Here is a 143,687-nt window from a genome sequence, read left to right as displayed (position 1 = left end):
TCTTTTTCAAAACATGTACGTGATAGCTACAGACATTATATACTTTATAGTTATCAGAGAAAACATTGGTGGCTGTATATTTTTATTACTTTATTTGGTTGTAGCATTTTTTTGGATATACCATTTGGCATTCCGTTCTCTGCTATATTTTCTATTTTTAATGTAGATGTAAAAAAATGTATTTATACATATACCACACACAAGCATATGTTCATATATGTATATAGGGGATGGGTAAGGATGCTTAGATAATTTAATACAAGAGTAATGCAAAAAGTCAGCATTATATCCCCCAATATTCCTCTGATTGGAAGCTCTAGGCAGTTACGCCTGATGCCAAAATATCAAGGGTGAATGAATCGGAATAACTCTGGTGACATCACCCTTTTTAGCGCATGTCCCAATTAATTCTTAATCACAGCCTGTTAATGGAAACTCTGTCTCTGGGCTGACATTTTGTGGGGAGCAAGCACATGAGTTCGTGAAATGTCACCAAAGATCAACAATGGATTGTGTTACCTGAGCCCAGGTCAGAGAGTGAAGAAGCAGGCTGCGGGGTCGAGTGGGGCCTCAGCCTTGTGCCAGCTGTATTCCGGGCACTGCTGCTCCAGAATGGAATGCTAGGTCTTCTGCTAATAGATGCATGCATGCTCAGGATTTGGCACCAAAGTGCACTGCTATTTGAATCCATTGCTGTCCATTATGATGCAATGTCACTGTATGGGCCTTGCAATACCACCTCCAACAACTCCTCCGCTTTCAGAGATTAAAGCCTCTGGGGAACTGCAAATTTGATTGTGGAACACACAGACCTTTTACAAAATCAGATTTTACCACTTAAAATGTGAAAGAAGTAGCTTTTCCATTTAAACACTATTTTCCTCTTAAGCTAAGGAAAATTAAGTTAATAACATCGCTCATCACTCATATGGTAATAACATCCTTAAAGTTAAGGGTTCCACATTAGAAGAATCGAAATATGAATGAAGTCTGTGATAGAGGTGAGAACCTGGAGTAAATTATGTCACTGGAGGACAGCAGATGGCAGGAGGTTAGCCAAGCAGCACTTCTATCAATTGTAACACCATATCCGCAGATCAGATTCACAGCCAGGTTAATACGGAGGCTAATGCAAAAAAAAATATCTTTTGTACCCCAAGCAAATCAGAGGAGTAGATCTCTTAACAAGCACGCCTGTGGGGAGGTCTGTCGATAAACCCCTCAGGCCCCATCCTCAAAGCCCGGCCACATGCGTTGAAATCACCCCAAGCAGCTGCTCCGTGTGGGAGCTGTGCTGCTCCACCACCCTTTTCTGCAGCCACTCACAGCACTCTAAGTGTGATGTCATTCCTACCTGCCTGTGACAGCTCTGGACAGCGGCGCTTAAGCACGGAAACACTTGTCAGTTACACAATCCCCCACCCCTTCCACCCGGGCTCATCCCAAGACTTTTAAAATGTGCAAGATGAATGAGGGACACGACACGTCGGTCGCTCTCGCAATTACACCGGACGATTTATTACGCTTTATCTGTTTTGGTGTAATTAACCCTCCGCGCGGAAATGGATAGTTATCAGACCTTTATTACCAGCACCTGCAAATGTTCCAATTTCTCTCTGTCAGCCCTGTGTGCTCTGATTCATAATTCAGGGGGGCCGCTGAATCAATCCTGAGGCCCTCCCTGCTGCCGCTGAGCCCGGAGATGCAGTCCATCAGACCCTGCCGCGCCGAGAGGGGACACTGCCAAGACGTCGGCTGGCAAAACAACCTTTATCTAAAGGCAATTAGCGCGGAGGGCACTGCCTGCGACAGGGCTACTACCGGACATGTGAATTTCTCGAGCATGTCAGTGGTACTGCATTTGGCTGTAGAGCCTTCGAGAAGCGTGCATTAAAGTGGTAGGCTGCAGAGCTGTTAAACTGCTGAATGCAGAGCAGCGTAACATCACTGTGGTTGCTGTTATTATCTGTTATTGTTATTACTCAATAAGCACAATAAAGGTGAACAAAATATATTATGTAAAAAAGATCTAGTAAAACACATAAAAACGGTATTTGCAAAGAGAAAAACAATATAACATATGGAGCAGATGACAATCTGCTGAGCTTTGTGTTTAGCAGTTGACTGTTAAATCAAGGCTGTCTTCCACTTATGGATGGAACTAAACAGAAAGCCTTTATTTCCACATTGAAGAGAGGCAGCCTCACTGAGTGGCACATTCATTACATCTAACATATGTGGTGGAGATAAAATCACACATCAACACTTCGGCTCATTGGAAGATCCATCTGTTGTAGTTTTCCATGTATTGTTTTGATGCTTTGCCATCCTGTAGCTGGTACAAGGCATCCATGTAGAATCCTATAGAATGATGTTTTTTCTAGCTTGATTTTCTTTGGGGGGCCAGACTGCAGTGTATGCCCACAGTGTAGGCTGCAGAGAGTTCAGGTGTATAATTTGTAATGTATGGAAGTACCAAGGGCATGCAGTAAAATTAAACCAGTAACATATCAAGGTCTCTTTAATATCAACACGGTTTTTTTGTGGGGAGACTGACTCCTTTTTCCCCACTGATCACCAAACCCAGAGACGCCACACCAACAACAGAGAAGGTCTTTGATGTGACTGTATAACAACCGACTGCTAGCTATGATGACAGTTTGTCACAGGATTTTTTACAAGCTTCTTTGAGCTCAAAAGCTTCATGGACTGGGAAACTGTGGGCTTGAAGAAGCGGCGATTCAAACACTTTAACATCAAAATTACACAGAGCTATTTCTCTCTCATCTCTTCCCTTCTACTCTGCCTCTCTCATTTCCCCAATCCCCTCTCTCGCTCTCTCCATCTCTCATCCCCTTGCAAGTGGCTTGAAAATGGGAGAGTACAGGAAATGAATTGACATCAAAACAGCAGAATATGCATGCCACAGACTTTAAAATTGTGATATACTTTTTGCTTCCTGAGGGAGAATTTCATGTAATTTATATTAAGAAAAACAGATTTTCCTCATGAGACCTCATAAGTGTAATTTAATTGATTCATACAAAGATGGGTGCAATTCAATTGAACAACCTAATTAAGGTTTTTATTTGCAGGTTTTATGCGTGTTTTACAGGTGTCGTTACATTCAATGTCATTTTTGCTCTCAGAGCATGGATTATGCAAACACATACAGGTCCTTCTCAAAAAATTAGCATATTGTGATAAAGTTCACTATTTTCTGTTATGTAATGATAAACATTAGACTTTCATATATTTTAGATTCATTACACACAACTGAAGTAGTTCAAGCCTTTTATTGTTTTAATATTGATGATTTTGGCAAAAAAGTAAAGAAAAACCAAAAATCCCTATCTCAAAAAATTAGCATATGTCATCCGACCAATAAAAAAAAAGTGTTTTTAATACAAAAAAAGTCAACCTTCAAATAATTATGTTCAGTTATGCACTCAATACTTGGTCAGGAATCCTTTTGCAGAAATGACTGCTTCAATGCGGCGTGGCATGGAGGCAATCAGCCGGTGGCACTGCTGAGGTGTTATGGAGGCCCAGGATGCTTCGATAGCGGCCTTAAGCTCATCCACAGTGTTGGGTCTGGTGTCTCTCAACCTCCTCTTCACAATATCCCACAGATTCTCGATGGGGTTCAGGTCAGGAGAGTTGGCAGGCCAGTTGAGCACAGTAATACCATGGTCAGTAAACCATTTACCAGTGGTTTTGGCACTGTGAGCAGGTGCCAGGTCGTGCTGAAAAATGAAATCTTCATCTCCATAAAGCTTTTCAGCAGAGGGAAGCATGAAGTGCTCCAAAATCTCCTGATAACTAGCTGCATTGACCCTGCCCTTGATAAAACACAGTGGACCAACACCAGCAGCTGACATGGCACCCCAGAGCATCACTGACTGTGGGTACTTGACACTGGACTTCAGGCATTTTGGCATTTCCTTCTCACCAGTCTTCCTCCAGACTCTGGCACCTTGATTTCCGAATGACATGCAAAATTTGCTTTCATCCGAAAAAAGTACTTTGGACCACTGAGCAACAGTCCAGTGCTGCTTCTCTGTAGCCCAGGTCAGGCGCTTCTGCCGCTGTTTCTGGTTCAAAAGTGGCTTGACCTGGGGAATGCGGCACCTGTAGCCCATTTCCTGCACACGCCTGTGCACGGTGGCTCTGGATGTTTCTACTCCAGACTCAGTCCACTGCTTCCACAGCTCCCCCAAGGTCTGGAATCGGCCCTTCTCCACAATCTTCCTCAGGGTCCGGTCACCTCTTCTGGTTGTGCAGCGTTTTCTGCCACACTTTTTCCTTCCCACAGACGTCCCACTGAGGTGCCTTGATACAGCACTCTGGGAACAGCCTATTCGATCAGAGATTTCTTTCTGTGTCTTACCCTCTTGCTTGAGGGTGTCAATGATGGCCTTCTGGACAGCAGTCAGGTCGGCAGTCTTACCCATGATTGCGGTTTTGAGTAATGAATCAGGCTGGGAGTCTTTAAAAGCCTCAGGAATCTTTTGCAGGTGTTTAGAGTTAATTCGTTGATTGAGATGATTAGGTTAATAGCGTGTTTAGAGTACCTTTTCATGATATGCTAATTTTCTGAGATAGGAATTTTGGGTTTTCATGAGCTGTATGCCAAAATCATCAGTATTAAAACAATAAAACACCTGAAATATTTCAGTTGGTGTGCAATGAATCTAAAATATATGAAAGTTTAATTTTTATCATTACATTATGGAAAATAGTGAACTTTATCACTATATGCTAATTTTTTGAGAAGGACCTGTACAAAAACACATCTGTAACTGTGAAAATTTAGATTATTGCATTATTGTATTGCATTCTTCATTAAACTGTGACACTGTACTATGAGAACAGCAGCTGGGAGCTACAGAATACCAAGATGAACAATCATCATCAATCCATCATCAATCCACCTCTACTAGGAGAGGAGAGGGGTTTATAAATCATACTAAGAAACTAACAATGAGCCTTGCTGTTATTTCACTGAAATAACAATAAAAAATGTTACACTTGGGTCTGGTCTATGCCTGATATCTGAAATAACAATCACAAGTGCTCTTCTGGGACCTGGTTTAGACCTGGCATTTTTGAAAAAAATATCTGATCTTTAACACGTTTTGAAATAATTCAGTCTGAGGAGGGTCTAGGATATTTAGGAAATCTGTGATATTAGATCTTTTGAACCGACCATGTACTTTCATCAAACAATACACTGAAGTAGCAAATTAGAAATTAAGCAATGTTGCTTCTTTTTAAGTTAGGCAACCATCTGAACTTTATAAAAGTAGCAACATACTGATGTTTAATTATGGTGCTGACACACATGCACACTCTCTCTCCCTCTCCCCCTCTCTCTCTCTCTTTCTGTCTGTCTCTCTCTACAGAAATCCCTGAAACAGAAATGAAGGCAGAAATCTCACAAACCTATCAGGAAATTAATTTGACTCCTGGTAATTACAGTAAATGACACACCAGTCATTCTAACATTAACCACTATTTAAATGCTAATGATGCTGATGTTGAGTTTTTTTCCTCTCTTTATCCTTTCCAGCCCAAACTATATGATAATTACAGCATGTCAGGGATTGTTTCTTAACATACACTAAAACTGCAAAGTCATCTGAACACCTTAACATTAGTGACTTATGCTTAATTTAAGCATATTTCTATGTGAACAAATTGTAGTGAATTATTTCAACACTGAAAGATTTAGATCATCAGTTGAGCTGTAGTGGCCAAGCTGAATTCTGCAGCTCATGCTGCTCACATGACCTCTCCCACGCCACATCCAACGAAAGCAGGGCAGAGAAGATAGACATCATCAACAGCCTCTCCAAACTCAACGGGCAGTAAAACAACAGAGTGAAGCATCGCAAATTACTGCACTGACACAAGGACGCAGAGGAAAAAGACCTGAGTGCTGTACACCTCTCCTGGCTCCGGGTCAACTGATGCAGATGTTCAGCACACTCAGGAAGCCAGTGAGGAGGAACCAGACACAATCACTACACTCTGGCGAGCCGCGCCGTCTGCGCAGGACCGGTAACACACCCCCCCCCCTCCATCCGCAGCGCTGCTGCCAGGGCCAGTTAGGGCAGGCCGGGGGAGAAATGACACTGGCACCGGCAGCCGGCGCACCTTGCCAAGGCGGTCCTTATTGCAGATGAAGGGTGTTAACGCAACTCACAATCAATGAGGCCACGCTGTGAGACTGACCACTGCAACAGCCAGGAGCCGGCTCTGCTCTACGGGCTGGGATCCAGAAGAGACTGTTCCTGTGGCTGCAGCGTAACCTGTCGGCAGTAAACGTGGTACGACACCACAGTGTCTGCGAAGCTTCAGCAACATTACCGTGTGCTAACTATGAGAGCGTGCTGTTTGTGTCAATACGATAGCTTTTGTTAGCATGTATCTTTAGGTCAAAGTATATTAAAGTAGTCTATTTGCATCTGCATGTGCCGCCATTGCATCTGAAACAATTCAGAAGCAGAACAATTTTCTAATCATGTATTTACAGTGCGTGCTGCCACAACAGTGTACCTAAGTCACAGTGTTCAACTCTTGAACAACAGCCATATTTATACATCCTATTACAGGAAAATGATAATGCTAATGAGTTGCGCCTATATAGGGCCTTTCTAGGATTGCAAAGCACTTTAAAGTGAAGCCACTGCAGGAGGTGATCTCAATCTCAACGATTACTGATGTTTAGCAGCCACTTTGGCATTACAGTACTGCCAATATGTGCAAGAACACTCCCTACATATCAGCTAAGGTAGAGAGGGAGGAAATTACTATTAAATTAAACTAGGGATGATAATTTGATTAAATTTGGCCAACATACCCATAACCTTTTTTGTAAGGCAGAGGGTCCTGTATACACACACACAAACACATAAAACGCAGCTGGCAGCCCAAATATCAGCAGATCGCCCAGTGCAACGGTCACCTCTGAAATCAGCGGAGCTGCCAGTCGAATGACAAGGTTTTATCTCCGTGGCTTTTGTTGTCATTACCGGGCGGAGGACACGCATGACAATGATTCCTGTCCCATTTCCATGCTGATTGACTTCATTAGTCTGCCAGATTAAATATTTATAGGGTCCCCCAGGAGCCGGCAAGGTTGAGAAAGGGGTGGAGCGCGAGGGAGGCGGTGGAAGGCAAGAGAACACAGTTCACAACAGGACAGGGATGAATGAGGCCCACTTGCATTGATTGCAATTACCCAGTGAGGTCAGTGGCTGCACACTCCCTATGAGAAAGCCAGCCATTCCACTCCATCATTTAATGTGCACCTCTCAAACGCTGTGATTAGAGGGCAGGGCGGTGACCCACCGTGGCAGACAAATACAAATTGTCATCTTCTCCTTGACACCTTCGAGCCACTTTCTTTCATCTTCTCCTCAGGTGTCAAACTCATCACATCGGCAGCACGCGGGCCACCTGGATCAGGACGGGCCACCCTGATGATGTGTTCCCGACGATGTGGAGCCCAGCACAAAATGCCAACCACCCCGGGGTCATTTCCCCATTTCACATCATCTGCAGACAGTCCATCTGAGCGTGTTCAGGCCGCGGTGTCATTTGCTGGCAAAACGCACAGCCACCAAGGGCTAAGACTTACAAAGGGGTAATTAACATGGAGGATGGAATTTCAAAGAGCTTAAAATAGAACACAGAGAGTGTGCGTCGGACTCGCCATCCACTTGCATCCTCAGTCCAGTGGTTCAACTGAACACCCCAAACCCTCACCATCCGTAACTATTCCCCTAAGTCTGTTCTACATTGCTTTCCTGAGATCTTGCCTACCTAATGTCCGTTTGTCTTTTTACTTGGGCGTGGAGGGTTAACTGGTAAATATAAGAAGCTGCGCAACCAAGCGTAAAACAGAGAGCCACATATGTGCTTGAAGGCTTGCATCTCTCCCTCTCCCTTTCTCTCTCTCTCCCGACCTCCCCTCAGGCTGCTGGGTACAGCTGCGCAGTCCTGCAGAGGACACAGCCCGAGGAAGTGGGGGGAAGGGCAGCTGCCCACGTGTGTGGGTATGCATGCAACAGCCGATGTAAACCTCCTATCTGAATCCGTTTCTGTAAGAAATACTTTCTTGTTACCATGATAAACACGCAGGCACCTGGGAGAATTAATAACCCAGCTCGTGTGGGAGCTCACTATGAAGATGTAGAGATGCCAGGGGCTGCAGGGATCGAGAGCGCCAGCCTCCTGCTGCCAACTGATAACAAAACAAACAAATGCATGAACCAACTCCCTGCTTCTTCTCTTCAAGGCTGAGCTTTTCCCATAGTGCACCACATTCCCGTGCTCTTTTCCCTCACTTGCCTCACTTACACTTGGATCCACATACTCACACATATCTGCACAAACACAGACACATACAGACACACACACACTCTCTCACACACACACACACACTCACACACATCCATATACTCACACACGCACGCACGCACACACACACACACACACACACAAACACATACATGTACACACACACACACCTGTCTGTACTACTACCAGCTGCTATCCCATTGCCCCCTGTCATTTGAGTGACATCGTGTGTCCTCGGCATTGCCTTCCTGTCACATCCTCCCTCTCTCTTCAGCCGTGTGTGTGTGTGGAGGGGGGGCTGCAACGGAGCTGAGGGCAGAATAACTCGGCAGGTAGCGGTGCGTTAATCAGCTGCGGCAGCTCGTTAGGTAAATAAAGAGGTTTCGTTAAATGGAGATTAAGGCACTGATTGTTCTGAGCTGCATGTTTGTCTCCTCAAAGCCGACAGATCCCCTTGGAAGAATCCCTCTTCCTCGACCTTATTCATTAGAGAGGAGATGTGCGATAGAGCCAGGGAAATTAGATTCACTGACATCCTGCTAATTGAGTCATCTCCCTTGTGCCTGGCCAGGCTGCCTACTTTTAATTAGCAACTAATCAAATCAATATGGTGTCTGCTGACTAGAGAAGGGGGCATCTTGATTGCAGCCTTGAATTACAGTGACCCCCGACCTTTACCCGGAAGCTATCTTTGGAGCTGGGGGTTAGTTTTGTAATGGCTAACTTTTGGACAGTACTGAACATAAATGCAACTGTAATTTCAGGTTGCTAGTGCAGCTTCTTCCGCATTCTGGTATTTGCTGAGAAATACAACAGCAGAATGGACTGAAAAATTAGCTGCTGCACACTGGTACATCTGAAACAACACACCACAAAAAAGCCATCAATGTATGGAAAATATGCTGAAATTCCTGGCACAGGCTTTCAGTTTCTCCTTGTAGATCTGTTAAGGTTAGGTGCTAGGTAAAGATCTCATGTGGTCATGCATTGCAGACACGATGCTCGCGCACGCGTGCACACACACACGCACACACACACAGGAGGAACCTTTGTCCTCGCCTCTGGGTTCTGTCTCTTCTCATAGCTATCTACCGTGGAGGCACACTGTTTCTAATGCACTTGTTCCTCCTATCCGTACGCAGAAAATGACTACCTCAAAATTGACCTTTCCCAGCATGAAGCCCAATGCATTTGCTCAACTTTCATGCATATGTATGGATCCTGGTGAACTGGAACGTTCTCTCTGCTGGAAAAGACCTTCATGTTGCAGAGACTAAAGCATCCCAGCTATTGGTAAGCTTCAGGAGGGAAAAATGCTGCAGAGCCCGCTTCTAAAAAGGCCAAGAAACCTACTGTTAGGCAGTGTTCTGAGGGAATGGAAAAGGAGCTTATCTCACCACTGGGGCAAGCGGTGATAGTTTAAGCACTGGCAGTGATAGATAGGCAGTGGGTGGTCTTTTACTGTGATATATATGCAACTTTCAAGCAAATCACTGCTTCATAAATTCTAGCAATCTGTGAGCATGCTTTTGAGCTGGCTAATCAAGCGATAAATCCGAGCTGAAATCCTTCACACAGTAACAACAATGTGCTTTTCTCAAAAACAAAACGAGATGTCTTGCTATCTTGATTTTTCATGATAGATTGTGTGGTCATGCTTTCTGGGGATATGTAACACCTCTAGATTTCTTCTTATTGGCTGAGCCCCACAGCACCCTACAACTTTCGTGCCACCCTTCACAACGTGTCATAAGTGGTTCCACTTGACCTTGGGACATGTTACCACCTCCTCTCCCCAGAAAAACGATGACTTTCATCGCATATTGACACGTTCCCTTGTGGACACTTGTCAGGACTGCTTTGAAGGGCTCTTTCACCAGTGAAGAGGATAGCGATAACTCTCTTGTGCTGGGGTAATTGATGGTCAACATCACACCCCCGTGCCATTTGACAACTTCCAGTGGCTCTGCCCCCCTTCTTGTCATTATGTCCCAAATTCCAAAACCAGCTCTTTCAATCTGGTCATCTAATCATTCCCCAGTTTAATTAGCTAAAACAAATCCCTCCCTCTCCACATCAAGATGTGGTGAACATTCTAACACAAAACCACTGCCATCCATCCTCTTGGTGGGGCACCACACTGGTGGTGGTTGAGGTAAGACTCAATTGTTAAAAGGTCTGATAAATATGTTTCCTTATGTGTATGTAACCTTTAGTGAATGAGAAGTAGAACAAAGTGATGTCTGCTTATTGTCCATGCATATTCAGATGCATGGAGGCTCAACTTCTAATGCTCAAAAAAAATTTTTAGACAATATATGACTTATTCAGTTGAAAGATCGTGCTGGGACAGTGGGCCGTCTACAGTGGGGAAAAAGTCCAATGATCCCATGACAGAGATGACAAGTGGAAGCCTAATGGGTGCACTGGCTCAGGTATGGAGTGGAAACATTCTCTGAGAAAGCAGGTGTGTTATACGGGTTTTTCAAGATAACAAGCCCCAAGACACACTGAGTGATCAGTTCATCTCCACTATGACTTTGGTTGAACTAAATAAAGCGAATATATACAGAGAGAGGGAGGAGGAGGGGCTTTGGGGGAGGAAGCGACGCCTGAGGCGGCTGTCAGTACAGTACACACAGACACCCCCCAGGGAACACAGCTGTGGCCGTCTCCTTGAGCCAGTCGTCCTGCACCCCCCCCCCAGCTGCGGCTCTCCCGCAGCACGTGGCACGTCACCCTGGGACACGGAGTGAGCTACTCATCATTGCTCTCACCAGTGCTCCGCTTTTACCCATCACCACACTACACTGCATTCAGCAACGCTGTGCACTGCTCTCACGACCACTGTGCACAGCCTTCATAAACACAGTGCACTAACCTTATAACCACTGCACACAGCCTTCATAAACACAGTGCACTACCCTCACAACCACTGTGCTTAGCCTTCACCAACAGTGCCCTACCCTCATAACCATGGTACAAAGCCCTCCTAATCACAGTGTCCTACCCTCATAACTACTGTGCACAGCCTTCACAGACACAGGGCACTGCCCTCACAATCAGTGGATAAAACATTCATGATCCTCATAATCACAATGCACTTAATTCAAGCCTACAGCCTCACTGTATTCATGTCCCAGAATACTAGTATCATATTTATGATTGCACTGCCATTATCCATCCTTATACTATGCTGAATTCATTATCAGAGAACAAAGAAACAGCCATCCACTAGTGTGGGGAAAATATAAATGAAACATCCTCCATAATTTTTACCTATTCATCTGCAATGAACTAGGAAATAACCAGTTTCTCTGCACTAAAATCTTTCTTGTCTCTTAGCAAGTTGCTATAGCACACTCCTACAACCACTCCCACTTATTTTTCCCTCTAATGTTCTCCCTATTTTACATCAACAGTTTCAATCTCTGTCTCTAAAATTAAACTAAGCCTGTATCATTGAACATTTGTGTTACAAGCAAATACGGCTAAAATACAAGTACATTGACTTCTTAGATCTATGCAATGTGCTGTATTTTGAATATTCATATTAATATTTGAGTATTCTGAAAGATTAGTAACTGTACATTCCAAGCAGTTATCTCACGAAAAGTACGCAACGTAAATCGTCAATGACACCAACCTGCTACCAGCCACTGAACAACTGTAAATCTCCAGTTGCTAGTTAGCTAGACAGCAAGTCTTCTTTACAGTCACTCTGTGCATAAGGATGCTAAAATTCAAGTTAACGTTATTTTTACTGGTGCGCTATATTTATAATAGTGTAATATTGTATACAACATTAATAATTCAAACATTCGCAGCTAATAAAGCAGGTAGTAGACAGGCTTTGATTACTGATTACTGATGATTAAAGTAACCAAAAATGTTAGTTATTAGTCTATATTTGCAGGGGCTGGGAGGTGAAGGAATGTCATGACGCCAATGCATTCTTTCACATTTGTAATTTTTTTCTTTTTCTTTTAATTTATATTTAAGGTCGCGCATATTATTATAAATGAGACATACAGACTACATACCTTGTGATGAATACACCTGCCACCTGATTTAGAGAAATATATATTCGAAGGCTCCACGTGCTATCGACAAAGTGCAGCTGGCAGTGTGCTTTTAATGTAACTCAAACAGCTAGTTAATTTTCTCAATAGTGTGTGTTTACCATCTGTATATTGTATTAATTCCAAGAAAAATAGCTCCCTAGGCACACATGCACCGTCGTTCACTTTAAACATTAGCCAAGCGCTTCCCTTTAAGTTCTTTTCGGAGATTTTCCCAGTGGCTTCCTGCAACCCGACAGCACGTCGCGAATGTTTGCGCAGTCAATAAAACAGAATTTCTAACTGCGTCTATGCTATGATTTACAATCTTTTTAAATTGTATTATCATTGAAAGTAGTCTAATTTACCGGTAACTATGACAAGCTAAGCACAAGCATCTTAAGAACTCGGGCATTATTTGTAGGCTACGTGTATGAGTCCTTTTTTTTATCACTTGCCGTTATCAGCGAGTGCAGCGACTGTCTCATCAGAGGTGCAGTGTTTGTGGTTACTTATATCATCAAAATATATGTTCTCCAAAACGATAAAATGTAAATGACCAGAGGTGTCTTCCAGCATTTGTGTATGTTGTAAATTTTACTTTCTTATAAACATATATATACTTACAATATACACTTACATACATGATGTACATACATCGATACATCCATCCATACATACACACTGTATACATATACAGTATTTATGTAATATACATAATACATTATACAGAATATATATAGTATATACACAGCGCGCGCACACACATTTTGGAAACCAAAATATTTAACGTGCCCTGGGGACAAAAAAGGAAACGCAGAACTTGTAAGTAAATATTTTAAACAGAATATAGAGCAGGAAAGATCTGTCAGACGATGCCTGCCCTGCCCTCTGTTCCACTTCATATTGCAGCTCTAATAACAGTAAGCCATTGTGACAAGTGGCCAAGGTGACTCCCTCTATCATATCAGGAAAAAAATGGGAAATGCATATCACACTGAACTCAGATCTAAATATAAAGTGTGTTTTCAATTTTCTGAGAAACTTGAATATTTCCACAAATATTATCAAACCCAGAGTGTGGAAGATGTTGATGTGTTGTGGTTATTAATGCTACAAAAAATAACATAAATATTGTAGAAATACATCAAAAGTTTAAACCTTGCCAAGCATTTTATATCAGCTGTGCTGAGGTGGAACCCCTTGGAGAATGGAAAGATATTAGCTGTCATCTTCAATGTCTTACCATTCATGAAAATCAGCTGCCATGACCTGAACGGTTTTAAAAGAATATGCAAGTGGTTTGGTGTTTTTGCATTTTATTATTTTTAATATTATTGCCGTGTGAAATCAGTTTTTAAATTTACCCTCTTCTTCCATGCCAATTAAGGATATGGAAATTTAATTTTATGATCATAATTGTCATCTTACACACATATTATGTCTTTATTGAGTGAATTCAAGGCCCATCAAGCTACCTATAACTCCATATGCATCAAGGATCAATACTGCATACCAATAACTGATGGAATATAGATTCTTTGGGGAGATTTATATCACATTAATAAGGACTTTAATATTAATTTCAATTATGAGTGTTGCAAATTGTTGGTATATGAAAGTAAATTGGTGAGCATCAGGACAGTGGGGAAAATCCGCTTGTGGGAAGAGTGGATGTTATCTCATTAAATTACCATTTGATAATAGCAGAATCTGTTGAGCCATCTCCTCTGAAGCTCTATCTATATTCTAAAAAGCATGATTCAAAAATTATATTTGTGAGAGGGATACCTGAGATATGTAAAACAGGACTCATACGCCTGATGGCTGTTAATCTGCTGGACATGTGACAGGAAGATTACAGGTTTGAAACCCAGGTGAGACAGTGCTGTTTAACTTTTGCGTATGGTACCCCGAATTGAATCACTGAATGTAAAGCTAAACAGATGGGCAACATGTAAGGTACCGTATGTAAATCACCCTAGATAAGGATGATTAGTGTCTCTGTGTGTGGAAGACAGCACCTTAGCAGGGACTTTTGTCAGTCCTCTATCTGCAGTAGCAGATCGTAACATCCATCTTGTGCTTCTCAAATTCCTCTGTTTCCATCATATCCAGCTCTGGCCCCTGGTTTGGCTATGTGCATAAAGCACCAGATAAACAGTGCCACAAGATACGTGCATCATTTCTGCTTTACCTTTTTATTTTTTGTCTGCTCTCCTGTCGCAGGCTTCCAGCCAGAGAGAGAAGGAGAGATTTGTTTGACAAACAGTGTGTAATCTCTGGTAATTCTAATTTAAATCAGGGATTTATCGAGAGTGTGAGTGTGGGTGAAAGTAATCTTTACTTAATCAATGAATTCGGCTCCTATAGAGATGCCTAGATTTTTTGTGCCAGTTCACAAGAAAATAAAGTCTGGATGGATGATCTATCATTCCACAGCATTTGGTTGTGACAAGCAATGCGGCAGTGGGCTGGGGATGAGATCACCATTTTCTGAGTGCATGTTCTCATTGCGCAGTGGGTACAGGGGACTTGCATGTCCCATATTTTATTAATGTACAGCTTGTTTTAAAAAAGAAACAGAGCAAGCAAGAGCGAGGGAGAAGGCAGAGTAATACCAAAGTTTTCCTCATAAGGAACCATTTATCAGATTGACATACTGCATTGGCAGTAAAACTAAATTGTTTATAACACATATACATTTCATATATATATACAATTTACGTTATATCTGGATGCACTATAATGCATGCTGTTTAGTTTATACTACATTACTCATTCTATGCAGCAGTATTTTTGTTATTCAGACAAGACAATTACAAATAATAAATGTTTCCTTGCCATTGCTGACATTAAAATTACTATGTATGTTGTTAATGATCAATTTTAATTCATAGTGCCCCTTGTAACTACAATCATTTGAGACTAAACCAGTGCCCATTGATAGAATTGCATTTCCCATGCATTAGTGAAACAGAAATGTGGAAACAGCCTTTTTCAGTCAATCCTTTATGCCTGAGCCACTAACTGAATGACAGAAAAGTTAGGCGTCCCCAGAGTGCCTGGCTCCAGATCAGGCCCAGGGATGTGCCCTTGAGGATAGCCTGCCGCCAGGATGGATCGCCACAGTCACGTCCATAAATTCAGAGCTTTCCTAAACATCCCATCCATCATACCGAGCCTCAGCTCTTCCCAAAACAAACTCTGCGCACACACTCAGCACGCACGCCCAGAGACAGGGGAAAATGGTAACACAGAGAGAGGTTTTTTAGTGTCTGAAAAGTTGAACCCTGTCTTGTGATTTTAACACGTGATTTTTGAATCCATTGGGTGGGAAAGCAGACCTAGCTACCTCCAGATTCATTTTCTATCGCTATACATTTTACAGCTCCCTTGATAACCACATAAACCCGTGTCCCTCGATTCCTTATTGCTACCTCTGCTGCAGCATGCTGTGAAATCGTTCGCTTACATCTGGAATTAGATTATGGTGTTCAGAGCACCATGCGTTACTGTCAACACCTGTCTCCCTGGATAAGAAGCAGGTGCAGACAAACAGGAAGCTCATAAACATAGCTCTGGTCTTAAAGGTGTCTCTGCAGATGTAAAATGCTGAGTTCATCTGAAGAATCCTGTTGTTTTTTTTTTTTTTTTGTCCTCGGAAAGGTGCGGATTGATTGATAGATAGAAGACACGAGGAAGAATTAGGTTTGCAATACTGGGGCAATTTTCATTTGGGCCCATTCCACCATTTCAGTATTAATTCTGCTATCTCTGAATCAATCTTAATTAGTGTTTAAGTCTTTCCTGTAGAATACATAAAAGGCCTGGCTATCCCAGCATGTCTGAAAATTTGACTGAGGCCATAGAGAAGTCATCGCTGCCCCCAGGCCTTCGCATGAGGTATTGCAACTATTTTTGCTTCAGGGATTTGGGCCACCTTCAAGGAAAAGCAGACAGGCCAAAATGATACTACATTTTTTGTACAAGTTACTTCGATGCTTCAGAAGACTCTCAGCTGTCATGATGTTTGTGTAGTTTCTGTTGGTTTAACTGATCTTTACATGGTTTTCCACTCTTCATATCTCCCTTTTGTCCCCAGAGTCTGATCTAGACTGGTTCACCGTGAGATACCCCTTCTTGAACTTGCCTAAGGCATAGCACCTAACTACTTCTATTTGCTTACAGAAAATGTATATATTAAAATAATGATCACTTGATGGCAGATAGCTTCTAAAATGATTTGGTGTATCCACCCTCACCCCCCCTCTTCATCACATGGTTGTGTCACATGCTTTTCCAGGGTGTGAAATGAAGGTCCATGCTTCATATGGGGACTCTCGTTTCATTTCCCTGCCCATCTCAGACACGGCACCAAGCTGAGCAAAGTGCCTTTAGGCTCTCAATCTATGTAAAAAGCTCTCCCTCTCTCTCCCCTGACTGTTTGCCTTCTACACCCCATCAGAGAGACGCAGCTCCCGGGCTGGGGTGGGGTGGGCCTGGCTTGGCTGCAGGCAAGAGATGTCATTAATCCACCGCTCTTTCGTTCGCCGGTGTGTGCTGTTAGAGTATGGTCACCTGCCCTTCTGGTGCCACCGCGCTAATTGGCTCATCTTCTGCGCGCACGGCTTGGGTGAGCTTATTACCGCTAATCCCGTCAATATGGTGCCCTGATGGACGAGGCGTAGGCCCCAGGTTCTCACACTCCATTACCTCCCTGCGGAGCAGCGACCATCGCTGCAGCGGGGCAGCTGGATTTGGGAGAGTAATACAGGATACCAGACTGCCTTCATTAAATCTACATTCTACAGCACCGCTGGGCCTTCCTTTTGCAAGTCAGATTAGCAGGCATCTGAATGGCAATGTCAGACGAATGTAATGGGAAATAACAGGACAACACGCATGGTTTTATGATGCAAAAAGTGCAATTAATGCAATAAGATGTAGGGCTAATAACGAGTACCAAAATGAAAGTCATATGAAAGACCTCAGCTCACAATCTCATCTCAAACAGATAAATGGGAAGGCTCTTACATTACTAGAAACAACAGATTTTTGATGACCCTTCTCAGAAATTCTTCCTCAAAATGCAGCTATTTAACGTTGTTAATTTGAGCCTGAGCCTCTTGCCTGGTTAGTGATTGCTGGTTGTGGTTTATGCTAAATGGTCAGTGACAGTGCACTTGCTCCAGTCTCCAAACATACAGATGGCACAAAGAAACTGTTCTCCTGAAAAACAGGATATGCTGGCTGCTATCTGTGATTTTGTTTTTCACAAGGTTTGAAATTCAGCTCATTAAATGTGCCCAACCATCTCTCTGACAAATGAGGTGACATAACACTTATGCAACAAAGTCACTCAAGTGAGTCAAAAATGATCAGCTTATAAATTGCAACAAATGCTTTTAATAAATGTCTGCATGCTTTAATTTTCTAAAAATGTGCATGAACAGTGTGATACAATTCTTTTGAATACAATTCTAGTATTTTATATATACTCAGTATCTAACATATATGCATATATGAAAAACACATTGCCCTTCCTTCACGCACTTCCTCCAAACCATCTGTCTGCATTATGACATATTAACATATTAGTCTAAACTTTTTTCTATTCCCTCTCCTGACAAGATTGTATACACTTCTATGCACATTATTGAAAATGCATACAGTGGGTAAACAAAGCACAGTAATCACTATAATCTCCAAATGTGATGCTGATCACAATCCACAGACAGGCTCAGCTATGGCAGTGTTTGTAATACAGCTTGCAGTGCAATGTTTGTTTTTATATGAGCAGTTCATTTAAAAACTGCAGATAAAGGAGGAAGGTGTGCAGAATCATTAATTATGGGTTCTGTTGATACAGGAAATACAGTTGATACAGTCGCTGCATCTCAAATGTTTTGTAAGCTCAGTGCAGTGAAGACAGAACAAACCCAGAGTCCTACATGCGGGGTCAAGGAAAAACAAAAGGACAGCGTGACAAGGCCAGAAGACAATTAACATATTTCAGAGAACACAAAATCCACATTTATTAAAATGCTTAAAAGATGTATGGAAGTTTGAAAACATTTGCATTAGCAAAACGGGCAATCATATGCTACATTTGGGGAAGGGAACACATATTTAACTACCACTTGGAAAACCATTCCCTTCTCATTCCACCAAGTGCAGTCTTCCCACCAAACTCATGAACAACACTTGCATATAAACCTTTTATATTGGCATCACTAACAGGTGTGAGATAAGTAATGAATTAACTGTCAAACTGATGAATATTCTCACATTGACAGGGGTCTCAGTTTGAAACTCTGTGATGAATCCTTTTAGGTATGCTTTGACAGAAGAGCTAGTACTTCCTAAATGGTTTTGCCAATTCAGTTATGTTATCCTGTTTGGTTGAGACCAACAGTCTCAATTAACTACATGTTCCCTTTTATTGCATAACATGCACCTGATTTTAATCCTGCTAATCGTTCTTATTCTTGTTATGTGCATACTCCAGTTAAGTGCATAATAACAGTTCCAAGCACATTCTCACGAGTCTACTATACTCCCTTTCATGTGCAATAACCCTATACTAGGTTTTTGACATTCAGTTACATTTTAATCATTTGCAAATACCAGTATATTCCATATGGCTCTGAAGATGAGGTCTTCATATTCACTGACAGGAACTCATTAATTATGCTAAATAGTAAGGCATTTCCTTTTTTATGGCAATACGTTAGCTTTCTTCACTATTCATATAAATGTGATAAATTGCCTCTGCTGTTCATGATAACATTATTAGTCTCTTCAACATATTAATTTAATAGTATGCAATGTTTCAATATTCTACATGGCCCAATTTCAGCTATTTGGTTTGTTATAGTAACACCTCCTCACATTTCATTTCCATTTAGTCCTACAACACATTTGTACTTCATTTATCTAGTTATGAGTCTGTCACACTAACAAATAGAAGATATTTGAATATTTATGTCTACAAGCACTAAATTATATTCCACTGAGGCGGTTGCAGATGTCTGCAAATGAATTCATTTGCTGTCCCGTGTCCCTCTGTCAAAGAAGAGAATAAAATCAAGGGCAAAATACAAATTCTGTATTTACATAAACTGTAGAACATACTGCATGAGACTTGGTTACCATTATTGCACATCCACCACCTCACATTGCTGTCTATCACTATTTCACAACAACAACAGACAATCTTGTCCAGCTGTTTCTCAATCTGCTGTTGTTACAATGCATTGTAAATGCAGACCTTCACCAGTGATTACAATTGGGCCCTGTATTTCCAGTATTAAATTTGATGACAGTAAGATATAATATGTATTGTACCGGAATCCAAAAGGTTTAGCTTGATAAATGACTACTGTACTGTCTCCATCACCCCACCCACCCCCACCCCACCTTCCCCCTCACAAATTGCAGCCATATGGCGTCCTACCTCGGAGGAGGAAAAGCCGGAATGGCTTTGTCCCTGCTCTGGATCATTAGGGAACTCTACATCATGGACATGGCAAGATCAGCACAACAGACCCCACCCCCATCAGCGCTTCTGACCCCTCCAATCACAGAGCTTGGATGCTGCTGCACTGGGAGCGCCAGTGATGCTCCTCTGCCCCATGCAGATGCCACTCTCAGTCCTGGCACACGTGGCAGCGCACAGCCCAACAGCCCAGAGTGCTGAGCACGAAAACCCATCAAACAACTGCTTAGCCAGCAGCGGCAATGGACAGGATCTGATTACTGTCTTTACCGGCGCAAAATCAAACTGATGTTATATGTTTTTTTTAATGCACAATATAAAAAGTTATTATATGGAGCCCTGAGGTCACATGAATGACTGGATGTAATAGAACCTGCTATTTTGTTGTATTGCGAGTCAAGAGCTTTGAGACTGTTATGGGTTCAGTCACCGTGATTCCAGCCTTGTAGTAATGAAATGTGTTCAGCAGAGCTACCAAACTGCCGTGCCGTTTTTAAACAGTTATGGTAAAAGGCCTCTTTCTCTTTGTAATATATTCTGCTCCAGTGACAATGGAGCAGGAGAGTGTTGGCGCTTTACAAATGAATGGCTTTACTTAGTGCACCGTCTGAGGGGCTGACAGGTGAATTTTCACGTACCTCTGCTACATTCTCGATTGGGTGTGAATTTCTAAAAAAGGGATGCATACATGATTATGCACTAGTCTCGCATTAACTTGGGCATTCTTTAGCAAGGTGGGTGAATAAGTGTGCACACGACTGTCTGCATCTGTGTTTAGCCGAGAAGATGAACTGTCACCTGAAAGGGTGTTACAATTACTTAAGTAATACACTGTAATTCTGCTAATTATTATCTGTCACACTAATGCACTTTTTTTTTTACCCTCAACGGCAGCACTGTTTCTCATCAAACAGGTATAATGAAAGAGGGAGAGTTAATCAAATCTCCAGCCTGCCTCACCACAAGCCCACGCAGCCCATTGTGTTCACTGTATTCATATCAAATGGATATGAATAACCATGCATCAAAGAGCTTCTAATGCCACAGACAGAAAAAAACAGACAGCCTACATGCTAACAGCTCTTTGGAGGTTTAATTTCCATCAGGCAAGGTCCTGGCTCTTAGTGGGTGCTGGAGAGGAGGCCCAGAAACACATAGCTGTGTCTGTCACCTCTTTATAATGCTTTTACCCTGAATGAGAACAAAGCTTATGTACAGCATCCCCTGCTGGTGAAGATTGGAAATGTCTGTCATGTCTGTGTAAATCTGTACATCATTTTTCTCAGCAGACCCATTTATCCAGGTCTAGTACCCTGACAGTTCTCACCACTCACTGTGTTGATCAAATACAAGTCACGGTATCCACTCATACTGCTGGACTCTTGCTGGAGCAGGTGAGGTTAAGCATCTTTTGCTCAAGTGTACAAGTCAAACCCTCAGGCTCAGGTCCAGAGTCCTGGACTCTAACCATAACGTATCTAACACATCCCAACACATTTCTCTTTCAGAAAATGCAGGAGGATGGAGAGAGACAGAAAAACAACACTTTCTCAGAGAGGCCAGATGTGTTTATAAATTTAATATTAATCTATGCCGTTTGTTTGAAAAACAGTGCCTCATTGTCTTGGTAAAGTGAAGGGTACTGGGAAAGCAGCCTTCTCCTTGACATATGGGGCAGGCTCTGCCCCAAAACAATCCTCAATGGAGTCCCTGCCAGTGTCCTAGCGCTGGTGCTGCTCAGTCTCACTTAGACAGAGGGACAGATGCACAGACACTGCTCAGCGGTACGGAAGACCATACCCTGTCTCTCTGAGCTTTTGCAGAGAAACAGAGATTGAACCTTCCACAGCAGAGTTAACAGCAGCAAAGGGCCTGTGGTTTCCACATAGAAGCCACAGTGCTTAGCGTTGTGAATCAATGTGGGAGACATCAGGTCTCAGAGCACTTACCCTACATATTGTACTAGAGGAGCAATGCATTACTGGAGCCTTAGCGCATGAAGTTCATCACAAACTCCAAGGCAAGCCCTAGGGTAAAACCACAAGTCCATGAATACAGAGAATATACACTTATTCTGCATGCTCTCTTGGTAAATCTACATATTGCCACTGAACCCTAAGCAGGTAATGGAGGCAATACGATAATATTTTACATGTTAAAGGATGCTGCACAGTTTAGTTGTTATTTAAAAAATTAAAAACCCCGGTAAAAGAATACAAATATATAGCATTTTAGCATTCACATTTAAAAAATGAGTTTTCTGCAGCCGTGTAATGATCCATGGTCCCATGGTCTGTTTTATCTCTGTCCACCTATTTCGGATATAATAAACAACAGAGATTAGATGGAAGAGAGAATTATCCAAGGGGATATTTCAGAGAATGTGAACTAGGTACTGGGCAGAATGTGTACTGAAAATTAGAAATCCCTCCTGGCCACTGAAATACCTCAGTCAAAGTGTTACATCTGGTCTGTCTCTCTATGTGGATTCAAAAGCTAGACAGCAAAATTGTGCTGAGCAGATTAGAAGATGTGCAGATGTGGTACATCAAGAGGAGGCTACATACAGCATATGATGGATACAAAAATGGGGAGAAGAGATGGTTTGAAATTACAGGACCCCACAATGGAAGAAGTAAGAAGCATACAATGGAAGCCATGTCATGAGGAATGCTACAGAAAATTCAGTAATTGCAGGCAACATTGAGAGAAAATAAAGCAGAAACAGGCTTATAGCATTAATCCAGACCTGCATCACAGTATGAGAGACTGAATTAAATGGAAGCCCATGATCACTGATGTGTGCAAATGGACAGGCTACAAAGCAAGCGACATGCACACAGCTTGCCAAATTTGTGTGGATTTCTACAGCTGGGGTTAAATCTGGCAGTATGGTAATGTGTGGGCATAACCGTCCCTACAAAGTGCCCTCATGCCACTTCATTTTGTAGCAATTACAACAGAATTAGAAACTCACCATGCTATTAAAATCTGGTTAAATGCAAGTGCAATGTTCCTATAATATTGTCACAAACCTGTCATTAAAAAAACATATTCATATACTGTGATATGACACAAAAGCAATCACATACTTCTGGAATAAATACATTTAGATGTAATAAAAAGCCATTGCAAAATTGCAAAAAAAAAAAAAAAAACATTAAAGTAAAAGGGCCAAACGTGCTCAATCAACTTGAATTGATCCATTTTTTGACTTGACAGGTCTGTAACCATCTTGTCAACAGATGTACAGTAATTTTAAGGTGCCAGGCAAAAAGGTAGATCTTTTAGAGGAGAAAGGAGATATTTTTGGTTTTTGTTCCAAGCAGGCTGTTAATTACATAATCAAATAAGTTATTATGCTAAATTAATGCAGGTGCTTAAATCTGAAGGGTAAAAGGCCCAGTGCCTTGAGCTTCTGGTCACCTGCATTCATTTAGCAGAATAATTCATTCAATTATGTTATAAAGAGCTCAGATGCATAAACCCGGAAACACCTCTGGCACTCTCGGACCCAAGATGCCTCCACCTGTCCAATGCACAGGGTCTACTGTTAGGCTATTCTAAGATCAGCCTCAATTATGTGTAATCTGCTGCGTAGGGGTTGGCTCTTGTCCTGAAGTAAGGAGCCTCTGGGCTTTCTTACTAGCTCAGGTAAAGCATGAAAACGCACAGAATGGTTAATATGCTCATTTAACAACCATTCTGGCTCAATGTTAGAATTGAAGTGTGATATAGCTGTAGTATCCAATAAAGAGAAGTTTCTTAAGGGCATGGTCCATGTCTTTGAGTCGTAGAGGACAGCAAGGATGTTTAATGTTAGAAGAGTCACAATAATCATTGTGATAATGGATACAAGATGTTTCTGTCAGGCTAGTTTGTATCCTTATGGGAGACAATCATTCCCCTCTAGATAGGTGTTGCTGTGTGCAACGTAATGGAGGTCATCCCTCAGGTCACTAAAGGACTTCCTCACTTCTACCACATTGGAGTTTGTGAAATCGCTTTCAGAATGTGGAAAAATGATTATGTTGTAAATTGCCCTGGACAAAAGCTGAAGTTGACTTCTGGCAGATGGCAGTGGCCAATCAATAATATTAATGTAGCAAAAAATATATAGCATATGAATTATTATTATCAGCAGTAGTAGTATTGTTACTAATGATCCATTCATTCATTTATTTGGCTGATGCCCTTATGTAGTAATGGGAGTTACAGCACAGAATACAAATAGCTAATTTCCCTTACAAAAAGATTCCTAATTAAAACTAAGCTCATAAAATCATTTTCAGCAAGTAGTCAAGGCTTATCTTAGTGTTGCGGGAGGAGTAATGCAGACCAATAAAACACTGGTGGTAATTCAAGAATGTGTGCTGCATAACTTACACGTATAATTTCAGTCTCTTTAGCATTATTAAGAAAGGTTCAGATCCCAGGTCAAGTTCCATTTAAGAGGTCAAGTCCAAGCAGACATTCCAGTCAAAAATACAAGGTCCAGTACATGTTCTAGTCAAAGGATCAAGCTGTGATTGGGGTTAGGTTACAGGAGCTGGATGTTGTGTTATTTTTGCTTGCTAAACATACCTTTGCTTTCCTCTGTGTGTCTGTGACCTTCTCTGCTGGACTTTAGTGTTTTTCTCTTCTCTTTGCTCCAGATATTGTACCACCCTGTGTAGCAGACCAATTCAATAAATGCAAGTGCTGGGAGGATTCAGTATGCTGTCATATTCAACATCAAAGAGTATTCTATTAACTTGATTGAGTATCTCCACACCATTATTGGACTGCATGGCTTGGAGCAGTGCATATAACAGCTAAGTGTAAAACAATCTTTTCAGAATTAAACTCCTCAGAACACATATCTATTATCTATATGTGTACCAGGTCCATGTGATTCAAGACGTTTAATTCAAATCATCTTTTAATACAGTATTCCTGAGCTGAGACTTCATTTCTAGTTTGTACCTTGCCTGGCCAACCATTGAAACTTGGTCATGCAGTGCTTCTAATATTGTTGACTCTGTATGGTTTTTCTTTGCTTGTGTTTTATTGTTAGTTGCTTTGGATAAAAGCATCTGCCAAATGAATAAATGTAAATGTAAATTTCCTCAGCAGATTTAGCATATTTAAACAGAACCCAAGAGCATACCAGAGCATTCAGGTTACAGAGCAACAACTGATATATAAATATATACATATATTTATTTAACTTCACTAAACCAGCCTCTTAATTATTATTTCATTACAAATCCAGGAATGTCTGTACTTCACAGTGAGGTCAGAAAAGTAAAATAACCTTGAGAAAGAGAACATTTCCATGGCAAAACTTAATGTTTAGTACGCTACAGTCTGTGACATTCTCCTGCCTATAGCGTCTTGGCTCCTACAAGGTCATGAAGCTTGATAAGGCTAAAAATGATTTCTTATAGGGACAGTAATTAACATATTCACATGCAGATTATAAAACAGCAGTTAAGCGTGACTTTAAATCTAACATTAGCATTAAAAGCTACAGTAAACCAGAAATGGAATTTGAATGCAGAAAAACCCTGTGACCACAATGCATGCTAGTCATTTTTAGAGGATATGCCTTCTAAATTTTACTGTCTGTCTAGCATTCACTTTGATAAACCTTTTTTCTTTGGGATTCCTCTCCATTACCCCTGAGAACGACGCCTGGCAAAAGAATGGGAGGGGAGGACCGGGCAATTACCACTTTAATTAAAGTGGAGTTTATTTCTGTCATAGACGGCAATCTCTACATATTAACGAGCGGGATCCCTTTACTGCTGTAAGTTCTCTGTGTTAGTGGTATTGTGTTGCTTAATTGCTTTATAATTCTGTTCTCCTGATCTGGAGGAACAATGATGTGACATTGCCATTCTTAACAGAAACCTTAAGGATAAGAAGTGTAGAAGGAAAAAAAACTGTGCCATTTGCCTTTTGCTCAATGTACTTGGTGGAAATTACATGTTTGCTGTTTGACAGACTAAGCGCATTACAGAGGAACCAAGAGAAGAAAACATGCACCTTGCCACTCTCTGTGACGCCATCATGCTTTGTACTGAGTACATGTTGAGGCAGGAAAAACAGACCACAGGTCTGCACATCTACATCTTGTGCTTCCTGTGGAGTCCTAAGACTTCTAAGCAGCCTCATCCTCCCCCCATCTCTTTTAATCATACTCCCAGTGGTAGTTAACACCACTCAACACCTTTAGAGGGCTGTGACCACACTGTTGCATAGAAGGGCGCAGAGTGTGAACGAAAACCTCTGAAGGGGGCCGATTCGGCAGGATCTCATGACCGCAACAAAACGGAAAGCCAGATTTCAGTAAATATTACCTGAGGTTGTTATACCACATAAAATAAAATGTTGACTGAGGAGGAGTGGACTTAGGAAAGTTGGCTGGCGTCTATTTACGTTGTTAGCATGTTATCACAACCTGCACCACTTCAGGTCTACAGAGGATCTATGCAGCAGCGTACCAAGAGATTTCACCCTATATGACAGTCATGTGATAAAATGTGCGGATGCGAGTGCAAATGAAATCTTAAACAATTACCTGAATATTGAATGAAATTATTGCCTTGCGTGGTCACCCACAATCTGCTCTGGCAGGAAAAGCTACGCGTTTGAGGTTTTTGAAGATTTGCCTGAGCAGCCTCAGAAGGAATGACGGGGTCTTCCCACACTCTACTTGCTCTTTGCCTTCCAGACTTCCTGCCACTGCAGCCTTATACACACAACTGGATTCTTTAGCAGAGATTTGCATTCAGCGAACAGAACTAAAGTAGATGAGCGTCACAATCTCCCAATGCCTCAGACCCCAAACAGTTTCCTCAACCTTGTCCCTGGAAAGACCTTAATTACAGAAAGCTGTTGTTTTTGTCACATTTTTTTTATTAAATGTGTGTGGCTTCGCAACTTTAATTTTAATTACATTGCAACCATGCATTATAAGCTGTTACCTGCCGGATCACAGCATGTAATTATTACTGTGCTTGGGGGCAAAGGCAATTGCTTTGATATTCACATTGTAAAAGTGAAAATTAAAACGTAAGTATTCATTATCCCATTTGGCAGCCAGCCCTTTCAACTGCAAATTCACATTATCAGATCCAAAGATGTTTGAGGAGGGACTGATGGCCATCCTTTCCTTCTCATTACACCACAGCAGAATGCCTGCAAATTCAGAAATACCACTGCCGTAGCAGTAAGTCCTATATGGCACTTGTCTTTCAAATGGATCTCAAATTTTTTCACCTCATTTAGCTTGTTTTATTGAACCCCAAAATCAGGGCCATCATTATCAACCGCTGTGTACTTAATTTTCATTAAGTTGCCATTCAATAAAACACAACAATTTTCATTCGCCGTTCAACAATGAGAGCCCTCCACGATCACAACTGACTATTTTAAGCGTGTCTGGAGAGGATTTAAGGCACAGACAAACATACAAAGAAAAATTTCACTAGGGCCAGCAGTGTGAGATGCTCAAGTTATCGCAACAGTAGTGTTTAAAAGCAATTCTTAATTTGAGGACTTGTGAAAGTAGCAAGGTGGTAAAATACTGAACAAACCCCACAGTTCACAAACAGTTCTCCTGTTACCTTGAATAGACAACTTAACATGTCCAGGTAAAATCCAAAGAGCAGATGTTGATGCCCTATAATGGAGGCATTTCTTAAATTATGCTAATAGGTTGGGAGTGACAGAGTCTCCATTAAATGGGTTATTCTGAGATAACAACATCTTATCCAAACCACAATTCTGTGGTTAATATGGACAAACGACTGAGCACCAATCCATTTGGTATTATTTGGTTTATTTGCAAGGTCTCTTTACATGTTTAGAAAAAGAATCCGAGTATTTTCCCTCCTGTGTGTTTCCGTCTGGCTTCTTCGTGGTCCATGATGCCAGCTGAGGTGGTCAACACAATGTATCTGCAAAGACAGGGACACATGTTAGAACAGGACCCCAGTCTCATTCTCACAGTGACCTAGCGAACGTCTGCTCACCAAACTGCTACAAACAACCAAATTCCACAAATAAAAAAAAAAATCTTTTTTAAAAGGCTTCCAGGAAAAAACATATTTCAGAAATATCCACACAAATCAGGAACCCAGAATGAAAAGACTGCTACTCCTCAAACCAAACCATACAGACCCTAATATAAAAGACTGACTTTCGCATCTAAAATAACTCCTCAAACTGCACAATTCATTTTTTTCATCTCCCATGGGTTATTTGTTTTGAGCAGGTGTGCAGAAATGATGTAATTGGAAAAATACTAGTCATGATCCCACCAGCTCATTATAGTCAATTTTTTACTTGCTAAAGATTACTACTGCATTAGTTTCACTAATGTAAATGTAATGAGAAAATATGACTATTTGCAAAAAAAGTTACATATATATATATATATATATATATATATAATATATGCATGTGTGATAATTTCCCATATACAAACTTGTGGGTGGGAAAATTTGATCACTCTCTGTTTGTTACAGACAAAATTTAACCTGGAATTATTCTGAAAAAACCACCAGGTAATGATATTCATGGATTTCTCTCTAGCCTAACTTGTGAATTTCACAATGTGCCCTGACCATATCGACTAAGCAAGACAGTATACTGAAGGCACTGTTACACAGACAGAGAGGGTTAACAAGTGGCTAATAAAATTGGTGATTATTTATAATATTCAGTTTTGAAAAATACAGCCATAGTGACCAGTAAAAGCTAAGTCTGAAATCCATATTTATCAGATCCATCTATCTGGCTTCCACTGATCATGTTCTTTAGATATTGGCCAGTGTTTGGTCTGGTTTTAGTAATATAACATTACCTAACTGACTAAATACATTTTCTACCAAGCCAAATAGCAAGCATTTTCTGGAAATGTCCAGCAGGACTACTTTCTGATAATGATAACAACCATAGCGCATATCTATCTATAGTGTGCATTCCATTTCACACTACTGCTAATACCAGCGTGTGGAGGAACAGTTCGATGATTAAGGACATTCATTTCTGTTTTACAGCATGTCATGTAGTGTGACAAATGTAAGCCCAAATGTAGCTGGTTATTGTTTGAGGAATTATGTATAGGGTTGGGGAAAGTAGAAACTTTAGGAGATACACTACAAGGAATTGAAAGGGAGGATTTAATGCTGCGTTGGACAAATTGAAATCAACAAGGTGTCACACAGGGAACAACAGATCCCAGAAAACAATTGAAATCTATTTGCATTGATCAGATGTAAAAAGTATAATAATTATACACCAGATTATACACTGGATTTTATTTCCTAAAATGCCACCAAAAACCAAATGATAAAAACAGTAAATCCTCAGTACTAGAAAGAATGTCTTAACCTCCACACTGTTCAAGAAGATCCAGTTTTTGCGATTAGAAAGGACCATCACACTTGCATTCAACCCTTTTTGGCTGTAAACAAGTTCAACAGTTCTAGAGTTGTGATCCCCAAACAACAACAATCTTGCAGGTTCATGCCAACAAACTGAAGCGTGGTTTATTCAATCAATATCTGAATTAAGAATAACCTTAGGGGACCCTTCAACCAAATTTTGCTTGGTTGCCAACAGCACACACTCTTACTTCAAACTTCATCACATGACAGTTTTTGACAACACACTATTAGAAAAGAGCTCACTCTTGTAAGAATGCATGTTTTCTCTTCCAGGGCAACTAATTAACCCCTGACTGCAGAGACAAACCAACAGTGCAAGATTTCTGCCCTACATGGACCATTCATCCGGTTTTACTTGTCCTGAGCCATTTACTAAATCTTTCCGCATTGCTTAAGTCCCGTTTAAGCCCTGATTGCACGTTCATATATTCATTAACATGTCAGAGCTCAAAATGCAACAAGCAGAGCAATGCTGAAGCTTACCCAAACTGCCGAGAGGGCAAGAGGTTGTTCTGCCACTTCTCCAAATCCTTAAGCTGGAGGTCAAACCTGGGGCTGATGACACCACACTATAGATGAAAAAGGATAAAAAAGGCACTGGTCAGGTGAGGTTGAGCATCAAAGTATTTACACACTGGCAACTCTGTGTGAATCTGGAGATTTTACCTTGTTCAGCCTGCCTGTGAGATTAACAACAATCTTCCCAGCTCTGTGATCATCGATAATCTCAAACTCGCCAATATAGCCTGGAGAAACAGAAACAAACTATGAAGCTGCAACACACTTCAGTGACAGAGAAGCAATATCTTTCTTGCCACTGCTTATAGATTATTCATAACCACATTCTAACTGTCACTGTGGCTAGTAAGAGACAATAAACTACACTATTAGGGGAATTAGTGGGGTAAAATACCAACATCCATTCAGTGATAGTACCATCTGCACTAGTTTATCATGCTTTTCAGGGTACTTGGTTAAATCGACTCAACTCACCGTGCTTCATCATGACAGTGAGAAAGCGCACGATGACTTTGGAGCACGGCCGGATCAGAACCTGGCGTTTCCCACGTTTCTCAGCATTGTTGATGCTTTTCAGCGCATCAGCGAGAACGTTCATGCGCACCATGATGCCTACAGGGATTGAACGCAAACCGTCAGTATAATGCTGCCCAGATCTCTCAAGCACACTCTATGTAGATTAGCCTAGCTCCCGAAGATGAATCACATCTTCAAGTCATGGCAATAAACTCAACTGAAAATTTCCAAGTGATCAATGTACGCAACAGTGCAACGCACTTTCTATGGCAGTGCTGTTGTCAAATCACGGCACCACGGCAGCTAGCTTGAGACACAGGTAATGCACTGTACTTGGACACATTAACAAGTTTGTTTTGATTATAAAATGCTACACACAACAACACATTCAATTTACCAGGGATTTTATAAGAAACCTATATGCTTAACATTAGATTAGCTGATTAAGCTCTTTCACAAGGGGTAAAGTGGTTTTAATATTTGTCTAACTAGCCGATAGGAAACGGGACACCCTCCGTTAGCTCTTTAGCCACACAAAAAAACGACTGTCTGTCTTTAACATAATTTGTTTAGAACTTAAAGGGTCGATTTATTTGTTAAACAACAGACTATTACTTTATCTTGTTTCAACTATGCCAGCTGTCTTGCTAAAAAGTTCCAACAGCAACCGTAGCTTGCTTGCTAATACAGACTCATTATCTTCTCAAGGTCTATTTGTGTACCCCTGGCGACATTACAACTGAAACACAACACAAATGATAATGTATTTTCTTTAGAGAATGAGTATGCGATCTTGCATGCACTGCAAAGTGCTTCTGTTCTGATGACAATTCATTTCACGAGTGTAACATGGGACTAAAACAGAGCAACAGAGGGGGGCGAGAGACATCTCCAAATTAGGGCACAATAACGTTCAAAATCTGGATCTCTTCAAAAGAAGATTTTGGCCGTCAGGTGTCTACATGTTTCGGCTTTCAACATTGGGGACATGCAGTCTGGTTAAGGCTCTGATGGCTTCGATATCAACACGATTGAAAAAAGACCATATTTCTCAGCCTTACCAGTTCTGCAATATGGCGGAAAGAGGAAGGAGCGTGGACTCGCAATGCAGTTCGGGAAAAAAGAACTACCCCCATGCGCAGTACTGAGCTGTTTCTGCGATTGGTATGAACTCGGTGGTTGAACAGGTATTACAGTAGAGTTTAAGGGCCCAAAATACTCTCTCACTTATGAAATACTCGTGCGAATTCGTTCCAGGGGATGGGTGCTTGCATAGCGTGGACCACGCAGAGAAGGACCACGATCATTTTTAATTGCTCCAAAAGCCTTCGACATTCCACCTATTAACGCACCACATGTTTGCACATGAATGGATACCACATCTAGTTACTGTGATTTGTTTGAATGGTGAATGAGGTCACGTCGAATCGGTTAGTATGACGGTGAATGAACGCATTTGACCTGATCAGCGCAGATGCTCCATGTGTTCGAGTTCAGGCCATCCGCTCAAGTGCCTTATAATGCCCCCAAGTGTCACCGCCTGTAGATCTGTGCAGGTCGCTGAATTATCTGAGAGCGGCACGAAAAGACGTAATCCCATGACCACCATTCGTTTTATTTTCATTAAACCCATCTCATGCAAAACAGAAAGTTATTAAGTAATGGGAGGCAGTCGTGTTTCTCTGGTTTGGTAAATACAATGGGAATTTACAAAATAAACATGCCGTGAGATTAAATGGTCCGGTTTTCTGTTTGGAATACGTTGACTGTTATAATTTGCTTACATTTGCAGAACGGAGCTTTAGTGTGACCATTAACATGCCAGCGCGTGACATGCAAATCGGAAAACTCTTTGACAGAAAATATCAGTTGTGTAACCAAGTTAGAAAACATGTGCAATAAACGTGAAAGCAATACAAATTACACTAACGGAGACATGAGGATTCGTAAATATAGCAAAAGGCTTTAGGAGAAGCACGAAAATCTGCTTTTTTTTTACATTATTCATACACTAGGTGTCAGTATAAGGTAGTATTAGAAGTTGAAGTCATCGTAACTGGCTTCATGTCATGACAGGTGTGGTGGAGTAAGGTGAAGATCTCAGTGCAACACAGACACTTAGATGAGAACAGCTGTGTGCGTGGTCCAAAGACAGAGTATGGGCACATTGCAGGTTCAAGGTCTGTTGTCATGGCGTAGGCCATGTTATTTCAGTTTGACCACAACAGAAAGTGTAATGATGATCATGCTAATTGGATCCAACCAAGGAACCTAAAAAACAGCAAAATGTAGCTATAGTGCCGTTACCTGCATAAATTGGCATGGTCCGACCATGAAGGAATCCCCCAGGAGTTCACTCCCAGGTGCACCTCCCCCAATCCTTATGAATCCTCATGTAAGGGGGACGACGGATGATTTTAACAATCCCATACATGAAAAAACAAAGGTAGAGTGAGGATGCAGCAGTGTTTAGGTGTTCAACTCTTTTACTCAAAGGAGGAACTGGTGGACATACATGCAGACATCTCTCTTACAAGCTACCATGTTGCCGACCGCCTCCAACATAAAGGCGCACACGTGCAGATCTGGCACAGGGTGCAATCATTAGTCCAATAGAAATTCTTACAACAAAAGTAAAGATAAAACTTATAATAAGGTCCCTCTGAAATACAAACTCATGTAACTGTGAGCTGAGTGCACAGAGTACATAGCTGTTATAACATTTTTAATGAATTACTTGGGCAGCAGTGTAGTGTAGTGGCAAGAGGTAACACTTAAGTTAAACCCTAAAGGTGGCCAGTTCAATTCCCAGTGGCATGTAGCTCTTAACATCCTTGGACAGGGTAGAGTAAAAATTCCTCAGTAAAGCTGTCCTGTATAAATGCCTAACATGTAAAAAATGCCAGCTATGTAAGCTGCTGTGGATGAGTGTGCTTAGCTACTATAGTATGTAATATTTTCGTTGCCTTGTACTTGTTACATGTGCAATGACAATAAAGTTGAATCTAATCTAATATAATCTAATCTAATCTAATATGATCCAGATAGCAGTGTGCTGAGAGCCAGGTATTACAATACTGTTTTGCAAGGTGTGTTTTGTAGTAATTAAGGAGTTGGATTTATAACATAGTGTTTGCTGGTTCACTTTACAAATAGGGTGATGCTGTTGATGACCAGTGGGAGGTACAGATTAACAAAGTCAGAAAGTTATAACAAGGTGTTAGTCCCTACTGATAATGGTGGTTCAGAGCGATAGCTCTTAAGTTGACTTGTTGCACTATTCCCATGAAATACAACAAAGAAATAAAAACCACTCTCACACTTCTATTGAGTATAAAAAGGCTCCAATTTTTTTTCCAATTGTACATAAACACAATTGTATTTCACATCACTACACTGGCTTTGATTAGCATTCTGTTGAGCTTAGACAGGATACTTCCAATGACTTAATATTCATGCACTGCTGGTATTGGAACATTTCATGCTTGCACTTCAAACTCCTGCATGAGCTGTGTAATTCCTTGTGAAGTTCACATGGGTTGCATTTATGAACTGCATTAGCCTCATGCCCTCTCTCAGGGGAGGAACAGACCTGCCTGCTGGCAGTCTAAAACAGGACGCTGTGGACGTTTCAGCACTGGGAGACAGAACACTGCATCCCCAGACTGCACTGATGACCCTGCCCTAGACTTCCCACAAATATCCTCTGGAAGGGCTTGTGTGAACCAGCTGCTCAACAACAGTAAAAAAATCTTTCATTCTGCAAAGGTTTATAAATAAGGGCAGCTTTTTGTGTAGCACAAACAACACTGAGTTACATGTGAATGACCTGCCAGGTGGGGCAACAATCAGCATTTCACAGCTTTTCATTATCACTCTGTCACATATTGACACAATGTGTGTAATGTTACAAGGCGATGCCAAGGCCTTCAAAATGTACAAATTTAATTTTTAATGTAGTTCCTTTATATGCATGAAGGTACTAATGCCTGCTGTTTTCTTCAGAACAGACTTTATTACTGATACAGAAACCAGAAAGGAAAGAACACGATGGAGAGAAGTGGTCGGGGGTTAAGCCTAGCCAAAACTGAAGTATACATACAGATACACACGAAAAGAGCAAAGAGGACAGGAGTATTTACAGAGGTCATTCCAAGCCAATCCAAGTGGCGCTAGAGCTGGACAACCAGTATGTAGATCATCAAGTACAAATCTAAATGAACAAATACAGCAGGTTTAACACTTCACATGACAATATGGCAAACATGGTACCAGAGAGTAGTTTCATTTTTCTGGGTAAATCCAGTTTTTGCCAAACAATTTCAGTGCAATATTAACAACATTGGAGAAAAAAAAAGGACAGCATTGTATTGGCCGATAGTTGTATGGAAATGTGATTTTTTTCAGGCCCAAAAAGTAAAAGCAAGCAGGACAACCCATCCCTTTAGAAAATCTGTACATGCTAATACTAATGGATTATCCATTTCACTTTCTTTAGGGATGAATGTTGTGTGTGTGGAGGAATTATATTATATTATGAATGAATGATTGCATTTCTTTGTATTCAGCATTTGGAATGGACTGACAGCAACAACCAATGCTCTCAAGTAGTATTTGAGCAAAGCAGCTGTAACAAAGAAGATTCACGTATGCATGTGTACATATCTTGTGTGTATATGTGTGTGTGTGTGAGAGAGAGAGAGACAGATGGGGTTGTATCTTTATATGGTTAATCAATGTCTGAAAAAACAGAATGTTGTCCACGTCACTGTTTTAACAATCAAAATCCTCAGGTGAAGGAGAACCCCACCATGACAACTGTGTTCATGTGAACATTCGTGCAGCACCCTTAACCCAGCTGACGTTGTGGATGGGCACCAGAGAGTAGCAGAGTCCTTGCAGGTGTCTTTTCAAATGATAAAATTCTCGCAGGGATTTAAAGGGGTGCTCTTTGCTCTCTCCTTGTTTTTTCCCCCACCGTATTTTCACTCGTTCTTCTTCTCCTTCTGTTTGAGCAGTTTGTTGATCTCCCTCTTGGCCATGCCCGCATACTTGGAGATGATGCCATGCTGGTTTAGACCAGGCAGAAGCAAGAGGAATGACACTGAAAAGAGACAACAGACAGGAGGGTCAGGGCAAGGCTCCTCCTGCTTTGTGAATGCAGTGAAAGTCCAGCCAAACTTGGGCGTAACTGGAACTTTTTGGAAAAAAAAAAAATAAACAAAAAACTTTACTTAAAAAATTTACTTCATCCTACAAGTCCTTTACGTTTATTTGATTAAGACCACAAGTGGGTCAATTTACCATTTAATTACATCAAAGTGAGAGAAGGTTCTTTATAACACTTAAATAAGATGATTACATAAGGAGAGCTGCAGATATATTTGGACTGCAGCATTGGCCTCTTTTCTTGTTCCAGATTTGATGACCTGTTTTAAATGCTACACTGTGACTCAGTAGCTCATGTGGTCTATATACAAGGTGTGAAGTCTGCGGGGAAGTGCTGTCTGTTGTCAGTTTGACACTGGACTGCATTTCCTTCCAAGTGCACTAACTGAGAGCTACTGAGACCCATCAAGTAAGTTAAATGCAGAAAATGAACTTCAAAAGGGTAGTACTATGAAGACAGGTGATCAGGCTACATAATTTGGCATCATGAATCCAAGAATTAAACCAATACTTCCATTGTTAGAGTCAAATTACTTGTTTAATGTAAAACATCATTACATATTTTCTTAACAGATGTCCTTTTCCAGATCAACTCACATAGCTTATGTTAATATATCCTATCCATTCTTGTAGCTGCATATTTACTGAAGCAATTCAAGTTAGGCACCTTGCTCCAGGATACAACAGCAGTGCCCCACCTGGGAGATGACCCTGCAACCTTTGGGTTACAAGGCCATCTCCCTGACTACTACTAAACACAGCTTGCTGTAGACTGCAGAAAAAATCTGAGCACAGGCTTTGATCTGTGAGAAAAGAGAACATGACACACGCTTAAACTTTGCTTACCAATCAGATAGGTCAGGAATAGGTTATGGACCTGCTGCCCAATCCATGCCATCACCACTAGACTGCTGATCATAGACAGGAAGTACTGTGCAGGAAACAGAAATTTACACAATCGGCCTACAAGGACAACCTATGGCTAGGAGTCCAAAGTTTCCCCTTAGGGCTGCAAGGAAAAAATGAGCTAGATAACAGCATCATCTGACAGTTTGCACATCACCCTTTGTGGCCCCTAGCGCAACTGGTAATCAGTGTTCCTTTCATGAAGAACAGTGGGGACTTTGTTGCATGCTGTTAGAGAGGGACTAACAGGGATTCCATACCAAATCACACCATAGCATTAACTGAGGCTCATCTGAGGCTTTAAAGACCTACAAATGCTTTTTCAAACATTCAAAAGTCATAAGCCTTTTATGGAATTTATTTTCCCATTTACACTGAATGCGACAGCTAGCCTCTTTGTTCTCCTTTTACCTCTACAGCACAGAGGCTGTAGTGTATTGGCACTTCGCACAGCCTGTTCTCCCTTGCTGCGAGGAAGCAAGCTTGTTTGAATTACAAGTTGCTGTGTCCACTGGTGGTTGTTTAGCACTGCCGTTAAACCAAATTTAACGCCTACAAAAATACAACCTACAAAAAACAATAACTATAGTACTTTCAACATGTGTGTATGATACACAAGGTCTGTGCTGTCAGTCTATAATGATATTTTGTATGATTTCATTTGAAATGTGGATATATCATACACCCAACAACCAGTGCTCAGTGGCCTTGCAAGTAAAATTAATACAAATCATATGATGTTTATAGTCTTAATATCTCCCCTGAATAACAGTAAGTTATTACAATTTTGATGAGGATATGTCTGACGATAGAACTTCCATCCTGCAAAGGTCATATTAACGGCTACTATGCAAGATGGACACTGCTCACAACAGAATTGAATGTATAAAGAATTAAAGTTCCTTAAGTTGGCAAATCCTTGTAATTTCCACTTTGGAACAGCCTTAAAATCGAATAACAAAGCTCCCTGCATTGCTTGTCCAATGCAAGCTTACCATTTTGGGTCTCTCCTCCTTGAGGGCGAGGATGCGCTTCCACCAGCCCACCACACGGCGCTGAGTCTTGACCAAGTTCCCGCAGATCTCATGGAAGCGCTGCTGCTGCTCAGTGGTCCTGTGGATCCAGCAGGAAGACAGAGCCCCTGACATACAGCCCATCCCCACACACCTGAACACCGCCCTGAGAGTTGTGTCTCAGGAGGAGATCAGCTATGACACGGGTTAGCACAAACCCCAACCTACAACATCTACATTTCATTCTCTAGCATTCTGCACATGCTCTGACATTACAGGTCACTGTTGTCACTCCACGATTGTTCTCTTTAGGCTTTTCCCTCTTCTGTTCACCCTAACTTTGGAACCACCAGTGTTACATTCAGCCCATCCCAATGTAGCATCCTGTAAACATCTGCAGGAATGCTGAAACACAATGAGTGCAATCCTCCAACATACTCACTTGCAGCCAACAGCTACTTTAAGCACTACAAATCCAACATGCCACCAGCACAGAGCAAACAGCAGATGGAAGATGGGCACACTGTCTCTAAGGTCATCTGAGTAACACATAAGCACCCAAGAAGTAGATTAGAGGGTGCCAATGACAGGCAGGACAAGGGATCCCTGGCTGGTGTCAGTCACCCTACCCCTGGCAGAACAAAGCTAACTGTGTTTCACAACTGCAAGACCCCCAGCAACTCCCAGCTAATGACTCAGCCCAGCCAGGAAAGTGCTAAACCAATGGCTTGTGGGGTTCAGCATTTGTTTAGAACATGCACCTTTACAAACTGAGATACTCTGGAGCTCCAACAGCATGATTTTTTTGTTTTTTTGTAGCAGTCTTAACACAAACATAAACGTAATAGGGTTTAAATTCATGGTCAGAAAATACTGAGTTTAAAAGCAGTTAAAAATGGTTCTAGATCCTTCAACATACAGACAAACAAAAATCTCAGCTCTGAATTGCTAAAGCGGTTTGTGTTGTGAATGCCAGAGCCTCCCACAGACAGTGTGTCCCTGTGAACAATGACAGCGGGGCTTGGGGAGCAGACAGCTGCTGAGCTAGTCTGACAGGGGCTGACACAGAAAGGCACTTTTAACAGCTGCACCCAGTCACCTAATATTTTTAGGATTTAAGACTGCTGTGGCCACAGGAAAGGACACACATAAAACAGAGGATCCTCTGGATTCTAGTTTCTGCTGTTAATGAAAGCAATTAAATATTAATAGCCTTTGTCAACTGGACTAAAGACACCTACACGCAAGTAAAACAAAAGGTCTTTTCCCCTCCTGACATCACAACCATTAACCATTAAACCTAGCAGGAATGTGACAGCAAGTAATACAACACAGCCTCCATGGGATTTCAGATAGGGATAAGAGATTGGCTGGTGCTACTAAATAGTAGGGGTATGGATCTGCAGCCATAGGCCATGATCGTGGATTGCCTTAGGTTCAGCCACAGAGTGGGCCAGTCGCTAGCTAGCTATCACAGAAAGCTAGTAGTGAAATAGATCAAACTGATCATAGCATATCCACAGGGTTGCAAGCTGCCCACATGTACTGATTAGAAAATAATTTTTATATGAAAACATAAGTACAAGGGTATGGCATCACTATACAGAATGCCTATGAAAAGGGGGGATTTCCCATTAACAGAATGGGACAGGAAGATAAGATTACCAAAAAGGCATATGAGCTGCAAAAACCCAGGCTTTATCTCCTATTAAAATGTACAGCTCTATTCTATGTAAACAAATGCCCCTGTCCTTCGCTGATGTCAGGACAGTTACCTTTATTAACAATTTTTTTCCCTTCTGACTTTGGAACCACCAAAAAGCTTGTCTAAAGCTTATCATAGGGCTAAGCCTGCATTCGGAACAGACCCAACTAGCAAATAACAAAGGAATTATGCGTTAATGTGCATACGCTCCCCTTTCTTTGCAGACTACAGATATTATTCCTTCTGTTCATTTTTCAGACTCTCACTATTGTGATATGGGTCCCTTTCACCCTCTCAGCTCCCCAGCCAAAACTCACCACTTGCTGGAGCTGAAAATCCTGGGAGCAAGGATGGGCACCAAGTAGTCAGCCAGACACAGGATCATCACAGAGCAGGAGACTCCAGTCAGCACTGACGGGTCCAGGTAATACACCATCCTGCAAATAAGGGGCACATTCATGACACATCAACAATATCACATGAGGTCAAAAAGCAAGACACACAAAGATAAACAAAACAAAAACAGGTCTCAAAAAAAGAATTTATGCAGTCAGGAGTCTTAGTTCATGCAAGTATAATAAGCTGCCATCAATGTTAACAAATTTGTGCAGCAGTACTATAGCCTATGTAGAAATCCACAATGTACAAATTAAAATGCAAATGTGGATCTTAAAAAATAACACTCCAAATATTTATTTACTCTCATATGCTCTTATTCTGGTTCATTTCAAGGCAAGGCAATGAAGAAAGGCCAAAGCCACCAAGTTGTATAGAAGGTAATTACAGAATATGGATGCCAGATTCCTGGGTTTGTTTTTTCCTGCAAGGAATCTCATTTCATTGCCAAATGCGACAGAAGATGACAGTAAGAAACACACTTTATTTCAAAGACTACATCAGGCTTTGAGGTTTAAACATTTGTTGCTGAAATTCCATGAGCACCCTTTTCACATTTGCTTAAATGGTTTGATTCCACCAGTCATTTGAAAGTGCATTAGCAGTTTTTCTACAGACGTGACTGTGTGTGAGGAAAGCTTATGTGACAGAGGTGTTTTGTACCTGTAATCACACTAATCTCTGGCAAATCATGGACTGCTATCTAACGAGTACAGAGTTTGTGTACGTCCTTTTCCTGACCCTTGCACGATGGCAGTGTTATCACGCAGTGCAACCCAGAAAAGGCTCAGACGAATTCCAGCCACACACAGTGACTTTTCCTTCACAGAGGACATACAGGACAGCGTGGGTCCTCCTTCACAGAAAGTGCCTTTGTTAACTTTATCCTTCTACAGTTTCACTGTGACAGGGTGGGGTGACACAACATACCCAGTCAGTTGGAGGTGCTGGGATTAGCAACAGGATGCGTGTGACTTGACAGTATTTTGTCGTACTCACGTGAAGAGCACAGTTGTGGCCCCTATCAAGGCCCCGGGAAACCAAGGCTTCTGCCAGTGCAGGACGTGATCCGCAGCCAGGATCACTTCTCCCCATCCCTGTAGCTGCTCCTCCAGCTGGGCCGTATCCCTAGCCTGTGGGAAGCAAGATGGCAAAGACTTTCCACAACACCCATGACAAAACGAGGACAGCTTCACAACCATCTAAAAGTCCTCTACAAGGACCTTTGCTCCTGACTTTCACAATCTGTTTTTTGTCTCAGTGTCCCCATGCTGGAGACAATCAATCTGGCCCTACCGTACCCTTCACCAAAAAACATCACTTAATGTGCAAAGAGGCGTAAACATTGTTATGGGGCAGCAGTGAAGGTGACACTAGAATATTAGTGGGTCACAGCTTAATGCTACGGATTGAGAGATGATCCATTTCTGTAGGGGAGAGGTTCTGCAGGGCTTAACCCAAACCATGTGCAGAACAGCAGCCTTTGGCAGCACACTGCTGGATCAGCACAAGGGCGCAATGCTTCAGTGTTTGTTAAAAGCCCTGTCAACCCAACTCTACACATCATATCTTAGTTTAAAGGAAAGTGCAGTGTCAGTACAGACTGCCACCAAGTCTGTCTTCAGCTGCATTTCACTTTGAGCTGAGATCTGGGTTTTCTTGGGATTTGGGCCCAAACCCATTCATCCATTTTGAGATATAGGCAACGTAAAATACATGACACTGAGGTAAAACAGTTGTCATTGCCACTGGCCTTCATTAATAACTGATTAATATAGCTAGCTACAACATCTAAACATACCAGCAATATAAGAGCAACTTACAGCCATTTAAATCTAAAGCAATAAAATCGCGATGAATAATGTGTGACTACACATTTGCGGCTAGCTTGCTGAAAGCTGACAGTAGCCGAGCTGGACAATTAGATATGTAAGATTAGTCGGAAATTGTAGCAAATAAACCCTAGCTATGTAGAATAATTACCTTCGTTGACAGAAGTGCAAGTTCAATTAGCCAACTAGATCGCCAAGTCCGTTGAACTTCAAACAATCCTGCTCTGCGTCAGGAGCTGACGAGCTAGCTGGCTAATATAAGCCACAAATCAGCAAAAACAGCAACAAATGAACCATGCGTAACATGCATTTTACACAGCCTACATAGCAAATCGATTAATGTAGCTAAACCACTGGGCAGCCAAGTAATCGCTGACTACCACGCGTTACTTACCAAAGCTAAAACAGCTGTCACAGAAAATTAGCAAGCTTGATTCTATGATATGTTTTCTGGTCGACAGAAATTCTAGGCTATCCACCTAGCTAACTCACAGGATTGGTTAGCTAGTTAGCCTAAGTTAGTGTATGAGGACAGCTAAAATTAAGAGTACCTGCTCATAATATTTATAAGAAAGCAACCCGAAATGTGTTTCAACTCCTTTAGCTAACAAGGCAACTGAAATGTCTATCAAACGTTGGCGATAAAATATACATACATATTTATATTAACCGCATGTTACCTACCAGCATGTTTGTGCTTTTGTTATCACCGTCTGCCATTCTGGTGTGTTGAGGATAAACCGTTAGGCTATGTAACGTTATCTAGCCAAGGAGCGCCGTCAAATGAAAAAAACCCAGAGTGGGTCGGCTTGGTGTATACCCCCGTAGCCGTCTAATCAGTCACTTCAACGTGGTTTTTTGGGACTTGTAGTTGAAAAGCGCACAGAACACATGTTAACGTTAACGAAATAAACTACAATTCCCTTGACCTTTCTCTCATAACTTGCTGGCTCGTTTTGACCTGCATTAGTAGTGTGCTGGAAACATAATTTCGGAGAGCCAAAAGCTGTTAGCTATATACCTGACAATCCAATTTGCAAAGAAAGTCATTGAATAATTTGAACTAAAAACGTATGACAACGTCTACATAGCTTATTGTTCCTTTCATACACATTTGCTTGATTAAACTTTGTGCTGCACACCACAGAACTGACGTTAGCTAGCTAATCTGAAGGGTTAAGTACGAAGTTGGGCACGTTGTATTACTTGCTAGTACAATTTTATGCATGTTAACTGACGTTAGCTTGCTGTCCGCCTCAATGGGCAAAAGGGGATGCGGGTAGAAGTGGATTTAAGGTAGAAGTTAACACGTATTATATGTGGTAGAGTAGTAAAATGAGCATGAATGGACATTATATGGTCTGTAATCCGTCGCAGGGAAAAGTTAGGTAATGTTCTATCGTTTTTAGTAAAAGCCGACTCTATCCATAGTGTTTCGTGGACTGCTCAGCGTTAATTTCAGTTCATTGTATGTTAACGTTTATTATTTAATTTAGAAAGTCACACACTTCCGATGGCATACATACCCTTACAGGAAATATTAACTATAGTGATGAAAACACAATTTAAAAGCAATTTAGAACAAGTTTCGTTTCAAGACTGAAAAGACCAGAAATAGGCTAACAGAACATGTAAAAGGAAATCGTGTGAACCAACCGATCGTTATAGGTCAATGAGCTAGATGACCCAAAAGAGGATATTGATAGTAACATGTCATATTTTAATAACTGACTTTGTCTCCCGCTTATTGTGGCAGTCCCAACATTTCCAATACGAGTAGGTAATACTAATGGTTCTATCAATTTTATTTAATATTCTGAATTTAATAACTGAATTATAAAGCCATCATTTTTTACATTCAAAACAACTCATGATTTAAGTCTTGCCAAAATCATGTCATACGTTAACTGGGAGTCACTTTCTTACAAAATTAAATACCTAACAAATACTTCGTCAGTGTGATTGAAAATTATTTTGTCCTTGTATATGCCACCAGCCTAAAAAGGATGAACAACATATCAGCGAAGCTGAGTCTTGACGATAGGCGTTTTCGTAACTCGGTCGGGTTTAGATTTGGTAAACTATTATTTACATATATTTAAGTGTTTTCTCTGTATTTGTAGGTTTCATTATAGCATTTGACTACGTTTTAATTTTTTGGATGTTTTTGATTTTGGACAGCATATCTCCAAAGTTTACTACAATACAATTATGCAGTGACGTCTCAGTTCTGCCCACAGAGCAATTTGACGTCTGACTTAAAGCATTAGAAGTTTTACATGGTATAGATGTAATTGGTAAAACCTACATTATTAGGCAGATTTGCAGATTACACAGAGCTCTTTCGAAAACATAAAACGACCATCTCCACAGTCTTATTATTCAAAGCATCTGTTCTTTATTTTAAAAGAAAGTGTATTCAAGAAAATCTATACCTGCGGTGAGATATTACTGCTATTACATCCTTATTTAAAAAGAAATTAAATGTCTTAAAACGAAAGCCCTTGTGTAAGGATGCGGAAAAGGGAAAATGTTAATGTTAATTACAGGTTAAACAATCTGAAGACCAGTCGGTGGTAAGTGACTTGTCTACACTTTGTGGCATTTTCTAAGTGAAGGCACATCTACCCATGTCAGTCTCTATTCATTGCATTTAAAACTGTCACAACATCAAACTCCCTTCACGAAATAATACTCATTATCATGGAAGATCACAGACGGTGGAAATGGACTATGGTGATGGACTAAATGTAGTTTAGTCTGATTCTTCAGTTGGGATCTTTGGACTACACTAGGTAAATATATGTCTAACCTTTCCAAAGTCATTGTGGTCCCACAATTCCAAAAACTTTACACAAGTTGGTGGGCTAGATTTTTCTTAATTAAAATATGATTTGAAGTTTACAGACTCCCCATTAAATTGTCAATCTTCCATATATAAGAATTACATTAGAATTGTAATTCACTCAATGGGAGAAATACCACACACAATTTCAAGTGGGAAAACCCTGACTCTGATTGCCTTTTTTAAGGCAATTTTTAAGAACTGATAGTATAAAATCTCATAATAAAGGGCAGTGTTTGCTAACTTCCCAACTATTCACTTGTAATGTAAAAATAACCTTATGCACCTGCAGGCTTTTATATGGTTAGTTGCCCCCTCTAGACCATATCTGGGAAATTATGAAAAGAAAAACATTCTGAACTGCTGTCTAGCCTATCACGTGCCGTGTGCTGATCATACATTGCAGTATTGTGGAAGAAGCGCACCTGCCACTTAATCAATGAAAGGCAAGCATTGAAGGTGTATAAAGGTGTGTGTGTGTGTGTGTAGTTTGTGCATGTGGTGTGTTTGATTTTTCAGACTTAAAAAGTGGACTGCAAGCAAACTAACTTCCATTGCCAACGACAGCAACTTCTTCACAAGGTACTAAAGAGATTCTGTTGCTGAAGGAGGTGAATGTTGTGTATTATCTAGAAACGGGGCGCAAAACAAAGTGTCAGAGAATGACAAGACAGTATTTTCATGGTCATGTGGTAAGAGAGCAAGCTATAATTAGCCTGGCTGTCCTAGCTAGGCAGCTGCTGGTATTGGTTTGGCCAATTTCAGTGTAAAGCAGTTGAAGCCTGACTATATTAGCCTCATGTTTTGACAAGGACTCTTACTCTACAAAGACATGCAAACAGGCACCCACAAAGATAATTCAAAGGTGGAATAAGTACCATTTAAATTCCAGTTTATTCTGCATCAAACAAAATTGAATAAAAACTTTTATAACAGTACGCACCATCACCAAAGCATTATTTTATGTATTCACGTATTAATTTCTCCCACTAAAAATGTAAAACTAGAGGGGGGTCTAGATTAGTAAAACTCAGGCAAAACAGGGAGTATATAACAGGAATGGCACATCCCTTCAGTGGCAAGTCAAAAAGGGATGATTCTAAGTGATTTTTTAAAAGCATGGGAAAAGAAAGAAAATCTCTACAATTCACAAATTAGAAATGCAAATCAAGGAAAAGTACTGGAAAGCGATTAAGTCATCTTTAGTCCAATTTCAAGTCAACATATTTTCTACCATTGTTTAGAATACCCATACTTATACATTTTGACATACAGCCATCAATCAATCCAAAAATAATACCAATCCACACTGGACTCCTTGCATTGAAGCACATTATACATAGTGCTGTAACATTCAAACAAGATGACGGTGATTAATCAAAAAAAAAAAAAAATTTCTGCATGAGACTACTCAAATTGTGAAACTACTGTGTGAGATATTTTCAGAGTGTTGTGTGTAAGGGTTTCTTTATTTCCAATAAATGTTTGATATTGATAAAGAAAGTGACTGCAGTTATCTGGCTTGAGCCTCGTGGCTTTGAATGGAGTTCACTGAGGCTCCTGATTCTCCAGCCACTCAGTCCTCCACACCTGCCAACACACACCAGCTTTGCTGCTGGACCATTAGAATTGCTGGATCGTCATAAAGGACAGAATGTCAAGAGGCTCTTCACAGCATTTGTCTCCTTGTCTCCTCTCGCCACTGAAATGCACTCCAGGAGCGTGCTTCGGGACTGAAGGATGTTGGGCATCCGTCTCTCCCCTCTTGGGGTGGCGCGAAAATAAAGCGGGGTGCGAGACGAGCCCATTTCCGAGTCCCCATAGCGAACCCTTTTTCCGCATGCTCTTGGATTTCGGGAGGAGAGGAGTTGTGTTTGTTGTATTTGCTGTGTCACAGGGGGTGGGGGACAGTTCAGGCTTGGTGCCTCGTCACCCCCCGTTTTCCCGTCCCCGTCAGCCCCCCCGCACCCGAGGGAGCCGGGTGCAGACCCGTTCGTTGTGATGGCTGGATCGCCGGGTGCAGCAGTGCTACGGGGATCCAGTGGGGGGCCCCAGGGAGGATCGCGAGATCTTCCCCCCCACGCTGCTCTGCGGCTCCTTCGCCCCAGACCCAGTGGATTCTGGTGGATTTCTACCCTCGTTGGACCAAAGAGATCTTACTGGCATCCCGTTCACACCCAGGCTGTCCAACCTTCATACAGCTGAGCCAGGTTATCCATGTTCGTAGCCTCCTTAATCACATAGTCAACCTGTATGCAAGTGAGGAAGAATTTTAGTGAAGGGGGGACAGGAGGAGAAGAACACTGTATTAGGTGGAAGATATCTCATGGAGCCAACAGGCTGCATGGCCATTTGTGAGAATTTACCTGCATGTCAGCCAGATATCATCTAGGCTTGTTCATGGAGGAAAATAAGCCCCATAGCAAGCATTTAAGAAACAGCCTTGTAATTTGGAATTTACTAAGAGCATCCAACTACACTTATTCCCTATGGTTGATTTTCACAGCTTCCAGAAAGACATGAGTGAAAACAATGAAAAGCAGTGAACTACTGACATACTAATGTGTCTTATCTTGAGCAGTACAGCCTCATCATAAATTCTGATGCATTTTGGTGACATTTGCTTTAGTCATTTGTGACAGATATGTATAAGCCATCGAAAAAGGACAATACATGCTGAGAGGAACTATGAGATAACCAAACCGATCTCATTCAAAACAGAAACTGGAGTTCATTTTCTGGCTATCAAGGAGAAAATGAAGTCCCCTAACAACTGGAAACCATCAGTAGGATTTAACACAAATGAACTTATCATGCAAATTTCTGAATTAATACTGAATAAGCCAAACAGTAAAAAGAACCTAATTTAATTCCTTGATTATTCCCATTCTGTTCAGACACAGTAAACTGCATAATTTAGAAAAAGCAAAACCTTTGTCTATTGATGGAATAGACAGATATAACATTGCACAAAACCGCACAGCAAGAAAGGTTTAATTATAACGGAAGGCAGTTTTTGTCAGTCTCAAGTGCGTTTTAATGGATTTTTATTCCACAGGGTGCCAAATCAAGCTTTTTTAAAACCAGCATTTACAATTACAATGTTCTCATTGCCTCAGATTTAATTATTTCAATTGACTCAGCCTCAAGCTGACTCACTCGCATAGAGAAATTAATGCATTAAAAAAACTGTAAGGTTTAGATATGAAAAATACAGAAAATTACTTATTTAAATTGTAAATAAAGTGGTATAATGCTGAGATGAAGTCTGCTTCGCATTCTACATCACGTTCTGGTGCCTTTTATGATATAGGCATCATGATATTGATGAAAATGTTATCAGTAGATAGCTTAGCATTAGCACTGTAGCCTTACCTGCTCTGTCACACTCATTCGCCTGTTTGGGTCCACATCTCTGCCCTCCAGTTTGGCTTTCACTCGCTTCCACACACTCACTGCGTAAGAGTTGCGCTCCTGGACAGCTGTGCAACATTCAAAATAAACAACGCACCACATAAAAAATTTCAGCATTTACACACTTTTGATTTGTCTTTAAGCAAACATATTAAAATCGACAGGAGATAAACAGTATTGTTTAATTCAATGTTGGATATTCTAGCCTTCTCAAATTCCTAAACATTCTGGAACTACGGTATGCAAAATAAGAAAAGCATGGGTGTTCTAATGAGCATAACAGGAAAAAAGCTGCCTCAGACCTCTTCCAGTCTTGGGGTCCCTCACTGCCCTCTTGGGGCTTGGAGCCATGCCTTTGCTGGTGATCAGTAGGGTGCTGGGTGGGGTGTCTGCTGGTGTCCCCAGGTTCCGTGGGAGAAGCTTGCGAGCGTTCTGAGACATGCTCTCAGGCTGTGTCCTGGGCCCACTGCAGCGCACCGCTGTTGACACGGACAGAAATCACTGCCTGTTAACAGTTTTTGTCCTCGAAAGGTGGTTTTCAGTGGGCACACCGTCATCACTGAGACACTACATGAGACAGCTTCTGGACAGTATTCGCCCAGCAGTGTCCACCGAAGGGCTTTGTGATATAGTGCAGATTTTAACACGCCCTACCTGCAGCGAAGCTCGTCTGAGTGCTCAGGGTTGGGCTCGCACAGTCACTCGCTCTCTCAGTCACCAGGGGGGAAGCAAAGCCCACCAGCCCATTATAGACGCTGAAACGAAAAGACGCAGCTTAAAACACACGGGTGAGGCAGGGTGTCTTCCTGCAGCGTTGCGTGCGTGGCGGCTGAGACGCACCTCTGGCTCTGCGTTTTGAGCTCCCTCAGCGTGGCGGGGATCTCCTGCAGCAGCTCCACCTGCTCCTGGCTGCGCGGCTGCCCCGTGGCCTGCACCACCGTGAACAGCACTATCTGCACGTTGTCCTGCCAGGCCTTGTACTCCGACAGGAACTGGCGCACGCTGCCCTCGTACGGCACGGCCTCGCCTTCTGCCAGAGCGTTCTCCTCATCCTGCGGAACGGGCCGAGAGAAGGTGGTCAAAACGTCACACTTCACATATTAAAAAAATACGGCGCTTCAGTCTTTGAGGGTGCATTCTGGGAACAATACGGAGACTCAGTAACTAATACACCAGCACAGCTACGTGGAGGTCTAGAAGGGGGGTCAGAGGGTGTCGTGAACCTCGACCGGCCTCACCTTGGCCATGGCACGCAGCAGGTGTTTGACGTCTGCCAGCTGGCGGTTGTGGTTGGACAGAATGCCCTTGATGGTGTCCACCAGTGCCTGCAGAGTCTCCGTGACGCTCTCCAGCTGCTGCTCCCTCTCCCCCTGCAGTGCTCTCTCATTGGACATCTCCTGGGTCAGGTGCTTCTGTGCACACAACAGCCATTCGGGGCTGCCAATGGGGAGGTCCACTGTGGAGCTCTGAGAGGAGACAGGATAGTTGCCATTACATATCTCAGCACAGTGCTAGGATGGGAGTACAGGATCAAAATACTGTGTTGTTCCGCATTCCAAATGCGACTTCAGCTGTTCAAGACCAAGTCCAACTGCTGGAAGTAATCTCTCAGCAGCGACAGTGAGGTAACACCTGAAGCCTGCAACATGAGGCGAGTCAGATGGTGGGGTGAGCCAGCCACTCACCAGCCTGTGCAGCAGCCTCAGCTCCAGCGGGGAGACAGAGCTGCTGAACTGCGCGGCGTAGGAGCAGGTGGCCTGGCAGCGCTTGAGCAGGTCGAAAAGAGCGCCGTCCATGCTGAGGGCTTCGGGGGTGCGCGTCCGCAGGCCCTCGAAGTTGAGGATGGTGCTGCAGAGAAAGGTCACCTGGCTGGCGCACTGGCCCTCCTTCAGCACCAGCGCCCGCCGCTCGGCAATGGTGGCCTCGAAGTCCTGCAGCACGGGCGCCAGAGCCGGGTTCGCTCCCCCCGCCCACTTCAGACGCTGCTCGATGCTGCCCTCTAGTGACGCCAGCTTCTCCTGCAAGGGACCATCAACATGTTTACCCACGTGATGGCAACCTGCCTGAACCTAACTGAACCCAACTACCCCACATGGATAAATAGATGCTGGATGATGACACTTTCATATATGACTACCACTGAAGCAAGAGGGTATCTTACATAGGAAACACAATATGAGTAATATGTAACTGAACTATAAAGTGTCAACTGTAAAGCCAGTAACAACGGCAGGCTAAAAAACAAACAGGAATCATTTAGTGAGGCGGTATTTCACCTGCAAGCTAGCGATAGAGGCCTCATCCTGGCTCAGCTTGTACAGCTTCTTCTTCATGTTGCTGAGGATAACGGAGCGTGGCGGTGGGCTCACAGACATCGGCTGGTTCCTCGTCCCCAGGACATCCTCATGTTGCCACTGCATTGACACGGGTACAGTCTTGAGGACACACGACTGCACAGTAATCACCAATACTGTACATGCACAAACAAAATAAGTAAATCCATGTTCCATGAACTAAACTGGAGATTTCTTATTCTGGTTTGGCTTTTTTCTTAAAATTAGGAAATACAATACTTTTTAGATAAGAAAACTGCACAATGAACTCCAGAGAACACCACACAACCACACAGCAAAAATAAATGGGCTCTTTCCAATTGTTCTTCATACACTTCATGGTAGGCTGATCAAGGCAGTAGATGTTTCTTCCCAAGTGATTACTGCAATGACTATTGATCTACATAGATTGAGTCTGCTTTGCCACTCAATTTCAGTCAAATATTCAATGACTTCTTGATATGAAGTCACACACCAAATGAACAAATCTGTCAGCTCCTCTTTATTAAATATATGTGAAAGAATATGATTTGCGCACTGAAACATTACCATAAAACAAAATGAAACAAACAGATGACAATTCATAACATAATATGCTTTCACAGTAGGTGATCTGAAATGCAGTTTTGGTCGGGTGATTGTGGTGTACAAGTACGCCCCTCGCTGACCTGTTCTCCGCTGTGGCAGACTCACCTGGAACATGGCGATGTGCAGCTGGGCCCTCTGCAGGCTGACCTTGCAGGCCTCCATGCTGACCTCCAGCCTGCGCACCAGGTCCAGCTTCTTCCAGGCCGTCTCGTAGGAGCCCGCCAGCACCGTGGCCCGGTTGAGCAGCAGCTGGGACAGCCGGCCGGCCTGCAGCCCCTGCTCCACGGCCTTCTTGCACAGGTCGTCCAGGGAGACCTTGCCCTCCGCCCCGAAGTCCTTGGCCTCCACCTGCGCGATGACGTCCATGCCCAGGGCGCTGAGGGCGCTGCAGAGGGCCAGGCCCAGCACCTGCGTGGGCAGCCCCATCAGCATCTGCCGCACGAAGTCCGCCGTGAAGGCCTTGACGGGCCGGGCCATCTGGTCCTCGCTCATCACGGCTGACCCGCGGTACACGGGCTTCACCAGGGCCACGGGGCCGTTGGAGGGGACTGCGTCCTCGGGGGGTGGGGGGCAGGTTCCTGGGAGAGGAGGGGCGGCAGAGAGTCGGCCAGGGCTTGACGGAGCCAGAAGAAAACCCGCACAGGGTACCACGGCGGGGCCACGCTTACCGGAAAGTGTCTGAGAGAAGGAGCCGCACAGGCGGAAGAAGTCGCGGATGCTCTGCAGCCTCTTGAGGAAGAAGATCTCCTCCAGGACCTCCCGGTGCTGTGCCTTGTCAAAGAAGTTGACCTGCGCTGCCCTGGCCTCACGGATCACGTCCACCTTCCTCCAGGCTGGGGGGACCTCCATTTTGTTAAGCTGAGGGAGAGAGTCAGTGGTTAGAGGTTGCTATTCACAAAAACTCCAACTGGCTCAGTAGTGCCTATGTACCTTTGCATTCTGCATTTATCACAAGGTTGAGACACAATCTTTGAGACAACATAGGATTGTTTCAAAATTTGTAAAAGTAGTGGTCCGCCCCTCAGGTCGTCCTTTTCACACTTGTGGAATCATTACGGTCACCTGTACATTCCATATAAATGCATACAAAAGCACTATTTACATGCTAATTTCAGAGCGTCACCTTTTCGATCAGAAGCCCGAAAGCAGTCTCCAGCTGCGCAAAAGTGCCATCGAAGGCCACCAGCAGCATCTGGCCAGCGCTCATCTTGGGTGTGTCCTCCTGGCTGTGTGGCTGGATGAGCTCTGAGTACTGGGCACGCAGCATCCTGAAGCAACAGCATTACATTACATTACAATCATTTAGGAGACGCTCTTATCCAAAGAGACTTCCAGCACAAAAGAATCGAAGTGTTTCCATTCAAGCTGAATGAGCAACAGTGACGAAAGTAGAAAGTGTGAGCATTTCACTATTCAAACCCTGCCACAAGTTAATTTGTGCAATCTGATTAGGCTACAGAATACTACCATACCATACATCAGTCACTACAGCACATAATTCAAAACACAAGTCAGTCACACTCACTGGGAATATGCTCTAAATACAGTCAAACAGGACATGCAACCAGACATGCATTCCTATTTAAGCCCAATCAAACACCACCATGCCAGGGATTACATCTTAACATGGAGGACGAGACATCTCAACTATTCCCAGCCTGACAAGCTCTACGAGCGCCACGGTTACCTGGTGACATCCAGGTAGTGGTTGTCGGTGTCCTCCTCCAGCCCCATGGCGACGTTGCGGAGGTGCGCCTGCAGCGCCTCGGCCAGCCCCTGCAGGGAGACGCCGTCGGCGCACTGCTCGACCAGCAGGTCCAGCTCCAGCAGCATGGCCTCCAGCGTGCTCTCCCCCTTCAGCATGCAGCGCAGCGCCTCGGGGAAGATGATCTGCCGGAAGTTGGTGTTCAGCTCCTGCACGGCAGACACAAAAGCGGTCAGTGTCGATGCGTTTGGAGATGCTGTGTCATAAACCTCCTCTTTTAAGCATTTTAAAGCAAGGGGAGGCAACTCCCCACGGGAAATGACATTTACGTTACAAAACAATTAGTGGCACTGAAAAGCCAACAATACATTGTGAAATTTGAAAGACATCAGCTTTACTATGGATATAAAATTCATACTGGCAAGCACTGGTGACTGTCCAGCCTATTGTGAAGGATACAAGTCTTGGCAGAGTTCTCCTCAAAAGGAAAATCTTTCACTTGATAATAGGCATGAGATGAGTCATTCAGCTCACAATATGACAATGTGTTTCATGTAATGGAGTTCAGAATACAAAATTATCATGAAACTACATTCCCCCACAAAATAATGCTGATGGGATACAAAAATATAACATGACTGAACAAGTTCTTTTCTTTCCTTTATTCATATATCAAACCCATAGCCGTGCTAATGTTCATGAAATATTAGAGGTTTGAGTGTCACATCAAATTTGTAAAATAGATCCATGATTGGCTGACCATAAGATTAGCTACTTTGCTACATAAAGACGATAAACCAAAATTAGCAAGTTGTGTCAATAACATGGAGCTACCAGTCACACTACCCAGTGCTTGTTACATTATATATTATCAATATAGTAATGTTTCAATCAATACATAAATGATGCTGCTGAAAAAGATAGTAACATCAGTTAGAATATTTATGTTATGTCAATGCGCAATGACATTAAGACAATGAACGAAAATTCTGTTTACCCATGACAGAACCAGAACGCAAACTGACCGATAGGAACAACGGATCAGAAATAACAATTTTATAATTTCTGTCATAGCACTGCTGAGGAGTAATGGACAGATCAAGTAAAGCAAATAAAAATTAAACTAACATTACTTTTAGAGGAAAAATGTATATCATAATCTTGCTAATTTTGACCTCAGTCAAGCTGTGATTTGATTTCATGTTATGTTCACAGCTACAAAATATTTGGTCATTTTCTGATTTTGTGAAACTCAATGATATTTCATCTCATGCCTACTTGGTTTAATCACAGTTTAATTACAATGACATACATAAAACTGAACACTAATATTTGACAATTTCAACATGCTATCTCTTTGGGGAAAAAACAACATGTCTACATAGTTAAAACACTGACACCGCCCACAGAAGGCTAACTGATCCACAGATCTAGCCACATTTACAAGCTAGCTATTTCTGATACCTACTCTTGCTACAATAAGACAATTTACCACAGAACAAACCAGGTATTGCTAACATACGACAACATCGACCTAGCCAGCCTGCTACCTACCACCATTTGCTACTAGGTTAGCTAGCTCCATCGATGTCACTGCCCTCGTCCCCAGCTTCACTCGTACTTTCTGTATCTCCCCAAACTATGAGAGCAAGAGGCCAAGCCACACTGAGTTCTGCACATCCCTGTCCAACACTTGTGCACTCTAAACTCGGAGCTGCGATTTCTACTTTTCATACACGAAAATTCAACAAAACAGATTACAGAGAACTGCGAAGAGTTAACCACCACAGAGGCTTTGTAGGAGCCCGAATGGACGCCAGGTGACCTCGTTGTGAAGATCCAGTACCTGCAGGCACGTGTAGACCCCGTTGGCCAGGTAGACGGCCTGGGCGGTCTCCACGGGGCTGGGGAGGTCCAGGTCGTGGGGCAGTAGCTGGCACTGCTGCAGCAGCTGCACCAGGCAGGTCACGTTGCCGCACATGCTGCACAGCTCCTCCAGGAACCAGGCCCCGTCCCGCGACGTCAGGTCCACCAGCTGCTCCCCGGCGCTGGCCGCCGCGCCCTCCATCACCAGGTTACGCCTGACGACCACACACACACAGGAAACATCGCTCAGCGGGCCAACAATGACACGCCACCATGGGAGGTCTAACAGGGCTTATATTTCAGGAGACATTTTACAATGATGCAAGCTGAGGAAACAAACGGGTAACTATATATAGACTTACATTATGTAGCGGCACATTCATTTAGCACATGCTCTTATCCGGAGCGACTTCCAGCACAGAAGAATAGAAGTGTATAGAAGCTGAAAGAGTGTCAGACCAGGCTAACAACACTCCCAGACCAGTGTGAGCATATCACTATTCAAGCCCTACCACTAGTTACCTTGTGCAACCTTGTGTGATTTAGAGATGAGAGAAGGCCTGGCTGGGAGAGCACTCCTGGTGACCTATGGAGACTGACCTGGTGAGGGTGCAGAGTGCAGAGATGATGATGCCGGCCAGGCTGAAGGAGCCCAGCTCGCCGTTCTCGCGCAGGAAGACGGAGATGCAGCGCTCGATCTCCTGCAGCTGCTCCTCGCAGGCCGGCGCGCCGGCGCCCTCCGCCTTCAGCCGCTCCACCTGCCTCAGGAGCCGCGTGTTGGTGTCGGCCGCGTGGTGCTGCAGCGCCAGCTCCGTGCTGGACAGGAGCTGGCAGGTGGCCGGCGGCGGCTGCGGGGCGAACTGCATCTCGTACCTGTGGGGTGGCATCACAGAGGGAGGGGGGCACAGTCAGAGCCGCGCCACGTGGCCCAAGGACACGCGCGCATGACACGAACGACTCAACTCCACACACACACACACACACACACACACACACACACACACACACACACACACACACGACCAACGTGCCACCAAACGTGATGACACAATGAGTGATTCAAACTCTGCACCCAGACATTACATTAGTGTCATTTCAGCGGACTCTCTTATCCAGAGCAACTTACATATAATACAATTTTATATGTTATCCGTTTAGACAGATAGTTACTAAGTCAATTCTCGGTTAAGTACCTTGCTCAAGCATGATACAGCAGAGGTGCCCCGGCGGGGAATTGAACCAGAAACCTTTTGGTTACAAGCCTTGTTCCTTCCCACTATGCTATGCTGCCATCCCTACCAGACCTTTCAGAGTCTGAACGTTACATCAACGTTTCACAAAACACACACAGCAGCACAGATTCACGCATTACACCATCGAGTCCACCTTTAAGCGGCGAGGGTGGGTGTCTGCATGGCAAAGTCCATGTAGGTGCCGTGCCTGGGCGCACTCACTTGCGGTAGATGGCCTGGCAGTGCTCCACGGTCATGTCGCACACCAGCTCCTCCATCCACTGCTTCCAGGCGTGGGCGCGGTGGCGGAGCAGCACGGGGCGGGGGTAGAGCAGGGCCACCGTGGCGTAGCTGTGCAGGTGCTCCAGGCAGCCCCGCAGGAGGGCGCGCCGCTGCTGGAACATGGCGCCCAGCTCCCCCTCCAGCTGCTCGCACTGGCTGATCAGGTGCGCCTGCCCCGCGTTCTGCAGGAAGGCCGTGGCCGGCACGTAGCTGGGAGGGCCTGGGGGGGGTGGGGGTTGGGTTGACACATGCATCATGTACTGTTAGCTTTCTCTTTGGCGAAACATTACATTGTCTCTTATCCAGTAAGACTTACAAAGATTACAATTTTTACATTATCCATGTTATACAGCTGGATATTTTCTGAGGCTACTTTATACAGCTGGATATTTTCTGAGGCTACTGTGGGTTAACTACCTTGCCCAAGGGTAGAGCAGCAGTGGCACAGTGGGGAATTGAACTGGCAACCTTCACAAGTGCTGCTCCTTACCACTATGCTACACCGCCACCCCCTGAAACATTTTTGAAACAGTGGGAAACGGGGCTGTTGGTGAGCTTCTTACCCAGGTCAATGGGGCTGCTGATCTCCTGCATCAGGCTGGCCAGCTGGGTGGCCTCCAGGCTGGCGAAGGCAGCCTGGTATTGGGAGATCCACTGCTCCAGGTCTGACAGCTTCCCCTGGATGGCGTCTTGCACTGTCCTCTCCCGGGACTGCAGCTGCGTGTGCTCCGAGTACCTGAGGACGACATCGCCTCTGTCAGCGTCGCTCTCCAGGTGACAGCAGAGTCAACAATGACAGCCTCTTCAGGGTTTTTCGCGCTACGCTCATGTGCCCCCCGCTCCCTCACCTGTGCTCCAGGGTGTGGACAGGGTGGTCCGGCCGGCTCTCCGCTCCGTCCAGGAACTCGATCTCCTCCAGCAGCCGGCCCTGTAGCTTCTCGACCTGGGCGAGCTGCTCCTGCAGACGGAGGTACTCCTCCACAGCGCTGTCCATCTGCGGCAGCACGCCCAGCATCTCCTCGCGGTTCTTGAACCAGTTTACCTGCAAAGCGCGGGTGAGATAGGGGGCGTTAAAGAGAGCGGGGCCCTGCTGCATGGCTGGCCATGTGGGGCGGGGGTAGGGTCAGGGTTGTGTGGTGGGGGAGTGTGGAAACGTCACCTTGATCTCGGCCACGCGCGAGGAGAACAGGCTGCGGGTGATGTCCCTCTCCATCTCGCGCTTGCTCTGCTTGCTCTCCGCCTGCTGCCCTCCGCCTCCGTACACGGCCCCAGCGAAGCCCACCTCCCCCCCGGCCGTCCAGTCCACCAGGGGGTCGTACACAAAGGCCTCCAGCAAGGTTAGCAGGGTCTCTCGCCCCCTGCGCATCATGTGGATCACCTGAAGGACCAGTGAAGGTGCAGACCTCAGTTTTTTCCACAACTACACTTGAAGGATTAACATTTTTAAAACATTTTTAAAACTTTTTAGAAGAACATGCAAAATGATACATTGCCATACATTAATCTGTTTCAGTGACAGTAAGATCTCTCACGGCTATCGTCTCACTCAAATAATTGTGGACACGGACTTAAGGACATAAAAGAGTAATTTGCACAGTCTGTAATCAGATCTTCACGATCTCAGTAAAGAGACATCAAGAATCAACAGTTAATTAGAGAACAAAAGGCAGGCTGGGCCCTGTTCTGAAGCTCTACTATCAAATGACTTTGCTGGCAAAGAGACCATTTAGAGGGATGAGGGAGGGGTAACGCTCACCTGTTCACAGGACAGTCTGAAGATGCCCTCGACTCCGGTGACTCCCAGGGCCGTCTCGATGTTGTGGGTCATGCGGAAGGGAACCTTCTCAGGCACCCTCAAACTCTTCCCTGCAACACATCCCCCCACCAGTCAGTTTCCCTGACCCAGCCACAGAGTGGGAACATTTCCTCAAGGAGGCACAAATCCACTTTCTAACCTTTCTCAAAGCAGACGTTGTAATCAATGTGCACCACCTCTCCCGTGGTCATGTCAATCAGCACGTTGTCCAGGTGACGATCCCCCAGCCCAATGATGTAACCCACCATGGACATCACTGCAGTGGATCTGGCGTAGGACTGCAAGGAAGGGCACCAACACCATCAATACTGGACTATAAATACAGATTCTGCACAGCATGAACGTACAGGCCTCTCCACCCTGGCGTCCATCAGATCTTCCACAGCCACAGCGCAGCCTCACCTGAGTGACTCTCCACCACTCGCTGGGCGTTGTGCAGGAGCACCACAGCTCCTTGGCCAACAGGTTGGGGGGCGTGGCCTCCATCAGCTCCCGCAGGACGTCCCTCATGACGCTGAGCGGCCAATCGCGGCGCGACACGTCCAGGCTGAGCCCCACAGCCTTCAGCGCCGGGCCGATCCGGCTGTAGTAGAGCTCGCTGGGCCGCGGCACCATGGGAACGTTCTGGGGCTGCTGGAATGAGTCCTGAGCCTGGAAATAGCAGGACATGTCGTTATGCTACTGCAAAAGGAACACCCTTAAGCAGTGGTTGTTTATGGTAGTATCCTCTGTTGCCTAGTCACACTGCACAGGTTGACTTGTGGTAGGGCTTGAATTCTCACACTCACTGGTCTGGCAGTGTTGTTAGCCTGGTCTAACGCTATCGCTCATTTAACTTGAATGGATACACTAATGATCTATTGTGCAGGAACACGCTCTGTAATGAAATGTAATGTAATGTAAGCACTACGTAACAGCTTTACTGCTAGTAACCAAGGCTCCATACCTTCTGAGCCTGCAGCACCGCTTCTCGCTGCTGCCACCGCTTATAGAGACCAAACAGGGGCGTCGCTCCATCCACCCACTGAATGAGCCCGGAGCGGGTGCCCAGGGGCGTGACTGAGTAGTGGCGGGCGTGGAAGTGGGGGCTCTCCTGCTGGTTGACCTTGGTGAACATGGTGTTGACAATGGACAGGAACTGCATGATCCTTTCATCCAGATGCAGGTCCTCCAGCCCTGAGAGAAAAAAAAAGACATTCAGAGATGAAGAAGGTTAAGAAGAGTTTCCATCATGGCTGCCGTTCACACATCCAACCCCAGAGCTGAGCGGGAGCTTCACCTTTGAACAGGTAGGGGTAGTTCTTCCCGTCGGATCCCAGGAAGTAGAGCTTCTTGGGCTTGGTCTTGGTGGGCAGGATAGTGATGGTGTTGCCCACGCTCTGGATGGTGACGGTGTCCGTGGCCGAGACCTCCCCGGGCAGCGCCATCTCGGTGCAGGCCATGGCTGCCAGCCGGGGGCTGATCTCGTCCAGCCTCAGCAGGTAGCTGGCGCGCTTCTGGGCCCGCTGCTGCAAGCTCAGCATGATCTGCAGGCACGCGAGAGAGAGGAGGTGTCACTCAGCGTGAGCGGCGGGGGCCCGGGGGATCTGGTTTGCACTGCTGAGTCCCTCACTACCTTCAGGAAACATCTGAGGACACAGCTCTTCCGCACTAACCCAATCACCCGAAACACTAGAACCTAAAGCAATTTCTCATGTCTTAAACTTTTCTTAAAAAATTCAGATCCAATGGTTTAATGCACTTGTATCTCTACCAGCTAGCTTGCACCTTGTCTGACCAACTACTGAAACTTGATCATGTAGCGCTTCTAATATTGATCACCCCTTATATAGCTTTTTGCTTGTGTTGTACTCTACCCTTGGATAAAAGCGTCTGCCAAATGAATAAATGTAAATGTAAATTTAATGTAAATGCATCGACCTGCTTGAAGGGCACCCAGCTGCTGGCCGGGTTGGCCGGGTTCGAGGGGTTCCGCAGCCTCTCCAGCGCGTTGTTGATGGCCTCCCCGTAGCTCTCCTGGAACCAGGTCTCGTGGGGCGTCTCGGCGGGCGCGGCCGTGATGCTGCGCACGTGCTCCAGGGAGAACACCACAGGCCGCATCAGAGCCGAGTGCTTCTCCCGCATGATGGCCAGCTTCTCCTCCCTGGGGTGGGGGGGAGAGAGACACAGCAGCGGTCGCACGGTCAGTGCGGCCGGCACGGTCGCGTTGGCAGTGACGGGATAAGCACGGGCGGTCACTCACTTGCGGAGCGTGTTGTTGTTCTGCACCCTCTTGACCTCGTCCTCCAGCTGCTGGATGCGCCGCAGGACGTGCATGTGCTGCTGCTGCAGGACGCCCAGCCACAGCTCGTCCCAGAGCACGGTGACCCGGCGCAGCTCACCCACCAGCATCTTCACCTGCAACGCACGCCCAGCGCAGACACTCTGTACACGGACCACATATACAGCTCCGTCCCTGCCACTACAGGAGCTGTAAGCGTTCTGGTTTTCTTGAGCATACAGAACATTCTCAAAAGGACATGCAGAGAAGAAAGGGGTGCGGTGTAAAACAGAGCGTCCGTAGCCAGTCTGGACCCCAAAAAGTACCGAAAACCTCCCGTCACCAACCAGAACCTCACAAACAAGGAAGTTTGGAAGACAGAGGGAATGCAGCAGCTGACTATCTGGTCATAGCATAGAATGTCTGTACGTCAACTCTTTGATCCACAGTATGGGTGCATGTAGTGTGCATGACAGGTTTGTAGAGCAGGGGCTCTGCAGCTTAGCAGAGCAGACATCATGAGAAGCGGGGAGCTGGCTGTACCTGCAGCACCATGGTGGGGCTGGCGGAGGACAGCTTCTCCACAATCTTGCTGTAGCAGTCCTGCATCATGGCCTGGTCCTCGCTGGAGCACAGGACCAGCTCGTCCCCTTTGCTGCTCTCCTGGGAGGCCGGGTTGCTGCCCGCCTCGCTCCCTCCTCCGCACAGCGCCTCCCCCTGGATGTTGCTGAGGAACGTGGGCAGGGCCGAGGGCAGTTTGCTGCCTGCGTGTGACAAAAGAGAGCGCCGTTAGTCGAGTATGGATCACGTGCCCATGCCCACTTGAAAAACGTCTGAGTGAAACGGCCTTTTTAAAGATCAATTCCTGTGCTGCAATGCCTTTAGAATGACAAAGTACACTTCTGCTCCATTATGCACATTTAGTCTCCATTTGTCTCCAACCCACGCCCCTCGCTGTTAGACACCCCCCCTCCTCCCGGCACCAGCGTCTGGTACCTGCAGCCTGGGCCTCCCCGCCCAGGGAGATGGAGCCCACGATGGCGGGGTACAGGATGAGGTGGGGGGAGTCCTGCGCCACGCGGCACAGCAGGCTGCAGATGCTCTGGCGGATGTAGGCCTCCGGGTGATTCAGCCTGGAGAAGAGCTGGGGGATGATGCCTGTGGCAACACAGCACAGTCTACTCAGAGCAAGCAGGAGCAGCACATACACACACAAACGCCAACATGGCTAGTTCCCAACTACTCTGCAAAGGCGCAGTTAAACTTCATTCTCAAATTTCTACTGGTGTTACAGCTTGGAGCAACTGTAATCTGGACCTTAGAGGAGCAAGCTGCTTTTGAATGTAGCCAGGCTTTTGTCATTTAATAGCTCTTCTTAATTAACCTGCAGGAAAACATTACACTCAAGATGCTGAAGCATGTATCTGCACATTGTAGCCCTGTAGGAGCTGAGGCTGACCCTCCATGGTTACCCTGTCGCTACCCCCATCATTACCTCTCCAAGGAGCGGTAGGGGTGGCGGCCAGGCCCAGCTCTAGCCCCTCCCGCAACTCCCCCGCGTGCTTCACCAGCAGCCGCAGCAGACGCAGGGTTGCCATGACAATGATGTCATCACTGCTCTGCTTTGCACACTGGTTGGACAACAGAAGTTTTGGGTCGTCTTCGTCAATCGGCACCTATAAAGGAAGCGTTCAGATAGCGACAACCAAAAAGGGAAGCTTTTTCAAAAATCTCAATATCAAAACTGATTACCATTGTTACCATTACTTTAGTAGGCATATACAGTCTTTGTTCACAACGAAAACACAAGCTACCCTGAAAACGTTGCATTATTTATCCAACTACATACTATCTAATCTAATCCTCACAAGATCAGAATCCGTTTCTCCACCTATCCTTTTTTGTGTTAATTGTTCACAATTAACCTTCTACCTTTAAGATTCATTCTTTATCACTTAAACTTAAAACATACAGGCTCCAAATGCTTAGCTAAGCAGTAGCCATTGTCTACTCTTTGCACACCTTGCTAGTTCATATCTTATTGTGTGGAATTTCCATATATTTAGGTGGACTGTGTAACCAGACAGTAAACGGATGCAATCAGATTCACAATGCACTTTGGTGACTGGAGGCAGACAACAGAACAAGGAGACTTGCTCTCTATTGAAACAAACTCAAAATTTCAACAATGTAATAAAATATATAGCTTCAATGATTCAGGATGGCCACATGTATATGTTTAAAAGTCTCGTGAATATTAGAGAAAAACTGACTTGCAGGGAGTTTGAGAACAAAAGCCTCTTCATCATTCATGCATGGGAGATGGGAAACCGCATTATAACGCTGGCATATTCTGATGAAACCTGTTCCCTGTCTCTCAGTATACATACTTTAAAGTGAAAAAAACAAACTCGGTTTCAAAATTGAAATTTCAAGCTGATATTTAAAAGACCTTCTCAAAGTCTTGCCAATTTCAAATCCTTTTGGAAAAGGGGCTGTTGTCATTTTACACTGGTATGTTAGACAAACTCACATAGTTAATCAGAAAGGGGCATATGGATGTGTGTACCTTCCTACCGCAGTGCTTACCTGGCCAGCGTTGAGCTTGAGGAAGGTGAAGTAGGCCCGGCAGGAAACGCGGTACAGGCTGAAGATGCGATCCACGACCTTGCGCCACACCCTGATCAGCCCGTCCGTCACGCCCTCCTCCACCTCCGAGAGCCACGGACAGGAGCTCAGCAGCTGCCTCCAGATCACGTCCACCATGTCATCCTCCTCATCCTCCTCGTTCTGCAGCGCCATGTCCTCGTCCTAAAGGTCAAACACTCGCTTTCAGCTCAATCCCTTCACCGCTCTGAGAATCCTGAGGGAAATCTGGTTCCCTTCCACACGAGGAGGAAAAAAAAAAAAAATTCAGCACTGACCTGAATTCCTGCTGGTCGACACATCGCCTGGCCGAGGATGCTGAAGATGGTTTCCCTGTCCTCGTCACTGGTGCATTCTGGGAGCAGTTCTCCGACTTCCTGCTTCTCAGCAGGGAGGAGAGGCACCCCCTCTCCTTGGCTGGAGAGGAAGAGAGAAGAGTCCATGGTCACAATCATCTGCAGTCAAATCCTTCACAGAGAGCAACTACTTTCCACAGAATGTGCATTTCTACAGCTTTAGCTGTGCTGTAAGCTTGAAAGTAGCGTGATACCTACCTGGCGTTATCCACCACCTTCCGGCCCCATCGGTAGGCCCAGCTGGCCAGAGCGGCCCAAGACTTGGCCAGCTCAGGGGCCTGAGCGGTGGAGAGCTGGTACAGCTGCCCCAGCACAAAGTCTGCCTCTCCAACACCCACGCTCACTGCCAAAGAGAACAATTCCAGGGGTGAGGAAGGAAAAGAGCAGGAATACAGCTGGAATTGCTGATAACAGGACTGGGGCTCCATCACTGCTGTTCACCAAGAACGGCTTTGATAACAAACACATGCCAGCACACATTTTTGCTTCAGCTGTATGCGGTGTCCTGCCAGCTGAAGTAGATTCCAGCTGTAACGTCAGCGAAAGGCTGAGAGCAACGCATGCTTCCCTGCCTCAGGTCTCAGCCGTGCTGTGCAGCACAGCTAAGAGCGATGCATGTGTTGCGTGACACCCCCCCCCGCTTCTCTACCTGTGGTCTCCGCGGTGATGCGGGGCACGGCCTGGTCCTCGACGGGCAGCTCCAGCAGGGCGCCAATGTTCCTGCCGAGGGGCGACAGAGCGGGGGCGCCGGCGGCGGCGCTCCACTTCACCACCTGCTTGAGCTGCGGGGTCAGGTCCTTCCAGTCGGCCAGCAGCCACTTGCAGAGCGCGAGCACCGAGCGGCACGCCGCCCGCTCGCTCTTCCCCGAGCGGCAGTAGGACAGGGCGCACAGGCTCAGCATCTCCATCGCCGAGGCGGACTGGCCTGCCGGGCAGCAGAGGGCAGAGAGGCTCGCTCAAAAACACTGACAAACAGTATTGGCTGGGAATAATGCACCCCACTGTATAATTTCTCATTACATTATTATCATTTCTGCAGAGCGCCTTCCATAGGTTACAATTGTTACACGTTATTCATTTATACAACTGGATATTTACTGAGGCTACTGTGGGTTAAGTACCTTGCCTAAGGGTACAGCAGCAGTGCGCCAGGAGGGAATCGAACCAGCAACCTTTTGGTTATGAACCCTGCTCCTAACCGCTATGCTACACTGCCACCCCACTGACACCCTCAGCATGTTATTCTATTTCAGACTGACAGTGCACGTTTTAAAACATGGCAAATTACATTTATAAACATGCCCTAGGTTGCTGGATCCGAAACTTTAGTTTTACAGGGATGCACACGCAAGGGAATGAGGTCTTCCCTTCCATGCTGCCTGAGCTACTGACCTGCAGTAAAGAGCACCTTCGCCTTCTCAATCTCCAGCTCGGGGCCCCACTTCTCTTCCACGGCGCCATCCAGAGACAGGCGCTTGAAGAGCTGCACCAGCTCCGAGCTGCCGGCGCAGGCCTTGACGGGCGTGTCGCTGCACTGCCCCAGGAGCCTGGTGGCCAGGGCGATGTTCCCCTGCTTGCGGGCGAACTTCACAGCCGTCAGGCACAGCTCCATCAGGTGGGAGTCGATGGGAGCGGAGGAGCCTGCGGGGAGCGAGGCGCCAAGGCGTCAGAACACGAGCGCAGCCCAAACCCCCCCGCCGAGTTCCAATTTCCCATGGGCGCAACACAGCGCCGGGAGCCCCAGCCTACCTTTGAGCTTGACGGAGAGCTGCCTCTGGAACATGGTGTACCTGAGGGCGTGCAGCCAGGGCTGGACGTCCTGCTGCTTGCACGTACCCACAGCCTGGCTGCACAGAGGGATCAGCCGGTCCTGCGGGAGAGGGACAGCGGGGGCAACACGTCAGAGAGGGAGAGAACACGTTAGAGTTTGGGTGCGTGAGAACATGGGTATGCGCGTGCGCCTTGTACTCTGCCTCACTTGTGAATCGCTTTGGATGTGTGTGTGTGGGCGTGTGAGAGAGAATGTGCGTGCGTGTAGCACACCTCAGAGGCCAGCTGGCTGCTCAAGAAGCTCTCCAGGTAGGTGGCGCAGTGCAGCTGCATGGTGCTCATGGTGGGCAGGGAGCCCGACAGAGTGAGAGTGGAAAGCCGCAGCGGCCCGAGGGAGACGCGCCCCGTCTGCTTCAGGTACTTCACGAGCATCCTGGAACGACAACATCTCTCAAAGTCACAAACTAGGGACCGGCCGCAACATAATGCAGCGGAAGAGCATCCAAAATTACATTACATTATTGTCATTCAGCAGACGCTCTTTATATTATACATGTGATGTATATTTGTATAGCTGGATATTTAGCGAGGCAATTCTGGGTTAAGTGCCTTGTCCCAGGGTACGGCAGCAGTGCCCCAGCAGGGAATCGAATCCTCAACCTTTTGGTTACAAGCCCTGCTTCTCACCACTATGCTACACTGCTGCCCCAAACATCCAAATTAGATAACAAATCTCACAAACTGGAGAAACATGTCTCCACCCAGCTGCTGTGAAATGAACCCTTTCAGAAACGGAAGAGGAACTGACTCTGAGGAGGGAGGGGGTTTCGGGTCCTGCTCGCTGCGACACGCCGACGTGACGATTCCCACGGCGCCCCTCAGAAGCTGCACCTCGATGGCCTTCTGCAGTTCGGTGGGGTCCGGACTGAGCACGGAAGGCAGCAGCCGCCTCAGGTCTGCAGGTACAGGAAACGGACACGGCAGAGTGTTCACTGCAAGCCACGGGTGTGACCGTCTCACTTCGCTTCACTCGCATCGCTTATCAGATGCTTTGGACCTCGCCTTACCACCGTGACCAGCAGAGGACACATTCACAGATCAAAAATTGGAACCAGCAGGATTAGCTGACCGTAACATCCTCAGGTTTCTGTACAAAATCTCGCAGCAGACAGGCTTAACTCCATCTTGGTCCTAAATCACTTTGTTGAGACAGACAGACGTACCCATCTTGTCCCTCGAGGTTGAATTGAGGAACCCGAAGTCCTCCCCTGGCAGGAGGCCCAGCTGCTCTTGACACTCGGTGAAATCTCCCTCCTCAAAGCTGCTCAGGGCCCTGGGACAGTCACAGTGCAGCAGCAAATAAGTATTGCTCACACTGCAAATCACACAGTACCTGCGCATCCTGTATTTTAAACCCTTCTGTGCTCTGCAGACCTGATGTAGTTGAAGTCGGTCTTGAGGCTGATGGTGGAGCCGCTGGCAGTCTTCTTGAGGGCCAGCATGCTGGCCTGCCACTCCTGCACGGACGCCCAGTCGCACAGAGCCACGTAGCACTCGCACGCCTTGTTGGCCAGGAAGTTGGAAACCTCGGGGGAGCAGTCGCTGGGCTTCAGAAGAACGGTCTTCCTGCCGTCCCCTAGAAACCGAAGAGCAGAGACAGCCCTGCAGTTGGTGCCGCCTGCTTCACACAGATGACAGCAGTAACCGGATCCCCACTGCTGTGTACTTATCAGCTACTTGCAGGAAAGCACTTGTCATAATGAATATGCAAACTGTCACTGGACAGTTCAAACACCCATCCACTGCAATTACAACAGCTTGCACGCTGTATGTTAGCTGCTTTTATAAGTTGCCTTAGATGAGACCGCTCGCTGGCTAAATGGCTAAATGTAAATGTAATGTTAGCACTGGGCCTCCCAGCTCATATTCTGTATGCGAGTACTGGGCCTCACCATTTGCTGTGTTCTTTGGGCTGCTGGTGACCTTCATTAGGGACCGGTCGAAGCCCTTGATGGAACAGTCCATTCCGGTGATGGCCCCCAGCTGCTCCTGGTACTCCACAGCTGCCTTTTCAAACCTGCAAGCACAGGGTTAGATTAACCCCTCCCCGTGGGGGAACTTGAATACACTAGTAAGCAGGCAGCAATTTCTCCCCCTGTGTTATGTTCCCCCTAAGCAGCCGGTGCAGAAAAGCGGCCCTCACCGTCCCTCGGCCTGCAGGGCCACGGAGCCCACCCAGCCCAGGCTGCGGCCGGCCGCCACCGAGCTCCAGGCCGCCAGGCCCTGGATGGCTTCCGGGCAGCGCAGCTCACACAGCGCCTCCACCAGCATCATCACGGGAAGCTCCATGTCCGAGCCCTGAGGGAGGCAAACACTGCACTCAGGACCCAGAGAACCAACACCTTACACCTTACGTTACCGTCATTTCGCAGATGCTCTTATCCAGAGCGGCTTACAGCGGGTTGCAATTTTATCCATTTACACAGCTGGATATTTACTGAGGCAACTGTGTTAAGTATCTTGCCCAAGTGCACAACAGCAGCGCACAGGTGGGGGATCAAATCAGCAACCTTTTGGTAACGAGCCCTACTCCTGAAAACTGTACCACACTGCTGTCCCCACATGGCATTCAACATTTGAGAGCAGGCGTGGGAGGGAGAGCTGGGTGGTTAACGCACACGGCACCAACCATGCGCTCACATACTTTAGCTCTTGTCTAAAACGGGAAATCAACTTTGCCCCCAGGAATGTCAGAAGATGATTCAAAGCGGACTGGGCACTCACGTGCGCAGAGCTGCTCTTTATCTCAGTCAGCAGGTCAAAGCCGTGGCGGATGGTGACGGCTGGCTGGCCCGACAGCAGGCCCACCCTCATCAGCGCCAGGCGGATCCGGGTCAGCCAGTCCTGGCACGTCTGCCGGTTGGTGTAGAAGAAGGTTCTGATGCCCTACGAGAGATGGGAGGAAATCACATCAGCGCCTAGAGCCAAGAAGAGTGAGGCCCTGAGGCTCTAACCAACAGAACATTATAAGATTAAGCACATAGAATACAAAACCAGGAATACATGAAGGAACACAAAACAAGGAAATTGTTCAGTATCCGGCCTGGTTTTATCAGGAGGTGCACAGACCTTGGGCGGGGCCGTGAGGGCGTTGGCACAGCCCTCGTAGGCGTTGTACATGAGCTTCTCCAGGTTCTCCAGGAACTGCAGCAGGAGGGCGAGGCGCAGCTGGTTGGTGTGGTGGCCCTCGTCACTCTCCCCGCTGCTCCACTGGCTCAGCTCCTGCTCCGGGTTCACGCTGTGGGCCGCCAGGCTGCGGATTATCCCTGGAGGGGAGCGGGGGAAAGAGAGGCGTTTAGACACAGAGAATGCAGAGAGAGGACCCCCACATTGCCGCGCCCCACCCTGGCGCCCGCCCCCTTTACCTTCGATGGTCTGGAAGGTGTCCTGCGCACGGCCCAGCGGGGTGCGCAGCTTGGAGAGCACGGTGAACTGCGCCGCCTCCCACACCGCCCACTGCCACAGCACCGCCTCCGTCCGCAGCAGCGCCCGCGGCACCGCCACCGCCACCGCCTCCCGCTTCTCCAGCCGCTGGCAGCTGTGGAACAGGCGCTCCAGCCAGGGCTCCTTCCTGCCGACACACACACACACACACACACACACACACACACACACACACACACACACACACACACAGTCATTCACCATCGTACACAGCTCTCGCGGCAGAGCATATGTGGCACGTTCTTTAGTCATTTTCAGCAGTGTGCTCCAATTTCACTCGAATCAACTCTGACTTGGCTGACAAATGACTCTGACAAATGGCACCGTATCTGGCTTAGCAAAGTGGCACATATTAGAAAAAAACAGACCAATACGACCAACGCAGAAGAGGTTGATTCTGTAAGCAGAAAACAATCTGACCCAGCCCTTCGGTTCTGGGTCATTAAAACATAGCCTGCAGCATTCATTGCCCGAGTCGTCTTCGACAGAACTCACCCGCCACGGTGCACAGTTCCATACAGAATGAAGCTGATCAGGTCGGAGAAATCTTGAGGGTGGAAGGTGTTGCTTGGAGATTTGCTCATGTGTTGGCGGATGGCCAGCGAAATGTCCTGAATCTCGGCGTGTCCACGGTTACTGCGTGCAGAGCACAGGAACTCACATAATTAAAGACACTGCTTTCATACCAAAACTCAACAGACAAAGGAATGGGGCAAAAGCCTTCAGGAAAAAGCCTCACTAACATCTACGCAAAGTGGACATTACACGGTAGACTCCAGTTGTATTTTTGTAGTGAGAAATGTGAGCATGCCCTCTGAAGGTCTGACCAGGGGAGCGGCAGCCTATAAGCTCACCTCAGAGCCACATCCAGGGGGATGCTCCTCAGCAGCTTCCCGAAAGCCTGTCTGACCCGAACCGCGGAGTGGACCAGCTGCACCCGGCACACATCCACACACCTGTGAAGGAGGCCAGACAGTCAAGGGGCTGGCTGCCTGAAACTCAGATCTCCCCACTGTCCTGGCCCAGTACGCCCCTACACTGACAGGCAGGAGACGAGGTGTGCCGTGCAGCGCTGCTTCGGCCGCGGTTTGGGAGCAACGTACCTCTGCAGCAGCTCGCTGGGCAGGGACGAGGACAGCACCTGCAGGCTGTTGCACGTCTGCAGACAGACGGCTGCGTCTTCGTTCAGCGCTGGGGGAGGAGAAAACACACCGGTACAAGCTTCCGCGAAGGCACCGCTTCGAGAATCCACTCAAACTGCGCTGTACTTACACAGCTAATAAACCGGCAAACATGTAGAGCTACTGAAAAAAAATAGCGGTTAAGGCAAAACTAGTGAATATGGCTGGTATAGATGGTGCACGCACGCCTCCCCTCACCGTTTGCCAGCAGGCCTTTGCAGAATTTGTGGAATGACGGAAGAGAGAAAAGAGGGGAGTAGGTCTCCGATTTCTTCATCACGAGGGAAACCTCCAGAGCCCAGGTCAGCAACAGCCTCCTGCGGGAATTTAAAGGCCGTTCAGCCTCACACTTTTACACTGCTCCCAGTCACAAAGCGCCCCTGGGCGTCTCTGAAGCACACAAAATGCTTTTGTGATATAGTCTGCTACACATCCTGTGCTTCCGTCTGGGGCTTTCAAAACGTTAACGCGCATCGCTTCCTCCAAAAACATTTCTCTTTACCATCGAGTTACACAGACATTAATCAAGTGCATGATTGCGACATGACATCAACAGGAAGAGGACACTAAACGCTGTGGATTATGATATATCAGCATTCCTTGTTCACAGATGTAAGCACATGATGCAAGGTACATACGACCAATGTATAGAGTTTACATTTCATTCAAAATTATTTTTTGCTAGGAACAGTGAATATTTTGGGCTGGGACTATCTACATAATTAAGGACAGTGACCGAGTAATTTGCCTGATTAGATCTAATGAATGCTTAATGACAGAAAATGACTGTACCGGGCCTCGGAGTAGAGGTGCTCCTTGCCTAGCAACATGCCCAGCAAGCTGAGGAGAGTGCTGAAGTGCTTCTTAGTTGCCGTGGTAACCGTGCTGATGACAGCCCCGTCGAAGAGGGAGGGGGAGGAGGAGCTGAGGCTGCTGGAGATGAAGTGATCGTGTCTGCGGCGAAGACAAAGGCGCAGCGATTACACCGCTGTCGCTGGCGCGCCGTGCAGGCGACGCCGCCTGCGATGCGCTCCCAGAGGAATGCAGCTGCGTGCGAACGAGGCGGCGCGTTACCTGGTGCAGTGCGAGTAGAGCGTGTAGAGGACGGCGTACTGGACGACGGGGTGGTAGACGGACAGCTCGGAGTGCACCACCACCAGATTCTGGCTGAGCAGCGCGAACACGGTGGGGGACAGCGCCCACATCTGGCAAGGGGCACAAATCGCACGGCTAGGGTCACACATCCGGGCACGTAAACCACCGGCACAATGCTATCACTGCCCCAGACATCCCTCTGACCACCACCGCGTCCCGCCTGCAGTTCTAGAACATACTGTGCCGCAGCAGTAACGGAACGTTGTGAGCGAAATGCAGTACGGGGAACACAGAGCACAGCTCACCCCGATGAGCGAGTTCTTGGTGTTGCCGATGGTGGTGAGCGCGCTGAGGTTGAAGATGAGCGTGAACTCAGCTCTCTCGGGGGCCAGCCGGGTCTGGGCGAAGGCGGGGTGCTGGATGTGGGGGCAGGCCGTCTGCAGGCCCAGGGGGATCAGGAGGCTGTTGAGGGCACAGCCCATCTCCCCCAGCACCAGCTTGTAGGCCGCCTCCAGGATGGGAATGTTCTTCAGGCTCAGGACGGCCTGGTACACCCCTAGGGCTGCAGCCATCACCTGAAACGCACGCAGACACAACGTTGGAACCACAAAATGGCACATGGCTTCTTTCCCTCTTAAAAAAAAAGATTTTTTCTTATAACCTTACATAGAAGCATAATTACTCCCTCAAATGGTTTTACGAGCAAAACTTTAATCTACAATTAATTAGCAACAGATGTACTCAGTGAAGTCTAGCACAGTCATTAGTCTTAGTCTGTTTACTCTGCGCTCGGCGCTCCGGAGATGCTATTCGCGATAGGGCCTTGTGTACCTCTTTCTCCCTGTGGAAGCGGAGCTCCAACAGCTGGGAGTCTGGCGCCAGCAGCTTCTCCACAAATGAGGAAGGCAGCTTGGTGTTAATCTGGTCAACAATCTGCAACACAGCCCCAAGGACAGAGTTAATCGCGCTCTGCGATGTCGTTGCCCTGACGAGCGCCCCGACCGAAAGCGCTAAAGATACAGACGGAAACGGGGCGCAGGGGAAAACAACACCTATCAGACTGACAAGGAGGAAAGTCTCACAGGTTGCTGGTAGAGTTCCATGACATGCAGACAGGGACGCTGTGCGTTAACACTCTAAATGGACGTCACTGTACACCTATGGCTTGCTGCCAGCACGCTCCACGAGAAGCGGGGATCTTACCAGCGTGAGCAAGTTGAGGACGGCGACGCAGTACTCCGGCCCGCAGGCCTGGCAGCTCTGCAGCTGGGTGAGGCCGTAGGAGATGACTGCGTCCGTCACCTGGTGCACACCCGCGTCCACGCTCACCAGCAGCACGCACACGCACTCGTTGGCTGCCGTCAGAACCGCCTCGGAGAAGAGCACTTGCTTGGCCGTGGTGACGCAGGCTAGCACGCGGTTTAGCACCTGTTATGGTGAGGACACACCAGAGAATTTGGTTTTCCATTACATGACATTTAGCAGATGCTCTTATCCAGGGTGATGTACATAAGTTGCAGGTTTTTACAATGTTACCCACGTATACAGCTGGATATTTACTGAGGCAATTCTGAGTTAAGTACCTTGCCCAAGGGTACAACAGCAGTGGCCTGGCAGGGATTCAAACCAGCAACCTCTCAGTTGGTCCTACTCCTTACCATTATGCTACGCTGCTGCTCTCTTTGAGGTTAAAAAAGGCGAATGGGGAGATATCTGTTAGATATTTCTACCATCATTCAGTCTGTCGTACATCAATGACTCCACAGATCTTAATACTGATAGAGGCTGACAGAGAAGGGGGGGTCACTTACATCAGTGACATACGCTTCGGTGATAGGGGGCCCACGGAGGGGACTGAATCGCTCCCCAATGCTGCGCACCACGGTGCTGAAGACGCGCAGCAAGGCCGCCAGCTTGGGCAGGGACACGGAGGGTGGCGGGATGTCCTCGTCCACGGACTCCCCCGACGCCACATGGCTGAGGTCCTGCAAACGGTACAGGACAAACACACCACGGCCATCACTCATATTAAATCTGCTGTATCCGGCCCGCACACAGAGCCTGTCAAACATGAACTGCTCAAACACCCATTATATTTCACCTTAAAGTGAACTCGAACCAGAATGAAGCTTATATTCAGGTGCTTCAATGCATTAGGGGGATAAGTGTAGCAGCGGCAATAACATACCTCAGCATAGGCCTCCATGTCCTCCAGAAACTGCCCCAGTAAGGTGGTGGAAAAGGTGAGGTCTGCCACCCAGAACTGCTCCAGACTCTGCAGCCATCCTGCGGATGCAGAGAACACAGATGAGTCCTATTCCCCCACTCACACCGACTGCCACCGGAAGGTGAAACCAGGACCCTCTCCATCGCTGCTCACCTGACACCTGCAGGGTGAGCGACGGCCGCTGCGTGTGGTCGATGTGCCACCCCACCAAGATGTCTACGGTGTCCTGCAACGCAGAGAGCACACACCTGCACTGAGCGCGCACGCCCTTGTCTGCCCGAGAGAAACCGCCGGAACTGATGGAGCGGACTGCTTACTCTGAAGTTGGTGCTGAAGATGTGCGGGTAGCAGCGCGCCACCAGCAGGATGCACTTGACGCTCTGGCACAGCAGCTCCGGCGTGTCCAGGTTCTCCAGGATGGACTGTAGGCTGCTCATCACCAGCTGTTTCAAAGACACACAGACACCGCCTGCTGCATCTTTCTTTTCCCAACAGGCCGAATGCAAGTGCTGGATGTGGCGATAGCTCTTCTGTAATTCCACGTAACTTGGCTGGAACCCACGGTCTATGGATGGCGGCCCTTCGTTTCTTACCTGCATGACCGAGGAAAAGCCCTTCCTCTCGCCGGCTGTCTCCAGAGCCTTGTACGTCGCCACCAAGTACAACAGCTTGACCTCATCCTTGGTGGACGAGCTGTACTTGAGAAAGATCCACTTGAAGATTTTCTCGGCCTCGTAGCTGAGGGAGGCACACAGCAGACCCAGGCAGGAGGCCGCCTCCTGTCTCAGCTCCTGCAGAAGTTTACTGCTGCAGAACGAGCAGACAACAGCGAGCGTGAAGCATACACCAGCAATCGCATCTAGTGACTATGACAGTGGAATTCTCACGTCACATTCATCTCCCAGGACAAACACACGAACTTTGTGAGGACATAATGCAAATGAGTTGCGTCTGTTCAGAACTGCATACCTTTCATTTAAAACATCATTTATGGTAGCCAGGATTGTATCCAACTGCTTCGCCAGGACCTGTCGATAAGAAAACAGCTCCTCAACATAAGGAATCCCAGCAGTTCACTTGAGGCAGAAGCCCGGAAAGCACAAGGCACCCTACTCAGATTTTTACTTGTTACACCACTTTAAAAAAAAAGGCCATGAAACCCAGATGATTTATTGAAAAATTCACAGGTTTGTGGGCAGCAATAGCCAGCAACAGGCAATTTGGTCAGCCCTTAGATTACATACATACCAATAACATTAACTAAGCCTATTTCCGTTTTCACTACGACCGTGCTGCTTCTCAGAAACTTCACAGTAGGGCGGCAGCTTTTATTACATTTAAATCACAATTAAACTCATAGCGAGTTCTGTCATTTAGTACTGTCTAGTGTGTAATGATTTGTACACTGATCCAGCCCAGCTGTTGAGAGAAGGCTACACAACTTTTCCCCTTCACGCACCCATTTTAGGCTCATCTCACCACAACCAATACAGTCGCATAGGGGTGAATCCAATCCTCTGACACACATGCAGTTAACAGCTATTCTTTACGCAACAAGTCACACAGTACACCATCAGAGGGCGCTCATTAGAGGATGGGCACCACTACAATGACGTCAACTGAGTGACTGACGGGTGTCTGATGAATCACAGGGCGCGTACGTGTGGTGAGATGTGGAAGTGGTTGCCCAGCGGAATGAAGCCCATTTGTTCTGCCGCTGTGGGCTCCCAGTCATTGCTGGCAGACGACCTTGTTTTAAACTTGGATGATAATGCTCAGCCTGCACTCAAGACCGGTGCCTCGCTGCCTGAGCCACTCAGGAGCTTGTAACTTGTTTTTAAAGACTCAGGGAACTGTAAACTATACAAACACATTCAAACTCTCTACACCTAACATACAACCCAAAACTAGCAGCAATATGGCCTTACAGTTCTGTGGTCTCTAGTCTGTAGTAAATAATGTTACATACTGAATGCTGGCATCTGCCCAGATCAAACTGACTGCCTGGAATCCACAAAAAAAAAAAAAAAAACACTTGACCACATATTAATTCCCTGTACATCTGATTTCTGTGATCAAAGACGGCGGCATGCTCCTTCTTCCCTGTGTTTATCTCGATCGCTTTTTAGAGCCAAGGACAAGGGAGCCAACGCAATTATACAGCTCTGCCCACAGGTTGCCTGTAAACAGCCCAGCACCAGTCACGCAAGAGGGCTACGCTGACACAGGTGAGCAGTACAGCACCTGGAACCTCAACTAAGAGGTCCAACCATACAGTGGAAAAAGGACATTAATACAGGACTGAGTATCACGCATTTTTACTCCACACATTTCAAATACTGAAAAAATGGGAAGAGCATGCTAGTGCAAAACCAAACACAATGGAATACTTGTAGTAACAATTAAAAGGCTGACCCATCCCTGACCTTGAAGGGACTGGAAGTGAGGTCAAGAATGTGCAACACAGGGCAGACAACCAAACGGAATGTCAACACGGGCCAAGAAGCTAGCAGACGTTTGTCTTCCATGAGTTGTGGGACTCACCGCTTTATTCTCAGGGTGCTGAATGAAGTCTTTCAGCTGTTTCATGGTGGCCAGTCTGCGGTCCCTGTCATCCTCCCGGGACACCCTCCTTAGAAGATTGGCCAGCCGTGACTCATCAGAGTGAGGCAACGGTCTATCTGTGGGGAGCCAGACAGGGGCCAAGTCATTCCAGGGCCTGCATATCACTCATAACCCATGGAGAGAAGCTGGCTTCAGGCAGGCAGTACCTGTGGCCTCCTGGGACTTGGATGGTCACCTACCCTGTGATTTCCTCATGTCCTTTGAAGCTAAAGCACGGTTTCCATGCTGAAAACGGGTTGAATCCACAGTCACATCGTTGATTCTCAGCTCTTGCCCCAGTGTCTTCCAATGAAAAGTGTTTTCACAGATACCTCCATCAACTTCATAGCCACCTACCGAAGTAAACAGAGACACTACGTCAACTTCAATGAGATGAAAAGACTCACGATATATATGCGGGTTAGGGTTGGCCAGACAATACGCGCCGCTGGATATTGCCAAGTTTCATGTTGCAATGAAATGTGAAGTCTGAATGAAAATAAGAACACAACAATATGGCAATTTGAAAGCTTTTCACAAGCAACAAGGCCGACGAGGAACAAAAACCGATGTAGATGAAATTATCAATGCAGGTGTTCCCTCATTAAGTCTAGCTCTGGCTTTACGGGAAACCGCACCTCGTGGTTATTTATAAGCCTCGGAAACACCCTTTAGTTTCTCTTTCTTTTCCTTACACATAACTCTCAGACCAGCCAGCAGCAGGGAGTGCGGGCACCTAAACATGGCACTGACACCATACACACATCACTAACCGCAGCACTTATGACAGAAATGTCCACACGCATGTTTTTAGACTGGGAGGCCAGATGCCAACAGGAAACTACCGTTGTAAAACAGAAAAAGGAAGCCATGGAAGAAACTGAAAGGCATGATTGACTTTGATACAGAAAATCAGCTCTGCTTGCCTGCCTCTCATATACCCAGACAAGACCAGTAATAGGATGAAGCAAAGCAAATGGAAACTCAGAATGAGTAGCAGAATGCTTTTGGGGACTGGGGTACAAAATTCTGGGTGAGGTTGAGGCACCCACCTCCTTCTCCGAGTGTGCCGGCGGCTGAGATGGCCTCATCGTGCGGTGGCGGGGTGTCAGGCGGGTTGCAGGGTGGTGTGTCGAAAAGAGGTGCTATTCCGCAGTCTCCTGAGGCACTGCACTTGACGCCGTCCGGGGTGGCTGACACGCTGTCACCTCTGAAAGACAGGCAAGGTCAGCGTGTCTGCGCTTTGAGGTAAGAGAGGCCTCACCGGAACTGAGCGATCTGAACTGACGCACATGCCCACCCGCACCAGGCTTTACTCTGTGACTCCTTTAGCAATCTCCATGAGCTCTGCTGCAGAATGCCACTTACAGGTACTCGGGGCTGCTCTCCGGAAAAATAAATATTAGCAGTTTATCAACATGGACCTAAAAGAGGCTTAGAATGAGCCAATGCCTACCCACACATCTTGCGATGTATAATTTGTGCCAATCAGTGCTAAAACATATGCGAATGATCAATGAAGGTGGTGAAACTTAAGAAAACTACTTTTTATGGACTTCAGATAGAGCTTGCGCATTTCAACACAGTGGAAATAAAGCAACACTCATACTCCCAACTCCAATGTCTGTTCTGATGAACTTATATAAAACGAGTTCCAAGATGTTTTACACAACAAATCTGAATAATCATGCCTAGTAAGTAAAAAATGTCCAGTGGGAAGACTGAAAAATGACTCTGAATTTGTTTTGCTCTTTTACCATGCACTAAAAAGGCAAACAGCACAAAATATATCTAAGAAAGAATCATTAGTGTTCCAAGAAAGTACATTTTGTAATGAAAATAGGAGACACTGCAATATTTATTCCATGCAAGATCACCCCTTTTCCAAAGTAGACGGTTTGGGTTTCCACCAACTTACTGAATATGGCCACGAGTTATAGCTTGCAATGTCTCTAAGATGTAACATTTCCCTCACTGTGCAAACCAGGTGGTCCCTACTTTTCTGACACAAATCTTTCTTGGAAACTCAATCGTAAAGGGGATCTTTGGAAACTGAAACTTCTTTTCCCACATATGCATTTTAGTCGGGTTATACTCCTAAGGTGAAGTGTAATTTTTTTTTTCCCCAAAAACGGCTCTATACTCTTAAGATCTTAAAACTGTACATATTTTAAAATTCCCTCTTTTACCTAAGTGTGGTGACTTGCACTGCATGGCATTTGGGAATGACAGGGCACAAAGACTGATAACATGTATCATGACCAGGTGTTCTAGCAGTGAGGAAGGCAGCTTACATACCTAAGAGATACATTACATAAATCACCTTCAGCTCCACCTCATGAGTTTGTTCAATGAAAACCGCCCACCAAAATACAACAGCTAACACAACAACCTCAAAATATAGACCACCAATGGGTAAAAAAAAAAAAAAAAAGAAAAAAGAAAAAAAAAGAGTTGCTTTTTCAGACTTTGTCTTTCCTTCACGTTTGGCTGCAAGCTTTCCTTCTCGCTTCTCATTCTCACTCAATTGCCTCTTTCACCATAATTTAAGATTTTGTGTAAAAAGAACAATTAACGGCATACTTTTTTACAAATGTGGTGAACACGGCTTGTTATGAGATACTATCTGTGCTATCTCCATGCACATCCACTCAGCCACAATATTTAAATGCTGAGAGGTGAAGTTAAATTTAGTACTACAGAAGACTGACATGGATTTTAAACTGCAAAAGATAGTTTTGCATGGCTATTAGTTCTAAATCTGTACACAATCCCAGTTGTTTGAAACCACCATTTCAGTTAAATTTCACAATATCTGAAACAGGGAAAATTCAAGTATCAGGTTCATCTTTACAAATATAAGTTTGCCTTTTAAGTCCAACGCGTTGATTTGGTCACAATTATTTCAGTATGTGGTTGGTGTAATCTGGCATATGATTTACGTCTGCTTTCTTGTATTGTGCGAATGAATCTAATTTAATGAGATAGTGATGAAATAACTAAGCAGCTGTAAGAATAGATTTTAAAAGTGCCTTAGCTTAATGCTTAAAGTTGTCATACTTGATAGCATCTCTCTTGCAATGATTCAGTTCCCTACCCACCTATCACTTACCTGTGTAAGTAAAATTCTTGAAACACAAGTACTACAAATGGAACTGGATAGATATTAGATATGTACCTGAAATTGGAAATGGCCCAGAATATCTGTTGGTTCACCCTTATTGATTTCCACCCTATGGTGATCTAAAGCAGTAAGATATGCAGGTAGATAACCCTTTCCATTTCAAAGAATGATATCCAAATTCACAAAGTTGTGATTTGGTCAGCTCATGGCATCCATATTTTCCTGTGTGGCAACTTCCAACTTGGTAATAAATGTCATACATAGACTCTATGGCAAAATATCCTCTCAAGTGGCATTACAATTAATCAGGAAGTGATGTTTTTAGAGTTAGGGTCAGAAATAGCAAACCAGTTCTTCAAACACAGGAAGACACTGAAGGTCAATAGGAAAAACAAACCATCATTCTGTTTGAAAATGTATCACGAAACTGATCTACTTTCTTTGGATTTCAACCAAAACTTGTATGACTACAAGGTAGATAATAATCCTTCTGAATGACAATACATTAGATTTTTGGGCAAAATTATCTCCACTTCATTTTTCATCACCATGTGACCAACACTGATAGTTATGATGTATATTGCATACTTTCATACATTTTGCATTATGGCAGAAACTGTACTGTACTTCAATCATTTACCATTTTACAATTAAACATCACTGTGATATTTTTTCACTCTTGGAAACACATCTGACATATACATTTATAGTGAGGGAACTGTGTATATTAGGAGGAACTCAACTGCAATACATGCAACAGGTATAAATGTTTAACATAGGAAGCAAGTCAGGGGTGTGTCTAGCCGGTGTAACTGGCCTTTGGTTAAAAAAGGAGTTTCTAAATAGCACAGATATAAAACTATCAATGACTTTGGCACACCTAAAGAAAGTATCATAATATTAATACTGCTACCACTCTCTCTGTTCTCACTTTTTCCCCTCATTTAACATTTTGTCCTCAACCCCCAAACAATAGAAAACCCACCTAGATTTTATATCTAAAACGCAAATTTCACATTTTACAACAGGCAGACCAGAAATAAGCAAAATCAGTTGCCCTTGCACCTGTCTTATTTGGCGCCTTAAGACTTTCATGTGAAAATGTGCTCTTAATCACGTGGTGCCATTTAAAACCACACAAAAAAGGTACCAAAACCACACAACAGCACCTACCAGTTGTAATGTAGCTCTTTTATTAACAATAATATACTTCCCCAGCATTACATTTTCATGTATATGTGAACTTATAAACCGTGTTAGTCCCTCCCTGCTATAGTATAGGAAACTTAGATTGGTGCAGTCCTGTTCAAAGCATACCTGAAGATGCACTCTAGACACACCCATTTTAATCATTTCCTACTTTGAGAAAGTCATTCCTTCTTTATTAAAACTCAAAAAGCTTCCATTCTGCGTGTGTGTATATATCAGGAAACTCACTACAGATCAAAGTCCTGCTACAGACCAAAGTTTGAAGCTCAGAATGGCAACACATACAAGGACAATGGCTAATGACCGAAAAACAGCTGCCTACGCTGTAGTTTCTATAATCAAACCAACTGTCTGACACTAACTAACAGCTATACAGATCACACTGGCATTAACGAAGACATAAAATGTAGTCAAACATATGTAGAACAAAACTAGTCCAGCTAGCTGGCGAACCGTCAAAATCCCAGGATGTAAGCCAGCCAGGTAACGTTAGCAAAGTACAGCACATTTATGCGTCCGCGAAAATGTAAGGTAGCTAAAATTTAGTGAATAGGATAGTAAATAAATTGCGGTAAACACTGGACGAAGCAAGTCTCTGTGGTTCAATAAACGCCGGGCAATTAACAATAGTTGTGAGAAGGTTAATTTAGCTGTAATCCCACAGTTCGACATCCACTTAGATAGTTCTAAAGATGCTAACCAGTTAGCTGAATAGCTCGGTGTAGACATATAGCTAGTTAACGTGACAAAAATGCCTAAAACACAAGAGTCAATAAATCGTTTAAATAATTTTAATAACGCATCAACCAAACATTAGAGAGCTTGGCAGAATATTCTATGAAATGTTTTGAATCACACTTGCTAGCTAATGTTAGCTACAAATAGCTACAAAACGTGTGTGTAGTAACACACTACTTCGATCCATCTTGCCATTTCTTGTTATAATTAAAAAAAAAACTACTACAGTAATGACTTGTGTTTCTGTGCGTTCGCAGATTTTATCTCAAACACAACGTGAGTAGCTGTAGCTAGATAACATAAGATGTCTAGCAACCTGGCTGATTTTAAAGAAGGCCAGCTAGCAGGCTAAGTAATGTAGCTAACGTGAGCAACGTTGCGGATGCCATACTAGCTAGCAACATCCCAGAAGAAAATGTAGAAATCTAAATTACTGCGTTAGACAGATAGCCAGTAACTAGCCATGTAGCTAATTATTTTCAGCGATCATAATACATAGCCGACCGGTTAGAGTGATTTCACGTTTAGGCCCGAAACAAATTAGCTGCCTAGCTATTGTGGTATCTTACTAATGTTAGCAATCTTACAGCAGAGTCTGGCAATTCAATCGTTGAACTCTTCCCGTCTACGTTAACAAGCTGGCTAGCTGGCGTAATCACAAGACAAATCAAGCATGTTTTCATACCAACATATTAGCTTTCTAGAAGACAATGTCTTTCTTATCAGTAGTCCTTATGCCACTTCGAAACTCCGAGCAATGGTTGTATATTAACTTCCCACTGCTAGCTTGCTGGCTAGAGAGTGTGTAAGGGACGGGCCATGTGTTGTGAGTAGGCCCCACGAATCCCCGTTCTATTTTAGATATATTAAACCGTGGTGCGATACCAACCTGGGCTGCCAATCATTCCAGTCTCGCTGCAGTTTGTGGGCGCTGTTAAGCCGAGACCCGAGGGATCTACGGCTCATTACCTTTGCGAGGACAGCATGACCCGCTCCTCTGTACGCTAAAAATTCCGTGTACTAACCTATAATTAGGAGTTTTACTTTATGTCCATAAATGAACCGTTATCGCATCAAACTCGACTGTACTGACAGTGAATGTGATTCTTGATTTTCGAGCTTTCGCTCCCGCTTTCCCCGCCTCCACCTTGTTAGCTAGCTACTTGCTACTGTCAGTAGCCTTGATGAAACAAGCCAGCGCCATCTATCGTCAGTCCGTAACCGCCCCATTATAGGCAAACTACAGTTCCCAAAAACACGTGTGTCACATGATCTCACGCTCACGTAACCGGCAAATGAATCGGGTGTTTTCTTCGCACAGCGTATTTGTCTGTGAATGTCCCAAATATGACGCTTTATCCAGTTCCTTCGTGTGCACAGTGAAAAGCAATATTCCTATAACTGTATGGTCTGGCTCATCTTATTCTCTGTGGCCGTTAGAAAAAATGAAAGTCGATGATTCAGCGTAGTTACTTCTGGTGCTCGGAATTTTATTCCACATATATATGTTTTAAAATATACAATCAGATTACTTTGTTGATTCCTAACGAACTGTATTTGAAAATCAGCCGTCATAGAGACACGTGATTATCATGTGGCGTAGCTACGGCAGTGGGTTCAATATGCCATGGAAACTGCAGGTATGGCGCATAGAAAATAAACTAGCCTGGACACAGAGTGAGAAAACATAGGCTTCATCCATAAATTAAAATTATACTGATCACACGCCATTAATGCCCCTTCCACCCCTAACGTCGTTCTTGTTTTGGCCCTCCTCACTTCCACATTCCCTCTCTTTTCATCCGAGTGTGTCGTTGCCTAGCAACAGAGCAGAACAGGATGAGCGGGAGTGAGAAGACAGGAGCAGCAGGTGGGGCAGTGTGTGTTCAACAGTGTGCTCAGATGAGCAGGAAGGGAGGCGGAGGGGTGTCGCAGGCAGAAATGTTATGGATAAGACAGACTTCCATTCGACAGGTTAGCTTCCTACAGGGTGTGCACACCAGTTATTGACAGGAAATGTTTATTCAAAAATGGAAACACTGAAAAGCTGGAAAAAGGAAAAAAGAACACAAAATCAACTATGCTACAGATAGTGTCTGTAATACGTACTAATTAAAGACGTTATCTCCAGAATGGAGTCAATCCTCACGCCAGTGTAGTGTGGTGTGGCTACTATATGTTCCATCAGGAGTGCGCAGTTTAGGCACACAATGAGCAGTCCAGACCCCAGCAGGGTGCTAGAAAGCACAGTGAAGGTGATTTAGAGTATAATTAGATGTAGAGTATAATTATTACTTATTTTCATACAAGTTACTGCAGCATGTGAGATCACAATATATTATGAAATAATATAATACTACATAATTTATTATGGCACATAACATGGTAGTAGTATAGTATGTTTCCATGTATTGTAATAATAATTCTGTATGTGCATAGTAGTACCATGTAGGTATGTTGTGATTGAGCATTATTGTACTATTTGTACACTACAACAACTACATCATGGCATAGAAGCTACCATGACTCTTAGTGTCAGTTAACTATTACAAAAGATACTATAACTATATCCATTATAGTCGACTACATTCTATCTCTGTGCTTGTAAGTGAGCAACCAGGCCTAGAAATAATTTGGATTCTATCTGGTTGACAGTTACATAGATTCTATACATACGAACATTGATTCAAATTACATAAAAAATAATAGTATGTTTGTCCCTGGACATTCAGCAGCACCTGTCTTCAGACATAACAGCAGGAGAAGAACTTACAATCAAAAGTATAGTCATTTCTCTCTAGGATGTCTTTACAGTTATTATGTATTTTAGTAGTTCTGAATGTCTTATATTATTGATTAGTATGTGACATCTGTGTATTAGGAAATGAACTCTGGATAAATTCAATTCTCCAAATAGAATTACAGAATAGACCACTAGATGGCATCATAGATTCAAACACCTGGACAGGAGCTTTGTTGTGTCTAGTGATAAGCTGTAGACCTGAAATTGAGGAGTTAGGATGGCAAGTATTCACTTTGTTCCTTAGTTTTACAGTCAGGATATTCCTGAGTCAGAGATTCACAATCAGCTGTGGGAGAGTAATTTTCTGTCTCAAGATGTGCAGAATCCATTCAAAGTAAACACAATTGTGTTATTAACATTTCTGAGGTCTATTTAAAAACAGCAGATTTTTGAAGGATAACTTCTTGGAAAGGCTAATCTACAAAAAAAAAAAAAAAAAAATCCATCAAAAATCAACAAACATTAATTTTCTCATCAGTTACTGAGCTTGAATAATGAGATTCATTTTTAAAATTTGATAAAAGATGAAAAAATATAAGTCAACTAAGTAGGATCAAGCCAAGTCTTCAGTCATCCTGCAGATTGTTTAAGTTTTGTCTGAGTTTCAACCATGGGTTTATAAATGTGCTCAGGAGGCCCACTTTGAGCTGAGATGTCTCTGTGAGAAGACGCTAGGGTCTGAGGTGAATATGGCAGGGGTTATGTTTGCTTGCCTTTCCCTTTATTAGTTACTTGCCTGCTGACACCCTCTCTCCTTGGTCCTAACCCTTTGTTCACCGACTCCCTTCACCCACTCCCTCCCTTGCAACTCCTCTGGAGCCCCACGCAGTGACATCACTGGTCGCCGGGCAACCGTGTGCAGGAAAAATCAGCAGAGCACTGAAGAGGCTCTCTGACAGTAACAGGGGCAGTGGAGCTGACAGCTGATAATGAGGGAGGAAGGGGTCTCACCATTTCGGTCTTAGAGTGTCCCAACACACCACTGCATGCTACTGAGTTGATGTGAACACTTCACATTAATAGGTCTGAAATGACATTTAAAATGTGGTTAGCAACTATATGCATTTACATTGTACAGAGCTGCAGTGTGCCTTATTTACTTGTAAATGATATTTTACAAAATAAAAATTTGATTGTGTTGTGTTTTACCCATCCTTGAGTTATGCCTTAAAATGAATTCATATAAATGCAAACAAATAATGAATGTTACTGTGGTAACCTGAGTGGTGCAGTTAGGAGTAAATAGAATGATGCTAATTATATTGTGATGTGACATGATAATGAAACGTGAGCGTTTGATCTCCTCTAATCAAAATTCATAAGTTGCTACGGGTCATAATTATGTACAGTCTAGATTACATCAATGAGATCATTACCACAACTAACCTGAGATTCAAATTCCCACTTTCTTCATCATTTTCATTCATAACTAAGAAGAATCCAGCAGACCCCGTGAAAGAGGCATTCTCAGCTATTTAACAAAGAGAAATGAGCTTGGGTCAGGACTGCGGTACTTTCAACCAGTAATTACTATGGAGCTCTATTATGTTGCAGACTGGTAATCTTTGAATGAAGATCAATTAGCAGAAATCAGTATGTAGCAAATTATCCTGATCTACTGCTCCTCTGTTCGGCCTCTTTCAATGCAGTTCTAATTACATGTTAATTGGGAGTTGGGGTTTGGCAGAAGGCCCTCTGTATTAGAAGTGTGTGCAGCTGTAGGCCTTCTGTGTGTAATGGCACAGCTGTCCCTTGTCTCCCAGAAGTATCAGAATGAGGACGGATCTACACAGCTACAGCTGGGCACTGTGAATCTGAAGCATGTAAAGTCTCAGCATCACCAGCACATTTATGCAGTATACCTTATGGAAAGTTGAAATTAAGAGGTTTACGGCAATACATTCTAAAACTCTGGCTCACTGTTAATCCTTGCGTATGAAATACTGACATGCTGTATGTTGTATTTTGTTTGTAATTTGCTTATGCATTTTGACTTTATATCCACATGTTAGAAAATACAAGACACAAAGCCTCACTGTGTTCATAAGTCACTGCCATTATCCGACCTTATACCTGTCTGTAGTAATTATACTCTTGCAGCTATTTTAATCAGACTCTGACCTGATCTGATTTCAAGTTTGGAGGAAAATACAGAGCAAGGCAGTTTGCAAATACAGAGGGCGTGGAAGGAGGAGTGAGTGACATTTCGCACACACTGCCATGCACAGTGTCACAGCAACTGTCAACTGCTGAGGTCCAAATGCTTCTGACTCAAGGTGGCAATTTGTACATTTAGACCTTGGGAGCCTGTCTGCTTGACAGGTGTTAGAAAACCTCTCCCAGTGTGTCATGAGAAATAAATCAGGCACTTACTGTACCTAACATGGTGCCATTCACTGGGTGAAACCTCTCACACAGAGTAAATCGAGCTCATTGGGGTGAAGAAGCCTCAAATAACATGTGGAAGGAAGGCTTTAGACAGTCTAAAAATATTATGGGGTTTTCAAACTGGTCATTAAACAGACACACATGTTCTTATTAATCATTAAATCCAGCTAATCATTAATCATGTCATTTAAAAGCCATATATATACCCTATAATATCACGGAAAGTTCAAATAAATGACTTGATGTGTCCACATCCCACAGTGGGGAATGTATTAAAGCCTACAGAGTGGAATTTTGAGAGTATGGATGGGAGAAGCAGGCTTTCAGAGCCTCAGATGTCTAGGGACAGTGTATGCGGGAGCAATTGAACAGCAAAAGGCTTTCAGAAGTGGTGAAGTGGGTCAATAATGACCGAAAGTTCTGAGGGATGGGGTGAGTGCTTTGGGGAGCAGAGTTAATAAATCACCCCATACTCCCAAAAGAGGGTGTGAGTGGGCTCTGAATGACTGGCTGTTCAAACCCAAAGCTGATGTCCCTATCTCACTTAGAGCCTTGTAAATGGTGAATGTACTTCTGTCCTGGGACATTCATTACCTCCAGTCTATTAAGTCCTGTTTATGGTCAGTAAATACCAGTGGGCTGCTTGTTGTGCATGCTTAGTGGAAGCCTCCTCCTTGGAGCTCACTTTTGGAGTTGATGGTGAGTCATGTGATCCTGGGACTAGGCTTCTGAAGCCAAACCCATGAGAATATAAGTCCTTATTTGTCTTCAGCTCATTCAGCTCAGCTGTAATCACAGGAAACAATAGGTACAATGTCAGGGATTGTTGAAGTTTGTGCAGTTCAGTTTGAATTTACTAAAGATGGAATGGAAAACTAAAACTATGCCACTATAACTGTCTCAGGCAGTTTATACTGACACTTAATCAGACTTCCTCCATCAGTGATGCTACATACTAGATGAAGCCACAACCATGTGATAAGTTAGAACAGTTATGACTGTATGATACCAGGAGGAACACTACTGCCTTTAGTGAGGTAACTTTATAATCTAATCAGCTGATGCATTGTGGCTTGTTTGCTTTTGATACTCTAATAAGGTTTAGCAGTTAGCCCTGCCCTGCTCAAAATCCCTATGACACAAAGGCACTGGGTGTTGATCTGTTGGAGTTCATCATGGGGACATCATTACCATTTCCACAGGGGCCAGCAAAAAAGACAGGTCGTCACAGTAACACTCAGAATGGAGAAGAGGGTTATTAGAGCACCCATTAGAGCATGTTAAAAATGCGGAAGTATGTGCAGATGATATAGGTCACCTGCGCACCACTGACACTGCAGCTGGCATCTACAGTCATTATCAGGGCTGTGAGCAGAGAGTAGGAGTGCCGGGTATCAGGGAGGCAGCAGCATCATGAGATCATGTCTTAAAATGCCACATCTGGTGAACACCTGGGCCAAGTCTTATCAGACAGCAGTGGGCACAAGCCTTCCTGATATGTACTATGGCTCTGGAGCAGGGGAGAGTGCCCTGCAGAGTTGGGTCCTGTAGCACAGGGCTTTTATCGCACACCCACAGTATAATGTGTCCTGCAGTACAGCTCACACAGATAAATGTGAACTGCAGCGTGCCAGTCTCTGCACATGGTCAAGATAAAGAAGGTCATGCATTAACGTAGCATTCACTGAGGTTGCCATACCATAATTTGACACACTGTGAGCAGATGTGCATACGTTGACCACAGAAAGGCACTTTATACTGAGATCTTTCAGTCTAAAATCAGTGAAGGTGTATTATAGAACACATATTAATTCTATTTCAGATGAAATGTGACAGCAGGCTTTATGCAGATTAATGAAGCATGAAAATGTTTCTTTCTCTGTTTCGTTTCATTCTTTCCTTTCATATGGAAATATTACCTGAGGTTTTATACTCAAACATATAGCAGATGCAGCCTTTCAGCACAGATCATTAGTGTGTTTAACACACAGCAGGGCTCCATCCACATTCGATGCTGACCTGGCCACAGCCCCCCTGTGCTACAAGGGATCAGAGTTTGGAATGTGGCTCTCTGGCCCCCGCCCAGACGTCTGCTGGGTGAGGGGACACCCTAGGAGGAGAGGGGATGAGAGCAGAGGGGCTGAATTCCTCAGGTTAAAGGTGGGTGAGAGGTCAGATGCATTGGACATGAAGGAGGCATTAACATTCTAGAAGTGAGGCCTGATCCACAGGTGGGACAATCTAGGCTTAAGGAGCCATGGAAACATGGCTGTATATCTTGGAGTTTAAATCCATGTGACTGGAAGGACTACTGTGTACCTCCAGCTGGTGGATTAAGTTTTTGCCTCTGATTTTGAAAGGTCTACAATCTTCCTCAATTTGAACTTAGAAAAGCAACTGAAGTTGCAGTACTGCTGTTGAACACAGGGGGAGACAAACCATACAGCCTCCCTCACTAGTCCCCCCCAGCTGCTGAGCAATGATGGCCTGAATTCAATTACATGTGATGTCACCAGCGACCCCTGCCAGTTCCACTCATTCCAGCTCTCCTCAGGCCGTAATGCACTGATTATTGATTGTGTCATTAATGATTAATATAATAGGGTGGCTGGGATGTTACAGCTGCAAATCACAATGCTCAAACAAGTACCTTTGTTACTGAAAAGGGTTTACACTGTGAATAAATTGTAGCATGGAGCTGGTATTGTGTTAAGCACCAAACATGCTGTTATTGCAGTTAGGAATAGAAAGTTTGCCATTGTTGTTCCTCCACACACAGCAGGGTAGACTTCAATACAGACAAACATTTACTGCGGGACCTGGATAGATACAGGGCAGTCCCCTATCCTCAAGCATTCCTGACTGGGTTTGCCGCATGTGCTCCCAGCAAATGCAACATTCCCATACATGGAACGCTAGCTTCCGGGGCACACTTAAAGAATACTGATAAAACCACTTGTTCAGAAATAACTATCACCTTTTGTGTTCTCCTAAGGTCAGGAAAACAGCTACGAATAGAAGGGATGTGGAGACAACACTTGTGAAAGGAATGTTGTTTGGAGATTATGGCAGAAAACCCTTCCACTAGAGCACTTGAAAGCGTCAATGATTATTGAGCCATAAATCTGTCTGATACAAGAAATACCTTCACCAATAATTTTGAGCTTCATTCATAAACAGATTTCTGTATGTAGGATTCCTTACGTATCTTACAAAACAGAATCAACACATTTTAGTTCAAAGGTGCACATTGAGGGATGTGGCTGTAAAAATCCCGTCTCTCTTCCTCTCTCTCTCGTTCCCTGTTTCTGTCTCTCTCTCACTCAATCCCGCTATCACCCCCTCTCTCCCCTCTGCTGTGGAGCGTGGACACTGGATTCGACTATGTGGGAAGAGCTGAGAAAATCTGACCAAAGGGAAAGGGGCTGGCAGAGACTAACACATGTACGCAGATCTTCCGAAACACTCACACACCCTCCTCTGTCTCAGAGTCTCTCTGCAGCCTAGCACCCCCTTGCTCACACAAACACATCCACGCACACACAAACACACACACTCACACAAGTGCACGCGTGTGTTCAGGCCGTTGTTCCTCCTCATCAAGATGCTTTGCTGGGATTTGTGTTTGGCCCTGTTCTTCATGACCCTCGTGGTGAACGCTCTGCCTCCCACCAGCATCAGGATAACTCAAGGTGAGTGATACAGGAAACAGCCGTCTGAGAGCTCTCTTCTCACTCAGGGAGCTTTTGCCTTACAGGCTTACATTAAGCCACGTAGCGGAAGATTTTTTTTCTCTGTTCTTTTTAACATTATTAAAATGTTGTCAAAACTTGTGAGGCAGATTTTTGTGGGGTCTGGAGTTATCCATTGGGCTCCAATACCAATGTAAATACAAATATGTAAATTTGGGGTTTAAACATGTTTAAAAGCTACTGTGTGGATGATGCATCCCTCAAATATGGTGCGAGATATGTCAGGGGCTTTAAAGCAGGGTATAGCTTGAATTAGAGCAAGTGAGAAGAGAAGAGCCATTTGTGGGCGTTTGTGCAGCAATATCATGACGTGTGCTGTGGTTTGTCCACCTGCTTTTTGCTTTATTACAATCATAGATAAGGTGTCTCTAGAGTCTTGTTCCTCTTTGCAGTCTTAGTCTGAGTGGTTGTAATCTAAAGAATAGTTCTGGATGTAAGTAAAATGAGGAGATTAGCACAATGCTTCCAGGGGTGATTATGGCAGCATGGATGTGAGACAAGTATGTGGAAGCAGATGTGCTGAAAGCTTCCAGCCAGCATGCTACCTGATGCAGCTGTGTGCCACTTTCTCTGCCCCCTCCAGCTCTGCCCCTGCAGCTGCATCACCCTGCTCAGCCGGCCCCCTGCCCCCTGTTCTGGACAGAGTTCCAGAGCAACTGCTACCGTTTCTTCCCCCTTAACTACACCTGGGCGGAGGCAGACCTGTATTGTGCAGAGTTTTCCAATGGACTCAAGTCAGCCAAGCTCACCTCCATACACAGGTAATGCCACCTGCCACCCTGGAGCAGTGTACAGAGTGCCCTTACAGAATTACTTAGCTTAGATGCAGTCTTACAGCCATAGTCTAGGGGCTTGGGTGTCCGGGCCATTGGCTGCCCCAGCGATTACGTGACTAAGCCATGTAACTGACACCGATGATTCAAGTCTTAAATCCCCACACAGCTGCAAGAATTGATAATGTCTATACTCCACATTTATGTGGTCCAAAGAGCACAAATCTTCTAATCCAATAAGTGAGAGTTTATTAATTCGATTATGCTGAAAACCTAACCTATCCATGCTTATTGGCTTTCCATGGCTGTGTTCCTCAGCTGGGAGGAGAATGTGTTTGTCTATGACCTTGTGAACAGTCACATCCCAGGGATTCCCACGGATATATGGATTGGTCTCCATGACAGGCGGCAGGTAACTAATTTTTCATCTGTTTTTGTTGTGGTTACAGCATCCATCTGGTGGAACAAGGCGAACCCACTTTATGATTCTTCTTAATTCTTCTCATAAAAAGCTGGGGATGATTCTGTTACCTGGGCTTCAGATAGAGCATATGCCACACACAGCACACGCAAAGGCTAACAGCAGCTAATAACCATTTTCCAGGGTAATCTCAGATAACAAATATATGAACCTTGTGGCAGTTAGATTTAATCAGGTCCAGGTTGGGGGAGGGAAGGGGTAAACTGCGTTCCAGTTCCAAAAGTGTATTACAACATTCAACAGTGGGATGCTGCTTTGTAGAAGATTTACGAGTGTGTCACCCTGAGGCCTATGTCTGCAGGGGGGATCTGTGTCAGTCTTCACCCATTTAGTACAAATTAGTTTCGCAGTTTGCTGATGTGCCATGAACAATCTGCCTGTTTTCAACTCAGTCAAATGGCTGACTAATTGACCTATGAGCCCATCAGGGGCCAGCAGCGTTACCATTAGTCTGTAAGTTGAGAAACTGTCTGGCCTTCAACCATAGCTGGTGTTGCTCTCCATGCGTCCTCAGGAGGGCACTCTGGAGTGGACTGATGGCTCTTCGTATGAGTACAGCTACTGGGATGGAAACCAGCCAGATGATGGCATCCACCGCATCCCTGCAGAAGAGGACTGTGTGGAGATCTGGTTCAGGCAGAGCAGTGGTGAGAGATTGTGCACTTTACCAACGTTACAACATTTGTACTTATGGAAATAAAGACAGCTGGTGCAGGCTGTTTGACTTTTGATTGAAGAATGTAACTGTGACATCTTTATCAAAGAGTGTTATGGGTGATTGTTCAAATGACCACGACAACCTGATATTTAAACCTTTTGCCTAAATGCTAAATATTCAAGTGTAACTCAGAGTGAAGTCAGCTAAAACTTGAAAAACGTTCTTTCATTGCCCAGCACTCAGGTCCTGGAATGACAACAGCTGTGACAAGGCCTTTCCGTTCGTCTGCAAGATTCCCACGCTGGAGAATTAAGCCCTGGGGGACCCATCACGCCTTCTCCCAGTCACCTGCCATCACCAGTGCGTCACTCTCACTACAGTCCCCCGACAACTGAATCAACATTTGAGCAGGGGAACGGACTCTCATCCTGCTGGTTTTTCACCCCCCCCCCCCCCCCTCTTCTGCATCACCAAAACAGGCGCAGTCAGGGTATTACTGCAGCCATGCTCCTCAGAGCAACCCTCGCATCCATCTGTCCTCATTTAGAGCTGTGAGTCACCAGGCGAGCTCTGCTGCATCCGAGGCACTCCGCTGTTATTGTTATTGCCCGCCGCCATCATCGTATACTGTTACACATTAGGACTGTTGTCATTATTATTGTGAAAGATTGCTCAGACCCTTCAAGGCTATATTCTGCAGAGCTGCTCATCCCTGCGGGCTGTCCAGTGAGCTGATGGGCACAAGTCTGTCAATGGAGCCACAGGGCAGCACTGGGAGGCTGGATTAGGAATTTGACCTGGCAATAAACCAGACGGAACCAATGATGTGATTCCCCCGCACTCACTGACAGCTCAGACTTCGGCTGAGTTACCCACCACACCCCCATCTCTGCCATTTAAGCTCTGTGTATGAGTCCTGTGTGAGTGCCATTTTACTGCTTTAGTTATAGAAATACAAAGTATAATGTATAATTTGTTGCTTATGTTCTTTTGATTTAAGATTGTGAGGAAAAACAAATATAACATGTTTTTCTTGATATTATCCCGTTACTGTAGAAATGAGAGAGTATGAGTAGTTACTTGAGTCAGGAATATATTGCCTGAGTATCCATGTGTCTGTTTGCAGTTATCGATCAATCAGTGACCTGGAAAGTGAGGGCCAGAGAAGTGGAGGATTTAAGAGGTCTTGCATGATTAAAAGGGGATTTAACCTCAACCACAGTATTGACCTTTGGGGGCATGTCCTGGAGTACACGCCATGGCAATTAAACACAAAGTCCTTCTTGTAATCCTTCAGGCTGGGAGTGTTTGACACCGGCTGGAACCTTCTCTTTGCCTATGCCTCGGTCCATAGACAGCTCTAGAAAGGCCAAGAATGAAGCCATCATCAGCAGTGAAGACTGAAAGCCGTGTAAAGCAGAGGCTTTTGATCCAGCCTGCTGTGGTTTCTGCTGCAGTGCACAGCAAGCATGCGGAGCTGGACTGTCAGTGGGGTGCCCTGTACACAAGCAAAGGGAGGGGAAAAGACTGATAGAGACCTGTGCTATGTGTCCATCTTTACAGATGTGCCTAAGCAAGGCAGAGGGCTCGGGGGGTTACATCCACTTAAGTCTGGCTCAGCAGTTGTGGGGGCTCGCCTAATTGCCTCTACAGTGGAGAACTCCAGACACAATGGTCACAAAACCCATGCAGTCCCCTCAGTAAGCATTTCTTTAATCGTTTTTGCCTCTTACAGACAAAACATAGACAGGAAAAATGCAAAAAACGGTAAATGTCAGCATTTACATCCAACATGTAATTAACTCTGCTGTCATACTTTTGCTTGACCCAGAGCAAGGAACTCCTACAGAGGGGTTGAAATGTTACTCGGTAGCTTGAGCTATAATTACATTAATCCAGGAGTTAATGAGCCCTGACTGAGAACACTCTAACAATGAACATTCCATTAGTGATTGTCTCACCAGGCTGTGGAGCTTTCAGGTTACATGTTTCTAAGAGGTATATGACAGTATTGATGTACAGGCAGTAATAGAAAGTGGGTCACATAAAACTGTACAGAGACAGGGAGACAGTTTCAGTTGTGTTTGAAAGACGGAGGACTCGTATGTATCTCAGATTACCGTTTGGACAGCACCACTATTTGTATAGTCTTTATTGTCAATAAATATAGTACACAATGGGCTGTGAATCCACAGCGCAACTTACAACACAGTGGCGGTCAAGACAGGTCATGCACTGTGCTGTCTGGACTGCACTAGTGCGGAGGTGGCTATTGGTAATGCGGTAAAGCGTCCTACAGGGCATGAAAGATTCTAAATAGACAGGAGCCATGAAATGCTCCCTGTGCACCCAATGCAGTGTAAACAAGACTGATGTTTCTTGGCGTGTGATAATGACTATACAACTTGATCATCAGAAAAAAATGACCCCAAAGCTGATTAATATTTCATGCTCGCCCTCAGGCTAAGATGCAAAAGATGCCAATTCAGAGCTTCAATTACCTGCCACTTTCTATTCCTTCTGCCATTCATTTTTATTGTACAATGTCAGTCAGGAAGTTATAGTGGAAGTGTTTGCCCAATGCACAGTGGGTGAAGGCAGAGCAACACAAAAGGGTTACAAGAAAGACAGTGATAGAATGCAGCACCCTTTACGGAGAGACAACAACTACATTGGATGCAATAGAGAGCGCACTTACTTACATTGACATACACACGCAGACTGTAGTACATGAACCACTATTGCTCTTTTCTCTATTTTGTTTTTCACCATGAGAAAGTATTAAAGGCCCAAAGGAGGTTTGGAATGGTAAATATTGTGATATCTACATAAAACAAATGAGGCCTTTGTGTATCAGGCTTTAATTGCTCATAGTCATTTGTAATTGTGTAATGCAATAAGTTTCACATTTTCTTTTATTCTCAGATGTAAAATCATTAAGTGGAGAACAATAATATAGTTGATTAACTGGGCAGGATCTCATGAAGGTCACTTGTTTAGATGCCTTCTAGGTTGTGAATTGCAGTTGCAAAAGAAATGAGGTAATTTCCTGTCCATACTGTGACAATACGGCAACGGAGGTAGCAACAAGCATCCCAAGCTTTTATTGCAAAGCGCCCCAATATGAGTTTCTACAGGATGAGCAATGATGCAGAGTTCACAAAGACACAATCTGCAATGCACACACAGACAAATATTAGCTCAACAACAGGGACAATTTCGATACATTACAAAACAGCTTATAACTGGATCAAATACAGCACAGGTCCCCCCCCCATACCCAAGACACAGAGTGGAGGGATATCTTAAAGGGATTCAGTTGATCTGCTCTAGTGGCTTCCAAAGTTTCTGCTTGTCCGTTTATCATCGCTAAATGGAAACCAACCTCTAAGGAATTGCATCATGGGAGCTGTAGTTCAGGAAAGGGAAGTGTGGGTGAATTCACCTCCCTGCAATGTCCATGAAATTCTCACACATGGGATCCCGATTCTGGTATAATTATCCCTCAGACACCTGATGGTCTCTCCAAAGAATCTCTTTCAGCTGAGAGCAGCAGCCCCCTGTGAGCTGCCATGGAATGAGGCAGGAGTTTCAGATCTCAGGAGACTGAAGTACCACAAAGAGCTAAACCTTAAATTAAGGATAGACCACCACAACTATGACATGTCACAGAAAGTTAGGGCTTATAGACATCGGTGAAGATGCATACATTTTTATACCTCTTTTTCATTTCTTTTTCACAATATCAAACAAATATTAACATTAATTTGTTCAATATATATATATATATTCTTGGTAGTCAGAAAAAGTAATAAATATATATGTATATATGTATGTCCGGATAAATATATCTAAATTTTTATATATCTATTTTTTTTTACATAAATAAATAATTGAATTGACTGGCACAGTAAAATCCTCTTTTCTTTTACCACAGTAATGAGTTTCACTCTGTCAGGTAGTCTAAACTAGTACTGGTATTGCCAGAACAGTATAGTTTGCTGAACCGAATGATCACAACACGTATACAAGTCACACACATTGGCTAGAGGAGTCATGTCATTTGGTGCTGGTACCTCTGAATACCCTGATATTGCAACATTGACTTAACACTTCTACACAATGAGGGTACAACGAGCTTTAACAGAACACAACAGTGACTCAGTTTCAAACACTTTCAACATCAGAGGCAAGGTCAGACATGAATCGACAGCAAGGTTTTCCAGCTCGTTTCCCCACTGACCAAACAACAATAACCATTAGCCCGGGAGAGGCACCTCATGTGCATTAAGCTCAACTCCAGTGAAGCTGCGCAATAAAAACAGCGCAAACACTGACAAACCTGCATGCGCTGCACAGCTGTGCAGCCGCGCCCACTGCAGTGCAGCTGTAATCACCGGACAGGACAAACAGCAGGCGACACACGTTGAGGTGTTCTTTCTCTTCCTGATTGATTGTCACAGACGGGCAGGAACCACAGCCGGCGACAGACGCAGAGGTCTGCTCACTGGTGCATACTCTTTAGCCGAACTCAGAGCAGTGCTTACTTTGGATTCATTTCTATCTACTAAGGTATTACTATCAGTGACTCCTACATGAAGAAAACAACAAACGTCATATGTCATGTGCAAGACAAAATAATGTGGATGCAGGCCTACAACTGTCACTGAGTACATGCATGAAGAGTAACCAATCATGTCAGGTAGTATCAATGTGATAGACAGAAAGTGTTGACAACAGGCATTTGGTTTTGCATTGATGGTGGCAGTAATTCTCTGGGTGCATTATCTGAAGCTGAAAGGGGACGTGAGGTCTACAAGTAAAGCTGAGGTGGTAATGGAAGGCACCAACATGTTTTCAACTGTCAGAGCAGATAGAGAACATTGATTTGTAGATCATTACATATCTAGGTGATCTTTATCCTCCTTAATCTCCCATATCCTCCCTTATCACCACGACTGTTGCCTCTGATCTTTTCACTGCCCCCCCCACCCCCCCCACCCCGCTCCCCCCGAATATGCACACACATTACCCCATCCCTACCCCAACACAGATCCCCCAAGCCCTGATCTCAGAGGTCATCACGTGACTTCCAGGGAGGCGAGGGAGACTCGGTCACACTCAGCGCGGGACCTCAGGCTGTGCCACTGCTCCACCGGGGTGCGCTGGGAGTCCAACAGCCGGCGCCAGTGGCTCGTCTCAGGGGGACCGGTGGAGAACTGGCCAATCACAATGCGACCCACAAAGTCATTGCTGCTCTTCATGTTGTGGCCGTACACTGGAGGAGAGGAGCAGAGAAGCATGGTGATGCACAAACAGCGCAGCACACACCGCTTCCTTCCATCGAAATGAAGACAAACAAGAAAACGCCAAAGCTGCAGAACAGGACCTTATATATCTTTCTCAGTCCTACAATGCCAGGTATTAAAACACTATACTATGAATAAAAAGGAATGAAAAAAGAAACTAAATTCCTGGAGGATGTCTGCTCTTTTCTCAGACCAGTTTCCCTCTCTCCCTTTTCCTGCTTTCTCTCCCGAAATCCAATTTTGCTAATGGAGTAAGGTCAGAGTATGAGGTTTTGTTCATTTCATCAGGTTGCCAGTAAATAAGATCAATGTTTTTGCACACTGGCCAAATGATCCATTCCATTATTGGTAGCAGAATGCTGGAAAAGAAACAGGAAACAGAGGGACATTTGTCACAAAATGCAGGGGCGGCTCCCCTGTGGGGATTGCCACAGACAGAGCCCAATTATTGCTGCCAGCACTCAGCACATCAGGCCTGGAGTGAGGGGCTCACTGTCACTGGGCAATATCGACACTCATACTAACAGAAAGAGATTATCAGGGTACCACACATCAAGGACACCTTCGCCCCAGACCAGCTGAAATCTGCAGTCTCAGTTGCAAGTTGCAAGCTCATTTGCAATAGCTGTCAAAGTGCCTGCTTTCATGCCCACCATAAACTCTCACTATCCAAGCACAGCAACAAAGGCACATGTACAGATAATAAAGGAGGTAGAGTACTCCTCTGAACCTGGTTTTGTTTGTTTGATTGTATGCCCAAACCAACCTCTGGTCTCCGTGTTGTAATGAAAATGATCTAATGGAATGTAATCTCCTAGTTATAATTAACATGGATGTAATGTCAAGTGCACAAAGGTAATGCCTTTACATGGCTCACGACTAAGCAAGGAAGAATCTAATCTAATGTTACTAATGGGTGACCCATACAAAAACCTTGTTAATCAACAGAAGCAATCAAGCACCGGTTCAGCTCAGTTTAGCAATAAATTCTCACCCTTTCTTTATTTCTCGCTCACAAGCTGTCAGCGCTGCACAGATTTAAAAGGAATGCAGAGAGGCAAAGCGGTCTGACTGAAGTGAACAGCAATCCTTCACTTTTACTATGCCAAGAATAAAACAGCATCTTTAAACAAAGCAGCTTGAAGTTTGCCTCTATCTACTCTTTCCTATACCTAGCAACACACCATAAGACTCCACATTGCACAATTTATATTTAAACACATTATTAGGGCCTGGCACATTCCAATTTTGTGATTCTATCATGCCCAGTTGAGGCAGGCACTTTTTTAGTATCTAGAGTTGGATGACATGGCGTTCTGCACTTAAAAGAGCGTTCATACATGCTGTGATATTACTGGTTCCCTAAATCATACTCTCCGACTCCCTCCAGCCGCTCCATATCACTATTTGAGGCAGAATGTATTCATTTTTAATGTCCTGTGAGTCAGCCACAGACGCAGGAGGGAAGGTATTTCGGTTCATGGGTCGTGGGGAGGAATGTGATTCAGGGGAGGCCAGCCTGCACATTGTATGGCACATGGAGCTCAACACGAGCTGGTATTTCCACAGCGCAGGGCAGAGAATACTGCACAATGATCCAGGCACAGGAAAAATACGTCAGCAAAGTCTGAGTGCAAGAAATAAAACAAAAAAAGGTACCATAATAAAACAAAAAAGTGTTCTTGACTGATGCATGCTGCAGCTCAGCTGTATTCACTTGTCTGGCAAGATGACAGCAACTGAACTGGATGGTTTTGTACAAAAGCAATAAAGGATCTGACATTCTGACATTTGACTTCCATGCGGAAAAGCATACTTGGAGTGAGGGACTTTTCCTCCCCCTCCAGCCGGTTTTCAGAGGGATGTGAGGCAGTGATGGAGGAGCGCCCAGCTCTACACCTGTCCAGCTCAGCATCCAGTTGCCACACTGTTCACACTTGGGAGTCCAAACGGACCAGGAGAAGAGCAAAGATGAGCCAAAACCAGACTCGACGCACTGGGGTAAACGAAGCAAGGAAACTCAAAACCCCCACCTCCCACACACTGCCTTTAGGAAAGGGAATGCATTTGTTCATTCTTCTGATTTGGTCAACAACCCATTGGGAAAGATTTTTTATCTAAAAATCCAAAGACGTGAAAATGACTCAGTTCCGTATTCGGCATATGACACACACAGACCGGACTGCAATGATGAGTGTGCATGTGAGTGAGGGGTCAGACAGAGCTAACATGTTCTCTCATCTGAACCAAAAGCTTTGCTTTCATCTGGTCTGCTCTAAACACTTTGTACAACAGACTGAGCTATTTTTTTTAGGAATAGATCATTGTTGCAAACTGATATAGTACTTTAAAGTAGTCCTAATTATTTCCTTGGCAGACAACTTATTCAGGATGTCTTATATGGTTTCATTTACATATTATCCACTTACACAGCTACATCTTACTGTTGAGTGTTTACTGAAGCAATTCATGTTAACTACTTTGCTCAAGGCAACAATACCAATGCCCTCCATGAACATAACCTGCAATCTTATGGTTACAGCATCCTTCACCATTACACCACACTGGCTCCCATCTTTTTCATCTTTAAATCATATCTCAGGAGCTGTGAATGGTGGGTTGACATGATCCAGGTCAGTTTATTTTCAGTGCAGGGCCCGCATGGCAAAGCTGGCACAGCATGAAAAACAGACAGCCTACCTGCTTATGAAGCGCTCTATCTACCTCATCAAACAGCCAAGACAGGGGGGAGAGACAGATGCACCGCAGGGGAGGGCTGCCAAACATCCTCTAATTGCAGCCCTTTGCAGAGTGGCAGATCAGAGTGAGCACTGGACTCTGTTCCTACACGGTAAGCACTCCTGCCAGGGTGCCACCAGCGCACCGTCTCTCACCCCCACTCTCACATCCAGACACCAGACCCCCACTGAGGGACAAATGAGCCCCCACTGAAAGTGAATTCTGCCCACAGACACTCACCTCATACTAGGGTGAGTCCAGTGCTCACTCTGATCTGTTATCAGATCAGAGTTATTGTATAACCGTATATATATAAGGTATATATAACCACATATATATTCAACACTTCTTATACTTCAGGTCCAATCCTACAGCATTCTGCTACTGTCACTTCATATCTTACCTCTTATGAAAAGGGTTCGTTCAGTGTACCTGCAAATCTTTAAATGAAGTGTCAAGTTGCCCATAAAGTGTTCAGGTTTTATTGCACAATGGTCCCTGTGTGGTTTCCTGAGACCTACAAAAATCAAAAAAGTAAATGTTTGCTCACGCACGCATATTGCACTGCCTGTCTTCTAAAGGCCCACGCTGTGATGAGTAGTTATGGCTGTCTCTGCCGGCAGCCCCCAGGAGCCATTGTGAAGAAATGAAATGGATGATGTTGGCAGGAACCAGAAATTCCTCCTAAGCTCACGGGGGGAGCTGAGCTGGACGCGCAGACTTTTTCTTCACGCTTTGAATGAGATTTCTTTAAACAGCCCCTGAATTCATCTGCCTCACACTCAACAAACTCATATGTGTCATTCAATGTTTGCAGAATGATCCAGGATTGGTTTGCAGTGTCATTTCAGGACATCTCAGGCATCTGAAACTATGTTTTCAAAAAAGTCCAGTAACTACTGTACCTGTAGAGGCTGTCATCTATCGAAGTATCATAGACCTGCAATGGATTATGACTAACAGAAGAGTATAATGGAAATTATTTTTTCCTGAATGAAAAGCATGTCATATTTTGAAATGAGAAATGCCAAGCCTATATTTAAAGTATATGCCAACACGTGCGTCATATATCAGAAAAAAATAACCTTGTCATATATGTAATTGCATATTTCTCTTATAGAATTACTGTAATATGATGATATAATATGCCCAAAATGGAGCAGCACTATCAAACAAGTAGTTACAATATGCCTGAAAACAAAGTGAATGAAATGAAACGAGCAATGCTGCAAAGCAATGACTAAAGTACCCTCTTCATGTTCATTATTTCACGTTCCAATGTATTACATTTTTCTACTGATCATTTATCAGCGCCGGATGACTTCACACCACAGCTGAAAAAAAGACCAGATAGCTTACAGACTACAATCGTTGTCCGCTACAGATCCCAGACACTGCAATGCAATACCAGGGATCAGTTACGTCAGATCCACATCCACAAAAAACCAAGTTCTGACTGTTAACATGGATTGAGCCTCAGGACAGCTCAGCCCTCCACTGCCAGCAATATTAATCGGGGAACCGCTGTCGCCATTTAAATCAACTTAATGAGGGCCCTGGGGGGGGCCGACTCAGATAGTGGCAGTTCAGCTGCGGACCATGCTAGTGTTTCACTGCTTGATGACATCAGTCCGCTCAGCACTGAGAGTACAGAGGAAGAGGGGCCTGCCCATGGCTGGTACCTGAGAACACAAGGCTGACTTCGTGCAGCTCCTCCTGAGGGACCCGGAAGCTGAAGGACTCGTTGTAAAAAGGGTCAATGGTGCCCCTCATGCATGACGTCTTCTTTGTCTTGACCAGCTTCAGCCCTGTCACCAGCTGGACTTTGACGAAGGGATCTGCGGGAGGGAAGACCGGACATGCAGATGTAGACACAGTTGGAGAAGCAGAGTTTCACCGTATGACTGTGTTCATAGAGCTTGACCAGTACCTGACCCCTGACACATGTCGGTCTGCAGCAGCTGCTTGGCGCGTATGATGTCCACGTTTAGCCTCCCAGCGCTGGGCAGGTAGTTGAGGGACAGCAGCAGTTCACCCAGCTCCACCTCATTCTAGTGGGTGACAGTGGGGACGTTAACATTGGCAGGAGGGTCAGATTGGGGATCTCATCTTTTAACACTTGAGAACCTACATTACCCTTCCTGAGGGGTTAATGAAAACACACATCAGTTTTTATCTTTCTTTATGTGTTAACATATTTTGCTATAACAGGCTTGAAATCGACTGGCAGAGTTTTCAGAGTCTGACAAACACTAAAAGCTGAGGTGGTTTAGGAATTTTTGTCCCCAAAGCACTTGTGCCATTTAAAAAGGACACACACCCTGCCATTTGCAACCACGACCAACAAATGCATCATTGCAGCAGCGCCGGCCCCAGTCACAAATACTCCTAATCATAAGAAATCCTGGGCTTCCTCTGCCTGCCTTGTGTTGCTCATTCCACAGTGCTTCTAAGTTGCAAGACAAGGAATTACTTGAGGATTGCTTTTGCTCAGCGGAGTTTGTTATTGGCTACAGAGGCACCTTTTGCCCTGAGAGGAGACACATTCTCAAAACTTAACTTGCCAACTTGCATCTTGAAAAGACCACAGCAAAGTTCAAGCCTGAACTCCATCTCAAAACATTTAACATACACGCCATGGGAGTTATCAATGCTTCATCACCCTCTACCCACCACCTGCACCACCCCATTGCTTAACCTGTGATTCTACATCTGTGTGGAGAGGATACTCTCTGCTCTAAATGAGTTAACCCATTTCCACTGTAGAAGACTGCAAGGGTCTCTCAGTGAGTCAAACTCACTCAGATTTTGTGGAGAGAATGTATTGTACAGGGAATAGAAATCACAGTGCTAATAAGGATGGACATGGCAGGTTGCAATGGTCTTATTGCCATGGCGATACTCAGGTCAGTGAGACACGCAGGGTTGTATTGTGTAATCATACTGACTTGTATACTGAAACAGGGGCACATAATTACAATTCGAATTACAGAATTAAGTGGATGTCCACTCCACTGTGGAGTTTTGACTGTGCAATGCTGAAATATCTTGGCTCAAATTAGCTCGGTGTATCTTGTATGCACAAATGCTGTGATTGAATGAGGAATATATTGCGACATTGATTTTGCTCTGGCATTCACTAAGCAAACTAGAGAAATTTAAAATCAAAGAATAAGGTAGTCAGAAGCAGAGAGGCAAGGGGAAACTACAAAAGTTTCTTACACTAAAGATTAAAGCGCTGTCAGAATTATATTATGCATTTCTCAATTTTAAAGAATCACAGAGTTGCCTGGATTATAAGTATATCTACACATCTACTGGGTAAATCCTGGAAATAACAGACCACAGCTCTTTAGGTCTGGTAATCCCAGCCCGACAATAACAGAAGAATGACCTGAAATTGAGCAGTGACATTTTCTACTTTAGCTCTTACCACAAACCAGCTTTATAACCACCAATGCCTTCTAACTTCTGTTTACTCACACAATGCTGATCCCCCTGACATGTGGTTGGAACGATTGTGAGTGAGTGATGAGTAATGTAATAAAGTGCTCACTGGGTATTTGTGACGTTGCAGATCATACCTGAGAACTGGGCACCAGGGCCTTCCACCAGTGTCCACCTTTGACCAGGTCCACCTCGCTGAGAGGCATGGTCACCTTGCCAATGACGCAGTGGCGGGAGAACTTGTCGAAGTCGACAACAGAGAGGAGCAGGGTGCGGCGCTGGGCCTCCAGGAAAGGCAGCTTGAAGGTGAAGCGCTCCTCGAAGACGGGGTTCTGCGTCTTGCGTTTGACGCCGGTCTGCCGGGAGTTCTTGTGGTCAGGCAGCAGGCTCATCTTGACGTAGGGGTTGGAGTGGGCCATGTCCTGGCGGGCCGCATCGCAGGAGACGGGCAGGGGCAGGTCGCGCGCCTCGATGACCCGCACGGTCAGGTGGTTGTGGATGAGGTCATACTGCGTGCTGAAGTGCAGCATGCCCAGCTGGTAGCGCAGCAGGATCTCGTCGTCTGTCAGAGAGTCCACGTCGTCGCCGCTGGAGTCCACTGAGTAGAGCCGGGGCTCCAGCTTCCGGAAGTAGTCGTCCGACGCTACGAAGGGCTTCCGTAACACTGCGGGCTGCACCGGAGCCTCCTTCCTGGAGCCCATGGCCCAAAACTCGATGGGCTTGATGTCCACCAGGGGGGAGCTAGGCCTTCGAGCCTCAAGACCTAAAAGAGGAAAGAAACAAAGAAGAGAGGACCAGAGGCACAGGAAAGGAACTTTGGCACAGCTGCACTAATAATAGCAATAATCCTGCAATGCTTCACCCCATAGAGAGGTTCTGAAGAATGTGAGGCCTCAGGATGGCAGGGACTCACTGGACACTCGACGGGCCAAGCTGTAGGTGGAGCGAGATGCTTCAGAGCTGGAACAGTGCCTGTCTGGAGAGCTGTCCTGGGGTGTGGCTGGAGGGCAATAGGCCAACACATCTGACTTTGTGTCTTTTTCACCATTGCAGTCGTTGACCCTGGTGGGAAGGAGAGAGGACTGTGATTAACCTGCCCATCTCAGAGCAGCAGCTGTAGTCTGACAGAATCGAACAGAAGGTTACTCATTGTAGATGTACCACTCAGCCTTCTGAAGAGTGCGGTATTGATTTTGCTGTTAGAAAGAAAAATATTGTTCTGTCATTAAACATCCTGCTTCCCAATGCATAGATTTGTGCAGCCTAATCAAGTCTTCTTCAATAAAATGCTGATCAAATCAAGCATAGAATGGCACTCAGAGAACAGAGCCATTGAGGAAAAACATTGAATTTTACATTTTGAGAAAATATTCAGGTTATGAGCAAAACACATGTTTATTTTGTAATTGTGTAGTGCACACGAGGGTATGCAAAAGTAAACATCCATTTATTAATCAATCCCTGTCATTTGCACATGTGCATCCTCAGGCATTATGGATCCAGTAAAGTCTTCACAGGAGGTATGCCCAGAATTTTGTTTTTCCTTTTTAAAGGTAAGCATTAGGCACAAGAGTTCTTTGTGGAGGCCTTGTCTTCTGGCACTCTTTAAGATCTATCAACAGTAGACGTTCTGGCAGCAGCACAATCCAAAACACATGTCTTTGGAGGGCAGAAGAAGCTGGAATCTGCTTTTTGGGAGGCTCTTGGGAAGGGAGAACGAGGGCTAATCTGAGAATCAGGGCCAAAGCCTGGATGGAAGGCAACATCTGTGGTGCCAGTACTTCAAAACATTTCTGCACACTATGCAGCACACTGTGAGAGGATTTATATCCCTGGAGGGCCAGAGTCATTTCAACTGAATGCCAGGAATGATACAACAGTCAACAGCTTTGAATCAGAATATTGTAACTTCCAGGCTTCTGCTTATTAAGGTACAGACCACTGGGTGACCTGAGAAGAGAGCATGAGGCAGCGGAATGCCCATGGGTGGCTCCTGAGGAATTAATCTCATTGTGAAAACCCCAGAGCTGAGTAATAGGAAGAAAGGAGCTCACAGCAGCAACACTCACTGGCACTGCCAGACAAGGACAAACTCTTTACAATTATGCTTCGTTACAGCAGGAGGCCGTTGGTATTAACCATGCCCCGACACACAATGAGCTCACTCAAGGTGGTGTTACTGGAGAAGGCTGGATCCCTAGAAGCAATTGGACAATACCAACCTACAGAAATGAGGGGACAGGATTTATAGTAGGATTCACTGTGGACAAATTCAATTGACAACGTTCATTATGGACAGTAAATAATTTAATCATGCTAATATTTTGCAGAATTCTCAAAGACATTGCAAAATATTGAGATTGGGAAAAAAAAAACAAGAACAAATTCTAAATTCTCGTTGAAGGAAAATGTGTTATCCTTTGTAGCTTGCTTCATTTCTGGGAATTTCATTAGTTAATAACTGTATTTATAGGCGGTTGCCTCGCAGTAATGATATTTAAATTGCTGAGCAACTGCGCTGGAAAAAATCAACACAGTATAATTTAATTGTAATAATCTGGGGTTGCTGGTTCGGCTACATTAACAGTGCCACACCCAAGAGCACACAATTAATATACGAGGCACAATTTAGTATGCGTAACCCAGCATGCTTATTCCAAAAGCCAAATCCAAAGCTAAATGTAAATTTAAATGCTTTAATGCATTACTGCATAAGAATATTAAAGTTCCCCTTTTCTTGCACATTGTAGTAAACAGCTAAAACTATACAGTACACATGGCACAATCTAGAAATCAATAATGTCGTTATGTGGCCAGAATCAGTTTCAAAATATGGCATGACTTTGAGTATCCACACTTCCCAAAGCATTCTCCAGAGAAAATCTAGACTGTTCCCCTGACTCTTCAGGCAGGGCTGACACCTGCTGGCTAGGCACCACCACATTAAAAGGTAAAATCTTTAGCACAGCCTGAAAATAAAACATACTGTTCTTTTGCAGGCCCTTTTTTATTACATTCCCCTTCTTCTGACAATCAGTATCTCTATTCACAGCTTTTGAGCTACACAGACATGTGAAAATCTGACACAGATATCTGCGTGTTCTTTGGTAACTAATATAAATTGCAGATTTTCAGTGAAAGCCTCTCAGATTGAAGGAAAAAAAATACCAGGAGACCCTGGTGGAATCTTAATCATGTCCCTGCATTCCAAAGCCTCCAAAGCTGGTCATTTGAAGAATAGGCTATGGCATTCAGGATTTTGTTCTGAAAAATATTTTACTGGATGTTACCATGACTGCCCAAATATGCCACACTGCACCAGCAAAAGTCTGCACATCCGATGTATCCTATCAAATTACGATTGCATACCATGTCCTTGCGCTGAACTTACTATGCTTACCTATCATGTACACTGCGTCACATTATCCTACCATACCATATCTACTGTTTGCTACTCATTCCTCCAATCAAAACAAGGGAACTACTACAAAACAACAACCACCACCACTGCTAGTATTTCTATTACTACTACTACCAATAATAATAATAATAATAATAACAATGCTTTTCCAAACAGTAGCTCCTCTGCTGCTGCTACTGCACTATTACCAAATTCTACCACACCAGCTGCATTTTGCCACACAATACCGTAACATGACCCCTGTACTCCTGGTGCCATCTTTAATAAAATACAATCAGACTGCAATTTACAACTAATACTGTATGCTATACAAATCATAATATACGATTCTCTTCCAGCTCTGATATTCTTTTCGTCACCATACCATATCATACCAATACAAGACTATTAATTCTACAACTGCTATTACTGTTGCTGCAAGTACTTTCATAAAAAATACATTTTTACTTTGCCAGCTTCACTGTTCAGCTCATACTGAAGCTCAGCAGGAGATAATGAGTGAGAAATGGCCCCCAGCATCAACCGCTGTCATTCTGCCCTGCAAGCAATTGCGACTTTGCTTTCCCATTGAGGGATCTTTAAATTAGGAGCTCTCTGGATTCACATGCGGCCTAATTTCAACACCCCACCCACAGGCTGTGACTCACCCTCCAATATCTGCCTCAGCGACAGAGAGGAGAAGTGCCACGCTGGTGCCTGGGTGTTACTCAACTGTCTTCACATGCAGCAAGCTGTCAAGGGCACCCCACAGGCATTCTTGTGCTCATTACAAAAGCATTGCAGTTGCTTCCTCCAACTGAGCCCGCTGTTGGGTAAAAAACTGGGCCATTAGTAATAGGTATGATGCTTGTCAACAGGCTGGTCAAGACTGGATTCGAATCCCACTCATAGAAGACTCCAGCTGATGCCATGTAATTATCAGCAGGAAGCACCACTTGAGAGCTTACAGAAACAGGAATGAGAGGGGAAAAAAAAGACCTGAGCCTCCTTCTGCTCTAAGACACCACGCAGCCTTCCCCTGCCTTGCAGCTGACACTAAGCACAGCGGGGCAGTGTTATTACACGGACAGAAGCCCCTCTGGGGGGAACCAGGCTGCTACTGCAAGTGGTGCTGCTGGGTCAGTAGGGGCAGCTTTCCCTCTGGATCGAGCAGAAAAAGGAAGCCTCTGTGCTGTGATGGAGATGCTGCCTTTCGTCTGAGACGTTGAAAAGATACTCTGACTCACTGTGGTCATTAAAGACCCTATGGCACTTATTTCAAAGAACAGGGGGTTCCCCGGTGTCCTGACCAAATGGGTACTCTGTAACTCTAAATCTGGTCAGACAATCATACCCTAGATCAGCGTTTCCCAACCCTGCTCCTGAAGGCACACCGTCCTGCATATCTTCTATCTATCCCTGCTCTACCTACCTGACTGAACTCATCAGTGGCACTTTTGATTAGCTGAGCACACCTGATTTAGTCAAGCAGGAAGGATACACAGAAGATATGCAGGACAGTGTGCCTCCAGGAGCAGGGTTGGGAAACACGGCCCTAGATTAACAGGCAAAATAAGTGCATCTCACTCTGCTACACCTGATACGTACTGAGCATTCTGACCCAAAATGGATGCCGAGCACCACCCAAGTGAGCACTGCACATTAGTGATGGATGCCACCTCCTTTAACTGAAAGCTTTGTTGTAGGCACTGCTGTTTATGTTTAGAAAAAAAAGTCATTACAAGTAAGCCTGATTACGTGGAGAGATCCCAGTTGTTGGGTCTATAACACTCACAGCCAGGCTGGGGTCTGTGCAGGAAAGGGACCCAGGATTTCCACTTCCTCATCACTGGGCTGGCAGCAGCTGCACTCCCAACAGGTCTGCCAGCATGACTGACAGGTCCAACGACACAGCAGGAAGTTGGATAGTTTGGACAAGAGACCCTGTGCGTCAGAGAAAATTAAAAAAAAAAAAGAAAGAGATCATCAGAAAGACATAAGGACACACTTTTTCATAAAGATTTATGTTAAGCTCCATTGTCAGAAACCATGTTGTGAAAAACAATGCTTCAATACTCAAAGCAATGTGAAGACTGTGACAGAGACGTATCTCAGAGGAAATCCCAAGACTGAATCCTAAAGCACAGTGTCTCCCCTGTCCTTGGCTGCCCTTCTCTCAGATCTGACCAAGACCCCTGTCTTTATCAGTTTAACCAAATACTGAACGCTTATATGATTGCTAAGGAAAAATCCTATCACTGTTGCTAGGTTCTTACAAGACATTAACACAATTTAACTAACATGAATGGGACTGTAAATGAGTACAAAGTCTAGAAGTAATTGTGTGAGAATTTCATTCCATTATTTATCACATCCCGTTTATGTTAACTTAAACTTTGATAATTATCTAGAGTTGTGGACAAAATTCCATGTTGTGCACAAAATTCCTTGCTGATTACCATAGTAATTACCTTCCCATTTAACAAAGTATTAATATAATAAAAGGCTGTGGTTTTGGAAAGTGTAATGAGGAGAGCAGCTGTCCTGATAGGATTTAAGGAGTACATTTTGTCATGTTTCGCGTTCCAAAATTAAATCAGGATGCAAAAACTATTATACAACATTCACCATGCCAGTAATAATTAGGTAACAAACAAATCATCACTATTGTTTTGAAAACAATAGCTAGCTTGCAGGATACAAAATAGATCGAATCGCACTGTTATCTAGAAAGCTAACGTCGAGAATGATACGTCATTGCTATTCTCATGGCTAGTTATCTAGCCAGACATTGCATATACTGCGAGTATGGTCGGTTAGTTCAAAATAAACATTACCACCTGATACAGAGGACCTAGTGCTATTTATCACTGTGCAATAATCAGCCATTAGCTTCAATCAGTGAGCAAATTTGTTGTGTACGTTTATTTTGAATAATGACCAGTATGATGAACGGTCCAATCACAAGAGTTATATTTCCTCGTATGCATATATTTCCCTGCCGGTGCCTTGCGGCATGTGTGACTGCAATCAAGCAAAACAGCAATCAAACAACTCGTATTGAATAAAAGCGCAGCATACGCAATACTTATAACCAATGGTTCTCTATTACTGTAAACTTCTCTAAGTTTAAAAATATATCAATGAGGAAGGACGTTTAAATATTCATGTCTTCCTCTTCCGGAAAGTGGCCCCAATCCTCGGCGAGTTCCCTTGTGGTGACGTTTAGTAAACAGGATGAATCACCTGCTTCCTGAAATATCGTATCCAGAACAAACATGGTCAACTTCCTGAGCAAACACGCTAACCTCGTCCCACACAGCCTCTCGGCTGAAATTCTTTAACGTGTTTCAATTTTCTGTTCTCGTGCGCATCTAAATTATTCCGTGTATACCTTCGAAATTATGCAATCAAATGCAATCTCTCTGTCCCCAGATATCCAATACATTTTGGAATTCAAATTAATTTAAGCTCATGTTGAATATCAAAATGAGTTTTCAAATTGCCATTTTAATATTTGATATTGGATTAAAGGACTTGTAATGATCGACCCAGGAAAAAAATATTCAAAGATTGGTTTGGGAGCTGGAGAGGTATATTCACAATAGAAAGCTTTTCTTACTAGTGGTATCTTTGTGTCAGCTTACCTGCCCTAGTCAAATATTGTGTAAAACCTGGTCACAGGCAAGGAATTTTCACATAAAATTGGATCTGTCTTTAGACCTGATGAAAATAACAACCAGTGAAATGAAAAAAATGGTGTTTGTCTACATTATGAATGCAGAGTCCTAAGATCGAATGAGATAGTGTTTTGTGAGAAGTAGAAGTAAAACACTACAGAGAGCTGACAGACAAACTTTCTAGTATTTCTATATACTTACTGTTGCATTATGCACAAACAGTGACACCTTTTAAATGGTGATTAATTGGTCTGCCATTACATGGACCCTTGTATGGTGTCAGTCCTTTTTAGAGAGTGAATATGATGGTTGGTTGATCCCCCTTTTGCTTTGCTCTTACCTCATTGATGGGTTCCAGCTGTCCTTTTTCATAGCCGCAGAGGAGAAGAGGCCATTTTGGAAAGGGACAGGGGAGAGACGGAAAACAAGAGGACAGCTTAGTATCAACTGTCACACTTCCAAACATACCCATCTGCATGACTGGGTGATGGTCACAGTAACAGCATTTACTACAATGCATGTTATAACTCTTGGATTCTGTTCTGATTGTTGCACGGTAACAGACACCTGAATACTATGCAAAACTTGTGTGTGTTTTTTTTTCTGCCCTGAATGACCTTTCTGCCCTTCACCGTGAATTCTATTCAAGTCAATTACCCTGTTTGCAAACAAGAAGAACCTGTTGCTATTTGTTGACATTTGTCACACTTCCCTAGCCAAACACAGATAGGCAACAGATTTTGCACACTGAGTGTCAAAGCAATGCACCTGTAACTGTGAATTTTAAGCCATCTCAATTATAACATATTTACTATGATGAGGTGATGTTGGAACAGCTTATTGTAAGCTTTTCTTTGCTTTGTATTTAGACAAGTAAAACCACAGGTCTAGAAGAACTGTGGTGAGTATTACTGTGTTGTTCTGAGCACCGCTGGTAGAGATGTTTATGGCAGTGTTTTGCTTTTCTGTGTCTGAGCTTTGGGAGAGTGTGTGTGCATGTGCGCGCATGTGTAAATGTGTGTGAGTGTGTGTGTCTCCCCCACCCAGGCTCCTCCCAGCTGCAGCCCCTGGGCTCCTGGTCTCCTCGTCACCAGACTGCTCTTGTCCTTGCAATTAGCTGTAGCTGTAGCCACGGCAACAGCGGCGTGAGCACTACATCCCCCCCCCCCCCCCCACTGCTCCAACTAAGCTGATAGACCCTCGGCCGGAGGCAGCAGGAGAGCACTGGTCATGGATACTCTCCGGACCTCACAGCCACAAACACTGCCACAGCCAGGAGAAACAGAACCGTTCACACGCAGCCGCAGCACAACAACAGCACAGTGTGTACACTCCACTGACAGACAGGGACAGGCAGGCACATCAGATGCATTCACATACTAGAGGACAGGCACATGTCTGTGACTTAACATGATACATATGCACTCATAATGTGCATAAGCATGCACATACATGAGCTAACATTCAGACACACCAACACATGAACACACACACACATACACACATACTCACATAAACAAATATCCAGACTTACACACACATAACACAAATGTAAAATATTAAAAATGAAATAGTAATACCTCTTTTACATCTTATAACGGTCTCTGTATACATAAACTATTGAGGCCCTGCAACCTGTTGGAATGTGTCTGAGTTTTGAAATGAAAAGGTTCTCATTTCTGACTGGGAAAGTGAGTATGTATTTCATCCTGATTTGGTATTAAGTGCTTTTGTGTAAGGAATGTTATATTAGCTACTGATAAAAAGTAAAACATGCACATATACTGCAAATTTAAAAATAACAAAAATAATATATGCAGTGACAAGTGTAAACATACACTTCACCAAACTCATTTGACATGTCTGAAAAAGAATAGCATTTAAAAAATTATTGTATCAGAAAATTTAAGATTTTGTTATGCAGTGTCCTGTCTGGTATTAAAATGCAATTCTCTCTAATCCAAGACAACTAGTGCACAAATACAAAATAAGAAGGAATAAGTCCATATAAACAGAGTGAAAGCAGGACAGACATGGCAGGTGCATGGAGAGATGCGGGAGAAAAATGGAATAAGATAAGCCCAGGGGAGAGAAATTCTGACCTGTGCTGTGCATGTGTGTGCATGTGTGAGCAAGTCAGCGTATGTGTACGCTCTGGGTTAGCCTAGGTGACAGAGCGGTAATGTAGTCGCCGGAACTTACCTGTATGTACGCCATTTTCACTTCACTCTCACCCCACTATGCCACAGCCCAGCCAGGACAGCATGCTTTTCTTGTGGGTGCACTTTTCCTTCAATAAAAAAGGGAAAATAAATCTTATGTGAAGGATTTAGTTCTCCCAGGCTCTGCCACCTTTCTCCATCCACACACAGTCCATGATGGCAAGAGTTACGAGTAGCCCCCCCTCACCAGACCACAACCACCCCACCTCTCTCTCCCTCTCTCTCTCTCCCCCTTCTCCTCTACATCCCCACCCACCCAGCCTCTTTCTCTCTCCCTCTCTCTCCCTCTCTCTCTCTCTCTCTCTCTCTCTCTCTGTCTCCCAATCTTGCTCACTCCTCACGATTGAAACACAAGACACTATCTTTCCTGTTCTCTCCTGTGCTGGTCTCTGTCTCTCCTCCCCACATTACCCCTCCCTGTGTCTCTCTGGGAGACAAATGAGTCATCCAGGTTTGCAAAAGCAATGATGGGAAGTCCTTTGCTGGTGCTAAAATGTTTTTATTTGTGTTTGGACATGTGGGATTTTTGAAACAGTCTCACGGCGCCTACACCAGTGTCCCTGTAAGAAACCAAACGCGGGGAGCAAGAGGCTGAGGCACTGACAGGACCTTTACGGGCTATCTGCAACCACGGCAACATGTTGTGCAGACAGCCTGTGTACACACCGGTCTGGGCTGAGACTACGAGGCGCTGTGGTAAGGAAGGCGGTAGGGGACCGTGAGTGCACGCATTGAGCTTCTGGAGCACTTGGTTCTGGTTGAGGGCAGTAACCTGAGCAGGTGGACTGTTTAATGCATGAAACCAAGGTAAAAGTACGTTACCATGGAGACTACAGGACCCATCACCTGTTGCTGTGCGAGCTGTGTCAGCACATAGTAGTCTTGCTTTTGCACAAGGCTAGTTACTACTCTCTGTGACATGTTTTAAAGTTGGAGATACACATTTCAATCTCCGTGATTTATCCTTGGATTCTTTTTTTTTTTTTTTCTTTTGGATTATTCATGGGAGTATTTGAAACTATGTATGTTCTATTCCTATTTACAGTTTTATCTAAACATAAAGATGCATGTATTGGTCACAGCATATTGCCCCACAATACATTTTTGAACCAGGTTGTGGATTTGAATTATTTTAGTCATAAGATGCCTCTCCCTACTGGAAAAGAAACAGAAGAGACACAAGCAAGGAAAGAAAGCTTACAGCGCCCCCTCGTGTCAAAACTAAAACTTATAGCACTAAATAAATATCTTCACTGAGCTCTGGAATAGCAGGAACACTAAGTGGTGAATGAGGTGCATGAGAAGGCCATTGCACGGTTTCAGTGGAGTGAGTGATTATATGGTGGAATATGGAAGAAGCACTGATGAAAAAGTACTCTGAAATCCGAAGTGTGCTCCTTCAGCTGATCAGAGGGAAAAGGGAAGGCGTAAGATGAACAGAATTATTTATGACTGTTAGCTTCATCTAACAACAAAGAGAACACAAGGTTCTGTGGAAAACCAAGCAGAATCAGCACCTGATCGTGCACATGATTGTGAGCACAGTGTTTGAGATCACTTACCAGACCCGTAGCAGTGACTCATATGTGGGTTGGTACGGGCTTGTGTAGTCACATGTGTGACTGCGCTGTCACGTGTGTGTGACTGTGTGGCGGCATGTGGACCTGTGGCATTTATGTCCCCGCTGTGAGGTGAGAGGAGTGACTTGTGTTTCAGCTGGAGGTATCTGAAGAAATTCCACCTACACTGAAACCATCATAATTCCTTACCAAAAAATAATTTAAAAAGGATGTTGACTGACATGGACACACGTAGCATTAAAACAAAAGCAAGACTCAATATATGGGTTTGATTAGGGCCATTTAAAATCATCTACCTTTATGGTCAGTGAATGTCCAATCAGGAGGACCCCCCAGTAGACAAGCGTTTCCTGTTTCCAAGGGAGGCAGGGCCCTTGTTGGTTAGGGCTTGCACCCACAGTGCTGATAAGGTGTGGCACCACAGCTAGAGCTTTATTATATATATTTCACCTCTTCTCCTTCCTGCAGCTCTGGTCATGCTGCCAGAGGGGCAGCCCACCCAAGAACAGCGTACAACTGCTGGAGGGAGTACAACACTAACACTTTAAACCACTGTTTTCTAGGCCTTGACTGGACCAAGAACGTACTGACTGTTTAATATAATCCATTTCCCAAAATGTACCAGGTTTCAGTTTCGGCCATAAAAGCATGTTAGCAGTCTAGATTTTCCAGCTGTTTCATACTTGAAAATAAGTAAAACAAAAACCCCTTTCAGTGTACTGGGTAACTCTGAATGACAGGAAGCATGAAATGCCATTTTTGACAGAAACAGGTGAAGTAAGTGAATCTGAGGCACTCCCAGCCACAATGAAATCTCAACTCCCACTCTGTCTGGATGTGAGTAGGTGTGAGGGAGTAGACCAAACACACAAACAGCTCGCACAAGGAAATGGCTGTAATCGAAATGAATACCACTGTGTGGTAAGTCTCAAAGTACAGACAAAACTAAAACGGGCTATGCAAGCACAGCCCAAGATACTCAAAATTCGGTACATAAACATCTTTACATAACAGGAAAGCTTTCAAAATTGCTTTTATTTTAGCAAACATATCATTTATGACAGAAGAGATAAAAACCTTAAATGATATGTAAAATGGGTTATATATAAAACATACATTGCTTGAACATCATTGTTATTTCATTGAACAAAAAATAAATAAAACATTTTGTCAGAAAATACTCCATTTCAATTGGTGTGCATAAAACAAATATCACCAACAAACATATACATATGTAGTTTTGATGCACTTGCTGTGATCAGCAGGGAATGCCTTGTTTGGATGGGCCTGTAGGATTCTGTCATATAAAATTTACACAAACACATCAATAAATAAACTTAATCTGACAACCTATAACTTTAGGCATACAGTACCCTTTTCAATTTAATGCTAGGGATATAAGTAACTACATAACAGCAAAATAACAACATAAACCCTTATGACAAAACAAAATGTGTGTCAAATATTGCAATATCAGTTATTTCTACTTTTCCTTTCCTTTGTATTATTTATGCATAGATTGCAGAATATAAGCATTACATGCTGCTATCGAATTCTGCACAGCTTCAGAACTTGTATTACAAGCATACAACTGTATGTATAATAGTGGCAACAAATAATAGTTGTAATACATGATACATATTTTGGAATTTTTTATTACTTTTTGTTGATGAAAGTTGATGAAAGCAAATCTGATAGCACAAGAACCCCACAGTTCCTATTTTTGTGTTTATCATGGTGGCCTGTGCTCTTTTTCCTTCTGCTTGCCATCTGAAGCAGCTTATAAATCTCCCCTTTTGATTGGTATAATACTGTATGTTATGAATTCTCCTAAAAAGCTGAGAGCATTTTTGTTAGCCTGGCCACTTTTTGATGGCCACTTTAAATCATTTAACTATAGAAACTAACAGAAATAAGTTTAATCATTTCCTATCTTTTGGAATCATCATATTTGGTTTACTCCTGACACCGCTGGATTACTTTATGGTTAGCCCTCTATTGCAGCTGAACATTATCCAAAGGACCAAACAATGGAGGTAACACAATGTGTCTAAATGTATATGCATTAAATCATGACTTGAATATGGCATGTGGTGTAGTTTAGAGGAGGACCCAAGAATGCCACAATAATTCATTAGTACATGTAACACACACTCCATAACATGTGCTACTTTGGGGATTTCCCTCAGTTCCAGGGTTGCCTGGGAAACAGTGGAGCTCCTTTTGGTTGAGCTCCATGTACAACATTCTCAGGGAAGCCTCTGGGAATCCAGCCTAGTTTGCATTCTCAGATTCTCAGTCCTCTGTCATTTTATGCTTGTGGATATGGGTTCACAATGCCCACCATAACCACAGGTGCAAATAGTATTTGTAAAAACCAAATGGATTAAGTCCTGAAGACATAACAGAACTGAGTCGATGATACCTACATATGCCATTTTATAATTGCACTTATGAAGAGTATTTCCAATTGGCTGCAATTTTGACCATTACATCGGGATGATGTAATTTTATGGTCATATTGCTGCTTGTTCTGGGACGGTAATCTGAGTCCCTTCCTCTGCATTGGCCATTCTGCTTTTGTCTCTCTTGCGCTCCCTCTTTATCAGAGCTGCTTATCTGTGATTACAGCAATCAGCGCATTCCTCAAGGTCAGAGAAAAAGAATGTCAACAGCTAGGGAAGGCACCGTATCTGCCCGCACGGAGAGTGATTTTACATCTGAGAATGTCCAGAGGCTGTTGATGAACTTGCATAGAGTGCAGGGCGTCTCCCTCTAAGGGAGCAGATAGGGCGATCTGACCAGCTGGGTGACACTGGAGCACAAACAGAAGGTCAAGCAGAACCCTGCCGTACATATTGTGGAGCAACTCCCACACCGCAGCACCAACCACAATCTGACCCTGAGCAACTGCTGTCTCCTAAATCTGCTGGGACAAGAAGGAGAAAGCCTATCTGTTCTGGTTTTTTGTTTTCAAACACTTGTGTTCTTCTGGAGTACCAAGTGGGAAATGTACAGACGCTATCTTGGATACCTGCCTCATACTCCTGCAGCAGCAGCCAAAAGGCCTTTTATTTAAAAAATAAATACATAAAAAATAAAAGCAAGTTACCATGCCGCGGAGGCATGGAGTTTCTTTATACTATATAAAGCCTTGCAGTGAAATACGCTGCATTTAACTTAAACAGTACCATTATGTTTCTGTTGAAATGGTCTCCCTTAATGCCAATGAAAGAGTTGAGATACAGTGATATAATTTTACTCTCACGCAAGTTTATGTGACTACAGTACAGCAGAAATGACCATGATGTAGTCCCTTCATCCAGTCTTCAACCATCTAACCACCCAACAAAACACCCACCTTATCAGGCCCATAACATAGCAGGAACCAGTCAAGGTGCATTATTATGCTTCTAGTCCTCTGTAATCTAGCCGTTATTCCCTGTCCTTTGGTTAAAGCACCGGACTCTAGATCTGAGGGGTATGGTTTCAGCTCTCAAATGATGAACTGCTGTTGTACCATTAAGCAAAATTATGTACCCCAGCATCTTCTTTAACTTCATGCCAGATATTATTCTAATTCCTGACAACAGGTTTGTTTCCCTATGTTTTCATTGCTGTTTGCCAAAGCTTTGTTTTCAGCAAGCGAAATTTTTTTTACTCATCAAGTTCCTTAATTTGCATCCTGTTTTGCTTTTAAGCAGCCAATACGGCCATTTACAGAAGTTACAGCTAGTGCATTAGAGAAGAGAGAAATATCTTCTTTTCCTCTTTTTATGGCAAGTAGTCACAGATGAAGTAGACGGTTTGCATCGCTAATCTCAATGCATTGAAGTGTGTCGTTGGGCAATTGTTATCTTGATTTCCCTAAGGAAATCAGAGTCCCTGACAGATTAGGTAGGGGAGAGTGACCCCGAATGCTGAGTGGCATCTCCATAGCGACAGGCTGTTGAGGTGTGTCCCCAGAGAATAGATGAAGACCTGCTGGGTGACACACATTGATGAAGGTCAGAGATACTGTGCAATGTCTGCCACAGACACATGAATGGAAGGGTTGTTAGCATGATTGGTACAGGTTAAACCTGTTTTGTCTAAAACCCATAACTCAACTTGAACCCATCTGAGCTATTTTTCATGTACATTATATGTATTTTTTTTGTATATTAAAAGCACCACACCTGTGCTAATTTCCATGAGAGTGTCAAGTGTGCTCGTGGCCTATTTAGTTCTGGTTACAAATCATATGTAATAGCTTTGACCTGCTCCCCTTGTCTCAGACAAAGAGGGCCCAAATTCCATGGGCCACACAGAAGAAGATGTTACATTATCTTTCGCAACCAAGTTCCAGTTGCATCATTTCTTTCCAAGAAGGCTCTTGCATGTGTCCCTTCAGGTACTGCAGGTCTGTGTCTGCCATACATTTGAGATTGTGAAAACAGCTACCACACAACTGCTGGCTATGACTCACAACAAACAGCTCTAACCATCTCTGAACTGGGTGTTCTTTCCCATCACATGATGAGGAAATTCAGACAGTCTTACCATGGTCACTGAGAGTTTCCATGGGTTTCAAGCCCCGGAGTCTGTAATACTGTTGAGGCAAAATTTAGAAACATTTAATGCTCTGAAAACTAATCTTAACAAACTATTTCTTGCAATAGCTGAAAACAAAAATTTTCACTTTGGCTAAAATAATATAGACAGCCACATGGTTGATATCACATCTGGTGCTGCTGTTAGAGACTGTAGAGCTGTCATGTCACAGCAGGGATAAGAAAATGTCTTGTGATATCTTCAAGCTGGTCTGAACCTGTGACTGTACATGCATTGTCTGAGATAGCTGGGCCAATCCTCTCAGTTGCCTCCAGCTTCTGGTCTCCTGACAGACATACAGAGCAGCTCTAACAGGGTTCTCAGTGACAATGTCCCTGTTATGTTATTAGGCAGCCAATAATACATATCAGTCCTGCATCCAAATTATTCTGCATCAGCCAGTGTGAACTCCTATCAGTAAAAACACTGACCTTAACATCTATAAACACAAATGAGTCTAGTCACTTCTAAAACAGGCTGGTTTATGCTAAAGTATTTTCAATGTTACACGTACCCCACTGGATGTTGTATGCGTACGGTTCTTCAAGTAAGATCAAGTTAAATTAATCTTTCTGCTTCAGAACTATGAATATGAACAACATTATAAACAAAACTAGGAATACAGAATGGCCAAGGGTTGCATCTGTGTTCTGCTCTAAACTGCATTCCAGGACAAATCACCCCAACCTCATGAGCTGAGAGCTTTGTGAGCCCCAGAGCAAAATATTGATAACTCTCCTGCCCCTTATTCAGACTTCAAAAATGGTGAAATTCACCACTTGCCTACACTCCACTCTGGATTGGACCTACTCTGTATCCATGTGCTTGCAGCGCACCCCCCTCGCCAGACTGTCCCTCTGGGGACAACCGAGGCGAATCAGCCTGTGCAGATGCGTCCAGGAGTAGGCCAGCCGGGCAGACACCAGGTCCAGAGAGGCCGGGTTGAAGTTGGCCAAGAGGTTGGACGAAGCTGTGTCCTTGAAAGGCTTTGGCAAGGCAAGAAATTCAGGCAGCAGCCCGGTGTCACCTCCCAGGAAGAGGTGGCCCAAGCTACGGCGCTGCAGGCTGTCCTTTAAGGTCCTCAGCAGGTCCTCCAGCCTGTCCAGGAGATAACGGTCTTCCCAGGCCTCCGGGGGTGTGCTCAGCAGGAGTCTCAGCCATGCCGTCTTCAGGTAATAGGAGGACAGTATGGCTCTCCACTCTGCCCCTCCGCGGCTATCCAGGGCCTGCCCGCTCAGGTCCCGCACGGCCTTCACAATCTGCAGGCACTTCAGATGACAGGAGCCGGACGGCACCCTGCCCTTCAGCCAGCTCAGCAGTTTCTGCTCCTGCCGGGGGAAGTACACTGTCCACAGGTCCTCTTGCTGGGGCCCCCTCGCCGCCGGCACCAGAAACACGCCGTCCCCCAGGGGCACGGCGGGGATGAGCCGCACACCCATGGAGATGTGGCAGCAGACGTAGTCAGAGCGTGGCGTGAGGCGCAGCAGTATACGGTCGTCGCTCAGCGACAGGCCCAGCAAGCAGCGCTGCTCAAAGGGGTAGCGCACGGCGGAGAGGCAGCGCTGCACTGTGGGGTAGAACCAGCGCAGCACCGCCGCTGGGGTCAGCCTGTAGGCGCCGCCCGCCCTGTCGGTGCTCAGGAAGGCCTCGGTGAAGGCCTTGTGCTGCCTCGCCCACTCTGACTTGCGAGGAGTCTCCAGGATGCAGAGTGGCGGGCCACCACTGTCTCTGGCACGGCCGCTGGGCTCCATCTTCAGGCCGCGGGGGAGCCGTAGAGGGACCAGGATGTCGAAGCAGTCGGGACGGCCCACCTTGTGCTCCTCGTAGGCGCTGCCGATCTGCACGAAGTCTCCGCGAAGACCCAAAGAGGACTCTGGTGGGATCTCGGCACGTCCCGCCCTCACCAGCTCGCTTACCAGCTTAGCCACATGTGCCTTGCTGTGTCCAAGAACATGGGGTGACAGGCGCACCTGCCTCTCATAGTAGTCTTCCAGAAGCTCCTTCCTGGAGGAGCCTGCTCTGACGGGAGCCTCAGGGGCCTCATGGGTGCCCCTCTTGGTCTTGCTTTGTTGAGACGAGCAGTACCTGATGAGGAAGTAGCAGAGACCGAAAGCAAAGGCAAACTTGATCAATGAGAGAATCCCCAGGGTCTGGTCAGGACATCCATCAGACCCAGGGTTGGGGCCCCTTCGGAAGGAGTGTTGCAGCACCAGGAAGGCTGTGAACACACAGAAAACCAGCGGCCAGAACACCCTGAGGTTCAGGGTGTACACGGTCATGCTGGCTCTCCTTGGCTCCCCTCATCTAGGCCCGGACAGCGCGGCAGCAACGTGGGCTAGCCCATGGTGACTCAGCCTCAAACAGCCCCTGAAGCTCAGCCTCTCTGGATCCTTACTCCTCCGCCACAGCTGGAACACACTTGCACTCCCTTTTCCCTCTCCAGAGTAGATGAAGAAAAGAGACTGCTGTAAAAAGTTCCACTTCTGTAGTCAGACTTTTTGAAGCTATGATGTCTCTCTCTATCCGCTGTCTGAAAGTTCAGCGTTGATGTCGATAGTTTTCAGAGCTGAGCGTATAGTTTCTGTGAGCCCAGAGGAAATACCAAACTCTCAGCAGAAGATTTTCAGTTTAAAAAAAGAGGAGCTCTGAGCCTGGAGCCCAGGCACTTTTGCCCCGCCCTCCCTTTCCTCTTAAAGAGACAAAGCTCATTATAACACATCTGTACATAACAGCGCAGAGAGGCTGAACAGACACAATTCAAAAATAGGATTTTGTCTTGAGGATAGCAGATACAATTCAGAAATAGGAATTTGTCTTGAGGATAGCAGTATAAAAAAAAAGAGAAACTGGGCGTTCTTTTTGTCATAAGATGGATGCAAAATGTATTCAAAATGAAGCCCATGAAAAATGAATTATGGAAACCAGAACTTCAGATCTCAAATGGCCAAATGTACTCACAGGCAGAAAGGGAACAGCGACTCGAGCATAATGAAATGCCTCCATACACATGCCAGAATGAAATCTTTCAGCTGGCCAATATGCAGTAATTATGAGGAATGACTTCAATAGAGGTGTGGCTCTAAATTAGACAAGAGGCCGTTATGCCTCTGTCATAGAGTGAAAGGGCTGACACAATGTAGACTCAGTTTTCTGCTGAACTCCATGACCCTGACCTCATTCACACACACACACACACACACACACACACACACACACACACACACACACACACACACACACACACAAACACACAAGACCCTTCATTCCCGCCTAACACATGTATACTTTACAAGGTACTGTCATGGGTCAGCACAATCTGTCATTCTGAAATCCCTGTGTCCCATGGCAGTGTACAGCTACTCTATAGTTTTAAAATGAGATCATTTACATCTGCATTTATTCTTTTGGAATTTTTTTTTCATCCAGAGTAATTTGCAAAGCACAGTTATTAACAAAAGAGAATTCATTACTCAACAGTACATATGTTTATGGTATGATTGTAACAAATACTATGATATATTTCAGTAAAGTAGGGTTAAGTTGATAGTGATATTAAGGCATTTGTATTTGAATGTAATTAAATTAGCCCTTGTTCCTCTTTTCCTGTGCCAGATGCTTGTCAGAGTGTACCACACCTTTAAAATACAAGTCTGCACACAGCCAATGTTTTGATAACAAGAAACTTGTTTGTGTTTAAACAGTCCACTCCCCAACTTTTCATTGACTCCAAAGACTGGTAAAAAGGGGTACAGCTCTGGATAATAACACAAAATGCAGAACGTCTGGTTTTATCGCAGGACAGCCCAATCACCCCACCCCCACCAAACCAGGCACGGCCTCAGCGGGCCCTGCCAGTGTTTGTCAGACAATACCATCGTTTTGACACATGCATGCGGGCTCAGGCCTCAGACCATGAGAAAACAATCAGCAGAGTCTGGAGGAACTTAGGTCACCGCCAGCACCACGCTCTGGAAGGAAGTGTTATTTATACAAAGCCTGCACTAGCAAACGTGTAAAGGACAAGATTTCCAGCAGATTCTGCTGAGCGGCCATCGTGTTAGCGCTCGCCTGCTTTCAGTAATCACAGCAGAATTTCTTAGCTTTTACCTAAAAAATTGTAGCATTGTATCGGCTGTCCACTCTGTCAAAGTAATGCCCCGCAATTCCCATAATGACAGCAGAATCTACAGCTGTGTCTCAACGCCAGCAGGTTTCCCTTTGACTTTCATTAAATGTTAAAAAAATGAAACTTTTGTTGTATCCAATGGCTCTAGGGGAGTCTGCTGTTTTAGGAACCATTCAGGAATGGCATAATTTCACATGCTTTCACAGAGCTGACTCACTCCAGCCTCAACAGGCCCAGCGCCCCACAGTGCCAATATCACTGCAGATAAGGGTGAGGTCATATGCGATCTGTCACTTCCCTTGGTAGAGAAGAAGAAAGACAGAAGCAGGGACACAGGATACGGGGGGAGGAATCCTGTTTTGATTCAAATAGCACATTTAAATTCAAATTCATTGCCCAAACAGGGCCGGGTGAAGGGGTCAAACTGAGGGGGATGATGTTACAGGGCATGTGCCACAGGAAACTGGTCCCACAGGAAATATTGGAGTCACCACGGCTGGCTGTTCAGTGTGTTTGAATTACTGCTCTCTGGATTAGGCAACATTCATGCTTAAGAGAACAGTGAGGTTCTTCATGAATCAGATTTAATCATCATTTTCATACAATTGCTGTCTCAGTGTTGAAAAAAATATGTAAGACATTGTGGGTAGAAACAGAAAGTCTGTTGTTAATTAGTCTGTGTGCTTGTGTGTGTGTTTGTGTGTGTGTGTGTGTATGTATATGCGTGTGTGTGTGTGTGTGTGTGTGTGTGTGTGTGAGCAAGCGTGCATGTGTGTGTGACATTTCAAACACAACCTGTAACAGAGTTCAGATATGTGCATGATATGAATTGGGTAGATGAGGAAATTAGTTTGCTTAAGCCAGCATATAATGTGAACTGTGCTCTGAAGACCTTTCAAAAGACTTTCAAAAGAATACCCACATCAGGAAAAAAAGGAGTTTTATAGTGTTGCACAAGAACAGTGTAGTGGCCAGCCTGATGATCATTGTGGCCTGTTGCTACTGAGCTAGCCGTAGAGCTATCAATACTTTCAATTATGATCCATTACCTTTCACAGTTTTATGGCACACACGCCTTTTTGTGGACCCAGATATAACTAACTTACTGTAGCTATCAATTCAAACCTATCAGTAGCAAGCTATCCAGCTATGTTAATTCAGTTAGTGGTGACAGCTACAGCAATCCCTTTAGGCACTATTCACTTTTCTCTTTACCACAAATCAAAATCATCTCAAGAGTGACCTATTTCCACCTTAGAAATATAATAATACTTACATTCTTACCATTTCTAATGGATGCTGAAAAACTGATTCACGTGCTTGTCCAATTAAGTTTAACCATTAGCAACGGGGCCCCCTAACATGAGCAAGTAAAAAAAAATGCAGTGGCATTTTGAATAATGGCCACATTACAGCAGTTTATGCCTTACTGGCTGCCTGCAAAACTCTCAGATGATTTTCAAGTTGTACTCCTAACCTACAAATTTGCTAGCTGCAGTTTGTCTGAACAATCTCTTAATCCCCTGAAACACTGTGTAGTAACTCCCTGTTTCCATTCACCAATACAAATCACAGACAGCCAAGGATTCCCCATGGTTAATCCCTGGCAAAATCCATTAATCTCACTCTGTCTGCTGCTGAGTTTACAAACTGTGGAGCCTCGTGGATATTTAAAACCTCTTTGATTAGCGTCTTCTGTTCTAATTCCATTTTATCTCTCTGTTCCCCACGTCTCTCACGGCATCTTTGTTTCCAAGGCCATCAAATGTCAAAAACCTGGCACAGATCAGACAGGCGATTATCACCTCCAGCCAAACATTTCAAGTAGAATTCAAAATGTATTTTTCCATGTGAATGGCGATTGCTCCTTTAAACCTACCTGTGCCAGTGATGAACCAACGTAAACAAAGGAGAAGGTGTGATCCTGCAGTAGCATGGAAATCATAAGCCAGAAACCTGTATTGAGTCAAGCAGTCTGCCTCCAACCAATCATCTGGTGGATCACTTTACAGAGAGTTCGTGCCTGTGTTGCATTTTTTTTAATGATACATTATGGTTATAGTACCCATGGCTCTCCAGGAACTGAGTCTCTGACAGCCTGTCTCTAGGTGGTTTCAGTCAGTGAGGAGAAGGTGGAGAGGGTAAACGCATGTTCTTCTCACACATATTTCCTGAGACAGAGCAGGAAGTTGTTTCAAGAAGCTGTTGGCTATACATTGAATAGTACTGGTGGCCCAGGGACCTGAGGTTTTACTGAGGTGACTCAGAGGATTCTTTCTCACTGAGCTAAATATGGATTGTCAGTTAGTATAATTTGCAAGTGCATTCTCTCAGGGTTTTTTTTTTCCCTCACATCAGATTTTGCACAGCAGGAAGCAGACTCCATTTGGAGTAGCCATGTGACAGTGTGTTATCTACAAGCATAATAACTGTAAACAGTGGTGCACTGTTATGTTCAGCTAATCACCATTATGTTTCTGATGTTTTCTCTACAGTATATTACTCATTGTCTATTCAATATATGTTTGTGTCCCTTTCTAATGCAACACTTTTCATTTGTGAAAGGAAATTCCAAATAATGACTACTCCTAGCCAGAGCCCTTCTATTCTAAAAACAGTCTGCTGAATGGTAATAACATGAAAACTAGTTAGCAAGTTTAGCTATATGTGACAGCTCAGAGTGCTATATCCCTTTCCAGATTTCTGCATCCACACCACCTTCTTTTGTCAGTCTGGCAAAGATTCCCTGTTATTTTTGCTTAATATCACAGTCATCACACCTTTGCATAAGGACCAAATGTTATCATGGTGGCAAAGGACCAAGTGTTATCATTTCAGTATATGCTCACCAGTGGGTAGACCCCTGACAACTAAAAAAAACTGATTCAAAGATACCATATTTTATGGGCTCAGACAACGTGTTAATTCAATACAGCTGTCATATTATCATTGATGTCTAATGTCAAATGCTCAATAAACATGAAAATTCAAAGCCATTTTTTCTCCATACCCCACTAGATACCATTGATTAAAAGTGGAAAATCAATTGAATTAATTGCTCTGATGACTGATGAGAAGTTCCTTCTGAGTTCCTTTACCTGTCTAGTCAATTCAAAACTACAACTTAAGTCCCATGTTTTATGCATACATATAAATACTTTTGCCAAAGATGGAGGTCTGGTTACATCATTCCCTGTATAACAGTGTGGTGGGCAGCAGGAAATTACTGCAGCACGGCAGACTCCCCAGCTGGGCAGAAGCCATTGCCATGGAAACTCCCGCGTCTCTCTCTCCACTGACCGTTTCCTCCTTGCAATGACAGTGCGATTAGGTCATGGGAAAAAGAATGTTCGGTTACTGGAGCATGGGCAGTGGAGAGAGGGAGACTGTGCCAGGGCCATAAAACCAGCTGTTCTTCATCCAATTCTGTAGATAATCAAATGACTCGCTTTATCTTAGCTTCATGAGAACATTTCTCTGTAGCTTCACAGTTAATCCAGCTCTCACACACGTCACATGGTTTCCATTAGTGAGAATGCTTTTGGCCAAGTTGAGGGCAGGAATATGTATGATTTAACTTCATTATGTGGTAATGACTTGATTACATGCAAATACACACTATCAATTACTGCCATAATTAAGCTAGGAAAAACATATGCAAGAACATAACTGCGATATTATTTTGTTATAATTCTTCACAATGTGATCTCACCCATAAATGTAAATCTTGGTATTCCTGTGATAAATAAGGGAAAAAAATCTTATTATTTGGTGGTTCATGTGTCATGGATCATATTTCTCCCTAAATCCACTACACTTTCAGGTAAAACAGTCATAGAGCGCCCTCAAGTGTCACAAAACAGATTTACAGGAACAGTCACAGTGGGAGAGACCACACAAACACAAACTCCACCCAAGAGTCTGACAAAATGCAAGAGAGGATAGGAAAACAATCTATTTATAACTGCATGTTTGTTGTTCAGTAGAGATGGAAAACAAAAAAAAAAACAGCACAAGGTTCAGAACTCTTTCCTTTATTGTGCCTGTGTACAATTTATAATACTCAGTTCCATACCATAATGTAAGAGTAAAGATTTTGTTAAAGCAAATGCTCATCTTGATTAGTATACATTAAATACAATAAGCAATAAATATCCTTGACTTACAGTAATGTTATGGTGTTAATACTGAAATCAGCTTTTTGAGGTGTGAGTGTCTGATACAAAGTCAATTCTTTTTTATTGTTGAAATCATAATCATCATTATGATCATCAAAAGACATAAAATAATGCATATTATGTCTTTAATATTTAACATTTTATCATTTTTAGATGAAAGTAATTCAAATTTCAGGCCTTTACCTCTAAGTGGATGAGGGAAAATTGTCCCCAGCAAATTAGAAATCCAGACACCATTCACCTCAAAAGATAATTTTATCCATCTAAGTCAACTACTCTGAAACCAAAACTAACCATGACAGCCTCAAGGTATTCCACATGGGACGTTATCAGAGTAATGCCCCAATACGCTACCCTCGCTCTAAACCAGCAAGTCCTTCCCTTATAACATGCACACATCATATTCAAAGATGTAATGATATATCTATGTATTAAAATATTTATATTTTTTATCAGTAGCAGTAGCAGCAATAGGTGAAATACAAAACTCAACAAAGAGAGGCAAAGACTCCCGACTGTGGAGCATGATGTCCAAGCATAGTAAAGGTGTAATGTAGCACTCCACTCGAAGACTCACTTACTGAGTCAATCAAAAGGGAACAGTATCAGTTTCAGCGACATGAAACTAATAACCTTGAGTGCCTTAGGTGGTGTCCCCTCTTGTCACCCATTTAACCTTCGTTTTCCAGTATCTACATGTGCCTTTTCAGTACTGCTCCAGTCCTACTCCTTCAACGTAAGAAGCTGAACAAGTTCCATCTACTGAAGTTATTATGTTTTGCTTAAAGATTAAGAGACTGAAAGCAACAAAAAAAGTCTCTTTGCCGTGAAGGGGTGAAGCTGAATCTAGTGCAGTATAAATTTGATGTTCACAGGCTTGATGGCTATATACAGGTATTCAGCACTCATGTTTAACTGGGGCATCTCAGAGACAAGCAGACAACCCTCCCTTTGGCCTCAGAGGGCGCCCTGGGAAAACAGTGTGTACAGATATCCAGTGACATACCCACTGGTCAAAACGCCATGTTACAGTGGAGCACAATGGAATGCTTTGCGGCACAAGTACCAGATTTAGGTCTGTACATTACGTTTGCAACATAATTTTTCCCCTCACATGACCACAGTTGTTTTGTGGATGGGTGTGGGCTCTGGCCTCCATGCCTATGGTCTAGCCCCCATTACTGACCATGCCAGTTAGGTGGCTGCCCTCCCCCTTAGGGTCCAAGCCCATCTTTTGCAGATCCAGGCCCATTGCCGCCAGCACCTGGAGCAGGGTGAGCTCCTGACGAGTGGTCTGGTCAATCAGGGCTGGGCAGGTGGGGTTACACTGGGGCCACTGGCAATTGTCGATCAGATGGAAGGGGCAGCCCTTCAAAGCCGTCTTGCTGTTTTTATTTGCCTCCTGGAGACTCTTGTCCCAGCACTGCAGAGCGCGTGAAAGAGAGGTTCCTTTAACCTGGAAATCCATCCAGTTACTGTGGACAGAGAGAGAGACAGGGGAATAGAAGGAGAGTTTGGTTTTGATCAGACCCCCTCCAGCTCTCACATAAGGTCTGGGGTTAGTCTCTGTCAGTGTTCCAGTATGCAAGTCAATTTATCTTCCCCTCCCTTCCATGCATTAGATTGCAAAACACTGTAAAGCCACCACCTCAACCTAACGCCACCTTAGGAACAAACTCCTCCCCCAGATGACCTCAACTTCTGGTTAACCACACCCCCTCACCCTTGCTCTGGCTCCGGCCCAGGCCCCGCCCCCTACGCCTCCACCCCTTATGGGAGTGAGGCTCAGCTCAGCTGGTCGACAGTGAAAGTGTAAAATGGCTCTCAGTGACAGACAGAATGCAGCATGATGAACGACCACACAGAAACAGTAGCATGAGCTCATTCTGGAGGGATGGAGCGAGGCTTGTTAATCTGCCTTTCAAGCTCGGCTCGCATGTCCTTACCTTTTAGTGATCAATGTGTGGGACAAGCAGGAGGGAGCAAACACAGCCCTGAAAAGCACACATCACATCGTGAGCTGACCTCATTCAGCCGCTGACAAACAGGTCTAGTACACAGTCATCCACTTCATTTTAATAAACACTATTCACCTATGTATTCCGATTACCAGTAAAATTCCAGAAGACTTTTAAAACCTTTTTAAGACTGTTTTAGAAACTAACAAGAAATTATTTAGAAAACAACAAACTAAAAGCAGATGATTAGGTTAGATGTTTAATGGATCCATTTTGTTGAATGTAAAATGATCACCAGTGATCAAACTTATTCAGGTTTTCCAATGAGATTTCATTCTCATAGTCTTTAAATTTTAACTTAGATTAATATTTCATCCATGCTCTTGTCATTGCTGGTTTTCTAAGGTTCTATAAAAAAGCACTGAGTGGCATTCTGTGACACTCACGTAACGTCCTTAAGTGAGTTCTTGAGCTCCTTGCCCAAGTTCTGCATGTAGGTCCACTGCTGCTCAGACAGAGTCTGTCCCCCCAGGTAGATGTTCTCCACCCTCAGCTGCTCCTCATCAAAGAGCCACTGCACCACAAACAAAGGAGCTGCCGGGACAGGGAGGCACACGCAGAGGACAGTCATAGCTCCGTGGGGACAGACATGTCACCTTTATTCATCTCTGTCTTAATGCGAGGCAGAGGCAGTATGGCCATCTTCTCTCTGGACTGTGACTCTGCCATGATGAAGAAGCTAAGGGGGCACTCACAGGTCAAGGAGGAGTACAGCTTATGCCCAAAGAAGCACTGCCATTCCTCGCCTCTCTTGTACTGCTGACGACACTTCTCCGGGATCATGCCATTCCACAGCCTGTAAAGGCAAATGAGAGCACTCCAACACCAGCTACTAACTGGCACAGTTCCATTGCAGGTGCAAACACAACTGAGACACCAATACTCCTGAACCACCTGCAAGTGCACAGCATCAGATTACATTTACTTTTATGCATCTTATTTTAATGCTAGACATAATTCAACTGGTATCCATATAAAAAAGGATGAAATTCCATTTACTTTAATATTCTGGCAGCAATGAGTCTGTGTGTCTGTCTTCACCAGCATGCTGTGATTTACTGAACTGCTGATCTTAGACATAGTGCACGGCTGAACTGACGGATGATTATGGCATTACCGAAGGCCTTTCTTAATGGCATCCGTAGGGGTGCATGAGATGCTGTCGGGGCACTCTGGTGCCTTCTGCTGTTTGCTCTCCAGGAACCAGCCGGAGTCCACCAGGCCCCGCACCTGTGCCTCCGCCCCCAGCTGCTCCAGCTGACTGGACACCTTCTCGATGTTCAGTAGCACGCCTGTTCCCCCAGCACTGTATGCAAACAGACAGACTGAGACTGCAGTCTTGGCTTCCTTTGTGTTTAATGCCAACCCACAGCGGAGTGCTACTCCGGTAACAAAAGACACCGTTGAGATGTCAGACAGCGGGAATAAAGCTGTTCAACTGCTTTTTTGTTATGTTCTGTAAAAAAAACAAAAAAAAACCTCAGGGCGTCCCACAAAATAGGTGGCTAACCTTGGAAGAAAGTGCAGATCTATGTCTGCTTCATGGTAGGACACTTATAGGGATTATGTCATGGCATAGGCCCATGGCATACGGATTCAAGTAAACATCTTTATGGTGGACAACAGGATGTACCAAAAATATTGTGTTGTATATGGCGCTGCGGGTGAGTAGTGCCAGGGGTGCCCGTTGGGGTCGGGTTTCAGACTTACCTTGTTCCGGCCAGCATGACAACCTTGGCCTGTTTGATCCCCTTGGGAGTGAGGTCTTTAATCACCTCTTGGATGATCAAGGAACCCATGAAGGTGTATTCAGCTGTAAAGCATGCGGCAGTGCACATGCCCACATTACATCATTGCTCCGGGACCACAGGAAGCACACAGGTGACTCGTACTGTTGTTGTTTGGAGTGGGGGTAAGTCCTACCTGTGTCTTTTCCTTGTCGAGCCTTGGCTGGAGGGCCTGTCCCACTCCACACATCGCTGGAGCAGTATGGGATGAACCTGGGATAGCAGACATGGTTCATGTGCTGTCAATACTCAGGGCAGCACAACTCATCAACAAAAAACAATAAAGGAATATCGGTTTTGTGAATGGGAAACTGGCAGATGGCCATCATAACATGAACGGGCACCGAATAAACATTCTCACTATTCCATTATAAGTATTCAAATTCCATGCCGCATGTGAGCTGGTTTGTTAAAATGAACTTACACAATATTGGCATTGTACCAGTGAGGATTTTCTTCTTGCTGTGAGGACAAAATTCCACTTCCTGTGAAATATCAAGAGAAAACCATAGAAGATCAAAGGGTAGGCAGTCTTTTGACCTAAAAACAATATAAACAGCATTTTGTTTAATACCAGCATTAAACAGCAATTGTGATTAGGCTAGAACAAGCCCAATAGTATGGATTTCTAGGGGAATATGTGTGTATAGAGGAGGACGTCAGACCTCTGCCCTACCTTTGCGTGTTTGAGGCCACTCCGATGAGCTCATGAGACGAGGGATATTTTTATACCTGGAATCGCAGGTCTCTTTGTTATAGCAGCACCAACCGCCTAAAAATAAGACCCTAATATTAGACTTAGATGAGTGGAGGAGGGAGATCCCATTAGCCTTCTATACAAGCTTGTAAAGAATGAATCGGGCTTATCTGAGGCATGCACCTGCAGCTCCACCTGCTACTGTCACCTGGCTGAACTCCCCAATCTGCTTTCTAACTTTTCCCTTTCAGTCCACCGGTACCAAACGAAAGCATGCAGCCGCAGCATCAGCGGTAGAAGATCAAACCAAATCACATTACTTCTTTTCTATGATGCAAAGCTTTGATAGTCCTTGTAAAAACACAGCAATTCAACATGGATGTGGTTAAGTGGGTTTAGAGTCTTGATTCCACTTGAATTTCCACTTGAAGTTTAAAATGCCTAAATTCAATCTTTGTGAGTGAATGAGTAAGTTTTTAGGTCAAGAATATATTACATTACATTATTCTCATTTAGCAGATGCCCTAACCAGAGCCACTTACATACAGTAGCTTACAATGTTCTCCATTTATACAGCTGGATATTTACTGAGGCAATTGTGGGTTGAGAACGTTGCCTGAGTATACAACAGCACCACCCTTGCGGGGAACTGAACTAGGAACCTTTCAGTTATGAGCTCTGCTCCTTAACACTATGTCACACTGCAGTCCTCCTCCTCCTATGGTTATAAATACAGTTTCCAGTGAAAAGACACACACAGAAAATGAGAGAAAAGACTTACAGAACATCATGACCCCAAGTCAGAATGTTGCTGAGTACAGCATTCATGTACGCTGACATCCCTTGATAAAATTAACCAGATGAGTTCAAAATACATACCTTCCAAAAATATCAGCCATCGCTTACTTCCTTTAAATTCCTTTAAGTAAAATCTGCATGCAAGAAACAGTAATTATACATTAGAGTATCAACCCATCAAACAAAGCAGACGCATATAGATCATGAATGTATATCTTAACATTTCAGTGCATTACCTTTATTATTTTTAATCATACTAATGCTACAAAACAGCCATTTATAAACAAGCTCATGACATCACCCATTTTTTCCTGGAACTAAACTCTGACCCCAGCCTGGAAATAAACCCAAGTGGGAAAGCATTTCCTTGTCAAAAGGTGGAAGTAATCAATCATGTACATGTTAAAAAGTGTAATTTATCACTTATACGTGTTTTTATCAGCCGTCAATGGTAATATCTGTAAAATTTTGAAAACATACTTTTACAAAGAACATAGTAGTAGGGAAGTGTAGCTTGGTATTGCTTAGTGAATAATTTTTCAATACAGTGCTCACAAATGGTGACACCAGCTAACAGCTTATATATCATTGTATGCTTCTATATAATTTATAAATGAAAATAGTTACATTACACATAATTTTCTCTGTATTAAATTTATATCACAGAAGAAGTAAAGACTTATCATGGTAACACCATATGTAAAAAAATTTGCAATATATTTTCTAGGGGGATATCTAAAATGATTTCTGATCATCTGAAAAAATGTGCAAAAAACATCCACAAAACACTGCATCTGTTCTGTTAAGATAGTGAATGTGTTTTACTATACACAGTATACCCTCAACTGAAAGCTTCCTCTTCCACCTTGTACATCCGGCCCAAACAAGGTCAGGAGGAGGATGTGTGGAGTTATGTCTCACCCTGCCGTTGTGCCGTCGTTGCAAGTGACCTGCGTGTTTTTCAGGAAGTGCAGCTTCATGTCATCACTGGGCTTGGGGAGGGCCGGTGCCTGCTGGGAATTTCCTCGGCCGCTGGGGCCTGGCTCCTTGCTGTGCTCTACTGCCACTGGCACTGAGAGGGACTCATCCTCCGGGGCCAACTGGGCCCCCTCCCCACTGTGGGCCCCTGTTTTCTTGGGAGTCTTGCTGCTGGGTTTGGCATTGCGGTTGTTCTGGCAGGACACCTCTCCCAGCAGAAGCAGGAAAGCCACATGGCACAGTAAATTCATAGCAAATCCAACCGGACCTCTTGGAACACAAGACAGAAGAGCAGGGAATACCTTCAATGGAACACTCAATTTAAGGGATCCCTCAAGATGTGCAGTTCACATGGCATTTTTAGGTGCTCTTTTTAATACCAAACATCTCAATACTAATCACTCCATTCATTGTCTCAATAGATAGGTCTCTAAGATTCTATATGATTAATAAATGTATTTATTCTTGGAAAGAATGTCCATCAAGGAAAAAAAATACCAAATAAACACACTTGTACTGGAAACCATTATTTCAAATTATTGTAAAAAAAGACAGTTTGATCACAGAATCCATTTCTTTGAACTTTTTTTTTAAATTGATCCTTGAAGCTGTAACTTATGCCTGACGTTCCCTAGTTGGCTTTGTACGTAATTTATAAAAACACAAACTATAAAAACAATGACATGATTTGAAGGCCAAAAATTATTTTGCCAAAGGCCAAACATACCCCTGTGAGCAGCCACTCCTGGAGAAAGTCAGGTGAGAGGAGACCTCTGGGCAAGGTGTGCTACTGCTGTCTCTGCGAGGAGTGAAGAGGGAATGGACGGCGTTTAGGGAGGCTTTGCTGGTTCTGGTATGGGCTCAGGTTTGGGGTGGACTTTATAGTGCCACCATATGGATCACATTTCCCTGCATTCCCTTTGAGCTACCGCCAAGTCCGGGTGGACGACACACAGGGTTGGATGGCGAACGCCGAGGAGAAAAGATAACACACGCTCTTCTGAACACATTTCAAAGGCCCCCACCCAGTCCGACCCCACGACGAGCCCTCCCTCCACAACACTTGGCTGACGTTTGATTTAAACACCAACATGGCTGGAATACCTGCAGGGTCCTTTCAGGTGGTATATAGCCCCAGGTCAGTGGATAGCACATAGCACAAGCCACTCTGACGGGAGGAATAGTTCTTGACAGCATTGAGAGTGAGCTCAATGAACCAAAGGACCAACTACCAAAGACCCAAAGTATACAACCAGTCCAACGAGTCAAGTGAATGTTAAGTTTTTAGATCATACTTCTCAGAAGCCCTCTACCAGAAATGTAACTGCAAATATGAACTACATTCCACATTTACCAGAGCTTCTCTTAATTATCTCTACCTCTTATCAAAGATTTTCTTAGTATTACTTACTCAATATTGGGAAGACTTAAAGACTAACAGAAAAACAAAACATTTGGAGGGAAAAATGACTGTGCGCTGTAAGGACGGCTATTTTTCCTCTTTTACAGTTTGGGTTTATTGCTTATTAATGTGCTAAAACTGTGGAAAAAAATATGCAATTAGCAATTTATAGTTCAAAGTTTGAATAATTTATATGTTGAGAGTTTCACTTTTTCTGTGGATGGATGATTCTGGGGTTCCACAGAGAACAGTGGCATGCACAAATATGAAAACCTACAAAAACACACAAACACATACACATCACCCTTGAGAGATGTCATCCTGTTTTCCAGGGTAAATCCCAAATTTCACCTGTTCCTGTCTTCCCTGTCTCTTTTGGAATATGCTTACAAAAATATCACAAAAATCATAAAATGGTACACTGCCAAGATTTTTCATTTTAACTTACTAGAAGACACTTTAACTGACAATTTAAGTAAACTTAAGAGGAAAATCTCCACTATGCATTTAAGTTAAAAAAGACTAACTCTGAAGAATTAGTGCTTATTGTAGTTAAAATAGTAGCTACTGTATTGCAGTAGATTTACTAGTCCACTGCACATGACTTCAGGTGAAAAAGTAACATCGCCATTGACAATAATAAAAAATGTAGCTAATTCATATTTTATTTCTAAAATAAAAAATAATCAAATACACCAGGACATAAGCTCAAAAAATGAAATCAATAAATGGAATGTAATTGTGATATTGTAAACTCTACCACAGAGGTACACATTACACTCACCTAGCATTGTCTTTTAAGCCATAACAACCTCATTATTCACCTTTGAAAAGGATGAATGAACATTAAAGAAAAAAAAAAAAAACATAGTTTTACCTTCAGCCACGTTTCCAAAGGGGACAGGTTCTGTGTCAGGTCTCCAGGACAGGAGTTTGACTCTGGGGAGGAAGAGGCAGGGTATTTGAAACTGATCCCACATATCCCTGGGATAGCTGCAGGGTGACGTGCTGATCAGCAAAGGAGATCACGAGTCTGGCCTCTGAAATTCTCATCAATGAAATGCACACCATCCTGACATGTCAATCAACCCATTAATGAGCCTTAGAGTGGGACAGGGCTGAAGTAGTATGCCTTGCCATACCTGGACTGTCCATGCAGCTAACATGGTACGCCCTCAATTCTATTTCAGCTATTGAGTTCATATAGCACCCCAGACATGTCTAAGTATATACATGTGTTTGTTTTAGACATTTTGCTCAATGCATCTCAATTCAAAGATGAAGACACACTGGGATCTTGTCTGACCTTTGGTGTTGTTAGGTACCACAAGTAAATCTGATGCTCCTGAAAGCAAACATTACTTGAGTGACATTACTTGCAGTGAACACATTGGCATTTTTAGCACTGACCTGTTTATACAAACTGCCTACCTTTTAAAAACATGCAAATGTGCTAAGACAACCCTCCCAGCAGCTGAAGCCATGATCTACAATTTGAAGTCATTCAAGTACTCAAAAGATGAAGGCGAAAGTGTATGTTTTCATGTGATTTTCCAACAAACAACTGAATGAACATGGCAATGGACTGCAATGGTCTATGTTACACAAAGTACTACTAAAGGATTCTTGTTTGGTTCTCACCTGTTCTGAGAGTTCTGGCATCTTTTAAGTGATGCCAGAAAATACACTAAGACATGTGAAAATATTTCAGTGAAAATTTATTTTGTTTAACAAGATAAAAAAAAAGAAATCCAATGACAAAACAGTATTGAATTTGATCTACCGAGCTTAAAAATTTCTTCATTCCTTCTCTGTTTAGAACCATGCAAAATCCCCATCTGTCTTCCCAGAATTTCACTGAACAATCTGCTAAACAGATACTTCAAATAGCTGAGAAATGAAAAAATTGCTGTAAATCTATCACCTTTTTTTCAAAACTAGCCAGAATGTTGTGAGCAAAGTCCTTAGACGGCATTGCGAGCATTTTGTTTCTTTGATATCGCCTTCAACAGAAGATATTTTTTGCCGATGGCTGGGTTGGTGAGCCATAATTTGCGAGCAGATCAATGAGGAAAGCGTGTCGATGTTCCCGGCTACCCGTGGATCTAATCTCTGAACTCTGAGAGGTCATTCTCAGGTCTGCTGTGAAAGTGACACATCAGAGATGGCATCAGTACCCCGGACAGAATGGACCAGCAGTCTACTTACACCTTGCTGGGTGTCAGAGCAATGCTCTGTAGTGAATGGCACTGCCCAAATTGAAACTAAGCATAAACAGCAGAGAGAAGACAAAATTCAGTGGACAGTTAAGGTGAAACATGGACGCTGCTGTGAGGTATTTAAACCCTCGGAGAACTAGGACACCGCGTCCTTTTCTCTTTTGTTTGGAATCTGTGTTTAAAATGGATCCCCAAGGTCAGGCCACAGGCACCACAGGCCCGGGTGGTCCGAGCACTTCATCTGCCGTGAATGTGTGTCATCACTACCTCATGGTCTGAGGGCAACTGGGAGCATTTATCAGCTGACAGCCAAATGCACTCCGTGCAACGGAGAATTGTATCGGTTTGATCTTCGGCGAAAAAAACCCTCAGAGGTCACAACCCACTGGTAACAACTTCAAAAATGAGCGGACACGCAGTAAATGTCCACCATATGCTGGCTATGTGGGTGTCCAGACAATGCATGCCGTATACTTGCATGTGGAGTTCCGGCCATCCTGCAGCCCCTGCAACTATTTTCAAGATTTAACACACCACAGTGCTGCCTCAATGTAAAAAAAAAAAGTGAAATGATCAAACTGGACAAGCTGCATGTAATTTGAAAATCTGCCATCATATCACCTATAATCCTACTTGTCAGCAGCAGTGCTAAGGCGTTGGCCATGGGAGAAATACAGGTCTAATGAAACAGAAGAATGGCATGTTTATGAGCAGGGTTAGGGCTGCATTCATGGAAGAGGGATGAGGTTTGGGGTGGGGGGCAGTGTTGGGTTGCACTTCAATCAGGTGGGCTGACAGCACGGCTTAGGGAAACTTGTGTAAAGAGCAAGATCCCTAGTAAAGAGGGCTGGCTTGGGGGCGTTAGGGGAAGCAGGCATGCTAGGCCGAAGCTCACCCAAGCTGAGTGTTTAGGAGCCCCTGTAGTAACCCTCCACTGCCACCCGCACATTACAGACCTGCCAAGGCATCTGTAAACAGCCTGGGTGATGGATGGGTCAGCCACTTTCTGTGGAGCATGGATTTGAAAGTGATGTAACACCTGTGCAGAAAGAGTGGCATGACTTCAGCCCACAGGCATCGCAGCGAGAGGAGAGCGGGGTGCTTTCACAGCGCCCCACTTTTCGTTCCTGGCGTGCCTTTACAGTGACAGCTCTCTTCAATATGTGATGTCCTCTGCACACACACTCGCGCGTGCACACACACACATACACACACACATATACACCACCACCTTTAGCCATGATGCCACATGGGCAATGCTAGCAACATAATTGGAAGGTGCATCTGCAATGAGGAACGCTGTTTTCATTCACCTCAAAGTCATAGTGTTACAGAAAAAAAGATATTGGTGACTTAAGTCTAATGAATCCAGTTAAAATTTAACACAGGCAGATTGAACAGTAGATTATGCTGCAACAGATCCCTTGAGATGCATATTCATTTGCGTGGCCTAAAACAGATTTATTCTGAGGACCACTGGAGTCCACATGAACTGCAAACAGTGTAAGTGCACCACGGGGCTGCTCGCTGGAGAGCTTGAGGAGACCTTGGGGCCCGTGACAGAGCGGAGCAGCAGCGTGGCCTCGGAATCATGCTGGTGCAGCCGCCCCCCCCTGCCTCCCTGCCTGACGCAGCGCTGATTAATGTGCTCAGGGGGTCATGCCACGCTCAGCAAAGCGGCAGGTCACTCACACAAGCTGCTCCAGCTGATAGAAGGCATGGCCCTCCGAGGTGCCAACACAGCTGCAGGCTCCCCCGAGCAGGACCTGACAGAACCTATATACAGTGCACTGTGCCAGTATACGAGACCAGCAGATACCAGATCTCCAGGACACAAGTCCATCTTAGGAGCAAAGTGTTTTTAATGATGCAGCACTCCCGAGTCCTTAATACATTGCTAAAAATATCCATATATTACATACAGTATATGACTAATTACATATATACCTACATTTATATACACCAACATCATACACCTAAATGCAAACATATACACCTATACATAAAAAAGTCATCTTAGGTATTTTAATAACCATTATACTTCAGAGTAAACTGTTCTTTCTGCACAGTACAAAATTACAAATAGTGGTTAAATCAGCATTCAGAACACAGCAATGTGTCAACTGACTCAGCCTTAAGTGGTAGCTTTGTAGAAAAGAAAATGCTCAGTAAGAATCAGAGAAAAGGCTTCTCTCTGTTATTGACAATGACGACCAGTCAGCATTGCTTTTTAACCCCACACCTTGTTGCACTTCAGGATTTCTCCCCTTGAGTGGTCAACCTTAAAAAGACTTGTCCCTAAAGGCTGGTAGGTGGCAGTCTTAGCCATGTTAGGAAAGCAGTAAATCAGAAATTCATGCTGAGGTGATGTCAGCCCTTTGCATCATGTGTTGTTGCTTCCAACTGAGGGAACACGTGGATTCTGCTCATAGCTTTTCTTAGGCTATACAGTTACTGCTTTGCTGAGAACCCCAGGAGCTCAGAGATTTACTGTGGTGTTTGATCCTCAGTAAAATTAGGACACACTGCAAAATGCTGGTAAGTTACAGTTATTCCACCTCTTACTTGGCGACTTATCAGGGCAAAATACAACATGACCAAAGAAAGAGCAGAGAAAGCTGAAGGTCATGTAATACATAAATTTGTTGAATGTAATTGCAGCATGTAAAATACAATGGTTGCAATATTCAATCCTATTGTATTTATGTTTGGAACACTTTTTACTGAGTGAAGTTCAAAAGCAATGTGATGTCCTCCACTGACATTAAAGAATTTATGGATAAATAATTTATGGATATAAACATTGTGATTGAGTGACACACTGATCGAGCGAAGTGAATTCACATTCTTCAGAAGACTAACAACATGTCCATTTATGGATGTGTAGACGCTGGCTAGCTGGCAACGGCCACTCTCATGTTAAAATGGTGCTTTTGATTGTCATAATTCCCTCCACCGGTGGACTGAACATTAAAGGTGACAGAAATCCTATCTGAGGTACTGCTATGGCTCAGTTTGGCTATGGGCCTCTGGCTGCTGGAGAGACTCCGTGCAGACTCCAGGCTGGACAGCATTGTCAACGCGGCACATTAGTGAAGCAGAAATTTATGACAACGTGAGCTGCAGGTGTTTTAACTGTACAAGAACACATATTATTAAAGTAGCGTTTTGTGCACACAGTGAGCCACCCTCTATGTAGGCCAATTGTACAGATGAAAGTTGTTATCATATGCAGACAGGCTACTGCTTCAAGGACCACTGTAGTCTTGATGTCAGTTGCAAAGACGTCCAAACCAGCTCACCAACAGACTTTTATCACGGGCCCATACTTCATTTCATAGGAACATACTTTGTTGTGTGCAGCTTTCACTACTACTAGGTTTTGACAGAGATACACACATGCAATTATAGGACATATAATGCTTCTTCACACACCCCAAATAAGCAAAACCATATAAGACGAACCCTAGACCACCGTGTCACAACCCCAGTCCACATGAATACATGAGGAGATTCTACGACAGCAAAGGAGGAAGAGACACTGAGGTGTCTCTTCCATCTTTGCTCCAGCAAAGGTTTTTCTTTGGACACAGTGTCCACTACTGTGCCATAGACAGAAAGACTTTGGCAAGACCAATGCTATTGCTTGCTGTGTAGTGTGATGTGACCAGGCTGTCGAGTGTGCCGGCTTGTGGTTTGTCAGGAAAGCTGTCAGATCGCAAGGGGAGGACTGGCAGGCCTGTCCATGACTGCCAAGTAACGATATGATCTGCATCCGAAAGCTTTTATGACTTGAAATAAATTTATATTGTTCATGCTTTCAAAATTTACAACCACAATAACTCATGTGCAGGACAGTACCATTGGAGTTTTACTGCTTTTCTCAAATTCATGTTGCTGATTTTTCGGTCAATATCTGAACAGATTCCTTTGAGAGGTGAATCTGGGCAAAGCAGCCCAAGGATTATTACGAAAGACATGCAAGCTCTCGACTGTTTATGCAATAATACAATGATATTCACAGACATAAGAAAATTCAGACACAAGAAAGTAGTGATTTTAACCTTCAGATTACTTTCATGAAAGCACATTTCTCATCCTATTATTAAAAAGTCCTTCCAAATCTCTAAATCTATATATACGGTCAGATAATTTAGATGTTAATTTTATGGTTTACTGTTATTGCCACCTACATCATGACTGAGTTATCACTCATGTTTTATGTAATGGTAATTTTGTCACCCACCACTGAGCCAAAAATGCAGCCGTACACTTGTTGCTTTTTTTAAAGACTTGCATCTTGCTGTAAAGCTGTCAACACTATTAATCTGAAATAAAAATAATCTCTTAGGTCAACTTTTAGTTGCAAAGCCTTTTGCTGTATCAGGTAACTTATGTCTAAAGGGCTATATTTTATCAGTGATGCCTTTTCCCCATGCATCAAGTTGTATTAATATGGTAGAAATATCACTAGTAAGATTTATTTGTTTTGATTTTACTTTCAACCCATAAAAATAGCATACTTGGCCATAACCATGGGTCAGACCAGGGCTGATGAATACAATTACCGTGGGAATTAACAACACTGATGTTTCAGTTTATCCAAGTTGTCCTTATTGTAAAATAGTTGCACCCCAAACCAAAATGTGGAAAACACACTGCAGTCTGAAAAAGAAAACTTTAATTGGACACAGAGGAACAGTGCTATTGTTTATCCCACTCTTTCAAGTTAGCCCTGTGTGGGTTGGGATCATCCATATTTAGTGGATGTTTGGTTATTGCACTTGTTTTTTGTTTCTGTGACATTCTGGTGATTTAAATTTATAAACTGTTTTGCAACAAGAGCTAAAGCTGGCATCAGAGATTTATAGGGGGTATGTGTCACTGTTTATTTATATTGATGAACAAGGCTCCTCAGTAGTTCACTTAGGTACACAGCATGCAATGGTGTAATAAGGTTCTGAAACATATGCTTGACCAGAATAGGGAAAAAGGTAAAAGACCGTCAACCAAAAAGCAAAAACCTAATGAGAACTATTGAGTATGTATGACACTTTTGTATGCACATATAAAAAACTGGCTGGCTCTGTGACCTCTGACCTTTAATGTGTTCCTAATGTGTCCTTGACATAACCACGTTGATGGAGGATCTTGAGGGTAAGAGGATATCACTCAGGGCCAGTTAGTGTCCAATATGTCAACTTGTTCAAAGACACAAAAAGAATGCAGGAACATCAGACTGTCCCAGGAAAGGACTCTTAATCCGTTTCAGGAGTTTTGTCCTTCTTGGGTCAGACAGTGAAGGGGCTATTTAAGGCAATGGGCACACAAAGAGCAGAGTTACACCGCATTAACCTTTGGGGTCAGATGTGACACCTGAACCACCCTGAAAGAACTCCTCTGACTTCATCTTGTGGAAAATAGCCCACGCCTGTGAACCTGTGCCCTGCCTCTGTGTACGCTACACTTCAAGGGTCCAGGGTCTCATCCACCAGGGGTGCCTTTACAGAATAGGTAAAGAAGGCCTGCAAAAGTGGTGTAAAAGCAGGCCAGCTGACATTTTGCATTAGAATTTACAACTTTCATTTCAGTGTGCCCCCTGTTGGCACACTCCAAATTTGACCTAATTCTTCCCCTCTAAGGTCCATAAGATGCATTATAAAGTATAAAGTCATCATTTGCATGTTGATGTGTTATTCTTCCTCTGGATGCAGATCCCTTCCTTGGCCACCTATTGTCCTTGCAGGGGCTGTACTGAAGCCCCCCTGCCTGCAGAACCCACAGAATACACTGTGAGGACACAGTGATCCTCTGGGAAAACTAGAGCCCTGAGGAATGAACACTTTGTCCATGTTGTTGAAAGCGAAAGGTTTGGCCTGCTGCCAGCTGCCTAATTCTGCTCTGCGATGACTGTATGTACAGAGCAGCTGTGTATTCATCTTTATGATTCTATGGGCATGACACGCTGCAGTGTGCTTTGATTTACACCCACATGGTGCAGATAGCATAGCATTTGCTGAAGGGTACAATGTCCACTTTAAAAGCCGAAGACACCATGGGTAGTGGTGGCCCAATTAATGTAACCTCATGTGTTCTCAGGTTTTCACAGGTGCTGCCCATTACTCAAGGGATTCACATTAGCACACAAAGTGACTATTGTTGAAAGCAGAGAGAGCAGATGTAACAAGTAAGAAAATGGCCATAAACCCTGGTTGATGATGCTATTCATGATCCCTAGCATGCATGTGATATAGGTTCACAACCTCTCAAATCTTGACTTTGATTTATTGCCTTGTCAGTTGCATATCTACAGAAGGTAAGGTATTTCACAGTGTATTCAGCTGTTAAAAGCACATTACTTTTGCCACTACCAAGGTGAAAAATACCATAATTTGAAGTCCAACAGGGGGTTCTGTTCCTGCTATGAACAGTTCATAGTGTATGCATGTGTTTAAGTTATAGGAGTACATGGAAGAAAGCAAGCTGATTTTAAATCACTTTGCATTGATTTACATGACCACAGAGTTAAGGCATGCTACAGTTTTGTGTACTTCTTATAGTCCCCTGTGAAAAAATGTTTTTGAAATGTCTGACCAAATAAGTAGTACTTAGTCAAAGAACGTACTTAGGCAAAGGGTTTGGTAGAGTTAAGGTGGTGGAATTGTACCAATCGAATCATGACCAATTTCAAAACCATAAATACTACACAGCTCACTTTGTATCTGACGTTTTTTTTAAAAAAAAAATCACTGCATAATCTGAGAAATGCTAAAGCATTTGCTGATACATGTTATATACAGTGAATATAAAAAGTCTAAACACCCTTATGAAATTGCATTTCATATGCATCAACTTTGCACATCTAGACTTTGGAATTTTATCCCAGTCTTCTTTGCAAACAAGTTCAAGTTCCTTCATGCGAGGCGATTTCCTGTATACAGCTCTCTTTAGGCCATTCCACAGGTTTTCGATGGGATTGAGGTCTGGGCTCTGCCTGGACCATTCCAAGACTGATTTTCCTTTTCTAAAGCCATGCTTTGGTCGACTTGGATGTGTGTTTTGGGTCATTGTCATGTTGAAATGTGAAATTCCTCTTCATCTTCAGCTTTCTGACAGAGGCCAGCAGGTTTTGTGCCAAAAAATCTTGATATTTGGAGCTATTCATTTTCCCATCTATCTTGACAATAGCCCCTGACCCAGTTGAAAAGAAGCAGCCCCAAAACATGATGCTACCACCACCATGCTTCAAAGTTGGTATGGTGTTCCTTGGACGATAAGCTTTATTGGCTTTGCACCAAACAAATCTTTTACAATTTAGGCCAAAACGTTCAACTTTTGTCTCATCAGACCATAGCACATTTCCCCACATGGTTTGGGGTGACTGAATGAATCATAGCCCAGACGTGCAGAATACGAGAGATGGTGGTCACATGCAAGGA

The 143,687-nt window shown here is 44.2% G+C and overlaps 7 protein-coding genes across 8 annotated transcripts; 1 reads left to right on the top strand and 6 right to left on the bottom strand.

Annotated features, from left to right (window-relative positions):
• Window positions 1-27,740: 27,740 nt before the first annotated feature.
• On the bottom strand, window positions 27,741-31,489 carry LOC118784806 (40S ribosomal protein S15a-like). Its single transcript, XM_036539244.1, has 5 exons — window positions 31,466-31,489; window positions 30,363-30,500; window positions 30,036-30,115; window positions 29,853-29,938; window positions 27,741-27,875 (listed from the first exon to the last, which is right to left on the bottom strand). The coding sequence occupies exons 2-5, from the start codon at window positions 30,493-30,495 to the stop codon at window positions 27,782-27,784; spliced, it is 393 nt and encodes a 130-aa protein (XP_036395137.1). The 5' UTR covers window positions 30,496-30,500; window positions 31,466-31,489; the 3' UTR covers window positions 27,741-27,781.
• A 2,381-nt stretch (window positions 31,490-33,870) lies between these two features.
• arl6ip1 (ADP-ribosylation factor-like 6 interacting protein 1) lies at window positions 33,871-42,196 on the bottom strand. Its single transcript, XM_036540817.1, has 6 exons — window positions 42,110-42,196; window positions 40,593-40,726; window positions 39,515-39,634; window positions 37,475-37,592; window positions 36,420-36,504; window positions 33,871-35,508 (listed from the first exon to the last, which is right to left on the bottom strand). The coding sequence occupies exons 1-6, from the start codon at window positions 42,143-42,145 to the stop codon at window positions 35,390-35,392; spliced, it is 612 nt and encodes a 203-aa protein (XP_036396710.1). The 5' UTR covers window positions 42,146-42,196; the 3' UTR covers window positions 33,871-35,389.
• A 3,020-nt stretch (window positions 42,197-45,216) lies between these two features.
• smg1 (SMG1 nonsense mediated mRNA decay associated PI3K related kinase) lies at window positions 45,217-81,371 on the bottom strand. Its single transcript, XM_036523093.1, has 62 exons — window positions 81,110-81,371; window positions 76,202-76,359; window positions 75,350-75,502; window positions 75,090-75,226; window positions 73,515-73,573; window positions 73,139-73,352; window positions 72,863-72,988; window positions 72,699-72,771; window positions 72,507-72,604; window positions 72,130-72,303; window positions 71,522-71,746; window positions 71,150-71,251; window positions 70,624-70,893; window positions 70,298-70,428; window positions 70,016-70,177; window positions 69,422-69,540; window positions 69,146-69,233; window positions 68,897-68,998; window positions 68,538-68,678; window positions 67,964-68,169; window positions 67,668-67,864; window positions 67,323-67,484; window positions 66,742-66,896; window positions 66,491-66,615; window positions 65,973-66,174; window positions 65,762-65,871; window positions 65,347-65,494; window positions 64,812-64,971; window positions 64,518-64,638; window positions 64,161-64,409; window positions 63,418-63,693; window positions 62,967-63,111; window positions 62,691-62,829; window positions 62,356-62,577; window positions 61,262-61,442; window positions 60,763-60,924; window positions 60,310-60,530; window positions 59,749-59,903; window positions 59,427-59,649; window positions 58,786-59,032; window positions 58,453-58,682; window positions 57,909-58,157; window positions 57,646-57,784; window positions 57,447-57,556; window positions 56,850-57,068; window positions 56,539-56,732; window positions 56,254-56,426; window positions 55,631-55,910; window positions 54,777-55,049; window positions 54,157-54,391; window positions 52,293-52,519; window positions 51,729-51,873; window positions 51,274-51,463; window positions 50,711-51,183; window positions 49,961-50,098; window positions 49,370-49,702; window positions 48,923-49,150; window positions 48,525-48,736; window positions 48,339-48,439; window positions 47,987-48,163; window positions 47,646-47,752; window positions 45,217-46,519 (listed from the first exon to the last, which is right to left on the bottom strand). The coding sequence occupies exons 1-62, from the start codon at window positions 81,184-81,186 to the stop codon at window positions 46,442-46,444; spliced, it is 10,926 nt and encodes a 3,641-aa protein (XP_036378986.1). The 5' UTR covers window positions 81,187-81,371; the 3' UTR covers window positions 45,217-46,441.
• Window positions 81,372-88,950: 7,579 nt separating this feature from the next.
• Window positions 88,951-91,522, top strand: clec19a (C-type lectin domain containing 19A). The gene is made up of 5 exons (XM_036520862.1): window positions 88,951-89,103; window positions 89,747-89,924; window positions 90,255-90,348; window positions 90,932-91,064; window positions 91,312-91,522. Exons 1-5 carry the CDS (start codon window positions 89,016-89,018, stop codon window positions 91,386-91,388), a joined length of 570 nt encoding a protein of 189 aa, XP_036376755.1. The 5' UTR covers window positions 88,951-89,015; the 3' UTR covers window positions 91,389-91,522.
• A 4,593-nt stretch (window positions 91,523-96,115) lies between these two features.
• On the bottom strand, window positions 96,116-112,099 carry syt17 (synaptotagmin XVII). The gene is made up of 8 exons (XM_036543363.1): window positions 111,853-112,099; window positions 109,991-110,008; window positions 107,766-107,914; window positions 103,484-103,632; window positions 102,708-103,333; window positions 101,054-101,174; window positions 100,806-100,961; window positions 96,116-96,353 (listed from the first exon to the last, which is right to left on the bottom strand). Exons 1-8 carry the CDS (start codon window positions 111,865-111,867, stop codon window positions 96,157-96,159), a joined length of 1,431 nt encoding a protein of 476 aa, XP_036399256.1. The 5' UTR covers window positions 111,868-112,099; the 3' UTR covers window positions 96,116-96,156.
• Window positions 112,100-117,656: 5,557 nt separating this feature from the next.
• LOC118793155 (inositol 1,4,5-trisphosphate receptor-interacting protein-like 2) lies at window positions 117,657-120,623 on the bottom strand. The gene is made up of 2 exons (XM_036551189.1): window positions 118,856-120,623; window positions 117,657-118,043 (listed from the first exon to the last, which is right to left on the bottom strand). Exons 1-2 carry the CDS (start codon window positions 120,322-120,324, stop codon window positions 118,022-118,024), a joined length of 1,491 nt encoding a protein of 496 aa, XP_036407082.1. The 5' UTR covers window positions 120,325-120,623; the 3' UTR covers window positions 117,657-118,021.
• Window positions 120,624-127,517: 6,894 nt separating this feature from the next.
• Window positions 127,518-132,878, bottom strand: notum2 (notum pectinacetylesterase 2). Of its 2 annotated transcripts, XM_036549068.1 has the most exons (12): window positions 132,733-132,878; window positions 132,571-132,699; window positions 131,731-131,783; window positions 130,831-130,926; window positions 130,579-130,639; window positions 130,291-130,367; window positions 130,078-130,180; window positions 129,485-129,673; window positions 129,063-129,163; window positions 128,754-128,901; window positions 128,296-128,343; window positions 127,518-127,824 (listed from the first exon to the last, which is right to left on the bottom strand). In XM_036549068.1, exons 1-12 carry the CDS (start codon window positions 132,876-132,878, stop codon window positions 127,518-127,520), a joined length of 1,458 nt encoding a protein of 485 aa, XP_036404961.1. The 2 variants fall into 2 exon arrangements, with proteins under 2 accessions (XP_036404961.1, XP_036404953.1); XM_036549060.1 differs by having other exon boundaries at window positions 132,571-132,878.
• Window positions 132,879-143,687: the final 10,809 nt, after the last annotated feature.

Source organism: Megalops cyprinoides, chromosome 1, assembly GCF_013368585.1.
Source record: "Megalops cyprinoides isolate fMegCyp1 chromosome 1, fMegCyp1.pri, whole genome shotgun sequence".
NCBI lineage: Eukaryota > Metazoa > Chordata > Actinopteri > Elopiformes > Megalopidae > Megalops > Megalops cyprinoides.
The sequence above is the reverse complement of the archived record's forward strand: the minus strand, read 5'-3'. Positions and strand labels throughout refer to the sequence as shown.

What these genes read in the sequence shown, in the direction of transcription:
- arl6ip1 (XM_036540817.1), bottom strand. Translation starts at nt 42,145, where the DNA reads ATGGCAGACGGTGATAACAAAAGCACAAACATGCTG. An exon ending in ATTTTCAGCTCCAGCAAGTG is followed by an intron (nt 37,593 to 39,514) that starts GTGAGTTTTGGC and finishes CTGGATCCACAG; the next exon opens with GACCACTGAGCAGCAGCAGC. An exon ending in AGGAGGAGAGACCCAAAATG is followed by an intron (nt 36,505 to 37,474) that starts GTAAGCTTGCAT and finishes TTTCCTGCACAG; the next exon opens with TACTTCCTGTCTATGATCAG.
- smg1 (XM_036523093.1), bottom strand. Translation starts at nt 81,186, where the DNA reads ATGAGCCGTAGATCCCTCGGGTCTCGGCTTAACAGCGCCCACAAACTG. An exon ending in CTCTACTCGCACTGCACCAG is followed by an intron (nt 70,178 to 70,297) that starts GTAACGCGCCGC and finishes TCTTCGCCGCAG; the next exon opens with ACACGATCACTTCATCTCCA. An exon ending in CTCAAAACGCAGAGCCAGAG is followed by an intron (nt 48,440 to 48,524) that starts GTGCGTCTCAGC and finishes TTTTCGTTTCAG; the next exon opens with CGTCTATAATGGGCTGGTGG.
- LOC118784806 (XM_036539244.1), bottom strand. Translation starts at nt 30,495, where the DNA reads ATGGTGCGCATGAACGTTCTCGCTGATGCGCTGAAAAGCATCAACAAT. An exon ending in CACTGTCATGATGAAGCACG is followed by an intron (nt 30,116 to 30,362) that starts GTGAGTTGAGTC and finishes CTGTTTCTCCAG; the next exon opens with GCTATATTGGCGAGTTTGAG. An exon ending in TCACAGGCAGGCTGAACAAG is followed by an intron (nt 29,939 to 30,035) that starts GTAAAATCTCCA and finishes TTTCATCTATAG; the next exon opens with TGTGGTGTCATCAGCCCCAG.
- LOC118793155 (XM_036551189.1), bottom strand. Translation starts at nt 120,324, where the DNA reads ATGACCGTGTACACCCTGAACCTCAGGGTGTTCTGGCCGCTGGTTTTC. An exon ending in TGCAAGCACATGGATACAGA is followed by an intron (nt 118,044 to 118,855) that starts GTAGGTCCAATC and finishes TTGCCTCAACAG; the next exon opens with TATTACAGACTCCGGGGCTT.
- syt17 (XM_036543363.1), bottom strand. An exon ending in GCACAGACCCCAGCCTGGCT is followed by an intron (nt 103,633 to 107,765) that starts GTGAGTGTTATA and finishes CCTTCCCACCAG; the next exon opens with GGTCAACGACTGCAATGGTG. An exon ending in CGACATGTGTCAGGGGTCAG is followed by an intron (nt 100,962 to 101,053) that starts GTACTGGTCAAG and finishes TCCCTCCCGCAG; the next exon opens with ATCCCTTCGTCAAAGTCCAG.
- clec19a (XM_036520862.1), top strand. Translation starts at nt 89,016, where the DNA reads ATGCTTTGCTGGGATTTGTGTTTGGCCCTGTTCTTCATGACCCTCGTG. An exon ending in GTCTCCATGACAGGCGGCAG is followed by an intron (nt 90,349 to 90,931) that starts GTAACTAATTTT and finishes ATGCGTCCTCAG; the next exon opens with GAGGGCACTCTGGAGTGGAC. An exon ending in CTGGTTCAGGCAGAGCAGTG is followed by an intron (nt 91,065 to 91,311) that starts GTGAGAGATTGT and finishes TTCATTGCCCAG; the next exon opens with CACTCAGGTCCTGGAATGAC.
- notum2 (XM_036549060.1), bottom strand. Translation starts at nt 132,878, where the DNA reads ATGAATTTACTGTGCCATGTGGCTTTCCTGCTTCTGCTGGGAGAGGTG. An exon ending in GCCATTAAGAAAGGCCTTCG is followed by an intron (nt 129,164 to 129,484) that starts GTAATGCCATAA and finishes TTGCCTTTACAG; the next exon opens with GCTGTGGAATGGCATGATCC. An exon ending in CACACATTGATCACTAAAAG is followed by an intron (nt 127,825 to 128,295) that starts GTAAGGACATGC and finishes CTCTGTCCACAG; the next exon opens with TAACTGGATGGATTTCCAGG.